Source organism: Malus domestica, chromosome 14 (genome assembly GCF_042453785.1).
Source record: "Malus domestica chromosome 14, GDT2T_hap1".
Taxonomy (NCBI): Eukaryota; Viridiplantae; Streptophyta; class Magnoliopsida; order Rosales; family Rosaceae; genus Malus; species Malus domestica.
In genome coordinates this window covers 3580636-3702531 of record NC_091674.1, presented here as the reverse complement: position 1 = coordinate 3702531, position 121896 = coordinate 3580636, and the positions used below count along the sequence as shown (strand labels likewise).

The 121896-nt window shown below is 37.7% G+C and overlaps 7 protein-coding genes, 1 long non-coding RNA gene and 1 pseudogene across 11 annotated transcripts in view; 4 read left to right on the top strand and 5 right to left on the bottom strand.

Moving 5' to 3' along the window:
• The first annotated feature begins 1266 nt into the window (after positions 1-1266).
• LOC103454154 (NDR1/HIN1-like protein 1) lies at positions 1267-2552 on the top strand. Its single transcript, XM_008393744.4, has one exon. The coding sequence runs from the start codon at positions 1642-1644 to the stop codon at positions 2272-2274; it is 633 nt and encodes a 210-aa protein (XP_008391966.1). The 5' UTR covers positions 1267-1641; the 3' UTR covers positions 2275-2552.
• Positions 2553-7318: 4766 nt separating this feature from the next.
• LOC103424284 (NDR1/HIN1-like protein 3) lies at positions 7319-8570 on the top strand. The gene has a single exon (XM_008362372.4). The coding sequence runs from the start codon at positions 7702-7704 to the stop codon at positions 8386-8388; it is 687 nt and encodes a 228-aa protein (XP_008360594.3). The 5' UTR covers positions 7319-7701; the 3' UTR covers positions 8389-8570.
• An 8390-nt stretch (positions 8571-16960) lies between these two features.
• On the bottom strand, positions 16961-18164 carry LOC103454152 (uncharacterized). The gene has a single exon (XM_008393742.4). It carries the CDS (start codon positions 17827-17829, stop codon positions 17347-17349), a length of 483 nt encoding a protein of 160 aa, XP_008391964.3. The 5' UTR covers positions 17830-18164; the 3' UTR covers positions 16961-17346.
• A 2701-nt stretch (positions 18165-20865) lies between these two features.
• LOC108175207 (uncharacterized) lies at positions 20866-24184 on the top strand. The gene is made up of 2 exons (XR_011575572.1): positions 20866-22917; positions 23823-24184. It is a non-coding gene; the product is annotated as an uncharacterized lncRNA (long non-coding RNA).
• Positions 24185-40816: 16632 nt separating this feature from the next.
• LOC103454151 (protein SMAX1-LIKE 3) lies at positions 40817-44632 on the bottom strand. The gene is made up of 3 exons (XM_008393741.4): positions 43029-44632; positions 42370-42619; positions 40817-42209 (listed from the first exon to the last, which is right to left on the bottom strand). The coding sequence occupies exons 1-3, from the start codon at positions 44252-44254 to the stop codon at positions 41040-41042; spliced, it is 2646 nt and encodes an 881-aa protein (XP_008391963.3). The 5' UTR covers positions 44255-44632; the 3' UTR covers positions 40817-41039.
• Positions 44633-51877: 7245 nt separating this feature from the next.
• On the bottom strand, positions 51878-59904 carry LOC103454150 (protein TRANSPARENT TESTA 9-like). Of its 4 annotated transcripts, XM_017322511.3 has the most exons (21): positions 59697-59882; positions 59256-59389; positions 59008-59059; positions 58819-58895; positions 58596-58729; positions 58301-58394; positions 58083-58140; positions 57282-57390; positions 57044-57164; positions 56780-56966; positions 56168-56439; positions 55827-55915; positions 55659-55714; positions 55223-55270; positions 54941-55081; positions 54228-54333; positions 53653-53727; positions 53495-53544; positions 53235-53385; positions 52974-53140; positions 51878-52402 (listed from the first exon to the last, which is right to left on the bottom strand). In XM_017322511.3, the coding sequence occupies exons 5-21, from the start codon at positions 58720-58722 to the stop codon at positions 52121-52123; spliced, it is 2133 nt and encodes a 710-aa protein (XP_017178000.3). In that variant the 5' UTR covers positions 58723-58729; positions 58819-58895; positions 59008-59059; positions 59256-59389; positions 59697-59882; the 3' UTR covers positions 51878-52120. The 4 variants fall into 4 exon arrangements, with proteins under 4 accessions (XP_017178000.3, XP_008391960.3, XP_028948317.2 ...); XM_008393738.4 differs by lacking the exon at positions 59256-59389 and having other exon boundaries at positions 59697-59904; XM_029092484.2 differs by lacking the exon at positions 59256-59389 and having other exon boundaries at positions 58800-58895; positions 59697-59753.
• A 2412-nt stretch (positions 59905-62316) lies between these two features.
• LOC103424309 (uncharacterized) lies at positions 62317-62916 on the bottom strand (annotated as a pseudogene).
• Positions 62917-86712: 23796 nt separating this feature from the next.
• On the bottom strand, positions 86713-88599 carry LOC103454149 (probable aspartyl protease At4g16563). The gene has a single exon (XM_008393737.4). It carries the CDS (start codon positions 88432-88434, stop codon positions 87007-87009), a length of 1428 nt encoding a protein of 475 aa, XP_008391959.4. The 5' UTR covers positions 88435-88599; the 3' UTR covers positions 86713-87006.
• Positions 88600-120818: 32219 nt separating this feature from the next.
• Positions 120819-121896, top strand: part of LOC103454147 (cytokinin riboside 5'-monophosphate phosphoribohydrolase LOG7) — a 4804-nt gene continuing 3726 nt past the window's right edge. The window contains exon 1 of the mRNA XM_008393736.4: positions 120819-121033. Coding sequence (XP_008391958.3) covers positions 120926-121033 — 108 coding nt within the window. The 5' untranslated portion in view covers positions 120819-120925. The remainder of the gene's footprint in view (positions 121034-121896) is intronic.

Genomic DNA, 121896 nt, shown 5'->3' with positions numbered 1-121896 from the left:
AAATCAAATTTATAAATAAATAATATCACTAATAAGAAATAAGCACGTTAATTAACAGTTAATTAATAATCAAATTATCAACAACCACATCATTTAGTTTAAAATTTGAGTAATGTTATTTATACCATGTTTTTATACCACATTTTTATACCACCTTAGGTAGCATCTGATGTGTACAACCACATCATTTGAAAAATTTGCAAAACCCAAGAAAATGAAAAAGAAAGACTCCTAATAAATAACAATCATCATTTAATTAACTAGTTTTTCTTAATTATTATTTTATTAAATAATGAACTAAATTTAAAAATCTAATTAATTCAAATGATGTGGATGTCTACATCAAATGCCACCTAATGTGGTATAAAAATGTGGTACAAAAACTTGGTATGAATAGCATTGCTCTTAAAATTTTGATATCCTTAATATTACCTTATAGAGTTTAGGGCTCCGAGTTAACAACAAGATCTTGCTTAGCGACTTGAGCCTCTAGTTTAATTAAATAAACTTTCATGTATATATGGATTAATTGAAGCATTAAGAACATTAATTGAACACATGAAAATTTTGAAGAAGATGGAAGGATATGAACCAAGCGTTGGTTAAAGGGCAAAATGCTGCATGTGGGTGAACATGACAAAACATTTTCAGCTCCAATTTGTTTGAATAAATCCAAACAAAGAAAAGGATTGTTCTAACCTGTTTCACTATATGGGCATCTTAGCTAGGGCACACCATGCCGTAAAAGTAAATTGAAACCCACATCCAACTAATCCAAGTTATTTAGATGGAATCATATGATAATAAACTAAATTAGTTGTTCTAATTAGTAATTAGCCTTGTCAAGAGGCACAAGATGACATGGGGTATTTGTGTAATTTAATTGTTTAGTATGAACACGTTGATATGGTTCAGTAAAGGAAAACCTTTTCAATAAATAATGCTTTGGTGCTGAAAATAGATGGGTCACCCATTGCCACTACCTTGCGATACTATAGCACCAAACAATTTAAAATCTCCCACTCAAGAATAAAATACTTAAACGAGTAAATTTATTGACTTATATCTCGTTTCAATTTAGCAGTTTATAGTACCTAAAATGCTGTTATTATTAATGACTCAAAATTTATTGATGGATATCGTTATTTTAATCAAGAGTAATGTTAGAGAAATAAAATTTAGAGACTAAATTTGCAAACTAAATAATGTATTATTAATAAGAATGAGTACATTTATCAACGTTTAAGTAATAAAATAATTATGAACTTACATGTTATTTAGTTTTCAAAATTTAATGTTCTTATCATTACAATATGATATGAAATTATCTTTTCATGCAATTAAAATATGCATTTTCCTCATTGTTAGTGAAACCATAAAATGTCTCTAAGCACATTACAATTTACACCGACATACTTTTATATATTTACTTTCCATCATGCATACATACATGATCCACCACATACTTCCATCATCATCCTTAGGAAAACCATCTAAAATATTATAATATATAAATATACCCACACACACATCCCTAAGCAAAGCTTATTGCTTCATCTCAACTCTGAAGATAATCAGAGAGACATAGACTACAAACTCAACTCAACCATCTTCTCTACTCTCTCTGCCACACCAACCGCCATGTCAACGAAGGATTGTGGACTGCATCGCCAAAACAAGCGGCGGAGGATGTTCCGCCGCTGTTGCGCTGGCCTCCTAATCTTCAACTTCATCCTCCTTGTCACAATCCTCATCGTGTGGGCCATCCTCCAGCCCTCCAAGCCCCGCTTCGTCCTCCAAGACGTCACCGTCTTCAACTTCAACACCTCCGCCTCCAACGTCTTCTCCTCCAGCTTCCAGGTCACCATCTCCTCCCGAAACCCTAACGACAAGATCGGCATCTACTACGACAGGCTCAACATCTACGCGACCTACCGTGCGCAGCAGATCACGTTCCCGACGCTCATCCCGCCGGTATACCAAGGCCACAAGGACGTCAACATCTGGTCGCCGTTCATCTACGGCACCGACGTCCCCATCGCTCCGTACAACTCCATCGCTCTGGGGCAGGACCAGAATGCCGGGTCGGTTCTTTTGCTCATCAAGATGGACGGCCGGGTCAGGTGGAAGGTCGGCACCTTCATCTCCAGTCGGTACCATTTGTACATCCGGTGCCCCGCTTTTATCACTCTGGGTTCCAAGACCACCGGAGTTGAGGTCGGTAACAACGCTGTCAAGTACCAGCTGGTGCAGCGCTGCAAAGTGACCGTATGAAGAAATTGGAGACAAAACTGATGTGCCGTTAATTATTGGTTTAACGCCGGTAGCTGAGTTCCTTTTTCTCTCCTTTTTATTTTCATTTTTAGCTTTTGAATATGTCTTTCTCGAATATCATTTTCATGTAAATTTTGCTATAGAATAAATATGGAGGATTTTATGATATAGACGTATAGCAAAATTGCAGTCGGTGGTAATTGAATTTTAAGTTGTATAATTATGTAGTTTTATTAAATATCATATGAAATCAATAATTATGCATTTTATTTTGGTCAGATAGCAATTTGGGTGCAAGTGAAGGTTGAGGTGTCCATGTTATTTTATTTCATTTTCAAGTCCCCCATTTAAAATTTGTATTGTTGCATATATATTGAATGAGATGAAATGTTTGCTTCTAGATATGAGTGGTCCTCCTAGAAAGTATGTGGTGATGGGGGCATGCCATGGGTTTCATGAGTTTATATAAAATTTAAAGATAAATTTATAAATATATGTTTTACTGCGGATCCGAACTTAGTCAATTTGCTAAAACAGCGTGCTGCCGTTACTACAACCGGGTTTAAATTCTCCTCCCATAGTGCCTAATGTTAGTTTAGTAAAGTTTAGGAAATTTGGATGGGTTTGGGGGTGGTTTTATCTTCGACAATCGACATGGAAATAGTAATGGTGGTCCTTTTCATAACCCCCGACTCAGCACTTGCTCTTTCTACCGACTAATAATTGGGGGATGGATGGAAAGGGACTTTTTATTATGTTAAAGAGTAATACTAGGGTGGTCAAAATTTTTAATCAAATTGCAAATTAAATGATGTGTCGCAAATAAGAAATAAACTCGTTAATTAATACTTAATTAATAATCCAATCATCTACAATCACATCGTTTAGTTTGTAAATTTAATTTAAAAAATATGATCTACCTAGTATTTCTCTATGTTAAAATAAAAGCTTAATAATTAATGAAGCTTCCAAGAAGGCACCTGCTCAATGCATGCAACGCATGTTAGAGTGTTTGTAAGCCTGACGTATTGTTGACGCGTGTGCAGACAAGAGTGTCGCATAACTTCATGATAATTTTGAATTAATAAACACTTAACAGTATAATCTTTTATTAAAAAAAATCTCTTTTTTTCTTCACAAACGATAATATTTACATTAAGACTAATTCCAATCCTTAGAGTAAGTTCTAAAATTTTTGTTTTATTCCCCCCCTTCATTCCAGCCCTTGTTCTAAAATTAGGTTAAGTGTTAAAACTCAAAAAAAACTCAAATACCAGCCAAGAAACCAGCTTGGGCTAAATTTCCTGGCCCACTATGCGGGTCGACGTGCTGTGAAAAAAGAGAAAACGCGCTAGTTAATGCTCTAAAAGCATGTCAGCGGGCCAAAAAGCAAGGAAAATGGGACACTTTGAGGGGAAGTGAGGCCCAACATGATGGGATTGTCGACCACCCATATGCAACCCCATCTCCTTTATTTCTATCAGAGGACATAGATTTCCATCTCCTTTAAATCTAACGGGTGAGATTCATTCTTTAATAATCTGGAGCTAAAATTTTAGTCCAGAAGAGTTGGAGCAAAAAAAAGCTGTTTCTGGGTTAAAACCTAAATTTTCTTGGTTAAAAATTTTTGGTTTTACTCCAAGGGTTGGAGATGGTCTAAGAGAGTGGGAAAGTGGACTAAGCCTTACAATGGACTTGCCATAATAAGTCAAGTTTTGGTACGAGAGAGAGAGAGAGAGAGAGGGTTGGGTTTATGGTGACAACAAATATATCTGAAAATATAATGTTTGGGATTTCTTAGGGCCAAATGAGGATCCTCGGTGGATCCTCTTTGTGAGGATTCCGGGGATCCTCCAATCATATCCGCTCATCGTACATTGTGCGGTCAGTTTTCGTCAGGTACTGTTTATATTTAATTTTAAATAAAAAGATTTACAATGATTTATGACCTCACGATATACGATTAACGGATGTGATTGGAGGATTTTAGGGATCCTCACAAAGAGAATCCGAAGAGAATCCTCATTCCATAGGGCTTCTACAGGAGGATCTAGGCTGCTTGGTTTTCAGTTGAACCATTGAAACGTGTTCTAAAGAAAGAAAAAAAGAGGTCACATGTCGACAACTTAGTAACTGTTCGCTAATTTATTTAAAAACTTAAAACTCGTTTTGTAATTATTTTCAATTTTGGCTTTGGGTTAGATTTTCTTTTAACTGAAAACCAAAAGTAGTTAGCAAACAAGTTTTAGTTTTCAAAACGATGAAAACTGAAATATAAAGCCTAAAAATTAAAAACTGAAAATAAAACGCCTGCAACATGAGGAAATGGAATATCATGTTACATCTCCCAGCAAAGGTCAAGATTTTCCAACGGCTTTTTGTGAGGGAGTGTAGCCTTGATCTTGGGGTTGGTTACCTATGAGAAATGTTTCGGTTAGACCGGCTTCCTCAGTTGTAGGCTGAACCCCTTTGATCTGTACGTTTCAAGCTGGGTGGTTTCTGGCCCCAACATACTTATCATCACGAATTGAGGCAAATTCTGAAATACTAAGTTGGCCTAGTATGGTCCATGAAAATACTAGGCCCAACATATTTATCTCAAGAGCCCTGTTTTTCATTTGCACAGTCATAAATTTCGAAGTCCATTTGATAAATTTGTTTTTGGAAGTCCAAAAGTTGTTTTTTTTTTTTTTGTCAAACGATAAATTTTTCTATATTAGATGTTAGATTAGTCACCGACGAAATTTGAAACCACATCATCATACAAAGGTTTAACTCTTTTCCACCACTATGGTAAATGACCACTTGCTTGAAGTCTAACACTTGCTTGAAGTCTAAAAGTTGAGCATACTCCAATTTGATAGACTAACTACAGTACTTACAAATATATATGGCTCGTTTGGTAATACTTCTAAAATAACTGAAAACATTTAAAAAAAAAATTATTTTTGGGTTCTAAAAGCACTTGAAGTGCCTCATGAAAGAAGCATTTCAAATGTGCTTCTTCTAGGAAACATTTCAAGTGCTTTTCTATGATTTATTTGCGTTTTTACTAAGAATTGATTTAAAAAACTTTCAGTCATTTCGACAACACATCAAAAAAAACCCTTAGTATAATAGTATTATACTTATCTGGCACTCAAATGTGCTCTTTACATGTCATTACGACATAACTAGTCATCAAATAATAAGTATTAAGTACTTGTAAGTAATGTAGTTAAGCACGCAATAAACTGTTATATTATCTACCATAAGGGGTTGGAGAATGAACTAAGCTTCATAATTGCTAGCAATAATGTAGTTTAATTTCATCTTTGACGAGAATTGAATATAAGATCTCTCACTTACAAATAAAAATGAATAACACTAACCGTAGTACTAAGTGACTTTCTTTTCTTTTTCAATTCAATTTTCTTTTGTTAGCTCACTTTTCAGAGAATTTTCCAACTATCTGTTCAGTTATTTTCCAACTATTCGTTTTTATAGGCAGTTACATCGCTAGCGACAAAGAAAGCTGGGGGCTCGCGGTGGTTGGCCCACTATTTGCTCTTAATTTTATAAACTACTGGAGGATTTTTTAAGCTTTGAGGACAACATTGTTTCCTTGTCTTTGCCGTCACTAACTGATGAAGATATTGTAAAAGCGGGTCCCCTCAGCATTTCACTTCCCTCACGTTCTGCCTATTCTGAATTCTTCTTGAACTTGGTGTGATTCTGTCTTGTAAGAAGCTTTGATGCAACGTTGAAATGTATGTGATGTGATTCCGACCCAATCAATGTGGAAATTAGAGGCATGGATAACGGGTCATGATTTCACATGGTGGGACTTGGCCGCAAATAACCGTGAGCAAAATATTTAAAAAGGTGAAGAAAGACTTGGCAATGCATAATTTACTTGATTGTCAAATCTATAATATTTTGCATAAAATTCAACACTAAATGGAGAAGATTGAGATCTCCCCCAAATTTCACTTTGAAACCAACAGATCCAGCAATTTGGAACGTTCACGAGAAAGATAAGGGTGTTGGAGAGAGAGATAAATGCGTAGTTTTATGTGTGAAATGAATCAATAATATGTGACTAATGAAGAATAAATGATATAAATCATTGTCTAGATAACTGAAATTGTTGATTCCGGATTGTGAGATTTGAAGAGGATCTCAATTTAGTAGAATGGAGATAGACTGTATATGTATTGTTTGCGCTTCGTATATGTGGCTGCACCCAGATCAGATTGCTTTATTAATATGACCTATTACCACATGGCTAGAAAAATAATGAGCTTCTTTTCTTCTTCTTTTTTAAAGCCAGCCGTCAAATATGGCCGTTGGAGTACTTTCTATTTTATTTGAATTGAGTAAATCGACTGCTTGTTGCTTCTTTTTCTTCGTCTTTTTTATGCTTTGTTCTTTTAAATTAGCTTAATGCAAATGCTTACATGGCTTAACACACTATTGTAATTTGCAAGTTGTTCTACAAAATCATCAACTTGATCATTTTTTAAAGATGATAAAAACAAATGTGACAAAACCATCTGCTTTGCTCTTTTTGTTTAAAATATGTATTAGATTAGGTAAACAATTCCTTTTTTTTTTTCTTGGTGAAGAAAAAAAATAAGATTATTATTAGCATTTATGTAACCTAACATAAACGAAAACGTTTTATATAGCCAACAACTTAAGCACAAGTGTAAAGATTTTCTATTCCCAAATTCCACTAATTGCTTATTTTTTTGGTAACACAAAATGCAATTAATTCAAATTTTACATCAAAACACAATAATGCGAGTATAGAGAGACTAGTACATCAAACCAGGATTTGAGAATTTCTTCTCACATGATTTCAATGTAATACAAAATTTAGCAGTCCTATTGGTCCTTGTAATCTGGTGAATTTTTATAAGCTCGACTTTTAATGAAATGCTTGAAGTCCACTTATTTTTTTTTGCAATTAGTCATGTTTTATCGGTCATGTTTTATCGGACGATTTTTAGATATAATTTGCAAGGAGCTTAGTCGTTCAAGAGGTTTCATTCATAAATATCCCCTTGTCCCTTGCGCCAAATGTCTAAGTCAAGCACCAAAAGTCTAAGTCAAGCAATTACAACGGAAGCTACCACGAACCACCTCAATTCCCCAATGCTCACAAATCACCATCCCTCCACACGCTGATAGTCTCTTAAACAGAGACTTCCCCCCCCCCCCCCCCCCCCCACACACACACACAAAACGTACCCCTTCTACCCTCTAAAGCAACCGCGTCGAGTTGATTTTCTCCACCCACCTCCCCACGCGGCCTTGCCACATTCCTCCCTTATATATACCCACGCTTCACCTTCTTCACCTCTCATTCTTCTCAACCACACCCATCTCACTACTCTCTATATCCATTACAAATTGTTTGTTGCTCCTCCGGCGTCCTCCGCCATGTCAGAGAAACAAGCCCATTTAAACGGGGCCTACTACGGCCCATCAATCCCTCCCAAATCCCAATCCTACCATCGCCCCGGCCGCGATGGAGGCGGATGCCTCGGCTGCTGCTGCAGCTGCATCTTCGGCCTTGTCTTCAAGCTCATCATGACCGCCGTCGTCTTCATGGGGTTGGCGTTCTTCGTCTTTTGGCTCATCGTCCGCCCTAACCGTGTCAAGTTCCACGTCACGGATGCCACCCTCACGCAGTTCAACTTCTCCAACGACAACACCCTCCACTACAACCTCGCCCTCAACCTCACCATCCGGAACCCTAACAAGAAGATCGGTATTTACTACGACCGCATCGAGACCCGGGCCTTTTACGAGGATCAGAGGTTCAGCACGGTTACCTTGACGCCTTTCTACCAAGGGCACAAGCAAACGAACGTGCTGAACCCCGTGTTCCAAGGCCAGCAAGTGGTTCAAGGCTCAAAGTTGCTTTCCGAGTACAATCAGCAGAAGAGTACCGGGATTTACGAGATCGATTTGAAAATTTATCTTCGGATTCGGTTCAAATTCGGATTGATCAAGACTGGCAAGTTCAAGCCCAAGATTGAATGCGACTTGAAGGTTCCTATGACTCAGAACGGAAATTCAGTTGGCACTTTCCAGACTACCAAGTGCGACGTTGATTACTTCTAATCAATCTACACAGCCGACGATTGATCGATCGAGTTCATATATCTTCTTGTTCATTCAGTTTTTTTTTTTTTTTAATTTTTGCTACTATTCTTTTGTTTTTTGTTTTTGGCATTATTATTTGATACCTACTCCTGTTACGCATGTTCATAAAATAAATATTAATGTATTATTTTTAGTGGCTAGACTTTTGCTTTCCATGATGGTTACGAAATTGATGTTTTTTTTTACAACTTGTTCAACGTTTCTTTTCTTTCAAAAAAGATAATCCACCGTTAAAGTCTCATGCCATTCCTAATTCTTAACAATTGAATATTGTCCTTTGGAAGAAAACTTCATATAATAAAAGACGAAATCAATTGCGAACAGCATGCAATCTAATTGGAAATGTAAACGGTTGATTGGTGAGACATATATTATACAAGGTTCACTTCAATCAAAAGTTATCAATACTATTACGATCGTAGAGAGAAATTTACACATTTCGATTTCAATGTCTTCTCTAAATCATTCTCCTTATGTGAACAATCACTTAAGGAGAGAGTAAAAATGACACTGAAATGGATATGTAGAGAAGTATTTTCTTGAGCATTGGCAACCCATGTTACCTGTCTCTGTCTCTGCGGCCACTTAGTATATGTCACATGGGCTAATTTTGCTGAAAGAGAAGGCGACACGTTGTAGGTGGAATATATTAGTACTCCTTGCTGCTTGTACCAAAACAGATGGTCCTTGCTGTGTTCCACTATTAAATCAACTTTTTCGCCCAGACTGTAACTACTTACAATTAGAAATCAGATTTGTCACATGGGCTTTTTTTTATCGTATTTTAAGCCTAAAACATCAAAGTAATGCACTGAACTTATATATCTAAACCAAATGAAATAGCTGATTTGGCCATAACTTAATTAAAGATTTAAATCCTGAAACCTTCAAAACAGTGTTTTCCCCTCTAAGCACTTAAATTTGAGCTCATTCCTCCGTAGTTTAAATTAATATAGTGTAAAGTATCGTTTGTATCTAATAAGAAAGATGTTCTAGAACTTCCGCATAATGTTATGGACTGTAGATCGAGTCGACATGACAATTAAACTACATTTTCCCTCTCATGTTTCATGTTAATAAAAAAACAACTTTGTAAACGCAGTTTGGTGACTAGCTTTTGTTGTTTTAATTAGTGGAACAGGTGGGAAGAAGGCAAATTTGAAATTAATTTATTTTGTTGTGGGTGACTCCTTCAACGAAAATGACATATAATATAATATTTTGCCAAACGACTCCTAGCGTAGTAACTGGGGAAAATGTGAAAAGATGCTTGAAATCTTGCCTGCTCATTGAATATCGAGGAACAAATTTCTGCTGATACTACGTTCACATTGATCCACTTGGTCATTTGCCTCTGTCACACTGTTAGCTCAAGAATGACCATTTTTTTCCGGTGTTTACACCGGTTCGGGTGACTACGCCACCTCCTTCTCTTTGCCTGCCGAATCTGGCATTGTTGTTTGTGGTATCCCCACAAGATTCTTCTATTTGGTGGTCGTGTTCGATGTGTTGTTATCTTCTGGAAGACGAGATCCTTGTTCCTTCTACCTCTGAGGTGCTGGTACGGGTATGGTTGGTGGTGGTGTTTTGAGACCGTTGGAGGAGTTGCGGCGATATCGACGAAGGTGCTGGAAGAAGACCTTTAGGGGTAGGTGTCTCTTTCTTTGTTGCAGGCTCAAACTTTGGTTGGGCTTTTGGGTTATTTTTGAGGTCCATTATTTTGCTTATGTGGATTTTGAATTTGGACCTCTAATATGTATATACTTGTTTTGTTAATGAAGTATCCTGTGACCCAAAAAAGAAAAAAACAAGAATGACCAATGATATGCATGTCTGGTACTCTTTGGGCTTGAAATCTAAATTTGATGTTTGGGCCGAGCTGCTAGATGTGAGCTCAAGAAGGGGGTTGAGTCTCGGCTTAGTAATGCTTTGCTGGTGGCGCGGCCGAGTCCTTGGCAAAGTTGGTTTGAGGACAAAAATTGATTTTGGTGAGCTTTAAATTACTTGGATCATGGTTGGTTTTTAGATAAGGGTTGAATTCATCACTCAAAGATGCAGAATTCTAGTTCAAATAAAACTCCGTGGTGGTGAGTTTTGGCGGAGAAAATTGTGAAGATAATTTTGTATATTTGGCACTGTTCGGCGCTAGCCGGTTCGTCACCGACTCGATTAATGTCTAGGCGTTTGAAATTTAGAAATGGCGCCTAGACCTGCTGAGGCGCCCACCTAGACCGCCTAGATCTCATAGAGAGCCTAAACACCCACCTAGCTCGCCCAGACCAGCCTAGACATCCGCCTAGGTTGCGACTCACTTAGACAGAAAATATATAACTTTCATTTTGCATTATTTTTTTTAATACATTGTAAGAGACTTGTTGAATATTTAAATGAACACACATTATATGCTTGTGTCCCCATGTTTTCATTATGTTTCAATACTTTATAATATATAGGTCATTCTATTTTGTAATTTATGATGTAATTATATATATTCTAAGTATAAACATACACTTATTTACACATAATATAACAGATTTACTTAAATCTGCCTAGGCGTCTGCTGCCAGACTAGCGCCTATCGTAGAACGTTGATATTTGGTTAATATACCGATTGTGTTGCAATATCATTAGAATTCTACAACTCGATGGACTGTTTTTTTTTTTGGTGAAACGAAGTGAAATTCATTAAATAAAGACTAATACAAGGTTAGGAAAGTCCATAAAGAATCCAAAACATCCAAACAAGTAAGACTGCAACCAAATAAAATACAAGGGAAATGGCCAACAGAAGAGCCCACTAAAAAATAAAACCCTAGATCTGGAAGGAGGGACCAGTTGCCACCACCCAAGCAGCCACACCACCATCATGAAGCTGTCGCCACCGAGGAGGAGACCCAACGAACCAACTAGATGTAACGGAAAACCACTAAATAGTGCTAAAAGCACTTTAAGAGCCACCCAAACTGAAAGCATGTCTCCTAATGAAATCCATGGAGGAAACACAAGATGAGTTGAGTGGCCGAGGCTGGGTGGACGGTGACTTGTGGCTAGGAATAGCCATTGGAGTGGAAGACAACATGAATCCTGGATCTGAGATGAGAATCGCCAAAAACTAGGACAAAACTTGGGAAAATTGAGACAACTCCTAGGGAGATTGAGACAAAGCTTGGAGAAACAAAGACTGAGCTCAGATGCAAAATCACCAAAAAACAAGGATCAAAAGGAAAGTAAGCAAAGTAAGAAAACCAAAAGTTACATGAAAAGTAAATTTAAGGGTTACTACCGACCCCAACCAATAGAAGGGGCCGGCAATTGGCAATCAGAGTTTGTGAGTAAAGACCTTGGCGAGAGAGAGAGAATAGTCACGAGTGATATATTTTTTTTCAACTGGAAAGAGGGAGAGCACCTTCTGCATCAATTAATTTGTTTTTATAAGTAAAAGAGGATTTGAAATATATATGGCCCAAATAAGAGAACTTTAATGAAAAGCACCCGATACTGTTTACCTTAACGAAAAATCATATTTTTACACTAAAAAGTCAATCCTGGTACTATTGACTTTATCCTTTATTTTGTCCTTATCATTAACACTCAAAATTTTCAAGCCATTTTCATTAGTTTTCTTGGGCCACCTTTGATAAAATATAAAAAAATAAATGGACCACCCAAAGAAAATCCTTAGCACTGTTTAAGATAAAAAACAGTAGTTGCTACCATGAGGAGCCACCACTATTGTCGACAACAGTTAGATCGCCAATGAAGTAGAAATTATCACCACAACTGAAAACAATGTGTTGATGCACAAAACCAGAGGTCTTGGAACAACGTAAATTTGACTGTGAATCTGCAAGAAATGTAAATAACACAAGATGTATCGTGGTTCATCCCAAGGTTTGGGCTACGTCCACACTGATATTGTATTTCCGAGGGAGAGAATGTGAGAGCCTCTGTGTATGTGAGTGAGGCTTTGAGAGGGGGTGAAATGGCCTAGGAAATGGCCTCCCTAATTGTAAGGGTGATGGGTCCTTTTATAGAATAAGGACTTCTCACTTATTACATATTTGCCAATTCCTTTATCACATAATTACATTTAAGTCCCCCGAGTATTTGTACGAGATCTAAATACGAGGCCCTAAATATGGTATAAACAGTAGTCCCCTAAATCTTCAGTCAAGAGAGTCTTTTGGCTGGAGACTTGAAATTCAGTCCATATGTAGGCCGAAGTAACTAGATGTTGTCTTGAACTGATGTTTGATATGAGGCGGTGCTCAATCTGAAATGATGCTCAACTAGAAGTAGCACATGCTGCGAGGCTGCGAGGCTGCGAGGCTCGTGGCTTATGTTGCCTTTGTTGGCTCGGCTTGTGGCGTTGAAGGTGAGGGAGTCCCTTTTATAAAATAAGGGCTTGCTCCTTAATACATGAATGATGAGCTAGAGTTGATACTCGCGGCGAGGTGGTTGCTCAGTAGGCGGCGATGCTCTCTAATGGTGGTGAGGGAGTCCCTTTTATAGAATAAGGGCTCGCTCATCAATACATAAGTGATGGGTGCTCTCTAATGAAAGTGAGGGAGTCCCTTTTATATAATAAGGGTTTGCTCCTCAATACATAAATAATGGGCTAAGTCCCCCAAGTATTTTTCATGAGGCATAGTTGAGGCCCAATATATGGTACATAATGTAGTCCCCCAAGTCTTCAGTCAATAGAGTCTGTTGGTCGGAGACTTCAAATTGAATCCATGTATGGGCCGAAGTGGCGGTTGTTCGGAGGCGATATTTGTATACCATGCACGGAAGCTTTGTAGGTGAAGCTTTACAAGTGAAGTTTTTGAAGCTGGAGCTTTGTAAATGAAGCTTTTGAAGCTAGAGCTCTGTAAATGAAACTTTTGAAGTTAGAGCTTTTTGTAAATGAAGCTTTTGAAGCTGATTGACATGAGTGTTGCTCATGAATATTTATGTTGATTGACATGAGTGATGCTCATGGATGTTGACATGAGTGATGCTCATGAATGTTTATGTATGATTGATATGAGTGATGCTCATGAATGTTTATGTATGATTGACATGAGTAATGCTCATGTATAATCTGGAGTACTGGGCGTACTTTTGATCACCTGGTTGGTGGCATGAAAGAGAGTACGGGTTGTACATTTCATCACCTGGTTGGTGGCATGAATGGCTAGTTGCCAAATGATATTAGAGTACGGGTTATACATTTCATCACCTGGTTAGTACGGGTTGTACATTTCATCTCCTGGTTGGTGGCATGAATGGCTAGTTGCCAAATGATATTAAAGTACGGGTTGTACATTTCATCACCTAGTTGGTGGTAATAGCGGCAGGTTGCCAAATAATTTTGGAGTACTGGGCGTACTTTTGATCACCTGGTTGGTGGTAATAGCGGTAGGTTGCCGAATAATTTTTTGTAGCACTGGGCGTATTTTTGGTCGCCTGGTTGGTGATAAAAAAGGGCCTGGCTTTTTTGGGCATATGGGCCTTCGCTCTCCACACAACATTCCAGCCCATTTTTTTCTTGGGCTTTGCCGTTTTTTTTTTCATTTTTTTTTATTTTTTTTATTACCCTCTTATGGGGTTTATACAGATGTCTTCGAAAGATAAGAAAAATAAATTACATCATACAAAAACAAAGATCGTTGGTGCGTTGCTTTTGCTTTTGTTTTCTGCTTTGCTTTTTCTTTCGTTTTCTGTTTTGCTTTTGCTTTTCCACCATTCTCTCTGTCTCTTCACCTGGCAGACAAAATGAATCATATTCATCGGAAAATTTTTGCTTTTCTTCTTTTCTCTTTTCCTTTTCCTTTTCACTTTTGCTTTGCACATTTTATTTTTCTCTGCAGCATGGTTTTGCTTTCTCTGTTTACTGCACCTCTTTCTATCTCTGAGTTGTCATGCATGTGCACCCTGTACTAAAGTAGGTATTGGAAAAGAAACACCGTCATCCATGGGGAACACCGACATCCAACCGTCTGCAACGATGTGAGTCACAGGAGCATTGCCAGCCGTGTGGTTAAGTCTTACCTCATTCCTTTCGGCAACTGCTGTGGGCAGAGAAATCCCCCCCCCCCGACGCCGCCGCCACTAAAATCAACCAGTGAGATATCCTCTTCAAGCAGCGCTTCTAACCATGCGGCTAAGGCGAAGCTGATTGGTAATAGAAGAGAGAGTGGTCTCGAGGAGGGAGGTGGCGGAAGAAAAGATGTAAAAATGTTCTGCTTTTGGACATTCTTCTCCTTGCTTGAATTGGATCCATTGAAGCAGAAACCTCCAAAGCTCCAAGCTTTGCACCAAAACACACCAACCTAGTTGAGAATCTTCAACAAAATGGAGAACCCAGTTCCGGAAATGGCAGCGATTGCAAGTTTGCGGGTCTTGGGTGGGCTTCCTTCTGGAGGCTTCGAATAAGGTTCGGCAGTGCCCCCATAGCTCTCACTCTCATCCCCATCTCTCCCTCTCTGATATCTGAAATTCGTCGGAGAAATCTATGTTTAGCTGAAAATTTCAAGTGGGGATCGAAGAAAATGGAAAATCAAACGTGGGTTCGATTCCAAATCTGAAAACGTTGAAGAAAGTTGAGAATTGATGATTGGAATTGGTTGGGTGACAGGAAACAAGGCATAGTAGAAGTTTTTTCTCAGGAACTCGAGCACCGCCGAGATGTCGGTTAGGTCGTGGATCTTGGTGAAGGCTTAGGCTTCCTGAATGGACTTGATGGAGGTTCCCTTGGAGATCGTGAGCTGCAGGTACCAAAGTCGTGGAGTCGGCGATCGTGAGCTCGGTGGTGAAGCTAGAGTCGCAGCACTTGGCGCAGATAGCGAAGCCGAGTCGGCCTCTGTGGTCTAATACTTGGTCTCCATTGTGAAGTCACGGCCCAGGATTATGGAAGTACCTGGTTTGTGGCTGCAATATGCTAATACGAGGGGGAGAGAGACAGATAGAGAGGTTCTATCTCAGTGGATTTGCAAATCTGGGTCATTATATCCCCTAAATATCAGGGTCCTCCTCTGCTATTCTGTAGGTGTTTGGTTTCTTGGATTTTGCAGATTTTGCAGATTCACGACGTAAGTGAAAAAATGAAAGAGAACCGACACAACTTTTCGTATCGATTCCCACATACGGTGCCAAATGTTGATGCACAAAACCGGAGGTCTTGGAATAACGTAAATCCGACCATGAATCTGCAAGAAATGTAAATAACACAAGATGTATCGTGGTTCACCCCAAGGTTTGGGCTACGTCCACACTAATTGTATTTATCTGAGAGGTGAGGGAGAGAACCTCTGAATATGAGAGGGGATGTAAGAGGGGTGAGAAGGCTTCAGAAATGGCCCCCTCTCATTGTGAAGGTGAGGAGTCCTTTTATAGAATAAGGGCTCCTCACTTATTACATATTTACTCATTCCTTTATTACATAATTACATTTAAGTCCCCTGAGTATTTGTACGAGATCTAAATACGGAGGCCCTAAATATGGTATAAACATAATGCACCACAATATTGCAAACAGTAAATTGTAGTAATGGTCCTTTAACTTTAATTCAATTAGAGCAATGGTCCATCAACTAAAAATTCATTACCATTGGTCTCTCAACTTTAATCTAACTGAAGAAATGGTCCATCTACTTTAACTCAATTCGAGCAATGGTTATTCAACTTTAACTCAATTATAGCAATGGTCCTTCCAACATAACTTGTTTTAACAAAATTATGATGAAGTTGAAGAAAATGACCATAACTACATTTTTTGATGAGTTAAGGGACCCCAATTGTAGCAATAGTCTTTGCAACATAACTCATTTTGACAAAATTTTGACGAAATTGACGAAAAAGACCATAGCTACGCATTTTGATGAGTTGAGGGACCAATGGTAATAAATTTTTAGTTGAGGGACCATTGCTACAATTTACTCTATCGCAAACCAAACCATATAGAAACTTGAAAAATAGCCTGAAGAAAGGGAAAGAGTATATAGTCGAGGGAAAGACAGGAAGGTGGAGAGATTTTCAGTGTGCTAGGAATATGGCCCAGTACACCAAATGTTATAATACAAGTGGTTGAATACTTGAAAAAAAATATTTCAATTACTTGTATTATAACGCTTAGTATACCATATTGTATTTTTGACACTTTAAAAAAAAAAAAAAGGTTAGGGTCACCGATCCAAAGCCCAATGGGTAGTCTGCAAAGGTTGTGAAAAGATTTTTCTTTTATATGTAACTAGGATTTTTTTACCTTGATACATGAGAATGAGGAACAAACGGGACTTTTTTCATATGCTAATATAACTTTAGCAGAGAGAGGAGGATTTTTACATGTACTATTATATAAGCAGAGAGTAAATATAGTGATTTTTTACTTACATTATGACATGTAATGTATTAGTTTGTATTCGAATATACTGAAAAATTTATCGAAAAAGATTTTTTAAGGATCATTAACAGCTTCCATATACTATAATATTACCAAAGAGAGGAGGATTTTTTCAGTGTCCTTTTATTTATAATAAAATATGTGATATATCAGCTCGTCTTTAGAATACATTGCAAACTTTCTCTAAGAAAGATGTTTTTTGAAGCGTAGTTAACAGTTTCCACATAAAAATAGAAGAAAAAGATAAAAAAGAGTAGAGTTGAAATGAGGTGCTACCGTGCTACAGAAACTACACACATTTACTCCAACGTCTAGTACTAAGTCTTTATAAAATCTGCATATGCAGTTCCCCACTTTTGCTTTCCTGCCATTGTTATACGAAAAGCAACAGCCATCAATGATCACCCAACTACAATGCTACCGTTGCAACCACATTAATGAACTATTGGACTGTCAAACCCGATCCTGCTTTGACCCGACAATCCAATTTCAGATCACTGATGGATCATGGAGAAAAGAACTTTCTTAACAGTTCAGACTACAAAATCACGACTAGGAGAAGGCGAAGGAGTATAGTACGGAGGCGAAGCACAAGGAGTCGTGAACGGCGGCGTTTCCTCCTCCACCTCTACTGTCACAGTCACAGCTACATCCAGTACCACCGTCGTCGCCGTCATCGCCTCTTTCTCCGCACAAGATGAATACGTCGTTGTAGGCGTCTCCGAGTCCAGACCCTCTCTCTCTTCCTCCTCCGCGATCGTGAACAGCACCCTCGACGACACGCCGTACAGTCCCTGCTGCCACTTGAACGCCTCGTCCACGTCCACGTCGATGTTGCGTTGCAGTGAGCTAGGTGGTTGGTTGCTATGATGAGCTTCGTGGGGCCCGATGCGGGTCGGAAACCGGGACTTCCTTCGCCGCCAGAGGAGGAAGAAGAGCTGCGCTACGAGGGCAGCGAGAGTGACCGCAAACACTACAGTGAGCGCAGTCCCGAGCTTGCTAAGACGACCATTCATGTGTCCGTACGTGTGTGTGTGTATGTCTCTGAAAGGTCTTTGGGGAAATGGCTCAGTAGGTTCTTCGTTTTCAATGTTTTAACCTAACGGATGGTTGACTGCGTACCGGGAAAATGTGGGGAAAGAGGAAGGGGTTTTGACTGTTTGATGGGTGGATGGAGGTTTTGGTTGAGAAAGTTGCCGGTGGACGAATGGATAAATCATATAGGTTTGGTTAAAGAAGAAACTATGTTAGCTGAGAAGGAAAATGACGTTTTTTCTTGGAAATGTGGGTGGAGGGGGGCGAGAAGAAATGTGGCCAGAATGTAAAGGAAGTGAGTGTGTGATGGCGAGGAAGTCGAAGGAGTGAGGATTTGGACTTTGCATTAAATTTGAAATTAAGTTGGCGGTTGGAGTGGGGGCTTATCTGGTGTTTTGTAATTTGCTCCCATTTTATAGTTACGTGAAAAAACCTAAAAGGTTGCCTACTTCACAAAATTATGAAGAATACTTTGAAAGCAGGGCTGGGATCGAAAAACTGAAGAAAAAAAAAAAAAAAACCAAATTATAAAAAAAAAAAAAAACCAAAATCTTTTGGTTCGATTTTGTTTTCAGTGGTCCGGTTTCAACTCAAGATGCTCAAGACGTCCTCCAATTAAGTAAAGATTAAATATCACATAATCGTGTGTTTGAAAGTCTCTCTCACTTACTTGAAACTCCTAGAGCAAAAACTCTCTCTAAAATAAAAATTAAAAAATCAGAAGCCATTGCCACCCATCTGAGAGCACTTCCAACATGCTCTTTAGCCCGGTGGACATGGAACATTTGCAACCCAATCCCCTCCCAAACTAGCTCTAGCCCATTCGGGCAATTGGGCTAAGGGGGAGCCCGTGAGAGAGGGCAGGTGGGAGTCCAAGGTTGGAGTGCCTGAGGGGGAGTGATGCAAGGGTTGACGTCAACCACGTTATAAAAGATTTTACATCAGGCTCTTGGGGTGGGTCTCGGGCAAATTTTTAGACAACGGTCTAGATTAATTAAGTTAAAATTTTTTTTGAAAACCAATTAAAAATCAGATTTAAAAAAATGATTTTATTTATTTATAAATACCTTACCATTTTCTCACACCTTACACCATATTTCAATATTTTCAACGATTCTATAAAGGTAATTACGCGTGGCGCGACGGAATTGGATAACAATCTTATCAAAATCTATCACCAAAAGTTGTACTTTCGGATAATGACACGTGAAGTAACGAGACTGGTTAAAAATCCTATCCAAAATTACAAATAAAACTATTTTTTATTATATTATAAAATAAAAAATACTAATAGTTTATTGTCTATTGTCATGACTATTCAGTTTAGGGATGGATATACAAAAGACAATTACTATTCAGTGGAGGGGATTCAATTGCCATAAGTGCCCTTCCTACAATGGAAGTGCTCTAACAATATATTTGAGAACAACACAGTCGCCACCCCTTGCTTCTACTTGGGGTTAGTGGCAGTCCACTACCTCTCCCTTTAGCCATCCTCCATCACTACAACAAATTGGTCCTTTAGCGAGAAACGTTTTAGCTAGAACAGTATCTTTCACGTTGTAGAGTTACTTTCAGCAAGGAAAATTTTGAGTTCTCACAAAAAGTGAGCTCATTTGGTCTCCTTACATCTCTAAGAAATAGCGAGGAAAAAATTATTTCGACAAGAAAATTGTTTTGTTGTTGTACCTAATGCTAGCGAGCAAAAATTGTTCATCTCGCGCTAGGTTTAGCGGGAATTATATTCCCTTCCCGCCCAAATATTAGCGAGGAAATTATTGTTTTTCTCGCTGAACAAAATTTTTAGTGAGTAAAATAGGTTCTCGCTGTAGCATTCCCACCATAATTTTCCAAAACTTTCAAATACACTATAACAAAATAGTTCATTTACCATGTCAATTCTATCAAAATCAGAGTTAAAATAATTGTTAAATCATTAGTTATCGTTTATAACCATAGAAAGGTTTCGTCCTGTTACCTAATATCTAAATGTTAGTTTTTTACAATTTTTTACGTATGCGATCTTGGAGCATATACAAACAAGTTTGATGGTTGGATAGTTGAAACTAGTTTTGTAGAATTTGTATCCCTTCAAAATGACAGATTCAACAAACCCTTGGAGTTTATTTTATACTTCCATTAAGTAGAACATAATAATTTGTGGTATCCACTAGTGCAAATATTTTAAATTGAAGATTGAATTCTTTCATCATACTCTTATATAGTTGAGGAGTGTATTTGTAAAAAATCATCAAAATCAGATAAAATACCCGTTAATTGCTAGTTTTTGTTTATAACCGTTGAAAGGTTTCGTCCCGTTACCTAATATTTGAATGTCAGTTTTTTTGCGATTTTTTACGTATGCAATCTTGGAGCATATACAAACAAGTTTGACGGTTGGATCGTTGAAACTTGTTTTGTAGAATGTGTATCCCTTCAAAATGATAGATTCAACAAACCCTTGGAATTTATTTTATACTTCTATTAAGTAGAACATAATAATTTGTGGTATCCACTAGTGAAAATATTTTAAATTGAAGATCAAATTTGTTCATTGTACTCTTATAGGGTTGAGGAGTGTATTTGTAAAAAATCATTAAAATTAGAATTAAAATAACCGTTAAACTCGTTAGTTTTTGTTTATAATCATTGAAAGGTTTCGTCCCGTTACCTAATGTCTGAATGTTAGTTTTTTGCGATTTTTTACGTATGCGATCTTGGAGCATATACAAACAAGTTTAACCATTGGATCGTTGAGATTTATTTCATACAATGTATATCCCGTTAAAATGATAGATTCAAATAGAGTCATACATTTTGACCAAAAAATAAAATAAAATAAAATAGAATCATTAATAAGTAAAAAAAAATTGGAGGAGGCGGGAGACAAAAATTTTGGAGGGCTGCCAAAATTTTGGCATGGCGCCCAATAACTTGACTCTCTGTTTCCAAAGAAAGCGCTCAAGACCGTTTAGCTCTCTCCCCTCCTTTTCATCTCTCTCACAACTCTGCCCTTCCTCTCCAGAAACAAAACCCTAACCTCCACCCTAAATTTTGTTCTCAAAATCTCAGAGTTGCATTCATCAAAATCTTCTCAATTTCTCTTTAACTGAGACTTCATCCAAAAATTTCCACACGCCTCCACCTCTGCAAACCCTAGCCCAATTCCACCTTTTCGAAATTAGAAGCAAACCCGGCGAGTTTTGAACATGTCCTCCCCTCATCTGTAGCAATAAACCCCTCAAAATTCACTAATCTTCTGATACACACCACAATCACACCAAATTGCACACCGAAGTCCGCAACTTCTTCTATAAGGTAAAAATCCCAAGACTTCGTTAACATCAGATAATTCAAATGGTTCCATTGATAACACTGTTGGGTCTAATTCGGTTTCGGATGCTAACGATGTTCAAAAAGTGAAGATTTATACCTATATCACTTACTGGGAATATTTGTTGTACGGGGAAGAAAATTGCTTCAACCTAGCCCCTACTATTAGCATCAGTGATTGTTGTCTTGATTCATGACAGATCTTAATTCCCTAATTCATGGCTGCCTTGGTTAATGATGGTTTCATTGATTATTTTGAGGCATTTGTTTATGACTATTTTGATTTCTTGGTTCTTGGTTGCTTTAGTTTTGTTACTTGAAATCATTATGCCTCAAAATACTTTGGCCTCGTGTGATGGTTTTCTCTGTTTATTATCTCGATGCATTGATTCATTGTAGTATTGGATTTGGTTATTTTAATTCATGGTTGCCTTGATATCTTGTTGCCTAATTCCTAATTACAAGTTCCTGTAAAGTTTCTTGATTGTTTATATATGCAAGTACAAGTAAAAAGATGATTAGGTCACCAAACTTATGAAACCCAATATCTACTTAGAGAACCTGCTTGTGGCGTGCATCTTGGTTGAAAAGACACAGAATTAGGCAAATTCTATAAAAAAACAAAGGAAAAGAAAAGGAAGAAATTTGGTGGTAAGATCTTTATAGAAGTTCTCGCTTGTGAAGTCATCCATGGCTTCTACATGTAGTGTTTAGGTAATTTTTATCTTGTGGTGTTACTGGCAAGTTTCATATACAAGTAGACTTGTTATTAAACTCTCCTTCCAAAACGTCATGTATGTATAGGTAATTAATGGCTTGCTAATGAATTGGACAATTGTGGAACTATACATACAGGGCATGCGTACATGCATGATTATTAACAATTCTTCTCAGGAAGAAGTTTCTTGTTTCTAGATTTGGAATTCATGGAGCTTTGAGTGATCAAAGCTGGCTTGCTATTACCAACATGTGAATTCTTCAGCTGCCTTATATCCGTGGGCTGCTTCCATGAACTTTGTCTTGGAATTGGTGCCACGGAGCAAATGAAAATGTGGTAACGGCACAAGATTCATAAAGGAGTTATTCTCAAAATGTGGATGTAATTCATGGAGATCATGTTATTCCGAAGACATCATTGGTACGTACTTCCAGTGATTTGGAAAATGCATAAGGGAGAGAGAGTACCATCATTGAGATTGGAAGAGACCATGAGGGATATCAATAAGAAGTTAGAAGGTCGGTTTCCATGGACGATTCACGTGGGAACCGTGTTTTAGTTGCAGATTTTATTCGCATGAATGACGAGTACTCCTGCATTGTGTTATGAGTCCAGTTGCAACGAAGAGATCATTTTCAAGAAAGAAGAAAACTCAGCAAAAGCCGAGTAGCAATGGGGTTGGTTTGGAAGATTGCTTGGTTACCTATGATATCACGAATAGCACAAGCTTGGTGGACTAATGTACATGGTTTTAATGGTTTTCTGGTTAAAGCTTTCTTTGGTTTAGATTATTATTGTTTTTAATTATAATTGTTCACATCAATGCTTTTCTTAGTAAGTCTTATTCAGGAATTGTTGGAGTTTTCTGTGAAGCTTTCTTTTCAGTGGAATTTCAAGAAAAGCAGAGAGGACATAAAGAAGGCAGAGAGAAAAAGGAATCAAACTCTAACAAGAATGTTGCCAAGGCTGCAGCATGTCATCACAAAATGATGGTTCCTTTTGTCGACCTGCAACAAGGGTAAAAATTCCCAGATTTCTTTGTTATTTCCATAGCTTCTTTGTATCAATCTTTCTTATTACTTTTAATTTTATACATTGGGTGTGTTGATCAAAACATCATGTTTTAGGGTTTGGCTTAAAAAGTCAATTTTTGTTAATTGTGACTATAATTGAAATCAAAGTTATAGATATGATTTTGGGATTGTATGGAAGTATTCTGAAGTTATAATTAGAAGAGTTTGTGTTCTAAGTCGCAGGGAACTTATGTTTTCTGCAAAGAAAAACTATGTTTCAAGGTACACGTGTATATTAATGAACTGAATTGTGGTTGTCATATGTGATGTTTATCTTTTTCATGTCACCAAATTTATTTTGCTATGTAGGAACGCTCAAATAAAAATGCAATTAATAGGTCTCATTTGACTTACAATCATAAATGAGGGTCAAAATCTTTTAAGGCCCATGAAGAAGATATTGTAAGATGTGTTTTTCATAATTTTAATCTAGATTCTAGGTGGATAATAAGTTATTAACTTTAATGTGATCCATGTATTAGGAAGCTAAAGCCGGAGAGCAACTAAGTGCAATTGATTACTTTGAGGTTGTACATTAAAACACCAAAAATGGTTGGGATGAAGGAGCTAAACTGAAGTGGTTAAGTTAGTTATGTATATGCTGGTTGTGTATATTTTCTATGAAGCTTTTCTGTTTATGATATATATATATATATATGAAGGAACCAAATGTGATAGATTTTATGTTTGTGTACATGAAAGAGCTAAGCATGATAGTTTAATTTTCATTAGTTTATTTTTCATTTGTTGGAAGAGATGCTAAGTATAAAAACGAAACAACTCTTCCAAATGGTACTGTTACGTTGACAAATGATGAAATTGTTCTAAGGGTTCTTGGTCACAAGTCTAGGTAATTCAAAGGTCCTTCAAAGTCTGTCTCTCTTGAAGACACTATGTTGGACAAACATTTAGAAGAAAAACTTGAGACTCAACAACAAGAGCTTGTGACAACAAAACAAGAGCTCGTTGAAACAAAACAAGAGCTTGGTGAAGCAAAACAAGATATCCAAGCATTGAAGGAGAACCAAAAGAAATTTGAGGAACTCCTACACAAAATAATGGAAGGGCAGCAACTACCTCTATAAGTAGTCCTTTTGTTTTGCTGGAATATGTGAACTTTTTGTGAAAAAAATGTGAACTTTCATAGTTGTTAACATTAGTTGATTTTGTAGACTATGAATTATCATTGAAGCTATTTTGGTTTTGGACTAATAGTACCTTTGATCATTAATTATTGGCACTAAATTTCAGTTACAGGGAGAACCAACTTCTCGCAATAGGTTACTTATGAGAATAATTATCTTCCACTTACAGCGTGGAATTTTACCTTTGTTAAAGTTCTCGCTATAGACTTATTACAGCGAAGAAATGAGTGTCTCCTAGATACTTATCAATGAGGAAATTCATTCTTGCAACATATGATTTGTAGCGAGAAATAATATGTTTATCGCTGAAAACTCACCTACAAATTCCTCGCCAAAAGATATTTACAACGAGGAATTTGATTATTTTTGCGAGGAATTTTATCCTCGCACAAGTTATGGAATATCAATATTTAGGTTGTCAAAAGGTTTTGGCGACCACTTTCCAACCCTTTTAGCGAGGAATTTGTCACCGCTCCAACTCAACTACGAGAAAAAGTTTCACTCTCGTTGTATCATTTATGTGAGGAAACAATTCCTCACTGTACACATTTCCCGACGGGCCTACTATGAGGAACGAGCGAGGAATTTTTTCCTCGCTGAAAACCTTCAGTGACAAAACAACAACTTTCAACGAGGACAAAAGTCCTTGCCAAGCAGCTATTTTGTTGTAGTGCATTCTCATCCGCCCCTTCCTTTTACTGCACTTCCTTCCCTGCTACCTTCTCTAGCCCTTTTATCTCTAAATAGTTATCACCCTCCCATGCTCAACCCTCAATCGCCTCCTCCCGTTGCTGTTTTGAGAGTCGGTGGCATGAACCCTCGGCGTTCTTCGCCTCTTCCTTGGTATTTATTGTCGACTTTTGCTATTTTATTGTCTTTAGTTTTCCACCATTCTCTTCTATGCGTCGTCCCTTTTCTATGTGTCGCCCCTTCCTGTTAGCCTTACCCCTTGTCCATTTGTTACTGCATTTGTATATATTTGTAAGGGTTGATGAAGGTGATTTGGATCTGGTGGCTATCTCTTAGATCAACATTCCTAGTGATGAATTTTGGTTTTGGTGTACTTTTGGTTGCGGGTTTGTAACTTTTGTGCTACGATGTCTTGGTTGAAGTGATCACTTGATCATTTTCTCCAGTGTGGCTACCTTGGTGGATGCTGGCAAGGCATTTGTGGTGGCAACGGTAATTGAATTTTGTGTTTTGGGGATAAGAATTAGGCTTTCAATTTTTAGTATTTGTGCTTATTGGGTTGGGCTCTTTATATATTTGGATTTCCCAATATGTGTTGGGTTTTTACTTCATTTGGATTGGCTTCGTGTGTAATCCTTCTTTCAATTTAATGAATGTTAATTTTCGACCAAAAAAATAATAACTACACAGTTTTTTTGCTTCAATGATTATGAGCTCGTTTATAAGTGTTTTTAAAATGACTGAAACCACTTTTGGTAAAAATGTTTTTTAAACCAATCCTTGGTAAAAATTCAAGTATATCCTAGAAAAGCACTTTAATTTCTTCATGCAAGAAGCTACATATTTGGCACTTCTTCCAAAAAACATTTAAATTGCTTTTGAAACCCAAATCAATTTCACCAGAAATGTTTCAGTGATTTTAAAAGCATTTTCAAAAGAGTTCATCAAATAGTCATGTCCATGATTAGGCATTAATTAAAGGGAACTTTAACGAAAAGCACCCGGTACTATTCACTTTAACGAAAAACCACATTTTTACACTAAAAAGTCAATCATGATACTATTCACTTTACCCTTTATTTTGTCCTTATAATTAAAACTCAAAGTTTTCAAGCCATTTTCATTAGTTTTCCTTTAATTAAATTGACATGAGCTACATTTGGGCCTTGCATTTCCATTTATATTGACATGAGCTACATTTGGGCTGGGTGAAGCAGGTTGAACCAGACAACGAAGCGCAACCTGATTTTTAATGCCAGGATGAATTTATGGGCCAGTGGCAAGTGAGATGACTCCAAGAAAACAACCACCCCATTGTCCTTGGTTCTTCATTATAACGCTCTCTTGTACTAAGTATTTTGGAAGCAATGACTCAACACAAGAATGAGATTTGTCTTATACTGATTAGTATTAATGATAGAGTTATTTGTCCGTGGCCTTGAAATTGTGCCATGGACCATAGGTCCAATAACTTTTTATTAGGTACAATTGTGCATGCGTATGTTAACGCGTAAGTTGTTGACTAATGTGAAACTTAGTACATTATTTTTTGTTAGGTACAATTGTGCATGCGTATGTTAACGTGTAACTTGTTGACTAATGTGAAACTCAGTATATTATGTTATCTTCTAATCGGTCATTTGAAAAAATTGAAACCATTCTCATTGGACGATCATGATACTTTCCAAAAATCTGAATTCTTGATCGATGGAAGAACAATATCATTTAAATTATTATTAATTTTACTTTTCAAAATCAGTGTGTGCTATACGTGCATTCAAACAATAGTACTCTTACAGAAGCATGCGTAGAGATGGAGTATGTGTATGAACTATGAGAAATGCTAAGGAGATTCTCTCAAAAGTGGTACTCTCTATGAACTCATTGACCCCTCATGTTTTTGGCACAAATACCATGCCAATATTATAAAATATTGAATAAAAAACATGAGTTAACGGAAAACCTATGAAAAGTCTCACTTTGAGAGAATCTTCTAACATTTGTAAGAACTATATGCTTTTGGAAAACGACCCAACAATCATCGAAAGCATCATCATTCATCGTCTCCAAAATCTAATCATCATGCACCCGCATTCTCTGGTTTATTCGCGTGTGCTTGGTCATCACTTTTTGACCAAGTCTTCCATGAAAGATCATCACACCAAAAACAAAAATAAAACCAAACAAACAAAAAACCCTAGATAAAACTACAAAGCAATATGCATGGTCAATTGGTCATGGTACCATGGTGGGAGACTGGGAGTGGTAGCCCCCCTTCCTTTCTTCAGCATAACAGCAACAGAGCACATGAACGAAAGTACCCTTCTCCTTGGATCCCTCAATCTCATCACTTTCAAATGATAAAACCCTAAAAAAGCACAAAAGCACAAAGAGACTATGGGGTGAGTGATGATCAATACAATGACTACACATTGGTCTTGTCTGATCTAATATCTATATCTATGTATAGATTGATGGTCTTTTGGATCCGCGATTTCCCTTACTTTCATGCAAAAAATTTACTCATACGGGAAAGAAAAAGAGGAGGGAGGGAATTAGGAATTGGAATAGAGGACAGTGACCTTATGGAAAAGAGGCCATCTGATTCTGATAGCTTCCCCCTTTTCTTAAAGTCTGCGAAAGCCCTCTCTACCTCTCAAGTTGTGTGTGGAAACTTTGTCTCCATGTTTAGCCCCTTTGTCTTTTCTAGATGCCAACAACGGTCTTTCTCTTTTTGTGGCCTCAAATTACAGTTTTAGAGGGCCCTTTGTAATGGTGTCACTTGTACCTCGTCTTTGGTTTGCTTGTTTTTTTTTTCAGAATCAAAACCCTACTTGGTCGATATTCGGTGCAAGGAAATATAACATTAATTTTGTTGGCTCGGCTTTTTGTGTTAATTATTAATTTCAGATTTGAACTGAAAATTCATGTACAAGATGGAAACTGAATAAGCGAGCATCACTAAATTCTTTTACAAATTATGTACTTTTGTGTTGAATTAATGTTGACTTGTCAATTAAATTGGTTAACTAAAAATAAAGAAACAATAATAATAACAAGGGAGACCACTTTTTTTGTACCATATTTGAATACTACATTGGCTTGCAGAATAATAAGGTTGTGCTCAAGATTACAAACTTCGTTACGTGAATCATAGAGGAACCAGATTGATTAAGCCCTTTTCTTAACATTGATGTACAATTTGGATAATTAGCATTGTACTTTTATCAAAGTGTGGTGTGGTCTTTTCTCTTAACCGAATTTCTCCAATTTGAGGAAATTTATGGCACAGTTTTAGCTCTGCCCTCACTTGATTAATTAGCCGAATTTCAATAAATAAATAAAAAAGAAAATAATGCCATATGATGGACACAGTAGAAATATGTACATGCCATGATTAATAATTTGATTCCTTGAATATTGGCTGTATGTATTACTTACAACATCATGTACGTAGTATTTAAATTTGACACAAAAATGTTATTTCTTTAGCACTATTAGGTATTACTAAGAGAATAATGCAGATGAAACACATATATATTGAGAAAACTATATGATTAGAGCGTCCAAAAAGTTTGGTGGATGTATTGCTCAAGCTGTGCCCTATGGTGGTTCTATAAAAGGTTTCCTAAGTAAAGGAAAACCTATATTGGCTCTTAGACATGAAAAAGAAATCGAGTAGGGTAAGAATAAGCTTTATTGGCCTAAAAAAAGCTAATAAGGATGTGCCTTAATCAGTATGTCTCTTATCCTACGAGGCTTATAAACTGAAGTTTATTAGGCTGTCTCAGTAGGCCCTGTGCTGATGCAGCACTTTACAGTTTTGTGTTAGGTATGTGACGAATTTGAACAACAATCATCAACCATCAAATTTAGGTCTCACATTTTCTTTTTGAATTTAGTTTAAGGAAGATGATTGGAACTCAAGCAGAAGAGTACTCTGATTTTGATAACAATATATTGTAACCCTTCCCCTCAGTGTTCTCTTTCAATCTAATCCACCATTGTCAACCCATTCAATGTCTTCTTCTTTTTTAAGCAAACGATATTATCTATACTAAAGGGGAGGAAGTGACTCAGCCTCACAATGAGCTTGCGATAATGTGTTCAAATTTGCCTTTAACGAGAATCGAACCTAAAACCTCTCACTTACAAGTGAAGAACAATATCACTAAATCGTAATACATTTTTAACTTAACATTTATACAACTTTATTGTTTTTTGCTTAATTTTAACAGCAGTACCATAATTTTGAAGAGCAAAAGGCCATTATGCATGCACTGTTTTCTCCTTTATCTTACCACTAAAAAAAAAGTGCATAATAACTTTCTTATAGTTAATAACTGTTTCCCCGTTAATCTACAAGAGCTAAAGGGTCAAGCTTTTAAAGTTTAAACCCAGGCTTAATTAAGAAAAATAATTAAGTTTGGGCTCAGACAAACCTAATTTTTAATTCAACCCAAGAGAACCAATCATAAAAGTGTTTGGGCCGCCCACCCTCCTAACCTCACGTCGACTATCAGTCATTCACAAGCCATGCATGAAACATGCATTGCCACAAACTTCAGACTACTCAGAAAATGTAAATGATTTGTTTTCTATTTTAACTTGAAGTCTTGAAGCGTCATATAAGACCACACATATTTGAACTTAATTCATGCAGTCGTCTCAATCAAAGCGTGAGCTTTTTTACTCAGTGTCACAGTTTTATAGTTTTCTCTCTTTCTCAGTAAAGCATGAACATTTTCTCTGTTGCACTAAGGTGTCATTGGCAGCTTTATGTTGATTTTACTTGTGCAAGTTACATAATTTTACCAAAGGTGGTAGCCACAGTAACATATGTAAGCCCGATGTTGTATAAAAGTTATAAGCTTAATAAGAATTTTGGGTCCATTTCCGACAGGGTTAGGTTTTTGGTCGCTAATATGGTACCAAGGCCTCATTAATTTACAAGAAGTCTTGATTTTGATTACCATCCACTTCATTGTGAATGGATTCAAATCACTTAAACCCTAAATAAGTACCTGAATATATTCAAACCACGCACAATAAGACACAATCTAGCCATTTGAGAAAAGCTTTTCGTGTAGTTTTTGCAGTCAAATTATTCATATCAATGTGATCCTCAACTTGGCCTACTCCTTGTCCTTGGCATAGGGAATGGACCCAAAATGCGCTCCATGTGTTTTTCAGTAGCATGATACAAATATAATCAATATTATCGATTTGGTCCCTTTTCATAGGCTCTAACAGTGGGAAAAAAGGTTGAACCATTTGTGCCGTACAAAAAGATGCATTGCGCAGACGTTCAAAGTTAGCACAGTAAGGAAGGGTTAAATGGCAGCCACAAGGAGTGAAAATGAGAACAACTTTGTTTTTCAAAAGGGACACCCACTTTCTGCTATAAATTAGGATTGTTTTATTTGTTTACTAAAGATACTACTATCAGAAAAATATGATTAATAAGATTTATTAATTAAAGAAGAATATGAACAACACTTATATGTTCGTTATAAGAAAACTCGAAACTTGATAGCATACGTTATCCAAACGAAGAAGTATTACAACAGTGAATATATGTTATAACGACAAACTTATAAATATATCAACAACAAGATAAATGAGTAAAGTTGAAGAAAACTAATAAACTTAGAGATTGAGGCTTGCACGAATGCAATGTCTTAAAAACAGAATTTTGTCTCTACTCTTATGTTGTAATTTGGAAGACATCCATTTCCCCAGATTCAACCGTCTATAATATGAATGTCACGCCCCGATTTCAAGATACACCCGGAATAGACATATGGGAGCAAAAAATTGCAGTACAATAATAAATAAAGTCAAATGGGACTCATACACAATAATAATATACACCAGATAGCGGAAACGAAATTACAATAAAGAAATACACCCCTTGAAATCCTCTTTCTCTAACCACTACCTGTACTCTACAAGAAATAGCCCTACACCTTGGGAATGGTGCACCGGGCAAAGCAAAAACCTGAATAAATTATGAAGCTCGCGATCGTGTGAGTGATAGTAATACGACATATGTGATTTAGAAGTCATTCGATCTCAGTTGAAAAAAAAAAAAACATCACTTCGCAATCTTTTGTATATAAGAAAAAACCTTATTCACATATCTTGATTGAATCCACATAGGCATTCAACCCACTTTTCATACATATAATAAACTAACAGGACATTTCATGAAGTTCCATAATCCAGACCTACTCAAAGGAATCAGATAACAGAAACAATTACAAGAATAACAGAAACAATTACAAGATTCCAGACATACTCATGGAACTAGAAAAAAAAACATATACATACTGAATTCCAGACATACTCATGGCAAATCCAAGTAAAGCTTTTGTCCCAGACATGCTCATGGTTACACAAAGAATTCTAGGCCTAGACATATTCATGGAAAACCTAGAATGAAGGTATTCACATGGGTTTTAGCATTCATGAAATTAGAACGAAAGATAGAAATCTAGGGTTCCAAACATACTCATGGAACCAGAAAGAAAGTATACAATGCTAACAGTTCTCTACAAGCCCTCTTAGTTCGCTATCATTCAAACATACACATATATATCATTTCACAAAGCATATCGATGGCGGGGTAATAACACATTTATACTTTCATGTCATGTGTCTACAAACATATCAATATGAGGATTTTCATAGGCAAAATACTTATCATATAATATTAGAGTCAACGTTCCTGGAGTCTAAACTACTATCAACTAGCATGAAGATCGAAGCACTCAAATACGATCAACGTCTAAGAAAAAAACACAAGTCTTAACTCAAAATTCTATATACAAATGATACACCAAAATAATTCAGGACACGTTGACTAAAAGGTCAATCGTTGTTAATATGCCACGTTAGGGTCAACAACTCTAGATTCTCAAATTCGGAAGATCTGAATGTCAGATTTCTGTTCCACAAGTTCTTAAACATTCGACAATCAATAAATAGCATGTTGACACAATTGCAAGACGATCCAACAGTCAAATTATCATCAATTACGAAAATTAAGCAATTGTACAATTATCTCAAAAATTGAATAATCGAATCATGGTATCGAGTTTCAACAAATGGACCTTGGATATATGCTCAGGGCATCGGGAACATCTTTCTGCCCAAAATCCATGTTACTGAGTTTTCCCACGTGCCGTCGCGCGCTAGGGTTTTCGGTGAACAGAAACCTAGTTTTCCGACTACTCCAAATTCCACCAAAGTCTACATTTATGTAGAACTCAATACGAGGAACAAGTTTTATACATACCACGAAGTCCAAAAGTGGACGAAAGACGACTAATTTTGCTAGTAAAGGTTGTGGGTGTCGTAAACTTCACGGCATTGATTTGTAGCCTACGGTGGTCCAACGAGGTCCGTGAACTACAAATTCTAGGTGGTGGCATCAGTCGCCGCTTAACAAATTCGCCGAAAAATGAATAAGACCGCTAGAGAAGTTGCGGCCTCGCACCAATGACCATGTCCTTTTATAAACATCAAAGTATCTAGTGGAAATATATACTCAATAAGCATCACTTTCAATGTCTCCTGTTTCTTACTCTTAAGACCCCCACACTTTTAGGGTCTCCTTATTTCCCCTAAAATAGAGCTTGAACAACCACCCCCCCCCCCCAACCCCAAACCCCAATCTCGTCGTCGTTTTCATTCTATAAATCCATGTTACTGAGTTTTCCCATGCGCCGCCGCGCGGTTTTTGGCAAACAGAAACCTAGTTTCCGACTAATCCAAATTCCACCAAAGTTTACAAACATGTAGAACTCAACATGAGGAACAAGTTTTATACATGCCACGAAGTCCAAAAGTGGACGAAAGACAACTAATTTTTCCAGTAAAGGTTGTGGGTGTCGTAAAACCTATGATGGTCCAAGAAGGTCGGTGGGCTACAAATTCTATGTGGTGGCGTTAGTCGCCGCTTAGCAGATTCGCCGAAAATTGAATAAGAACGCCGAAACCCTAAAGAAGTCGCGGCCTCGCACCAACGACCGTGTCCTTTTATAAACATCAAAGCGTCTAGTGGAAATATATACTCATTAAGCATCTGTCTCCTGTTTCTTACTCTTAAGACCCCACACTTTTAGTGTCACCTTATTTCCTCTAAAATAGAGCTTGAACAACCACACCCCACCCCCAACCCCAACCCGTCAGGACACCCAACCCGCCGCGCCAATCCAGTCGTCGTTTTCATTCTATAAATATATACATCCGAAACCCTCAACTTCATATAAGGTTTTCGGATTCTATGCAAAATACATATTACTCACGTGATTCTAGAACAAAGTCTGAATCAACCCTAAACGGTCATAATCTATTTTGCTTATATTAGCAAAACTGATGCATATCTCCGAGGAGACAAACCACTATCACGGTTTCACACTAAAACCGTTTATTTCTTCTGCATTCTCACGCACTTAGTGCAATGACATCCCCATATACAATTTTAACAACAACCAAAAAAAAAGATACATCCCCATATACAATCATATTTTCTGATATTGCTCTAAGAACTACTTTATCTTGCTACCTGCTTTTAAGGGAGAAATTAGATTCCAAATAGAAAACTCATTAATTAAATAATTCAGTGTTTTCTGACAGGGATATCATGTATACGATCTAAAAAAGTGAATGATTGCAAGCTTAATTAACAACACATAGGGCAAATTAGTTCCATATACAAATATATGCTCCATTATTTCATTCATTTTTTTTTTGGACAAATGATAGAGTTAATGAATTAAATTGTTAGTTGTTAGGTGTAAGGAAGATCAGTGAAAACCGAACCTGCACCAATGTACATAAACATAATTGTTTTTCACCACTGCGGTAAAGCGTCATCTACTAAATATATGCTCCAGTCAATAGATGATAATTAAATGGGTCAACACATTATCTAAACTTAATTAATTATATATTCAGCCCTTTTTTAGATGAAATGAAAATTTATTAAGAACAATATACACATGTTAGGTATGCCAAATGTAACCAAGATATCACAGACATCCAAAGAAACACCACAATTTTACAATTACAAACTCAACTAGAATAAAATATAATTCCTAGCTAAGAAGGACCCACATCTAATCAACATGAAAGAAAACAATTACGAGGACCAAATGTAGAACTACTTTAAATGCACCACGAGTAAAAAATGGCACCACCCTCTAATGGTTTTGCAATTGTGAGTAAAAATAAACAATGATGAGTCACATCCAACAAATATTAAGCTTCCTCCATAAGAAGTATAAAAACATCATCTCAATTATGAACAACAATCACCTCTAGACATTAGAAAGGTTCTTTTTAACAGCGAGAGAGAGCAACTACAACTAATGAATACTCACTAAAGCGAAAAACAACCACAACTAAAAGAGGAAGATGGTTAGAAGATAGAGGAACCAAGAGGGATTGACCAACCCCAAGCCAAAAACAGAGGTCGGCAACTTGGAATTTTTTTTCTTAGTTTCTCTCTAGCGGTTTGGGTTTGAGAATTTTGTACGGTAGCAATTAACACCCATTATTTCCAGCTCTCATAACTTTATTTTTGATCGTGGCCAACAAAGTTAATTCATTTAGTTTTGTAATGAACTGTTCTGTAATTTACATCATATAAGAGAGTTGCGAAAACAGTGGCTTAAGGATTTAACGTATATATGGGTTATATAGCTTCAGTGCTTCATTCATGTTAATTAAAGAAGTAAATATATGCATTAATACCAAAAGAAAACTGTATGTATTAGCACCAAAATGGAAATTAAATGCGGTGGAATTAAAGTTGGAAAAAGAAGACAAATGGAAAATGGGAAACTCGTAAAAGGAAAATTGGACAAAAAATAAAAATAAAAAAGCAAAGGCAGTCTAAGATGGAGGCTTCTTCCTTTCAAGTATGGAACAAACCCTAGTCTTTTCAAAAGCCATAAGCGACAAATTCCATACTTATGCTTAAGGGTTTTAATTTAAAGTTCTGAAGATAATGATCTTTTCGTGATTCCAAAGTAGCAAAACATCTTTGAAGTTAAAAGAGGAGATGCTTATCGATATTTTTTTAATTCTTTTTTTGAAACTTTTTTTTTTTACTTAATATATATTGAACCTCCCAGCACAACTTTCTGCTTTCCAAAGATGAGAATGTTGGGGTTACGAAAATCAAAGAAAGAAAAGTTATTCTTTTACAAAAAACGAATCACAAAGCATGAAAAGTAGTGCTCTTTTGATTTCTCAGGGATGATTTTACTTTAAATTTCTCTTTCAAAGAAGAAAAAGTTGCTTCTCCTTTGCACGACCCTTACGTTATGAATCATTCCTTAATCTAATATGTGCGTTCCCAACATTCCTGTTTCGTATATTATAACTATATATATCATGTGCTCTATCTTCACTTCAGTTCGAAATTTGGTATTTTTCGTTGTTTAGATCAATTGTAATTATCTTATAATTTGTTAAAAAAAAAAAAAAAAAATCTATATATATCATAGTGCAACTTGCTTTTTTAATTTATGTTTTAATTTAGTTTGATTGCAACTCAATCACAACAGGAAAGTAGAAGGAAGGAATTATAGCCTTTGCCTGATTACCGACAAACCACTTATCTGTGGGTATGAAAGACATATTCAACGATTTAGCGCCATGAAATTTACTGTGGTGACTAATATTGTTAGCATTTTCCATAGTGATCTTAATATCTTGTGAATGTATTTTATTCACGGATGAAATCATATATTCTTATGACCATCTGTTCTTGTATATTCATGTGAGCAATTTATCTAAAAATGTGTCGTACCAGAGGTGATCTTGAAAGGTTGAATTCTTCCCTGTGACTGAAATATATCGTTATTTTTGTTACCCAAAAAAAAAAAATCGTTATTTCATTCCATATTTCGTGATATCACATATTGTAAATTACGACTCCAATATTACATGTCTTTATAAGTTGGGAACTGTTATTTGCGTTTTATTTTGCACTTCTCACAAGTGTATTTTTATTTCCAAATATAGAAAGTTGAAGTGCAAATTGAGAATTGTGGAGTGTCAATAACAATTTCATATAAGTTGTATATTGTTCTCATAAACCAATTTTAGAGATGTAATTTTTTTACACAAATTATAGATTATCTACATTAAACTATGGGGAGAGGATGTGAAGGTAGACTGTTTGATTTCCTCAATGTAGCAAAAATAAATAATGAATACAAAACCTTTTGTGTTAGAAGTAAAATATAAGAAATACTGAGAACAAGAGAGAATGGGAGGAGAAATCAAAATTTTCTTTCCTTCTCATTACAGTGCCTATTTATAGACTTGGGTTTACGTAGAAAGGTTACGGTTTACATAGAAATGTTCTAACTAATTACATATCACATATTGACCAGAAATGAACAACTAAATAATATTTAAAAGATTTTGTGATTTATAGGATGTTTAGCTTTAAAAAAAGAAAAAAAAAAGAAGAAAGATAATACTTGTTTTTTCGTTTACGGGGGAACTTACTTGTCCCCCCACTTATGATTAATGTGTCTTCACCATACGAACTTCATAATCGGAACTGTTCATACTCTGTATCATCGTCTAAAGATCATATTTGCAAAAACTCATTTAATTTGGAGATTGTTTAGTCATCCATGCATGTCAACCAATCGACGATTTTGGTAACAAAGTAACATCCTCATGATGAAGCTCCCATTTGTTTGATGAACATGAATGACTAAACAGTCTCCAAATTGAATAATTTTTGCAGATATGATCCTTATTTGATTATAAAGAGTGTGACAACATTAGTTATAAATGTGAGAGGAAAAAGAAAATAGATAACTTCATTTTAATCCTTGGCAAAGATGACTTTTTGATTAAAACCATGAGTAAGATCAAAATCTAATTTTAGTCCATTGATACATTAATAGCCTCATTTATTAATTATATTTTGATTTTTAATTATTTACCTTTTTCTTTCTAATTTTTAATGTATTAATTTTATTTCATTATAATTTTTATTTTCATTTCATTCATCGTAATATATTTTGTTGTGAACATTTAGATAAACTAATTTTTGTTATACAATATATTTCGATGTACTTTATCTTCTTCATTTAGGTATATTAAATTCATTATAATACATTTCGGTGCATACATTTAGGTACACACATTTCGGTACATACATTTCGATACAAATATTTAGGTACATTAATTCAATATAATACATTTTCGGTGCATACATTTCGGTACACACATTTAGGTACATTAATTTAATATTAATATATTTCGGTGCATATATTTAGGTACATACATTTCGGTACTAACATTTAGGTACATTAATTGAGTCTTTCAAATTTGAAGAATGTTAAATAAAATTAATAAATTAAAAAACTCTTTTTTGGTCAAAAAAATAAATTAAAATTTGTGTATTAATAAATTTAAATATTTAATGGGAGACATTAAATAAAATGCACATTAATTATTTTGAATTAAGGACACATTAGGGACTAAAATCAATATTTAATCTAACACCAGGTTTTTTTTTAATTTTAATCTTCTTGAAGGATTAAAGTTCAAAAACCTCAAAAGAAAATCATCTCCCAAATGCGGGCAAAGCATGTAAACTATTGTGTACGGTGAAGGAGGAACAAAGTCATCCGAATAGAGATAGAATACTAGAAGAAACACTTTGCAATCAAAGTGTTAGCCAACCCCCTAAATGAAAAAACAACACCAATAATAATCGCTTGTTACTGCCACAAATAAATAAAATTGTATAATGACTAATAGCTTGACAACCCACCAAGAAACCGACAATGCTAATTCCTGAAAGCTCCCCATAAGTAACTAGTATTTCCTTTAGATAAACTATCAGTGTTAAGCTTAAGCCAAGCCAAGGCATATCAAATCACATGACTAATTAATATGAAGGACTTTTCAAGGGATATGCACCCAAATAAGAAATTATACGAACATCCATACTTTTAGAGTATCCAGGACTAAACTTACCAACATTAATGAATCTAGGTTACATAGACTTGCATTGACGATGTAAAAGAAATAGTCGGTTCTAAAAAATAAAATTAACTTTACAAGAGATATGTGGGATACCGGAATGAAAAATTATACGAATATCCATACCTTAAGTGTATTTAGGGCTAAACCCACCAACATTACGCATCTAGATTAAGTATACATATTAACAACGATGTAATGAAATTAGCCGGTTCTATAAAATAAACCTAGTACACGCTTTCCAAATAGCATATATGGCAAGAAGGCCCGCAAAAATCTAATGATTGTGTAGCATGAAGAGAAAGGAAAATGATTTGGCGAGGATCCTTTTACGAAGAGAAAAAGGCTTATGTATAAATGTGTATGTTTTAAGGGAATTACTATTGACACTCCAAAAATCTCAATTAACACTCCAAATTTTATAATTAGAAAGAAAAATACACTTGTGAGGAATGTGAGATTTTTGAAGTGCTAATATCAATTCCCTATTTTAATTGTTAGCAAATCAAAGAAACAGAAGAAGAAAAAAAAACTAAATGAAAAAAACTATTTCTTATTCCATTTACAAAATGAAAAAAAAAGAAGAAGCAAATTACAAATTGCTATGTCGACTACATATGGAAATTGTTATATCTTGCTGTGACAACTTTTCTTACCGAGTCACAAGAGGTGCGCATTTATCAAGACATAGTTATAAGGAAAATAACAAAACAATAAAAGGAGGAAAATAACGTTGAACCCTAATTAAAAACAGGAAAGGAATCCTACTTGGTATCATACTAGAAAATCCAAAGACGAAAATTGATGATAGTTGTCCAGATTACAACAAGATTGAAAGCATTTTGATGAAAGTTTTTTAAGTTCTAAAAGCACTTAAAAAACACATTTTGGAAGAAGCACCAGTTATGTACTTCTTACAAGAAGCACTTCAAGTGCTTTTATAAGATTCATTTGTTTTTTACTAAGGATTGGTTCCAAAAACAATTTAATTAAAAACACTTTTAATCATTCTAAAATCATTTCCAAACAAAGCCTACACCCCTTAAAGAACTAAATTTTGAATTACAAGAGGTGAATTCATAAAGGCCTGATTTAAAACAAATAAGAAAGTAATCTTGAATCATAGTTAAAATCAGAAATGAATCATAATTCTTATCCTACTAGGAAACCCTAAGACGTAAAGTAATAAAAACTCTGTTTGTAAACATTCACCCACATTTTAATCCCTCAACTTTCCTTGAACAAAGGTGGAATAATCACTGTTGTACTGAAACAATTTTTTTTTAAAGAAAAAAAAAAAAAAGGAAAGGGTGGCAACAGTTGGCAGCATATTGATACCTGCATATAGATGGAGTAAATTTGCCATTTACCAAATTAAATTGCTTTGCTAGTGACTATCACAAAAGACCACGTAGAATAAAGGCCAAAGCATGTTTGGCATCATGAAATGCTTTATCGATTGTTCATTTTCTATATCTCAGATAGAGAGCTGGTAGATTCTCTAGACTTGATATATACTTCTCATCATCATCATGAAAATGTTAATGCTTAGTTTGAGCAACCTACCCATGTACTTTTCGTGGGTCATGTTTCATCAATATAAAATGATCAGTTCATTTGCATATATATATATATATGTGTGTGTGTGTGAAATTAAATTTTTGGATGTACGAATTTTTTTTTTAATCTAGCCGATCTGGAATTATAGTTAGAGCAAACGAAACCTAGACATGGAAATGGAGAACAAAATACTATTATGGTTTAATAGCATTGTTTTCTATTTGTAACCCAACACCTAACTCCCAGTATCGTTATCAATGTATATATATATATATATAACTTCACAAAGTAACTAGTTTTTCATCTAATTACATTTCTTTGCTTAATGTGTGTGTGTGTGTGTGTGTGTAACTTCACAAAGTAACTAGTTTTTCATCTAATTACATTTCTTTGCTTAATGTGCATGACCGACACAAATGCTATTTTTTTACCCAACATGTGTGTGAGTGTGACAGTAATACACACAAACTTTTTTACGTGTACATATTCTTTTTTGTCCACAAGCTCACCACCATGGTTGAAATGGCACAAACGGCGTAGGCAATATCTAACGACTGACCGTTGGCGACATGGTGGCTTTCTTTGACCAAGAGGAGGCTTAAGCAAGGAGCTCCTCTGACCGCAGAGACGCCAATGAAGCCTTTGTGAGAAGCTACAGAAGGAAGAACACCTTTCTGCCAAGCAATGAGGGATGATTGATGACAGGGAGAAGGGATGTTTTTGTTTACGATTTTATCTTTCATTTCTTCTTCTCAAGAAAAATAAAGAGGGGCCGGTGGTACAGTTGTTATTCCCAATTAATATTATCACGAGAATTACTTCTGAAAAGAAATAGCTCATGTGCTTCTCCTCAAAACAAATTTTGGTGAATTATATAGAATGAGCTTTCTTCTCGAAGGATATTATGCCTTTTCAAACCACTCTCAAACGGACTCTTAGATTGATAGTTGATATCATACTATTAATTTATTCCAAGACTATTTGACAAGAATTGGGAATCCCAACTTATATCAAATCCAAATTTCCATCACACAAGTGGTCGTCTTATTCTCAAACATTGTTTCCATAATTGTCAAATATTTCGGCAACGGGAATAACTAGGTATCATAAACACGGTGCGTACAAATTGTGATAGAGCCAAATCTGGAACATTCAACACTCTCTCTTCTCAACTTGTTTAGTGCATATTGCTGACTACTTGGCAGAGATTCCATGCATGAACAAAGAGTAAAAATTTAAGGAATGTGGTCCATTATTCTGATAGGACATTGAATTTCAACTCATGGTTTGAAGTTCGAAACTTTCTTTTTTTCCTAAATTATTGTAATAGTTTTGAACCATTCTCCTTTCCCTTAATAATAATAATAATTAAAAAAAAGTAAAAATTTAAGGAGAAGTGCCTTCACAAAAAATAAATAAATAAACAAAAACGAAGAAAATTATGAAAATTAAACCGACAACCAATCTGTTACAGGAAAATCACGGATCATAATGTACATGTAGTATACATAAAAGGAAATCTTTTTAATCCCCAACCCTAAGAATCTAAAAACATACTAAAGAAAGAAAGTTTCAAAAGAAGCAAAAAAACACTTCAAAAGAAAAACCACCTATCAATCTTTTGTTTTTCCTTCATTTCATTCTCACAACTCTTGAATTTTGAAAACAATGCGTCTATCGACAGATTCAAGAAGACCAATGTCATCAATCGATTGACATTCGGAACTATCATCGTCATCAAATGAAATGTTCAAATCCAGAGACACACAAGGGCTTGTTTCCTCTAAAGCAGCAACATACCTATTATCTTCATCATGAGGCCCTTCTGATAATTTTTGCTTGATAGGAGGAGAGCAAGCTCTCGATCTCGAAGTGAAGTTTTCGCAGCTCAAAATAATGATAGCATCTCCAAGACCTACTTCTTCGCCACTCGAATTGGTTATCCGTCCTCGTTCAATTGCTCTCTTAAACCCCATTTGAGAGCAATAGTCCGCTTGCTCCACATCTTCGACTAAAAACACCCTATGGGGATTAGACGACACTGCCTCCGCGAATCTTTCGACATAACAGAAACTTTGCTCGTCTCTCGATCTCTTGTTCCTGCAGTTCTCAGTCGAATCAGCTCGAGTCGATGAGAAACTGCTTAGTGCAATGGAAGTGAGGTTGGTTTGGGAACCGAAAACAAGCCTAGCCAACTCCTTTGCAACTTTTAACTTAGCTTCCATATCAACCCCCTGAAAGAACAACCATGTTTCCTGTTTAGTGCCATCATTGTAACTTCCCATCTTATTCCCTTTTCTTCTCACCATGCCTGACCTACATTTCAAGATTGTGCTTGAAATTTCGGGAATTATACCCTTCTGCCATGGGACTTTGCTCTCCAATGCAGTGCATAGGATTTTGAGGTTTTCAGCATTGAGCTCCTTGAACCTCTGGATATACTCATCAGTTTCCATGACAATATCACTAGATGAGGCTGAAGTAGGGGTAGAATTGGGATTTGATGAAAGTGGTTGTTTTGGACTAGTATTGTTCTCTGGAATGTACATTCTCAAACTGGGCTGATCATCAACAGCCTTGTTGCAATTAGATCCAGATATCCAGAAATGTTGGTGCCTCCATGACTGATGCTGGTGGTGCAAATTAGGGTTTTGTTGTTGTTGCTCATATGAAAAGTTGGAAGTAGAGGATGAGGGTGAGAGAGAAGAGATTAATGTGAGGGTTTTCTCCGAGGAATTATTGGAAAGTTGTTGGTGCATTGAACCGCAAGTGGAGTTCCACTTTTTGCAAAGGTCTGAAATTGTAACAGAGTTCTGTGTACAAAAAAAAGAAAACAAAATAATTGCAAAGAAAAAAGTTAGTTTTGTAGTACTTCTATTAGTGCTAGATGGGCCATATAAAATATATAAATGTAGATATATAGGTAATAATTGTGAATAAGTTGAAGAGGTTGAGATATGTTATAATTAGAACCTCATCATTAGCACTGCTTAGTACTTTGTTCTCGTTTTTGTACTGTTGGAGCCATGCAGGAAGGTTTGAAGTGGTGGATTCACTGTTGCAAATGCTGCTGCTTTGTTGTACATTTCGAGCTTCGGCTTCAAACTTGGCGGAGCATTCTGAGCAACAAGTGAGCTGCTTCGGATCTCCACCTTCAAGCATTTGCTTGTTGCTTCCAGTTTCAGCGATCTTACTTGTAGACTGATCACTTTGTAAGTCATGGCTGTAAATACAAGTAAAGTTGATGTTAATAAGAACAATAACCTCACTACGTTAGTATTCAAGGAGAATGGGTACTGCTAAAGACTATAATTAACAAGAGATACAGTTAAAAGAGGAGTCTTAATAAATGTTGAAGTTCTCCTTGTTCACAATTCCCCATCCAATTAAAAAGGAAGATAAAAATAAAGGGCATGGTGACTTAGAGAATAGAGAGGTTCACTAATTTCAAAAAGGGAAATAGAAAAAAGAAACTTAGTCAATAGTTTGCACATTTCCCTCAAGATAAACGGATGTAAAGATTTAACACATGACATTTTCTAAAAGAGAGTTAGGGAGATGAAATGAAAGTATGCAAAAATTTTGCAAATTTTTAATTACCATTACTAATTAATTAGCTGCTTAATTTATACCTGTCAGTGACAAGACTCAAACGCAGGCTGCTTGAGGGAATTGTAAGAGGGTGAATACCCCAAACAGTCTCCAGAGATGGATGGCCAGATTTACATCTCATGTAAGTTTGGAAGGTAGCCATCCCCACAATCCAAAGCCTCCCATTCGAATGATCTCCATTGTTAATGCCACAAAGCAAGTTCCCAAGCTCCATGATCATGTGTTCCACAGGACAATAATACCCCCTTCCCTGATCACTTGAACTACTAGCCCTATATTCGCTAGTCCACCTGAGATCTCCCACATACAAGATAACGCCTTTGGTCACACAACTTCTCACTAGGCTTTTGAGTTCTTCAAGCTTCTGCTCAACCTGTACTCTAGACATCTGTCTAAAAGAGGAGAGAGTGCTGGTTATGAATTTCACCTCTCTCAAAGCCTCAACAACATCTCCCCTCTCAACTTTGTCCATTACTCCTCTAACCACACCCTCAACACTAGCAAGACACTCTCCCACAACCACAATACTTTTCCTTCTTTTGTTCACTAAATTCTGTATAACACATGCCACATCCTCTTTCCTAACACTTGGATCTACAGGCAGCACTGGCTTTCCATCTTTGACTACTCTAATTTGACTACCAATTGAAGGAAACTGATGAGGGTTGACTATCAGGAGATTACTATTGCTTTCCTTGGACTTGCTACTCACAGAAGGTGTTTGGGAATTACATATTTCTAATGAGACAGCTTGTTCTACATTGCTTTTCACTTGGGTACTAGAAAACCCAGCTTCTCTCATGACTCTACTAACACTTGGATCATCTAAAATGGAAATTATGAGTTGCTCCAACTCTATTTTCACTGCTAGGAGGGGCTGCTGCTGGTTCTCAATTGAACCACGCCTTTGGTGAGCTTGAGCACGCTTGAAAGCCGCAACCAAGGCGTTGGAGATGGAAGGGTGTTGGGGGTGAGAGCTTAACATGGGGCTAGAATTGGAAGCTGGGAGGCGGTTGAGGGCAACATTGAAGCAAAGCTCAAGGGCTTTGCATTGGAGAGGGTGAGAGTGTGATTGAAGGCAAGCGGTTCGCAACAGGCCTGTTGAAGAAGAAAGCATGGTGCTTGCAACATGGAGAGGAGTTACTTGGGCATGGCCACGATGCCTTGCTAGGGTTACTGCTTGCTTTACTATGTTTGCAGCCTCTGTGGTTAGACCTTGTTGAAGTGTGCAACCTCCTGCTCTCATCTTCAACTCTTATGATCACCGATCACCTGCTTTAATAATAAGAAAAGAAAGGTTAAATTCGATGGTGAATCTGTAGATAGAGAACTTGTTGAGATATTAGGTTCTTGAGCTGGTGATCAGTTTAGTGGATAAAGAAAGAAGTGAGGTGGATTTTGAAAGAGACTAAGGAGTGTTGGAACTCAGTTATGTGCAGCTAGATCAGTTATATATGCAGTGCAGTGGTAATGAGATTTTGTTATCTAGCGATCTAGATTATCGGATTGAGAGAAAGAGAGTCAGGAGGATACACAAGAAGATCGAGAGAGAGATAGGAAAGAGAGAGTGAAGGCCAAGGGGGTGTGAAATTTATGGGAGAGTGGGGTGGTGCTTTTCTTGTAGGTGAGGTAAAAATTGGGGTCCAAAGTCGATTTGTAGTGGAAAGTGGAATGCATGTGCTAACAATTAAGCAGGACTCTAATGTTATGCACCAGTATCGAAGGCAACTCAGCTTTGCCATCTCTCTTTAATTCTATCACACATCAAATTTGATAAAAGATATGGTATTCATTTCGAAGTGGGTCTCTCTCTTTTATGCGAAAGAATTTGTTAAATAATAAACATTAATGATAGGGTACTAAGCTAGAAATAAACACCCTTATTATTTATAAAACAAATCTTTGATAGGAAATGTTCTCTTGTCAAACATCTTTAAGTTGTATGTAAATTATAACTATTGATCAGATAGATTCTTACTTGAGTATTTATAATCCAGACTCAAAGCTTAATATTTACAATATGTAAGAATGTAAAGTGTTGTCCTATATCGAAAACGATGGAAAGTAAAAAGACGTTGATGTGCTTAAAAGAGTTGGGCTAGTTTTTATATTGTTAATTAATTTTATGGTGGAGTTATTGCCTTCATAGTATTACAACAGATTGACTCATGTATAAAAGTCCAACAGCCACACGAACTTCATATATATCACCTGATATGTGTTGTTTATGTGTTTGGCTTGAGTATCAACACATGTGAGGGGTGTATGAGAATGTGGAGTGGTGTTCCACATCAACTGATCTACATCACTCAAATTGTGGTGTTCACGTGTTTGGCATGAGTATTGTCAGGCGTGAGGGAGCGTTTGAGGATATAAAATGTTGTCTCACATTAAAAAGTTAAAGTAATCTTGCATCCGCTTATAAAAAATTGAGTTAATTCCTATTTATTTTGCAAATTAATTTTAAGGAAAACTAATGAAAATGGCTTCAAATCTTTACATTTTTTATGTACCCCCCTCCCCTCCCCAACTTCAAACTGAAACACTCCACTTTTTCCTCTTATCTTTTTGTCCCATCGTCAGCTACATTTATGGTCCTTTTTTTCTTTTTTTTTCTCTTTCTTTTCTTGCTTAGAATAAGAAAATTACTTTGAATTGAATTACATTCTCCTGTTTTATTTTTGTGGTGTTATTTTCCAATAGTAGTCATGATGACGAGAAACTTTTCAATGTGCCCAGAACACGGGGTTGTACATTTTATACAAGTTGTGAGATTTTTGTGTTAAAAATATTAACATAAAAAATATAATTTTCCACCACTTATATAATAACACGTGGTATACTATTTGTACTATGGACACAAGAAAAAATTTCTCCAAGATGACACCCAAGCTCAAGAAATTGGATGGAGAGCTACATTTATTATTGTAGGTATATGAAAAAAGTGAGGAAATTTTAATTTGGTAATTGAAAACAGCTTTTTAAATATAATTACTGAGAACATAATCTTCTCAAGTTTTTGATCTAAAGAGTCACTTCTGGGTTCATTGTTTTCGGCACAATAGGTGCTTTTACAAGACCAAAAAGGGTTTAAATTTCAAACCTTATGAAACTGAACCAAGAATTAAACACTATTTATAAAACTTCACCAATAAGTAGACACTATTCATGAAACTAGACCAATAAGTAGACACTATTTATGAAACAGGACCAATAAGTAGACACTATTTATGAAAAGAAAACAAGAATTAGGCATTATTTCCAAAACTAAACCAATAGGTGGAAACTATTTATGAAACTGTACTATACACTATTTATGAAACTGGAGTAAGAACTAGATAATATTTATGAAACATGACCAATATCTAGGCACTATTTATGAAAGTGGACCAATAACTAGACACTATTTATGAAACCCAACCAAGAAAGAGATAATATTAATGAAAATGTACCATATATTATACATTATTTATGAAACTGGACCCAATAAATAGGCATTATTTATTAAACATGATCAAGAACTAGACACTATTTATGAAAGTGGACAAAAAACTAGGCACTATTTACGAAATTGGACCAATAAATAGTATAGTACCGTTTAGTTTCATACATAGTGCAGTTTCATAAATAGTTTCAGTTTTAAATAGTGTTCAGTTTCATAAACAGTGTACAGGTCATGTGCGCATTAGAATTTTTTTTTTTTAAAATTGTGTCCTTTTCATTAAAAATTAAGTTTTTTGTCCTTTTTATTAAAATTTAAAGGTTTTTTTTTATTCTTTTTCATTGAATAAAGTTATAGCATGGTTTTTTGTTAAAATAAACTTAGCCAAGCCATTTTCATTAAAATTCCCTTAATTTTATGCTGCAATTTCAAACTTCCTTCACAATATACATTTTATGCTGCAATTGAGTTTGAACTGCAGTGGCAAACTAATTAAAGAAAAGTAGTCTAAATTTACTTTGCTAGGTGCCTGCACTGCAGATGAGCAAATGATCAAATGATCAAATGATCAATCTCTAATAAAGACAGTCATATCCTTGTTTAACAAATATCATGCACTAATAACTAGCTGGTAATCATAACGTTAATATATAATTTCATTATATATTGGTGCCACAAGAGGATAAATAGTTCAGTAATAATCTTATTATCATGATATTTATTTAGGTATGATTAGGTCATAAGGTTTATATTAGAGAGACTATTTTCCTTGTTTTCTTTTTGAATACGAGGACTGAGAGAGCATATGATATGTATGGATCCGCCAAAACCGAGGACCTGAAAAGAGAATGGGGACTATGTGTCTCAAGGAATCGGGAACTGTGTACGATTTTCTTCCAGACTCAAAGACATGGAATAAAGCTTAAAGCGTCCCACCATTTTAGTTGTACATATTTTTATGGATATACAACAAAGCAAGCTATAGCTGATGAGCTTGACGCTTTAAATGCCATATGTTGCATCATGCATGGGGATTAATAACAACTCTCAGACATTCCTTCCTCTACCATTCTCCTTTATTACATAAAGTTCAGCTTTTGGACCCTCTTTAATTCGTTTTTTCCATTTCAAAGCAAAAAACACATAACCACCATGTAAAGAAAAAAAGAAATCTTTAATTGACAAATTACAATGATAGCATTTTTGCATCTTAATATTGCCCAGTTTAATTTTCAATCACTCCCTTTATTGGTGAAAAAAAAACCCTAGCTAGCAGCTAAAAAGAACAAGGAGCGCTTATGCTTCCTCACTTCCCCTCCTCTTTTTATTTATTTCTTTTCTCTAGTATTTTCCTTGAGGGAATAATATTCTCTTGTGATAGTTTTTCTTGTGATGTTCCTTGTGGTTATTTGATCTTAGCCGCTCTCAGACTTGGGTCCCTGATCATCATCGCTTTCTACTCTTTTTTCATGCCAAGTCTACTTCTAATATACTTTTTTTCAATCTCATTTTTTTCATGCATTTAGCCTACTTTGGATATCAAGTTCGAGTCTACAATCCGTGAATTGTTCCACGAGTTCTTAATTTATGACGATATGTGATGAGTACTATGGGGCGTGACTTCGATTCATGGTGGTGGTCAAGGTTTAGAGTTATGAGTTACTTTATGGTGGTGTTATTGTAGGTTGTATGAGAGTTGCTTTGAGTTTTGCTTAAATGTGGTGATGTAGATTAGTATACTTGATATGTATATCATGATGTATAATTTTTTTTCTAATGAAATATGATTTCTTATAAAAGATTATTCCTATAACATCCAATTCAAAATTAATCAACAATACATTTAAATTTCGTTATTACTTATACGAAAAGTCAAAAAAAAACTTTAGTTTTAACGAAAAATGACAAATAAAAGTGTAGTGAATAGTACAAGAAAAGGTAAAAATATGGTTTTTCGTCATAAGTGAACAGTACTAGAAGTGTTTCGTTAAAACTCCCTAAAAACTAAGATAAAAAACTAAAAGACAACGTTCTGATCCGATATTACTTTTTAAAGACAGTTTATTGGGTAAGATTTAACGACTATAACCCATGAAAAGTGAAAGCATTGTTAGCAAATCAAAGGGTTGAAAAGACAAGAACTTCATTGCGAAACTTTGAATCTTATTCTATAGATACAAAAGAAAGAACAATACAAAACTGTGAAGAAGATTATATCACAAAAAAAACTACATTTTACCGAGACCTATTCTAACGAGTTACATGAGGTTTATTTATTAAGATCTAATCCTGAAACAAATATGAGAGAAATCTTAATGTATAAAATACCAAAAATACTCTGGGTAAAAATAAACTAACATTACTAACTTTTCCAACAAACATCAGATAAACTTAGAATTTTGTGAAAGAAAGCTGCGAAGCTTCTTCAGAAGACTGTATATACATCCTTCTCTGGTTTCCATTATCTAAAACTAGATAAAATTCATGGACAATATGTTATGTATTAGCTGTAATGTATCATGTAAATTTTCCAATTTTCCAGTATCCAAAACTAAATAAACTCTTCTTCTTCAGCTGTATCAGTCACACTTGTATTTTTTTGTGGGCACTGTGTAAGCTTTTTTTGTGGCTGGATCAGTTGGTCTTATTCCATATAGCACGAAACATAGAAAGGAGAGCTAAAACACTACTCGCCACCATGGCTAGGTGTTTAAGCTAATAACATTATAAAATACATGCATTAAAAACTAAAACATATGTACATTGGAGCATTTTTGCTCACCACCATTTAGTGTGGTGTATGCTCACCACCCTTTCTATTACCGTTAGATGAGTTTGAATTTCGAGATTCGTGTAGTGGATAGTAACAACTCTTAAAATTAAAACTCATCTAACGGTCATAAATAAGATGTGAGCATACACCACGTACATTAAATGGTAGTGAGCAAAAATGCACTCTATGTACATATATGCAGAGATCCTCACACAAAAAACGAGAGATCTTCCGCCCCTAAACATCAACGATATAAAGAAATATTATAATGTAATTTTACTGAGAAAAAAAAGTTCCAATACCCTTTTTCTTAAAGGAGATAGTAGAATTTCTCATATATATTTTGTTTGAGAAAATTTCATGCATATATAAAAATGCGAAACAAATATGCAATGGAGTTTGTATGATATAGGAGGTAGGGACCCAAACAATGCCTATACAGGTACAGATAATCCAAAACTCTCTACTATTCATTCTTAGCTCATTCATTCCCCAGTCAAAAAGTTTCTTCTATCTTTGTTGGCCTAAAAAGACATAGAAAGGAAAGCCACCAAATAATTTGAACACAAAGCACTCTGCACTGCTACAAAAGGAGCGTTTGAATGAGATGAGGAATATCTACGGTTACTTAGAATACACCCTAACTCAGTCTTTCTCTCTCTCTCTCTCTCTCTCTCTCTCTCTCTCTCTCTCTCTCTCTCTCTCTCTCTCTCTCTCTCTCTCCCCTCCCAAACACTAGTAACGGTTAACTTGGTTTAAAGAACGAAAGAAGGAAAGAAAAGAAAAGGAAAAGCCATGTCCATATAACTGTAGAAGCAGTAGTTGTTAATCTGCGGATGGACACCCATGAGATTTGTGCCAAAGTGCAAGTTTAAATGAGGGTTTTGCATCTTTTCTCTTTTCCCTTCTTTCACTGTCAAGTGCTTTGATATACATGTTATGGGAACACAAATGCATTCAGAGAGTTGGTAATATTTTATTTTATTTTTTCTTCTTCTAGCTCCTCTCTCTTTTGCTTAAAGTAAAGCACTCTCTCATAAAGCCATAGTACTAAAAGTAAAATATGGCATTATCTACTCAAAAGGGCCGCTCATTTTATGCTTTTGAGCTTCAAATAAGAGCATCTTTACCCTATACTTGGCCATGTGGGAGAAAGCAATATCCAAGTGAAGAGAGCAGCAAACCAGAAATCTAGAGAGAGAGAGAGAGAGAGAGAGAATAGTGCATATATATATAGTATATAGTATATAGCAATATATGGAGGGAGGCCCTGGACGGCCAGTCGACTTTAAAGGTTAGGGAAATGAGAAAAAGTAGCTCAATTTTTGACATGACAGCCTTGTTAATGTAAAGGCGATGGAATTACGTACCACACCCTCCTTTTCCCAAAAGTTTCCATTACTTTTTCTCTATTGGTGCACTTAAACTAGTTAAATCTTTCATTATTTATACTTAAAAGGCAGCATCAAATTCACCATGATTCATGAGATAATTTAACTATATATTAGACATATGCCTACTTCATCAGCTGCAAGCTTTATATATAGTGAATACATTGTCGCTACTATGGTCATAAACCTATTCCATTTTTGCTACAAGTAATCAGGATCATGCTGCACTTTGCAGGTGCAAGCTATATGATGAACACTCGTGCTTCAATTTGCAGATGGTTGTGCTGTACGTACTCAGCTGCAGGTTGCTGATCAGTTTTTTACTGTGAAAGAACAAGGACCACACTGAAGCACGAACTTTTGGTGCACTTAATTTGCCTCATATGAGTGGTGTCGAGTTGAGTTGTGATCACTTAAAGCACGGATTTTCCTGCACTTGATTGCAGCAATTTACATTTTGGTATTTGCTATGGTATTCTGATTAGCTAGGCCTGCATTCAACTAGAGCAAGTTACTATGCCAATTTTAAGAAATGTTTCAAGCTCAAATCTCTCGTACTCCAATATATATAGACACGAACATTGTTTTTAAGAAACTGTTAGGTAGATGTATCGCAAAAGAATTACATCCATTTCTAAATATATTTTCACTTTTAGGTGGATGTTTTTGCTTCTAATTACAAATCAAACCAAAGTCAGAATTTTTTTTAATTGATACAACAATATATTTATACTAGGAGAGAGGATTTGGGGATTAGTCACATAAGAGGCTAGTCGTATTAAATAGTATCGAACTCATCATCTACGATATTCAAACCTAAGGTCTCTCACTTGTATGTGAAGAATAACGCTATTAAATCGTAATATTAAAGTGGCAAACCCAAGTCAGACTTTAGAACATGCGAACAAAAAGTTTTTTTCTTTTCTGAATACAAGCGATATTTTTACTCTTAACTACTCTATAGGAAAAGGGAAAGGAAATGGTTTGAACCCGAGAAGCACTGGGTTGATGAAAGGGGCTGTAACCACCAGCACTTGCATGAACCAAATGCTAATCTTTTTGTTTCTTGGCAATACTAGTAGTGTATCAAACAAATTGTTTATCATTAATCGTTTGCGTTCCCCTACCATTTATCAGTATCAATCAGAAATGATTGTGTTTAGAGAGATGATGAAAAGAAGAAAGAAAAACAATCGCGGCTAAAAGATTCTTTGTGCGTTATCATGGAAGAACAAAGATGATTAATTTCTTAATCATCCAGGATGAAGATAGTCGACGATATTATAATAATAGTAACAAAAAACGCTTATGGTTATCTGGAAGCCATTTTAGCTCTCAATTTCTAACACATTTGGTGATCAGTACTGATCTATTATTATAAACAACTACTGTAAATACAACCCTTTTATGTGACAGTAACAAAATTTGACAGAAAAAGGTGAGATGAAAGACAGAGAACTCAACTGAGATTGTTGGCATGCTAACTTACAACAGCAATTAAAAGCTTCACTCGTCTTCGCTCTCTGATAAATTTCCATGACAAGTATTCTGCAGGAGAGGAGCAAGTACGCTCTCGACAGAGGATCTCTGCTTCCTCGTTTCCTCAAGTATTGACAATCGAGCAGCTTCGCAAGCCTTGCCATTTGGAAAACCAAGTGTCCATCTCCCATCAGCCACATGATTGGACATCCCCGAACGATGGCCTTTAACTTTACTTTTATGGAGTTTTGGTTCAAACTCTCTTATCTGAAGATGCAACCATGTCGGATGATCCTTGTCTATTTTTGGCTGTTTCAAGTGAGAAACCAGATTAACTACATAGAAAAATAGCAAGGAAAATAAAAAAAGTAAAGATACAATAATCCAAAGTTACTAACATATCTTTTTCCTCATCTGTTCTTTCCCACTTCTAAACAGACCCTATAAACCCTAAAGCCAAACCATTCTCACTTCTAACTGCAATTGACCTTTTAAAAACTAAAAGGATACTTTGTCGCCAATTCATCTACTGTCAGATTGTGAGCCTCTTTGTAATACTATATTGTCTTTTGTTCGTATGAAACTCAAAAAACTCATTTCCCAAACAATAGAAAAGGCTTTGCACAACTCTATTTCAAGCCTGTATCATAAACAATTCTTCAATATAACAATTGGACTCTAATCTAGCATAGCGCAAGACCACCAAGAACACCGGCCATAACCATAAGCCTAATTGACACAATTGATCAATGTGAGAATCATAACTAATCAGTTTAATTGACCTCTCACGCTAAAGTCAAGAATTTCAGAGTTGAACTTGATGTTGATACACCAAACATGGCCAGGACAAGAAGCAAGCATATACTATTTTTGGACTTACAATTAAACCAGCCAATGGCGCAATAGCAAGTACAATTCCACGTTGACTACGGAAAGGATGCTTCTCTGCAAGAATCACTTTTCCAGATGTTTTCCTTGACACAGGTATCAGGTAAATATCCCTGATGCCAGCGTTGGAAAATGCAATTGTACAATGAATTCCGGATACTGCAAAAATTTGAAGTGAGAATATAAAATACACACTCTTCTCAAAAAAAATATAAAATACACACAGATCATTCAACTATTGAACAATACCCACCTAAAGCAACCTCCGATCCAAAGCTTGCAGATGAATCATCTGAAGCATGCGTATCACTTGAATCAGCAAACACACCGCTGTCCAGCAAGGGTTGGTCAAGCAATTCCCCTTTGAAAATAGTTGATTTAAGTTGAAGATGGAGAATAAAAACCTAAAATTACACCAAGGGAACCTTCAACGAGAAATCAACAAAAAATAGGAGGAGATTACTAGTACAATATTACAAGAGATGTTAAAATTATACTAATAATGAGGATTACCTTCACATTGTCAACCATCCTTTGCCAAGCAAAGTATGAAGTTGCATCACCTGCAATATCATATTTCTCTATCATCCAAACCCTTTTCTGAAGCTTTACGACAACAAAAGTACAAAACCATAAAGAAAATTTTTAAATAATACGAGGAAATTATGTACCATCTGTAGTTTGTTGGCTAACATCAAGTTCTAGGAGAAAAAGAGGATCTTTACACTGGGATGATTCCTCAAGAGCTGTATGTTCGAAAATAGATAAACTGAATTTAGTAAGTAGTTCCATATTCTATATCAAATCAAGTCGTTTTTTGCCCTACGTTAGAATCTGAAATAATTATTGACACATGCTAACAACTGAAGCTTCACATGATATGAGAGAGATATTTTTAATTCAGAATTCATATCCGGCTATTTCAACCTCTGAACTTATAATGATCTCCACACATGAGAGAGATTTTTTAAGAGTATAAAATGATTTTTAGCGTACATCTTGATAGTTTAAGCTTTTGTCAATAGTGTTGAAACAATAAAAAAAAATTATGGAATAATATCACGAGATCTTGAGTGCAAACCCTTGCAACTACAAGCTCACAAATTATATTGGTACCCATGTGGATTTCAGTAGGAAGAGATGGTATAATATGAAAAATGTTGGTCTATATCCTAACAGCTTAATCCTTTGGGAACAATGGAACTAAACTACCACCATCCATAAAAGAAACCATATCACCTCCTACCTGCTTTACATTTTGACCATTCGTTCCTGAAAGCCTCTGGGATATGGTCAAACCAGCATCCATCAAGCTCTTTCTGAAGACATTCACGGGACCGCTGATATGACGTCTGTCCACATAAACTAGAAAATATAAAACTTTAGAAAGTATGAGACAGATTTACACTGTATCACATCATAGACTACTAGATCATAAGAAAAAATAAATGTGTACTTCAGGCTTGCTTTTTAATCTTACCTCAGAAAGGTCAGACAGCATTCTTCAAACCCTATTTACGTTTATTAGCTACATAGCGTCCAGGCAAATATGAATTTCAAACCAACAGACCTATTTATCTGTAACCCCAATTTACCATCTGTCAAACTTTTTACTTTGAAACCTATAGACAATCCCACGGTTCCCACCATACAGTGTGGTATTCCAAAGCTAGGCCCTGGGAAGGTTGATGTGGTACTATTCCTTCTCAAGGATTTTAAAAAAATATCCATCATTATCTCCTCTGGATTTAGAAAGCTAAACCTCAAGTTTTCTAATTTCGAAGTATGAGCTACTTCAAACTCAGAGCTTCATCCAATTACTGGTCATTTTCAGTCTTACCAAGAAAAAATGAAAAACTAAGAAGGTATCAAAAAACATAACCAAAATATAGTGAACAAGAATCATTATCCACTTCATTTTATATACAAGTGCTTCTACCAAATCAGTTAGATCCTTACATTGAATAGCTGGAAGTTATGATCACTAAGCCCTTTTCCATGACAAATCAAAAGCTTCCGCAAGAACCACCCTGTATGCCATTGGATTAGTATAGAGTAAGGTGGTTGACTTGCTAAAACCTTCAATAATGCATTTAATATCTGTAAAATGAAAATTCAGTTCATCATGACACTGAAAGCCACAAGGGTCCAATTTTAAATGGTTAAACTGCTGACCCAAAATGACTAACAAATAGAGATACATTATGTAAATAAACAATAATTAACAAAAAATCACTGTACCTGATCCATATGCTTCCCTAGGAGATTTCCAATATTTTTATCCACATCCTGTCGGGAAATAAAATTTGTCAATAGAGTGTTTCAAGACAGTGGAAGGAAGTAAAATGAATCTTCAAATTGCACATACAAGACTAGTAAATACAGAACATTCAAACAAATTGTATATACAGGAGAAATGGTTGTCAAGAAGTTTCAAAACTTGAAAAATGAAAATCAACATAATGGTCTTTAAATGCAAGAACAAATACATAATGCGCAGAATAAGAAATACAGCTTCAAGAGACAGATAAACATAAGGATTAATCACCATCATACAAAGAACTATTATACAGTAACTTGCTTTTATTAGTCAGCAGACTAAGTCCTCACTTATTACCAGCTGCAAATTACAGAATATAGAAAATGTACACTGAAAAAATTGAAGTTACTAACTCACAATCATGTCATGCATTCCACTTAATCCAATCATTTGAGCCAGCAAAGGATGAAGCTCTGCATCAATGAAAATACAAGATATGAGCGAACTCAGTCAGTTCCAAAAAGGCAATCAGACTGATGCATTGAAGTTATGCCTTCTGTACAACACCAGATTCTAAATTAGTACCTTTTGTTTCTGCTAAAATAAACAACAAGAATAGTGATGCTAGCATTAGACTATGATTCTCGGAGAAAATATGTGCTAGTATTCCACTCCTGCACCAGGAAAAAATTTCATAATAGTCAAAATGTATGTAAGAATTATCAATTGTCATCATTCTTTGATGTAAGAAATCATCAAATGACCTGTTAACTAACTTAGTGAAATGCGAACGCATTGGTTTTTTAGTCTAATCATTCGAGTACCCCTGCCAAAAATAATGAGAAGGAAACTACATTTCTCTCATTTCTTACTCTCTTTTTTTTCCGGAGAGGAGGTTATAAGAACTAAAACAGAAATTTAACAACCTTTTAATAGAGACAGTATCAGTAGGGAGGCTAGTGTTTTCTGCTCCTTCAGTCTCAGGACTAGAAGATACTACATTTCCCATTTCACTCAATAGAGATTCAGCATGACCATTGCTCTCAGTTGAGTCCCTTTGAACAGCATCTCTCACACTTGAAGTCATATCAGGATATAAAATTACTTCGGCGACAGAGTTGAACATACCCTTTCCACCAATGACTTGAAGAAGACGAGAAACAGTATAGAAAGAAGTAACTGCAGATAGATTTGAGCCCTGGATCATAAATGAAATGCTGAATGAATACAGCATAAAGGAAAAGTATATCATTGCGAATAGCACTATGTAGTATGTACATTACAACAAATGCAGCTTAACATTGAGTTAGCGATGCTTGATCGCGTTTTTTGTGATTACTTTTCAACATATATTAAGTGGTTTCAAAAAGAGGGGTGTGCAAGAGGTGAAAAAGGATGTGCAGAAATCATTTCCCAAAATGTAAAGTACACAATTCTAGGTTTTCCAATAGGAACTATCTACCAACAAAAAGTATTGTTCCTTCTCATGAAGGAGATAAGAATGTGAATGAAGCAGATGCGAGGGAAGAACATCTTACATTACTCTGCCCGATCTGCAGTAATGGGAGTAATACGGGAAAGATTAATATTCTGAGAAGATTTTCAGTTACTACTCTACTCAAACGAGATTCGCCTATACCAAGCATGTCCTTCAAGTAATACAGATCATCGACTATCTTATCAGTTTCCAAAAGTATTTCTTCTTTCTTTTGACTTGTACGCATCCTGCATCAATATTAACCATTCAGTTTTGCATATACAAAGTACCCGAATCTTGTTTTACCAAATTGAAGTACACATACTCTGCATCATGGACAAGGGAATCTAGATGAAAGAACTGCTTGCTTAAGCTTGAAACCGAATCTGAGAAATACTTCGAGACTGGAGGAGTTGTTATATATTGATAAACCATATCATCACTAACTGCACAACCAAAAAATACTGTTTTAAATTATGGAAAATGTAATTGCAACCAAATTTCATGAGTCTCTTCTGTTAGCAGATTAGGAAAGGGGAAAAAAAAAGATAATAACAGTATACCATTATAGATACTGAGAGTTAATGCACGTATAGCTGTCTGAATCATCTTATCCCCATGGTGGGCAAATTTGAGAGCCTCATTATACAGAGGAAATGACACTACAGCATCCTGTGATTGGAGGGAGACATGGAAATGAAAATTAATTATGGGTCATGCATATCAGACATGCACACTTAGTAAAGTTCCCACACTTTCTAAATGCCAAAAACAATTTAACAGCACACTAAATAAATGCAGCAACAAAGTAGTGACCATCCTTTAATTATTGATCAAGGTATGAAACAGTGACTGTCATTTCTTGTAACTCATTATTGCTTCTGCCCTTACAAAAACAACATAAATTATAAAAATTAAAATCAAAATTAAACAAATGAAAACAGATCACTTGAGCCTAGATGATGATGAAAATAACAGATAAGACTCCAAAAAGAGGAAATGCATTACAGTTCTCCAGAGTCCACACATGACAATGAGAACTGAGAAAAAGGACTGGACCAATCCTTGATGGCCCTGCCTGAAACCACTTGAGAACAAAAAATGAGAACATGGGACACATGAAGCGACCTACATGCTGTAGTCTAACAGGCTCAACCTTGAGGCCGAAAACCAAACATTTATAGCTATTGGTTCTTAAATATAGTAGGATCCCACTGAAAGTGTACTATAAACAATGTTTTCACATCCATTACCAATGGTATGCAGGATACAAATACGATTTCGACTGCCATTGCAAACAGAATTGCATCTAACAAGTAAATCACGAATGGTACCAAAAATTTACACAATAAACTCTAACTTACCCCATGAACCTTCAGAAGAAGGCAAAGTGTATCTTTGTTTAACTTATTGCCAACTGCTCTGAGGAGATAGAAACAAAGGAGTTAGACAAGAATAATAAACTTCACAAGTAATGACAAAATCAAGCTTATACTGCATCGCAACTGTTTTAGCAAATAAGAGTTAAATACATAGAGAGAGAGAGAGAGAGAGAGAGAGAGAGAGAGAGAGAGAGAGAGACCTCAAAAAGGAAACGTAATATAATGCTAGATCTCCTCCAAATTCGAACTTATGCCCTATAATATTGTTGATGTAGTCGTTGCTAAAACAATAATCTGCAACAGAAAAACCATAGATCACTAATAAGTATAAGCAATAAGCTTAACCAATGACACAATTGGTGAAAGACAAAAAATAGAAAAACAGGAGAAGGCATATTAGAACTGATTTTCCATCATGGTTGCAGCTACCAAATCTTCGGTAACCTAAAAATTGAAGGAGTAAATGTAAATATTGATTTGCATTTAGAATCTTACAAATTGAATGATCACTATTCATGTTTTGAATCATTATACTCAGATACTGAAGCAACGGTGCCTCAATTCTTGAATTTCTACTGATCTTTAGCACACGCACAAATTCTGCTAAAACTTGGTATTCCATAAAATATCTGCATATAAGTTATAAATAACAATTAGAATATGAACAGGAAAAAAAACGTGCCCATATAGAAGCTTTACCATGAACAACAGTTCATACTCAAAAATTAATGGATCTTGTCTATCTCCATAAGTAACCAGCTCCACAATGGACTGTAGTAAATCTATGACTAATTCCTGTTCGAGAGTTGGAAAAGGAAAAAGAGAGATGTATGAGTTAAAGGGAAGAAAAAGGTTGATGCTTTAAATTAAATTAAATGAACTTACAGAAGAGTCAAACGAAAGTTACCCTATTATGCCCATCCACAACTTTGATCTCCCGCAGTTCATTGATTACGTACCTGTATCCATAAAAAGAAAAAAGAAGTATTAGTATAAATACTTGATGATGATTATATGATGAGGATACCTATATATCAATTGTTCCACATTTTCTTCAAACATACAATAAAAATGAAACAATGAGATACACTCTTTGGGCAAAACTTCACTTTACTACTAAATCGTAGATACACAGTAGAAATTGTTACCCCTTACCTCTACATTTCCAGAAATCGGGTTTTTAAATTGGTCACCGAACGAGTAACTAAAATTCACCCTCTATGCCCTCAATCTATCATAGGATACAATGTAGGCATTACCTCCACACTTCCAAAAATCGAGTTCTGAATCTGGTTAGAGGACAAGTATCTAAATTAAAATTCACCCACCACTCTATATACCTTCAAATATACATCAAATTACTAACATCCAAGATTTATTTCCCATATACCATAGCTCTCAATTTAGTTCAACTGAAAGAGCCCAAATTCGACTATTTTGATTGCTCTTACTCAAATTTACTAACAATTGTTTATAATACATGACGGACTAGTCTAACAAGTTGTAAACCCCCAATTTATGAAAAACCCTAATTTATGAAATTGGGAGTGACTGTAGAAGTTGAAAAATTGGAGAGAGGAAAACGAGGGAACTTACTTGAAGTAGTGGAGCGAGAAGCGGTCGATGGAGCGCCAGAGAGAGCGCCACATGGTGACGGCGGCGGCGGTTAAGAGACTGACTGACCAGAGCGATCAAACCAAAGACGGCTCAGAGAGCTGTATTTTTGGTTTTTTGGTACAAGGGGAAGGGAAGGAAGGTAGGAGATGGGCGTTGTTCTTCGTTGTCGTTGGCTGTTTGGTTGGGTGGCACAACTAACTGTCAACGTTCCTTTCACATTCCCTAAACACGTGTTCTCCACGCTCACTTCCTAGTACAACGATTTTGCATGATGACGGGTTTAATTATAACGATGCGTTTCCTTCTTAGAATGTATTTTAGTGTAAAAGTTTTCTTTATCGTACTAATAATGAACTCGTTTAATATAAATTGCTTTCTACTTTGAGTTCTCTATTTAATTTGGTTTAGGTCTCGAATCCTTTTATTACATAATGAATCACCGTAACATAACGATTCAAAATTGTTTTGATTTAGGTCTCAAATTAGTAGAGCAAACAAATGAATAAGTTCATTTAAAGTATTAAAGTAATCTCATCACCTAAATTGTAAGATTATAATGGAGGTACATTTACGAGGTGTATTCAATTGAGATTTTGAGATATTTTAGTTGATTTATAAATTCATGAATTTTGATAGAGTTTAATTGATTTCTAAATATTCTTAAGAGGGGTATAGTCAATTTGGATTTCAGAGCATTTTAATGGATTTTTTTTAGATGACAGATTTTAAAGGATTTTAATAGACTCTACAATTCCATATGGATATTTATGTGTGATTTCTATGGATTTGTATGAATTCTTTCTTAGATTTCTTATGATTTAAAAAAAAAATAGAAATCACACGCAAAGCCGTGGGATAATTTTTAATGAAATCATGTGGTTGAGATTAACCTTTTCTAATTCACTACAATTGAAACCCTAATTGTTATGTGAATTCTACTACATAGTCTGAAATAACAGTTCACAGTCCAAGGACTAATTAATAGCATATTTTCATACCGTAGTAATAGCACAAATTAATAACTTTAGAATGTATACGGGTTGGAGGAATTGATCCAACCCAAGCCAAAGAATATGTGTTTCAAGAGTAACTTTGATTGGTTTTAATAATGAATGGTGACATTTCAAAGGCACCAAAGCAAAATTGAAGAAGGTGTCTTCTGCAAGTAGTTAAAGGGAAAGGAAGCATCAGCAAGGGAATTTACGTGACATGTTTGGGTAATCGGTGAAGAAAGAAAAAAATATGTTGGTGGTGTTGAGACATCTTCTCATGCCTGCAAAGATTTCACGATCAGCCATGGAAGTTCAAAACGGCTGAGTTCACAACAGGTCCTCTTAAATGGAGAAGACTGTTCCTCTTGCGTGAAAAGAAATTTGAGGGGTAAGGGTTGGATTCTTAATAGCATTTGGTATTTATGCCACACACCCTTAAATCCATTAAAATCCATCACTCATCAAAATCCTAGCAAATCCTTAGTAATTTCACTACACCTAGACATCTGCAGACTCATTTAAAATCCTAATCGACTATTCCTAGATTTCAATGTATTCTTTAAAATCCTAATTTGACTACACTCTAATTTCAAAATCTTTTAAAATCCTAATTGAATATACCCAGATTTTAAAATTCATTAAAATGCTATCAAATCCTAATTTGACTACATCCCCTATGTAAAATTTTGAGTGAATTCTCTCAATTCTCAAGGGAGGTGAGATTTGAGAGGCTTAAATATACTACGAAATCTCCCAAACTCCCTCAAATTCCCCACTTTTTAAGATACTTTAAAAATCAATTTCTAATTAAATATACACCAGTAATGTTATAAACTTCTTTAAAATCCAAATTGAATACAACTATAACTTTCAGAGAATCACTTAAAATCCTGATTAAATAGGATTTGTAAAAACAATTAAAATCTCTCACTGAACCAATTGAATACACCTCTCTTAGAGAGAGATGACATCAAAGTCGAATAGTCTTACATAATGGAATTAAATACGGAATGTGTTATTTTTAAACTTTCAATCATAGAAATTGGGAAATGACACTTATTTATATGGAATTTAAACTTAGAAATTGGAGGTTCAAATTCTAAGTTTTTTTTTTATGTGGAAATTCTAAATTTTGTTTATAAATTCAAACAAGGGAATTGATATATGTCAATTTATAAATTCCAACTTTTATCCAAATTTCAAGTTTATTTCCCTCATCTATCTAAACATATTTTGAGGGATTTTGGTTATTAGTGTTAGACGATTGATTTTGATATATAACCAAACTATAAATAGGCAATTTAATTCGGTTTAGGAATTTTCGAAGTTGATTTTTTTTTTTCTTTCAGTTTTTCTTCGTTTGAACCAAATTCAATAAAAAATTTGGATAAACTATGGAAGCTGCAATAACATTCAACAAAACTTTCTGTACCAAATTCATATCACAAACATACAACTCCAAAAGTGAGCACTTTGAGGAAGCTTTTCATATTTGCAAGAAAAGAAAAGGAAGAAAGATAAATTCCCAAGGCCATTTGATAGTTTTTGTCTGCAAAACTATCGGCCATGGTAGTGGCCTGGCCATATCCGAAAACGATCAGTTAGCTCTAGGTCTGCTTTTCTCGTATCCATTCAACAAAATCGTCAAGGATCGAAGGCCATGCAAGTTCAGGATCGTAGTTGCTGAGATCTGGAAAACTTATCGAATCGCAAAACCGGTAAAAACCCATCCACTGATCCATGCTTATGACTTTGTAATCACTCTGAATCTTCAGATACTGAGTAAATAACTCAACCTGCGCTGGATATTGGCATCCCAAAACAATATTTAACAACTCGCACATCATGTCTAAATCTATGCCCTTCTGTTTCTCCTCCGTCAAGCAATATCTGAATGCATAGGAAAAGAAATCCATGAAGTCTGATGGCTCCCCCTTGACCGTTTTCTCCAGCTCTGCAAGTGCATTGTTTAATTTATTTACTTTGTTTATCTTTAGGGTTTTAAATCCTTCTTGCCATTCTTCTAGGGTAAAGTATCCCTGTTTTTCGGCTTTCATCTTCCATGCAAGCATCAACATCCTTACGTCTGTGTGATCAACTTCGATATTTGAACAAAGACGTTCGATCCCCTCTGGCTCGATCAAACCAGAAGACGCATTCGCGTATGAATTAAAGGCGGTATCAACCCGTTTGGCGTTGCGGCCCATGTCGAGCTTATAGGAATGTTTTCAGTTATGCTCTTTGATCTCCTTGTGGAGGGCACATATTTATAAGGATACAATCATTCCTTGTAGGGCAAGGAAAACAGTCATTCCTAATCTATTTAGAATAGGAAACAAAAACCTACAAGGAAATAAAAAACTGAATGCAACGAACAAGATTACAAAATAATAAGAATATTATTAAATAAACTGAATGTCGAAATGACTATATAATCCCAAGAGACTACATCGTGACTGACTTGTTAAAACTAACTAATACAAGCACTATTATATATAGTGAAAACTAAAGCACAATCCTAATCCTTAAAGGATATAGAAAATTCTAACATCCTTGTCCCACAAGAAAACCATAAACAAAAATAAACTAATAACTAATTTTCCAACACCTCCCGTCAAACTCATGGCGATACACATCATGAGTTTGCCAACAAGTAGATGCGGATGCAAGAATCCAAATTCCAGTGCTGATGCCGATGCTAATGCCAATGCCGATGCAAATTCCAACTTCCGAACAAACTTGAACAAAAAACAAAAAATCCAACTTTCGTAATGTCACTCGAATGATCATCAGTCCAAGCACTCGAGCGATCGTTACAATGAGAACGACAGACAAACCAAACAAATCATATTTCTTTCTTGCGCGTGTGGGCCTAAGCCTCAAACAATAACCTTTTTTTTTTCCTTTTTCTTGTTTCTTCCTTTTTTTTCTCCCCCTTTAAACAACACGTCCTTTTCTTTTCCATTTTCCTGTATCCTTCTTCCTGTTTTCTTCTTCCATTCTCTTCTATTTTCTTATTTTTGCAGAAACATTACTCTGCGATCTGACAAACACGACATAGAAAACGAATACAGATTGACCAGAACAAAAGCGGACAACTTTCACAAAACTCACCTAATCCAGACCCAAAAAGAAACCAATAACAATCAATCTTGACGAACCTAACTAGAACCCTAACAGATAACGGAGGCAATAGAGAAACGGATATCAAACAAGCAGATTAAATCTCGAAGGATCAAAGCTGCTTTGATACCAAGTTGAATATCAGAGTGCGCAACGAACAAGATTACAAAATAATAAGAATATTATTAAACAAACTGAATGTCAAAACGGCTACATAATCCCAAAAGACTACATCGTGACTGACTTGTTAAAACTAACTAATACAAGCACTATTTTATATAGTGAAAACTAAAGCACAATCCTAATCCTTAAAGGATATAGAAAATTCTAACATCCTTGTCCCACAAGAAAGCCATAAACAAAAATAAACTAATAACTAATTCTCCAACAACAAAAACCTACAAGGAAATAAAATATAAAGATGTAATTACATTCTTATTCTAATTCGGACTCGCGTACACCAATATATCTTTTAGACTAGGAAGCAAAATCCTACAAGGAAATAAAATATAAAAAATATATTACATTCCTATTCTAATTTGGACTCACGTAGCCACTCAATATTATGGTCTAGTGATATTTTTTTTCACTTGGGAGTGAGAGGTATTAAGTTTGAATCTCGTAAATAGCAAATTCGATACCAAATTAAGTTGCCCATTGTGTGGCTTAATTGAATTCCCCTCCCCTTAGTGTAAAAATATATCGACGTACTAAAAAAAAAAAAATTGGACTCACGTACACAAATGTATCTTTTAGACTAGGAAATAAAATCATACCAATGAAATAAAATATAAAGATATAACTACAATCTTATTCTAATTTGGACTCACGTACACCAATATATTTTCGGATAATGCTTGTGTCTTGTCTTCTGTTGAAAATGAGTCCTACATTGATAGGAGAATGGACCTTGCATGGGCTTATAAGTGGTTGTGCTACTCCCCATATTGCCAATTGGTTTTATAGGGGAACCTCAACTTTCTTCATGGTATTAGAGCAGGTTGTCCCACGTGTGAAGCTAAACGGCCACATGTGTTTCACGTCACCCCGTTATGTTGTCCACATTCATACTGTTATCTATGTTATCACAAACTCGTATTTTAATATAAGTGAATTTGTAACACTCAATCATTAGATCCATTTACAGCTGAAGAAAAAAAAATTCTAATTCCGTGCATTGGTTGTTCATGGGCATCATATGGTTCGCAGCCTGGCCGGGACCCCAATGGGCTTTGTTTTAGCCTGACCCTTTTATTTGGGAGGGTCTTAAACTTGGACTTAACACTTTGCCCGACCTTGGATAGTGAATCTGGTGACCCATTGAGTTCATGCTCTCTGAGTCTCACCTAAAAAAAAGTTTGTGGATGTGCAATATCCTTTCTTTCTTTTCTTTGAGGAAAGTGTCTGGACAAGGGGTTTTTTAGTACAAGAAGGTTTAGGTTAAAATTAGTAAGAAATATGCATTACCGGATATTAGATAGAGATCGAAAATGTATTAGTGAACATCACAAAGCCAATAAACAAAGGAATTCAAATGACTCTTTCTATAAAAATTAAAAACAAAAAAGAACGTGGGGCAAATGACTCATTTCACATAGTCATTTACCAATTTCTCTCAATTCTTTGCATTGACTAATTTATATGTCTTTATCTAATGTATTGTGAAGCATTTCTTAGTAATGTAGCTTACATATTACTTGGAAATCACTCGTCCAAATAGACTATAAATGGCCAATTAGTGTGGTTTGAAAGAGACTGCGACATAGCTACGATCAGATTTGTTATGTCCCCATTTTTGTTAGTGAAAAATTTGTTTCCTCAGTTTATCATTTTATGATTGAGATAACTAACTAAAATCTTTCAGACTACAATCAAGATTAGGTTGGAGCTTGAATTGACCTAGCAAAGAGTGAAGGAAATTTTGTGAAAAACATGTTCATTTGAGCAACATCTATGGCATGCAATTACGATTAAATGCGGAATCATGCTTGTATGCACTCAAAAACAAAACATTACCCATGAAATTCAAAGCCTAGTAGAAGGGTGAACCAAGACTCAACTCAAGAACAAAGTGAGTTGAGAAATCTTATACCTTTGTTGATTCCTCTTTGCATAAGCAAAGGCTAATCACCCAAGGAGAGGGCCTTCATTCCTTACTTCTTAGCTCCATGGATTTCTTGGATGAGGATGGTTGAAAGGATTCTCCAAGTTCCCAAAGTTGAGAACCTCTAAGTCTCCACACCAAGGTAGGACTTGAAGAAGATATGAGTGACCTTGGAGGAGGGAAGATTGCTAGCTAATCTCCTCCATGGGGGCCGGCCTCCTAGAGAGTAAGGGAGAGACATTGTGTTCTCATCTTTTCTCCAAAGGAAAACCCTAAAAGAATTTTGGTTATAAAGTTCTTTATATAGTCCCTTCAATTAAGTGACCTAGAGAACCAAAGGCCTTTCTTTCAACATATGGTCGACCATCTTAGGGCTATTGGGTTGTTTGGGCCTTCTTGAATCTTTATTCATTAAGTTGTCATACAACTTAAGTTAATGGGCTTGACATTCGAAGCCCATTGGGCCTTAAGGCCCAAAACTAACCCGAAGTCTAAAACGAACTTATTCGTTTGATTAATCATCATATTAATTAATCATTGCCATAAATAATTAAACCATTTAATTATCCTTACTCATCTCCGTTGTTTCTTCAATCTCTACCTTACACGGTGTACGATCCATTAGGTTCCTTTTAGCGAGGCAGTGGACGATTAGAACTCTTTCAAATCCATTGTGAATTGAAACTTACTTTCAATTCTCCCTTTAGTGATTATGCACGTTTAGGGCTTCCACAAACCATGAATGACACCTAGCAGTATGTCATGGTTACCCAAGCTAATCAGAAGAGGTAGAGAACCTATTCAGTTTAGGATTACAATGCAATACGGTCTTTCTCTAATACAATACTCTTGACCACATTGTTTGGTGTGATAGTTTATTCATGTCTACTATGCAATATGATTCTCTTACTTATATGATTACCTTGAATGTGATTTGGAACGATTTCCTAAATCTCATTCATACTCTGGCCAGAGATTCTTAATCATATCATAGAGTATTATTCTTCAAACAGTTTGAAGGTTATAGATCCCTTGTTGCGCATTCACTTGGCTCCATGGCTAAGTGGCTTAACCCCAATTATGTCGTGGACACCCTCTGACGGAGTGACTTTGATATAGTCAAAGATCAAGAACCTAACCACAAGACAACTATGATGCCTCAGGTCAAAGGACTACTTTGCATTATCCCAACCATAAGTTCTCATGTGACATGAGTATGAGAACTCCTTGTTGATCGTGTTCAGTAAACTCATTCTCTATTGAGCACCTACATGCTTGTCTTGGTGTCAGTCACACCAATGACTCAAGACCAGTCACTCTCCCTAAGAGAAGACATAACACGTACTGATCTTAACGGACTATCAATGCCCAATTGGCAATCCTATGATCAGGAACGTTTAGGATATGTATACGAAAGAGAATGATCTCATGAATCTAACTTCTTTGGATCACATTCTCCCAATTACATATTTCTTGGACTTATCGTTTAAGCGTATAACATTTATATGAGACGGCTTCAAACAATAATCTTTGCCCTTTAAATTAAACTATATTAGTTTAACATGTGAAATGTCTATAAAGTATCATCATATGATTGGTTTTAGGGCACATTTCCAACAAAGAGCACCTTGAGTAAGACCCACTAGTGAGTGACTTCCTTTCCCAATAACAACGCCATCATGCACCTTTGGCATTTCTTTTTGGTATATTATGCCAAATATCCATGAAGAACATAAAATGTACTCAGTCACCTTGATTAAGCAAAACATTAAACATAAGATGGTCAACATTCGCCATCATTTTCATGATTTATTTCTTGACAATTAAGTATAAAACTTACTCAAACCTCACCCGTCCTTCACGGCCTGCTCAAATTACCTTCTTACCTAGACTATAAGACTAACTCCAACCCTTGGAGTAAGTTCTAAATTTTCCTTTCTATTCCCCCACCGCCCAAACCCCCCCCCCCTTCCCAAATTTCATTACAACCCTTGTTCTAAAATGGGATTAAGTCTTAAAACTAAAAAAATAAAAAATAAATAAAGAAGCCAAATTTAGGTAAAGATTTAGGCCAAGGTTAGTGGTGGAGCTCATATGTGAGAGTGGAAGAGAGGGAGTTGGATGACAAGCACCCAAAACCACTCGCGCCACATGAAGGACGCGCTCCAACATTTATCATTACTGCAAAGGGCAGCCCCCACCCACATGGGTGTGTCCAGCAAATGTCGGCCAAGAAAAGTGAGCCAACGACTCTTTTGGATGATCAACGGCTGAAATTCAAACGGATCGTTGGTTATCCAACGGTCTACATTTAATTTAGTTAATGTTTTTGTTTTATATTTATAATTTCATTAAATTCAATGGCGGATATCTAATATGATTAAATCCAACGGTATAAAAAAAGATCTAACGTGTCAAATTTAAATCTAATGGTTAAAATAATTATTTAACTCAAAATTCACCCAAATTTAGTGATTTTTCACTATTTATCATAATCTAAATATTTTTAGATTAAAATGTTCATAAAATTAAATTTGGATAGTGTACATAATTCTAAAAAAAAATAGCCCTAATTTATTTTTTAATAACCTCTGGCTAAAAAATTTAAGCCAGAAGAGTTGAAGTAAAAAAATTATTTTGGGTTAAAATCTAAATTTTCTGGGCTAAAAATTTTAGGTTTTACTCTAAAGGTTGGAGATGGTCTAATCATGCATAATCGGGAACAACAAGTTTATATAACCTTTGCTACTTTTCTAGCCTGTATAAATGAAACACGAAAACTCTACCATGTTATGGTGTATGGTATGTACGAACATGGAAGGTCAAGATCTTTTTTATTTTATCTGGTCAAAAAGTCTGGGCAGAAATGTACAATCCGGTTTCATCCCAAGTAGCAAAAAAATTATTTAGTAGGATACTACAATTTTGTTATGTGACGTTACTAATTAATTCACGCATACCTAATCATATGAGTAAAAATGCATTTGTATTCTAAAATATAATATTAAGACCACATCGTTGTGTTCTACTAACATACAGTAGTTTCTCATACACCACTGAAAGCCAAGTCTACTAACATACAGTAGTTTCTCATACACCACTGAAAGCCAAGCTACAAATTTGGATAAAACAAATATCCCTGTATATATATAGGAAACTTCTATGATATTTCTGTGAGTTCAACCGTATAGCTCCAACTTATTTAAATACTCACCGTAAACATGCAGCATCCGGGTCCCAATATATCACGTGACAAAATTGTAAGGAACTAATGCCATAGCTAGGTTGTTCTTTTGTACATCACGAGCGCCGGTTAGAAGTAAACTTTTTTGTCCAAGAACAAAACTTTGTGGGAGATTCTGTGAATTATTTTACATTAGGAAAGTAAAGTCTTGTAAATTGTATATAATTAATTTTGAGTTAGATATTTTGATTTTATCTACATACATTCTCCTCAACGTACATCAATCTCTATATCCGTGCATGCATGAATTAATCAAACGACAATTACGTAAAACATAATCCAATTACAATTCAGAGTGAGTTTGATTATGCAGGCCAGCCTATAACATTACATGAAGTTTGACTGATGCGATGAGACAAGCTAAAAAACATTAATTATTGGATCAAACCGTCCTTTCTTGTCATGAGAAGGTGATCGAACATGCCATATGCTTAGTAAGCAGTACCAAAGCACCCCACAAAACACTTCATTTGGCAAATAATGGTTAGTGAGTGGAGATTCCAAAAGCAAACCATAGGTCGGGTCCTTATTTGGTGACTCATTTCTTTTGTTCTTTTTGAATCACGTGCATGTCTTTCCAATCTTCAAATATCTCACTTATCCTCCACGACAAGTTGAACAAAAACCGAATTTTTGTATTCTTACGGGACTTACTTTTCACTTTGGTATTTTTCTACGGGATGGGACTTTTTCTCTGCCATAATTTTATGTATGCCAGCTAGCAGCTGAAGTAGGACCTTCCCCACATGAATAAGGTTTAACCTTAACCACTACGTTCATAACATTCTTTCCTTGAAATCACACTAAGGAAATCCTTCTTTATTGGTTATGTGTCTAGCTAGCTGCATTTTACAATTTCTTAGAAAAATCTAGAGGAAATTTGAAGGGAAGCGATTTTCACACCCTCATTTTCTCTTCCCTAGACACTCTTATTTATTTATTACCGTTTTAGATTGAATAAGTCAGAGCAAAATCAATAAAAATAAATAAATAAAGGTGTGTAGAAGGAAAAAAAAAAAGGTGTTTGAAAAATTTTCAAATTAAAACTAGCCAAGTTTTGCATCGATCTGTAAGTGAGAGTTTCTTACGTTCGAATTCGTGAATGGCGAGTTCATACCACTTTACTCTCCCATTACTTTGTGTAAATATATTGTTGCATTAAAAAAAAATCCTTTCACTGTGTTCAAGCTCCTCTCCATTTTAAGAGTCTAAGAAAAAGCAATTGGAAGTCTTCAAAAACCTAATTTCAAAATCTTCCAAAAATGTCCAAGCTATAACTTATAAGTTTATAACATCCATTCCCCTACTGGTAAAAAGATAACATCATTCCCCTACATCCAAGTCTTGTAGTGTTCCTATTAGCACTTGAGAAAATGACTACGCACCAAAAACGGTGGAAGAAATCATATGAGAAATGTAAAATCTGACCTTTAAAAACTTCCTGCACTAAGCACATGGACTGGATGAGAAATAGATGGCTATGGTCATCCTCCTCATCATATATCAAACAATTTGACCCACTCTGCTATGCTTCCTCGAATTGTTGTGGTCCTAGGCTACTTATCCATGTGTCTGCTTTCTTCCTTGAGGAGTTACTAAGCCTAATAAACGGTATGGGGATCCACCCTGGCCTGGTTATTTTTGGGACCTGAGTAGCTCAAATTATCAAACGCTTGCACATGAATTATGTGTGTAACGTACAACTGCATATGTATGTTTTATGTGAGAAAGATGATAAATTTTGAGCGAATGCTTAAAATTAGACACCACGTCAAGATATAAAGAATAAATCTAATCAAGAATCTGTAGTGTACAATTTAGGTATCTTTATGTACGTTGAAATTTGTAGCGTGTGAGGAGTTCTTATGGTTATTCTTTCTTGTAGTGTTTTTTTTTTTAATGATAGAGCCTAATATTAAGACTTTGAAGGTTCCTTATCCAAACATGGCTAAGATTATCAAATTGAAATTCTTAATTCATTCCCTAGTACTTAATCGGATTCGGATCAAAATCGGGTTTAATTACATTAGGGTAATGAGGTTCATGTTTTGTTTTTGGTTCAACTAAGAAAGTTCATGTTTTAGGTAATGTGAATTTCACAAATGTGTCGGACGGAGCAGCTCATATATGTATATGCAGCTGATTAACTTTAAAACTCTCACCTAAACAACAGATTTGCCAACTGTGGAGTTAAGATGAAAAGGTCGCATTTGCCGGTGATCTAGGGAGCAGCTAAGACCATCTCCAACCGAATAGTCCAGAGGGCCGAAAAACGTCCGAAAATCGTCTCCAACCGAGACCTAAGCCAAAGGGCTCGTGGGCCCCACCGGACAAAAAAGGGTCAAAGGGCTAACCAGCTGGCCCAAATGAGCTAGCCAACCAGCCCCGGGCCAAGCCATAAATTTGAATTTCTGTCGGATATAACCGACAGGAATGCTAGGCCAAATTTTAAATGCAATGGCTAGCTTACACCAGTTACCATTGGATTCAATTTTTTTTTTTTGGGGCCAAATTTTTTTAAATAAATTCTCATTTTTTCTTATAAATACCTAAATCATTCATTCACCATTCCTCACAAATTTTTCACCATTCCTACACCATTTCAATTCTCATATTTTCTTACCTCTTTCAAAAATATAAGTTGTTGTTTTTAAATTTAAGTCAATGTTGTTTTTAAATTTAATTTTTAGTTTTTAAATATAAGTTGTTGTTTTTAAATTTAAGTTGTTGTAGTTTTTAAATTTAAATAATAAATTATGTTTGGCCCTCGGTTGGAGATGATTTTTTTGTGACAGAGCTACAACGAGCCCTATGGCCCTTTGGCCCTCAATTGGAGATGGAGGCAAATATGGTCATGTACTGTTCATCAAAATATTAATATCTTAGAGGGTCAGAGGGTTAAAACGAGTCATCTGACCAACCTTCGGTTAGAGATGGCCTAAACATGTGTCAATATTCTACTTGTCTAGCTTAGCTTAATTACATACCTATCTTCTTTAATCCTAATTAGGTACTATTAAAATATTGGACTGTTAAAGGAAATAATACAATAGAACTTTGACTACTTAGCTGTCTGAACATGAGAGATTTTTTAGTGTGCTAAGAATACGGTCTGGAAACAAAGTGTAATAATACAATTAGTTGAGATTTTTGAAGTTTTTAACTAATTGTATTATTATATTTGATGTACCGAGCTGTGTTTCTGGCACACTGAAAAAAAATTTCGTCCAAACATAAATAAAATATATGGTATGAAAATAGCTTTGCAATTGCAAGGTGTAGTTTTGCATATTATTAATTGTTAATCAATAATTGCATGAAAATATAGATTAAACTAGGGTAATGAATAGGATTGTTGACCAGAGAGTAAAGGGACAAGAAAGTTTAGGGGAAAGTGACAGAAAGAAAAAGGATTCGGGGAAAACAGATTAATTTACAGATGAAGATATGTGTGTACATTTGAATTTAATCAAATGGACTAGGGTTAAAACGAGCCACCAGACCTGCAAAAACATTGCAAATTCTTTCACAAACTAATTGAGATCAAATGGTAAGATCGACTCTCTGGATTGATGACGACAGGTCGCCGTCGTCCATAACGGAAGACGACAATCACAGTCGCTGTAGAAGAAAGGGATTGGGGTGGATCGCATGAAAGGGGGATTGGGGTCACCGGAGAAGAGATGGTTTGCAGGTGGGTCGCCGGAGAAGAGGGATTCAGTGTTGGATGAGGGATAAGAAGAATGTTCGGTTGGAGAGTTAAAGGTGTCCTTATTGTATTGGATTGTTGGGAGGTCAGTAAAGTTAGTGCGGCAGTCGGTAAGTATTTTTTTTTTTAAATGAATGAAAATATTTTAGAAAAAATAATTTTGAGTTTCTGTTGACCCTAGAAACTACAAAGCCTACGTGGCGCGCAGGCCGAGTAATTAATGAGCTAACTACGTCCTTCGGTGAATGCGGGGCGTGCCAACTCGTCGGCCGAGCTCGGCCGAGGAGTAAATTTGTTGATGTTGCGTTAGGTCGCGCTACTGACTTCTGCGTCTTGCGATTGCGGCCGAGAAAGGAACACGTCTCGGCCTCTTGGGCTCTCGAACCTGAAGACAAGGTTACTATTTTTACGAAGCTCAATATCAAATTCGGCTTTCAACGTGCCGAATGTAATCACTTGTAACACCTCACTTCGTCGAGAAGGCTGATGAGATGACCTCGACCAACAAGGATTCAGAAATCCTTCTCGACCGAGACTTGGATAGATAATCAATCGTTCTCGCCGTAATGCTGTTGATGCCAACGGAAGATACTGCGAGACCGACTGATTCTACGGTGACAGAGCTATCTATGCCGACTTAAGATATCACCGGTTGCTTCCACAGTGCTGTTGATGCCAACGGAAGATGTGTCAGCGAAAAAGGAAAAAGAAAAATCACAAGTTGTGAGAATTTGCGCAGGGCAATTTTGTATTGATTTGCAGGGGCCTTTCCCGTTGCTGAATGTCTTGTATTTATAGTAGCAGAACACCGAGCCCGAGTTCCAATCCTATTCGAACTAGGTTTCCTTCTCCGGATTAATATTACCTCGATCAGTCCTATCTCCGCTAGGACTACGAATCTAGTCCTTAACTGAGCCGGATTCGCTTTCTAGTTTATTGATCTCGTCGAGAGTCCCTATTGTACTAGGACTCGACTTGCATTCTGATTTAACCGACCTAAGCTTGGAAGCCCATGAGCTGAACGCTCCATGACCCTTTCGCCGTACGGCTTCCCGGGCCGAGAGTGATTATTCCCTCGGCCCAAACTGCTATTTTGGGCCCAAACATTGCCCCCTCGCTTCTAAGGTCCTCGGCCTGAAACCTTCGGCCGAGTTTCGGCCTTGAAGAAGCGAATCTACCACTCAGAATCCTAATACCCGAGTTCCAAGGCGCAATTATTGAACACGATCGCACGATCTTGATCCTGCTAAACCACTAGCCACGTGGCATCCTCTAACATGGCCAATCCCCAATAATGATGTCTGAAGCGTGCGCATGCCCGAACCGTCTTGCCATTATGACCACTATCTCAATCCGCGAGCCACTACCTCAGCCCGTGAGCCCACTTGTCATCATGCAGGCGTCGAACCGTCTTTCGTCATTAATTTCACCGTCACACGCGATCGTGCGCCTCCAACATCTGAAACCTTCGGTCTTCTCAACTACATTTCCCAAATGTTCATCATGATCCACGATTCATTTGGTCTATTTTGCCCTTTGTTTTGAATTTCGAACGATTGCTCTTCCCCCCACAACTCTATAAATACCGAAATTCCCTCATTTGTACTTTACGCTTTCAAACTTCCTGAAATCCTCTGCCATTGCTTTCCAGTGCATTTCTCCATTCCAAGTCTTCGTCTTAAATCCCCAACCCAGAAAACCCTTTTACTCCGTGCTTCTTTCTTACAATGGCGTCCTTCATCTCCAAGCTTTCCAGGGAATGTGACCAGCACCAGAAGATTCTTGATCGGAGCTCGATCAAGACCATACGGTTTGAAAACGACATGAGCACTCAGTACCAAATCCTGGGTCCTCTCTTCAAGGCTACAATACCGCCGACTATCATCGGCCTTCTACAGGAGCACTGCCTAACACCCCTGCTTCAAGGGTTTGAATGGTCGCGATGGGATGCGGCGAAGCCCCAGGGCTCCTGGCCCTCGACGACCACAACCTGGGCAGCCTGGGTTGTTTGAATGGAACGACTCTTTGGCGAGCAATGGAAGGCCCTCGGCATCTACGACGCCATCCTCCTTTCGTCCATGGAAGTCGTCCTCGACAAGGAGCTTCTCCTAGCCGCTCTGTGCTTCTGGTGCTCGGCCACCAACATAATGGTTCTTCCTCTGGGTCCCATTGGTCCCACCATCCTAGATATCACTGCCATTTTGGGGACTTCGGCAACCGGGATCCCTGTCGACGCGACACTTTCTGGGCACCCGTCGAATATCGACCTGAAGACGTTTTTCGACCGTCGAGCCTTCGAGACCCTGAACCGTGACGGTCACATCCCGTCGAAGGAAGACATTCAGAAGCTCCACAAGAACTTCTGTAATTACAACACCCTCTATCTTCACTTCGCCGGCCGAGGAGAAGAGGACTTGCGAGAGGGAGAGCATGAAGCCTTCCTCTTCTATTGGTACAACAAATACATTTGTTCTACCAAGTCAAACAAGTGTTTGGTCGAGAACATGCCGGTAGCCGAAGCCCTGGCTAGTGGACACGTCCTGGCACTGAGTTCCAACATTCTCGCCCAACTTTTCCGTTGCCTGGCCGAGGCGACCCTCCACAAGGTCGACCCACACCAGAATGGTCCTCTCTGGGTCTTCCAACTCTGGTTGCAAGTATACTTTGCCTCCCTTCGGCCGGCCATAGCTGACTTCTCACCAACAGAGGCGCTTGGACCTCAACTGGCCTCTCGACCGACACCTCCCCATCAAGCCGAAGAGGTATTTCGGTACCTCTTCGCTCTCGACGACTTCTTCAACGACGAGTTCCTGATATGTCGTCGTCGAGACTATCCTTCCTCCATCAGGCTGCCTACCTCTACATGAAGCTCGGAGGAAGACGCCGATCTTCGTTAGACCTGGGGGTCGTTGTGCTTGCTCGCGACCTCCATCTCGGCTGTGACGGGAAACGGTCGGGTTGGGAAGTATATCATCCGAACTTCCTTGCCCGACAGTTCGGCTACCTTCAGGGCTGCCCCGTCCCCCTTCTCTCCTCCCGAACAGTCCTAAGCCGTGGACGTGAACCTCGTTCCTAGGAGAAAGAGTGTAGAACCGCCGTGAGAGAGTTCCAAGAGCGCTGCCAAAAATTCCGCCTTCGACCAGCCACCCCAGAAACCCATTGCACCGACACCTTTGGTGAGTGGTGGGAAAATTATACCCGAGAGTTCTTTGGTGCACCGGTCGAGGATGTGCTGAGCAGACTCTTTGGTGACCGACCTAAGAAGGCATCGGCCCCTCATACTCAAGGTACCTGTTCAAATTTTTTTTTTCTTTTTTTTTTTCTTTTTTTTTTCTTTGCATATTGATTTGCCTTACTGAATTGCCTGTCTTCTTAGGTAGTCGGCCCTTGAGAAAAACGGAGGTAGTTGCCGCTGCCATGGTCGGGAAAAAATCGGTCGTAGCCCAAAAAGATAAACCTGCTGGTAGGGCCGTGCTGGTCAAACGGCCTCGCCAAGAGGCCGAGCCGGCTATCGAGCCTTCCCCGCCTGCCAAGCGGGTCAAACAACTGGCGAAGAAAGGTGCACGGGAGATCCACGTCATCTCCAGTCACACTACGGGGACGACGACTCCCAATGCTTCCCCTTCTCCAGCCGCCGGCCAACCCCTGGCCGAGAAACAAATCATACATCCCTCCGTCGAGAAGGCACCTGTCCCTCAACAGGTGGTCTCTACGGCCGAGGAAACCTCCCTGAAAAATCCAAAGCCCTCGGTCTTCGTTCTAGAAGAGAGCGAGGGGAGCGACGAAGTCCCGCCGGCACACCGTCCTCATCCTCGCCAACCACCTCCTCTAGTGTCTGAGATGGCGGTTCGAGCCGGCCCCTCCACGGCTGATCGTGGCAAGCGCCCGGTCGAGGAACCGACCCCGGTGGCCGAACCTCTCGCTCCCTCTCAGGACCAGGACGTCCCTGCCTCCTCTGAAGCAGCTGTTCCGGTCGGCCCTTCCACAGCCGACCGTGGCAAACGACCGGTCGAGGAACCCGAGGCAACGGCGGAATCGCCTGTTCATCCTCAAGACCAGGGCTTCCACATTCCTCCACAGGAGGTTACCTCAGCCTTTGTAAGCACCTTCGACCATTTTTCCTTGATTGTTTTTTTTCTTTAGAATTCTAAACGAGGAAAATAATAAATGTCAGGTGCCTGTACATTCTTTTCACCGAGAATTCTATGCGCCGAAGGGCGTTATCTATATTTCGTGGCCGCCTCAGTGGCCATCAAACGTAGATAACCTCCATCGGCCACGTGAACTGAGAAGCAACCTGAAACACTGGGCTCGGCCATTGAGTTCTTTAGGTTCGACCAACGATCCTGGAGACATGGCCGAGGTCTCCTCTCGGCAGGTTAAAAAAAATGAAACCTTCTTGCTACTCCTGTCATGACTTCTTTTAAACTTAACCTGATTTGTATGTGCAGGCTTCCTGGGAGGTCGAATTCAAAGCCCTCATCTCCAGTACTACTGCAGAGTCTGGTCCTTCGGCCGCTACGATCGAAGCTGCCGATCCCAGCGCCCTAACCCAGCTGCGAGAAGTCATGTCGCTCTCATCATCGCAAGTACTTGAGCGCAACGGTCTTGATCTGCTCGGCGTGTGTCTGAACGACCTTGGAGCCGACGGTCACCTGAGCGGAGATGCCATTGTTCGGGCATCGTCTGCCTTGGAGCGCGTTCGGGAGACATTTAGTATCTTCCAGACCGCTCTAAAGGCCGAACAAGACCTGCAAGCCGCCACGGCTGTTCAAGACACCCTCCGTCCGAAGATTGACGATCTACGGGCAAAAGGAGACGCGTTAGCCGAGCTCGACCGTCAGATGGCCGAACTAGCAAAACGTCGGTCGGCCATTGCTTCCGAGCTTGCTAGAGACTTCGAGTCAGGCGGGAAGGATCGCCTAACCGAGTATGCAGCAGCCAAAAAACGGGTCGAGCGGCTGAAGCTGGACAAAAAGAATCGGCAAGCCGAAGTCCTCATAGCCGACGTGCGGTGGTTGGAGTTGAAGGCTCTGCTCAGCACTCTTCTTCCCTCTTCTCCTTAAATGTATCTGAATGTAAACCAACCGACCTACTCATTTTGTAAATACTTATCAATTTTATAGGACTGGTTTACTATTCCCGCATTTCCCATGTGACCGGATAATATTTCTTCAAAAACTTCCCATTAATCGGTAATCTGTGGACCGCACCGGTTCGGTCTTTAAGTGATACGCCCCTTTTCCGTATACTTTATGCACAATAAACGGCCCTTCCCAATTCGGCGACCACTTGCCGAACCTAGGATCTTTTATTCCTACGGGCAACACCGTTTGCCACACTAACTCACCCTCGCCGAATATTTTCTGTCGCACCTTTTGATTATAGGCTCGCTCGGCAATCTGTTTTTTCGCCACTAGTAAGTTATAAGCGTCAAGTCGCGCTTCTTCCAAATCTTCTAATTCCTGTCTCATGGACTGACTATATTCGGCGCTAAACAAACTACTTTGTTCAATTAATCGCAACGAATTTATGCTCAACTCGACTGGTAGCATTGCATCGTGTCCGTAGGTTAATGCGTATGGGGTTGTCGCAGTTGCCGACCGGGGCGACGTTCGGTATGCCCATAATGCCTCGTTCAACTTCAAATGCCACATCCCAGGCCTTTCTTTTATTATTTTTTCGAGGATGCCGATCAACACTTTATTACTTGCCTCGGCCTGCCCATTCGCCTGTGGATAATACGGTGTGGACTGTTCCAGCCGAATTTTCAAATTGGCCGTGTATTCCTTAAACCTTTCGGCTGTGAAGATTGTTCCATTGTCGGTTATGATCGTTTCTGGCACACCGAATCGGGTCACAATGTGTTCCTCCACGAAATCGCAAACTTCTTTAGATGTTAACTCGGCATATGATTTTGCTTCGACCCACTTAGTAAAGTAATCAGTTGCGACTATTATCCATGCATGCTTAGCAGCTCCAGAAGTCGGCGTGATTTTGCCGATTACGTCCATGGCCCATCCTCTAAACGGCCACGGCTTAATGACCGAATGTAGTGATTCGGCCGGGGCCCTTTGTATAGGCCCATGGATTTGGCACTGCACGCATCCTCGTGCAAACTCAATACAATCTTTCAGTATTCTCGGCCAAAAATAACCGTGTCGTCGGAGTAGCCATCGCATTTTCCGTCCAGACTGGTGAGCTCCGCATACCCCTTCATGAACCTCTGCGATCGCCCGAGCACTCTCTTGGGGGCCGAGGCATAGCAATAACAAACCATCTTCGCCCTTTCGGTACAACTCGTTCTGGTACGTGACATAGTTCGTGGCGTGAACCCGTGTCCTGCGACTATGTTTTCCGTTAGGATTGTCAAGGTACTGCATAATGGGTTTTCTCCAATCATCTGGTACTGCCTCGACCGCGTAAATTTCTATAGAGTCCTGCCGATCTAACAACGAAGGCAGGGACATGACCCTGGTGCGTATCACATTGTCTCGACGGAGGATTTGCTGATTAACCAAGGCCGGGTATAGTTGTCGTAATATTGGTATCTCCCGGCCTAGCTTGCCCCCCAGGAGTTGTGCACCGGAGGCGATTTAAGCCAACTCGTCTGCGTCGGTATTATGAACCCGAGAAATATGCTCGAATGTAATACCATCAAAGGACTCGGCCAAATAGCTGGCGACCATGTGGTAGGGCGCCAGAGTACAACTCATGCAGCGAAAAGATCCATTAATTTGGTTAATCACCAGTTCAGAATCACCGAGGACGAGGGCACGAGTGGCTCGTAGGTCAAGAAGGAGGCCAAGACCAATGACAAGAGCCTCATATTCGGCCTGGTTATTGGTGCAGTCGAAATCCAATTTGAGCGAAAAATACCAACGATCGTTGTGAGGGGATTGAATGACGATGCATGCGCCGGCCGAGGACGAAGTACTGGAACCATCAAAATACATCGTCCAGTAGTTGTCGCGGGTCACCACCATGCCGATTTCGACGTCAGCATCCCCGAAACCGTAAGGCGAATGGTGCTGGGCAAGGAAATCGGCCAACGCCTGTCCTTTCACAGCTTTTTACGGCACGTATTGCAAACTGAACTCGGACAAAGCCATCGTCCATTTCCCAATTCGGCCCTTCACAATTGGCCGGGTAAGCATGTACCGGATAACGTCGGTCTGGGCAATGACTTGGGTGACCGACGGGAGCATGTAATGCCGAAGCTTGGATGCAGCGAAGAACACGGCGAGACAGAGCTTCTCAACGGCGGAATAATTGATCTCCGGAGGACTCAGATTGCGGCTGAGGTAAAAGATAGCCCGTTCCCGTCCGGCATCGTTGTCTTGCGCGAGGAGACAACCGATGGATTCTTCGGCCGCCGAAATATATAGCTTGAGAGGCTTACCACGCTGAGGAGGGACCAGGACAGGTGGGTTTGTGAGAGAAACCTTGATCTGCGTAAACGCCGCCTGATGGTCCTCATTCCACACGAACTTATCTGAGTCCTTGAGTTTCAAAAGTGTGGAAAATGCTTTCATTTTACCTGCCGAATTAGCAATAAATCGGCGTAAAAATTGATCTGGCCGAGTAAGGACTGTAATTGTTTCTTCGTTGTTGGGGGTGGGGCAGTGATGATTGCGCGTGCCTTATTTTCATCGACTTCAATCCCACGATGATGTACGAGGAAACCAAGAAAATTCCCGGCCGATACACCGAAGGCACACTTGGCAGGATTCATCTTGAGGTTGTGCTGACGCATGCGGAGGAAAGCCTGTCGGAGATCGTCCAGATGTGTCTGTCGGCGTTTAGATTTGACGACAACATCGTCGATGTAAACTTCGACGATGGTGCCAATTAAATCATGGAAGATGGTGTTCATCGCCCGTTGGTACGTGGCGCCGGCATTCTTGAGGCCGAATGGCATGACAACCCATTCGTAAGTGCAGAGTGCCCCCGGGCAACGGAAAGCAGTTTTGTGCATATCGGCTTTGGCAATAAATATTTGGTTGTACCCGGCATGTCCATCCATAAAGGATAAGATCACATGATTTGCCGCAGCATCGATTAACAGATCTGAAATCGGCATTGTATACTCATCTTTGGGAGTTGCCAGATTCAGATTTCGAAAATCGGTGCAGATGCGCAGTGCACCATTTTTCTTTAATACAGGAACAATATTCGCCAACCATTCGACATATCGAGCTGTCCGAATGAATCCGGCTTTCAAAAGCCGAACTAGTTCGTCCTTGACACTGAGCTGTACTTCGGTCGAGAATCGACGAGGTGGCTGACGGAAAGGCTTAAATCCGGGCTTAATACGTAGTTCATGCTCGACCAGAGCACGATCTAAGCCGGGCATTTCATGATAACTCCAAGCAAAACAATCTTTGAATTCCGTAAGCAAGGCACGCAACTCGTCCTTCATTTGTTGAGGAAGTAAAGCGCTAACAAACAAAGGTCGTGGGTCATCGGCCGTCCCAACATTAATTTCTTCTAGGGGGTCCTTAACTTGGGGCCGATGATCCTCGAGCTCGGCCGGGGCGGTTCGGACTTTATCAAAAGATAAGGCAGGACCATGATCCTCTTCGGCAAGGAACTCAACGAGGTTAACGCCTGAATTCGGTTGCCGAGATATAGCATACCAATGGGCCAGCAGTCGTTCCATCGTAGATGAAACCGCGGCCCTACGTTTGTCCTGATCTGTGTCAGACATCAGACTCGGGGAGAAAATTGGCCAATCCGAGTCTCGCCGAATCCTGGTGAACAGTCTCGGCGCCAACCTCGATAGCTTTCTGAACTGAAATCCGAGTCGGCCGTCCGTCTTCATTGAAGCCTTGCAACGTAATATAGCCGACGTGGTCATCATAATACCGGGCTTGGATCATGTTCGCTTCGAAGGGCTGGCTATCGGCCGGGTGAACAGTGATCGATTTGCAGTCCCAAAAGACAAGCACTTGATACAACGACGAAGGAATACAACTGGTTTGATGGATCCAATCGCGGCCGAGCAATGCATTATACTCGGTTTTGGAATCAACCACGAAAAAGGCGGTCATGTGGGTGCGACCAGCAATATTCACAGCTAACGGACGTACACCTTTGGTTTGGGATTTGTCGCCGACGAAACTACTCATTGTGATTCCTGACGGAATAAGCTCGTCATTCGAACGGCGTAAGGCCTTCATGATGTTCAAAGGCATGATATTGACGGTAGCCCTACAGTCGACAAAAACTTTAGAAACTGGATATCCCTCAATGTGGGCCGTCACATACAATGGCTTTAAATGGTGAAGCTTGGCCGACGATGAACGAGGGAACAATTCGGCCAAGGTAGCCTTTAAACCATCATCTTTCGTTGCTGACTCACCTTCAGCAATCGACACAAAATCAATATGGCCGGGTTCTTCGACAACCACATCTCCATCGAGGAAATTTGGTTGAGCCGTGCTTGATTGAAAATCGGCAGGTAACACATGGACCATACTGATTTCCATATTATCCAGGACTGACGGGCCCATCTGGTCAAGACCCTCCTCATTTGGTTGGTCGGCGACTACGGATTCAGTTGTTGTCAAAGTCGGACAACGAGACTTTTCTGTCCCTTCTTCAACGACGTCAACTGGCGGAGCTGCTTCGGCGACAGGTTGGTTCTGCGTGACCGCCTCAGGTGAGATTGACAATGTACTTGGGATCAAGACCTGAACCTGCTCCTGGTAGTGTAGCCGAGCATCCCTAATGTCGAGATAAGCATCCAGACGGGCAATACGTGCGATTTCATCGGTCGTAAGGCCGAAGAGAGAAACTGCTGAAAATACTTCAAAGTGGTATCGCAAATATTGAAGGTCCTCCAGCGAGAAAGGAAGGTCGGCTGCATTGATATCGGTGTATGGGTCGACTTCAAATCCAAAGACACGAGCTTCTCGGATGTGCTGGAACCTTACTTTCAATCCTGGATCTGAGGTCTTCTGGATGATCCGCTCAGCATCCGGACAAGTCAGGACCAGATCAATGGTGTCCTGGCATGCCTTCGGCAAACCATACAGATCGTTGGCCGAATGTTTCTTATGAAATTCTCGCATATACTCCAAAGACTCCCCAAGGAACGGGGGATGCAAATTCCGTCGAATTTTGACCAAAGATTCTGGTATAGCCGGTGGATATAATTTGCTTTCGGCCTCTTGCCTGAAATGTTCAAGGCGTGCCTTCATCTCCCCTGGTCGAATGAGAAGTTTGATCTGTTTATCAGCTTCTTCAAACATGGTCTCGACATCTTGATCGACCAGCCGTTTCCCCTGAGCCAACTCTGTCAGAATTACTGGAGGTGGTCGCTCATCATCAGTGGCAGCTGTGTCCTTTGGCCGCCACTTAGGGGCCGAAGTTTCCTGGGCTGCTCGTCGGCGAGCCATGCAATCTATCCGTTGATGCCGGCGTTTCTGAGATTTGGACAACGCGGTGTAGACGCCCTTCGAAGAATGGTATGTATACCAACGTTGATCTCTAGGCTCGGGAGGCTTGAAGGTCTTTTGGCTCCGCGATGATTCTGAACTGCTAGAATTACGCTTATAGTAATCATCGTCATAGAATGAAGCATCAAAATCGAGGCGCCGCCTGACCGGGGGTGTCTCTTCCATCCGTACTTTAGGACCGAGCCTCTCAAAAACTCCATGATGTTGGCCTTCATTGGCTACCTTTGGCCGAGTTGTGGCCACAAGTTGCGAAGAGGGCTTCTCCTCTGGTTCACTGTCGACCTTCGCTCTACATTTCCCGCATAAAACCGCCGCCCCACTATCTTTACCGGTGCTATAATCCATCATAGGTTTGACAATAGCAAGCCCCGTTAAAGCCGTAGGTGGCTTGTTTGAACGAAAATCGGCCATGAACCACTTCGCTCTACAATTCTGACTCCGCGGGCGTTGCGTCTCAACCACTTCGGCCTTGCCTTTCCCTTTGTCCTTGGGTAGGTACGCGTCGACCATATTTACTGTTGCCGTGGGGAACGGATCAGTATCAACACTCATCTTCTTCTCAGGAAACTTCAGTTTGCCATTATCAATCCAGCTTTGGACGTTATCGCGAAATACAACGCAATTGTTTGTCGTATGTTTGCTCGAATTGTGGTATTTGCAATACACCTTTCCTTTAAGTTCTTCGGCCTTAGGAATGTTATGACCAGGCCGAAGCTTGATGATTCTTGCTGATAACAGTTGGTCAAAAATTGCGTCAGCCTTGGTAATATCAAAAGTATAAACCTTTGACGGTTTCAATGTTCCTTCAGTGGCCGAGCGACTTTTGGCTTCTCTAGAATCAACCTGAGTCAATGCCTTGCAAACGTATGGCTTATCTATCACTATCTCAGCCGCATCCACACTAACGCATTCATCCTCGGTTGATGCATAATTAACAGTAGGATTCTTGTAAATCGTCCCCCAAGTTGGAGTCTTCGAAATCTTTTCCCCACGGAGCAAATAATCGTACTGCTCGACATGTTGGGCTAATTCGTACATATCACGAAAATTTGCCCCCAGGAATTTCTTTTTGTATTCGACGTCGAGGCCGTTCAAAGCAAGCCTGACAAATTCGACTTCGGGTAAAGGCACTCGGCACCAATTCCTGGCTGATTTGAACCTAGTAAGATAATCCATTGGTGATTCATCAGATGCCTGAGCCATCCTTGCTAACGAAGAAACTGACATCTCCATCCCTGGTCGATAAAACTGCTCGTGGAATTTCTCGACCAACTCTTCCCAGTTCTGGACGGAATTGGGGGGTAGATTAATGTACCAAGCAAATGCTGAGCCGGTCAATGAGAAGTTGAACAGCCGTAACTTATGAAAGTCACTATTGACATCTCCGCATTGCGCGGTGAAACGAGCCACGTGCTCCAACGAAGATAAGGACGATTCACCGGTAAAAAGACTAAAATCTGGGATCTTAAAACCCTTCGGGTACCCAAACGTTTCCACGTAAGCTGGGTACGGATGAATAAACTTAGGAAACTTCGGCCCTTTCTTCATGGCCGAGTCGATCATCCGCTGAACTTCGGTCATATCAACAGGTGTTGCTTCGATCCTCTGGTCGGTTCCGTCTGACCTACTATTCGACCCTCCTCCTTTTTCCAAGTTGATTGGTTTGAGTTGGGCAGGAATAGGCTCGACCGGTACAATCGGTACCGGATTGTTTCCTGGTGGACAATGTTGGAGAAGCTCGAAAGGCCTACTGCCACCAACTTTACTAACCAGCATTTCGAGCAGCTTGGTTTGTCGATCATTGGCACTGAGTATCGCGTCATGCAGCTTGTCAATGCCTCGACTGAACGTCTGCTCGACTGACCGAGACTGCTCGTCCAGTCGCTTTCGGAGAAACGACCTCGTTGGTGGGTCAGATCCTTCACCACCATCCTCGTCACACTCCTCTATTATCCCTTCATTGAGAATGCATGTGTTTCTGTTAGGGATCTCTAAGCCACGGAGTTGACCGCCGAGATTAACTTCTCTCTCTCGGCGAGTCGCGCTCGTGGACTCAGGTGTCACAGCGCTAAGGGGATTCTGCGCCTGTGGCACACTCTGTCCTATGCTCTGACTCGGCAAATCGGCTGTCGACTTTCCCATAGCTGTTTTATTTTTTACCGATCGTGTTTCAATTGGCATGAACTTCGTAGTTTAGCACTGGGTCCCACTGGGCGTGCCAAAATGTTGACCCTAGAAACTACAAAGCCTACGTGGCGCGCAGGCCGAGTAATTAATGAGCTAACTACGTCCTTCGGTGAATGCGGGGCGTGCCAACTCGTCGGCCGAGCTCGGCCGAGGAGTAAATTTGTTGATGTTGCGTTAGGTCGCGCTACTGACTTCTGCGTCTTGCGATTGCGGCCGAGAAAGGAACACGTCTCGGCCTCTTGGGCTCTCGAACCTGAAGACAAGGTTACTATTTTTACGAAGCTCAATATCAAATTCGGCTTTCAACGTGCCGAATGTAATCACTTGTAACACCTCACTTCGCCGAGAAGGTTGATGAGATGACCTCGACCAACAAGGATTCAGAAATCCTTCTCGACCGAGACTTGGATAGATAATCAATCGTTCTCGCCGCAGTGCTGTTGATGCCAACGGAAGATACTGCGAGACCGACTGATTCTACGGTGACAGAGCTATCTATGCCGACTTAAGATATCACCGGTTGCTTCCACAGTGCTGTTGATGCCAACGGAAGATGTGTCAGCGAAAAAGGAAAAAGAAAAATCACAAGTTGTGAGAATTTGCGCAGGGCAATTTTGTATTGATTTGCAGGGGCCTTTCCCGTTGCTGAATGTCTTGTATTTATAGTAGCAGAACATCGAGCCCGAGTTCCAATCCTATTCGAACTAGGTTTCCTTCTCCAGATTAATATTACCTCGATCAGTCCTATCTCCGCTAGGACTACGAATCTAGTCCTTAACTGAGCCGGATTCGCTTTCTAGTTTATTGATCTCGTCGAGAGTCCCTATTGTACTAGGACTCGACTTGCATTCTGATTTAACCGACCTAGGCTTGGAAGCCCATGAGCTGAACGCTCCATGACCCTTTCGCCGTACGGCTTCCCGGGCCGAAAGTGATTCTTCCCTCGGCCCAAACTGCTATTTTGGGCCCAAACAGTTTCAAAAACACTTAAATGTTTTTTTTGTAAAAAACATCAATTATATGCTTCTTATAAGAAACATTTCAAACATTTTTTCAAGATTCACTTACATTTTTACTAAGAATTTACTCTAAAAATATTTTCATCAAAAATATTTTCATCAAAAATATTTTCAATCATTTTAAAAACACTTCCAAACACATTGAGTTGTCATGTACAAGAAAGAGAGGACTTTATGCATATTGAAAACAATGTGAAGCTTGACAATGCAGATTGAAGCACTAATTTAAGCTTAATTTCTGCAATCGAGAAAGCAAATTAAAACTTCTTCTCCATCGTGAAAAATTATCACTAATGTAAAAAAAAACACAATTATTATCCTATCTGCAACTTGTCATCATCGTTTCTCGTCACTGCACAAAAACTTGTTTTGCACCCTTTATTTTTCCTGACGTTACAATAACGGTGTAGCCGTTTCAAGTAAATCGGTCTAATGTGACGGAGCCTCATCATTTACAGTTCTGTTTCCGGAACCCAAACCTGTCACCCTCCAAATCGTACTCCACAAAAAAATTCTGCTGCTGGTAATTCCCCAAAATAATGGCAGGTCCACCACTACTCTTTGAACCAATAACCCCATCAGTAACAATCGTCAAGCACACAACCCCCGAGCTCGAAACCAGCGAAAAGTAATTCGTCAATGGCAGCTCCATCTTAGCACCCCCTTTGAACTGGAAAACCAATTCCGGAAACTCCAACTTCTCCTCTTTTGAAATATCGAAACAGGGTCTCAATCCCGTTTTGGTTTCCAAGTCCTTTGCTCTCGTGTAATTCGCCATCTGTGACTCAAACTCTTGCGCCACGGCTTCGAAAACCGGCTTCTCCATGAACGTGAAGGTCGATCCGGAATCCACGATCGTCCCGCCATTGCTGTCGGCTCCGGGGACGAGAAACTTGTACGGAATCTTCACGTGTTTCTTGCCCACGATGATTTTTCTGAGCAGTATGTAGTAGTACTCGCGAAATGCAGAGTTTGGAGGACTTGGGTTTTTCTGAAACGGCGTGTAGCTCGAGCGCTGAGCTTTCGTGTCGTTTCTTCGGGTCGAAGAAACGGTGGGTTCGTCGGCGCTGCTGCCGCCGCTGTACAGAACAAGCTCGCTGCTTTGTGGGGTATCATCGAATTTATGGGAGACTAAGCAGTAAGAGAATTTGGAGAGCCCCATTTGGGTCGGCAGCGATTCCGTTCCGCGGCCGAATCCGGCGATTCCGGCTGGCTGCCGGATGGAGAAGAACGAGCAACCGACGAGAAAATCAGGGATAATTTTCTCGGGAAAATTCAGGGACTCGGAAAGTAAAATCCCAGCTGTTATGCCCGAACCGTACTGGAATATGTACGGTGGGCAGGCTTGGGAGCAGTTTTGGCTAGTTGGGTCGTTGCAATTCGGGCATTGGGATTCGACTTCGGGGCCGAAAATCCAAGCGCATTTGGGGTTTTTGCAGCCGACGATTTTGGAGGAGGAGGAGAGTTTGGGGATGAAAGTTGGGATTTTTGTGGGGTCGATGTTTGGGAACTGGCATTGGGAGCAAGTGTAGCGTTTGGTACAGGGGAACCAGACAAGACTGCTGCCGGTGTCCATGATGAAGGAGGTGGTTTGCGGCGGCGTGCCGAAGCGGAGGGAGACGGAGTATTCGCCGTAGCTGTGGGGGAAGAGGGGGACTTGGGTGGAGGGAGAAGGGTGGGGGGATTTTTCGGGGTTTTTGATGTGGTGGGCTCGGGAGAGGGAGGCGGCGGCATGGAAGTTGAGGGATTGGAGTAGATCGGTGGACGGTGGTTTCGGGAATGGGAAGAGAGGGATGGTGAGTTTAGATGAGAGAGAAGGGAGGAGGAGAGAGAGGAGAGTGGTGAGAGAGAGGAGGAGGGAGGTGAGATTTGCCATGGGAGCAAGAGATGGTACTTTCCCAAGGTTTGGTTTTGGTGGGGGCTTCTTTATAGTGAAACTGTGAAAGGAGGTAAAAAAGGCAGAATCAAGTTCGATTTGAGCTACACAAACCACCCTTTCTTGCACTTATATTACCAGCACATGCCACTTCTTTTGCTTCACTAAAATTTTCATGCATTAACTGTTAATAATCGTTTTTTTTTCAAAAGTTATAGTCTCTTTTAAACTAAAGGCAATTATTGAATATATTCGATTCGATGAATTGCCTCGTCTTTTACACATGTTTTCTTGGAAACTTACCTTTAGAGAAATCAATTTCTTAGCTGATGTAATTGGGATACGTCATTACATATGATGGCATTCTGCTTTTATGTATGATTATATACATTGACATCAGGGCCGGCCATGAGGGGGTGCCAGTCGTGCGACCGCACAGGGCCCCCGATTTTTAGGGGCCCCTGAATTTTAATAACCTTTGTAATGTACTACATATAAAAAAAATGTGAACACAATTCACATTGTTTCCTTAGGGGAATCGTCAAGCGCTGATACTTGCGTTTGTGTTTGCACGGGTTCGACTCCCAGTAGATCCATTTTGGGCTTTTTTTGAACTACATTAATTTTTTTCTTTTCTCTTTAATATTTGTAGTTTAATTTCTATCGTTATAAAAGAGAACTTTTGATGATAAATCTATGATTAGGAATATCATAATTAATTAAAATCCTTAAAAAGTTTGAAGATATAATCTTTAAAACCCCCTTTTCATATATGACATCATTTAATCAAATGCATATCGTTCGTTTATTCTTTTGGTCAGCTTTTAAGGATCATCTAATTTTCATCCTATTTGAAGACCATTTAGTCATCCATATATAATAAAACTTTGCTCACAACACTAAAGTGGAGGTGAGTAGGTGATGCTCATCCCCCTATTGATTACCATTAAATTAATTTGGTTTAATTGATTTAAGACACGAATCTCAAATTCTAACTAATCCAACAACAATCAACCAAGTGAGGGTTAGAATCATTCTCACTTTAGGGAGTGAGAAAAAATGCATTAAAAAAACTTACAGCTCATTATAAGATGCTACAAATATCATAACCAGTGATTTGTTTAACTAGTTCATAATAAAGAGCATGAGTTGTTCTGATTATGATATATGTACGGTGATATGATATGTACATATCCACCACACCATGCTTTTTGTATTTAAAAAGTAAGTTCAAACCCAAAAACATAAAGAATGTAGATACATAGCCACCAAACCATGCTTCTTTTTTATTTATTTTCTTTTTCGTTTATATCAATTTATACACAAGAAATATATATATATATATATATATATATAAAAGAAAATATAGCAACCAAAATTTAAATCTTGTAAGGGCCTCCGTTTGAGTCTCGCACAGGGCCTCCAAAATCTCAGGACCGGCCCTGATTGACATGTACAATAAACTAAAACAATATACGATATGTAGGATTATAATGCAATCTCCACCACTTTAAACTTTCCTTAGGCTTCAAGCCTTAACCAAGAAAGAAGAAAAAAAGATTTCTTCAAAAAAGTTGCAATGATTTTAAACTTTACATTCTCTTTACCAAAGTTTTGTTAGAAAAGAAGGCACTTTGTGTCATTGCCTCCATTAAGCTTCCTTCTACGTTATTTTTATTTTTGTTTTTTCTGTTAAAAAAAAAAGGAGGGTAGCGAAAATGAAAATGCTCCATTGGTTGTGTGGGAACACAATAAAGAACAGAATTAAGAACGAGGATATTCGAGATAAAGTAGGATTGACAATAATTAAATATAAGATGAGATAAAATCGGTTAAGTTGGTTTGGACACGTGCACTGAAAACCTACAGATGCTTCGGTTAGAATATGCGACTATGAGACGAAAACTCAAGACCAAAATCGTGGAAGACGGCCTAAGAAGGCTTGGAAAGAAACTATAAAAGAAAATATGACCTGGAGCTAATGACATTTTAATATTCATACAGCTGGCCACACTTAATGAAATAAGGTTAGTTATTATATGTTTTTTGTTTTTTTTTGGGTAAAAATTGCCCTTTTTTATTTGCAATAAACATAATTATTAACTGAAAAACCACAACATATGGTTGGAAATTATTAGGACAGCTTTAGCATGAGGGGAACCTTGCTCTTGATGGGGCATAAAGGCAGAGAGGCTAATAATCTGCGCGGTGGGACCCCATCGCGGCGGTGCTTGGTGCTAATGAACCGGACGAAATGGAAATCAACGGCATCAGGACGCGTGAACATGGGGAGCGTCGTGGTGTCGCTTTCACAACTATTATTATTATTTTATTTTTTTAAGTGCATAAATGTTTTTACACTAAAGAGAATGAGAATTCGACTAAGTCACATAATAGATAACCTAATTTCGCTATCCATGAGATTCAAATCTAAGACCTCTCATTTTCAAGTAAAAAAGAATATCAACAGACCATAGTACTGAGTGACTATTATTTTTTATTTATTTATTTATATATTTTGGTTTCTTTGGTCTCTGTGCTCTGTAGCCTGTAGGTTTTTTGCAACAAGTCTGTAGTGGAAATCTTATTTTCCAATTTATATGAAAACCTTAAGGGAATTGGATCCTAGCGGGATCTAATTGCTGGGGATCCTAGGGATCAACCCACATGGGTCGTTGATCAAAAATCGTATGGTCACAATTAAATGTTTTAAAAGTAAAACAATCTCGTTTTACGTGAAATATATAAAAAAGAAAACAATTATAACCACACGATTTTTGATCAATTGCCCATATAAGTTGATCCCTCGGATCCTCATGAATTAGATCCGGCGAGGATCCAATTCCAACCTTAAGTCCACAAATTAGTCAATTACATTGGACTACCACACCGAGCCTCGGGATACACATGTGATGGTGTTTTTGTGGACTTTTGACTATTGGTATGAATTCTTTTTATGCCCATCAAATGTTTGACGTAATGTTGTAGACATATCTTGGTAGTATTCAATAGGTTCCGTCGAGTGCACTTGACAAATTCTCTAGATGATACTTATCAAATTGCTTCAGTATATGCCAATATATGTTGACATGTACGCAACATGATTCGATTGATAATAATAAGCCCACAAAATGTTCAACGAAATGTCTTAGTGAATCACCTGAAATTTTTTTATGTGCTCTTTGCATTATGTTTCTATTATAAAAAACTTAAATATTTAATACTGAAACTCTCCGTGTTCGATCTTAGATTCGCCACTGATGTGGCTCAATGTCAAGGGCACATCTGAACTCTGAAGCGAACAACATGCATACCATACGATCAAATAAATGTCTTCTAATTTGGTATATTCCCGACCATGAACCATAAGTCCATCATCACATCCTAATCTCCTATTTGCCAAGGATATTTAGAAAAATAATCAAAAATTGAACTACATATTGAATTATAATCATCATTTTAAATTTATGATTAGAAAAAAAATTAATGTGAAAATACGAAAATACCCTTCATGACTAAAGCTTTTAACAAAACAAATCCAAAGAAATTCAAAGCCTCACGTGAGCAACTTCGACAGTTCCAGCCTCTCAAATAGCTTTGAACCCAGTCCGAGGTCTGGGCAACGAAAGCGACAACGGAAGTGGGTTTTGTTCCAAAGGGACCGCTGCGACAAGAAGAGCGAAGAGGGAGTGTAGGAGAGGTGGAGCTTTATGGGTTTGGAGGGAATTGAGAGAAATGGGTTGGTGGTTTGGCGGCAGAGAGGTAAGGGAGGTAGACTAGGCATGCATCTGCCATTGATATGGTCTTGAATAGATTGGAAGTTGCAGAAGAAGCCATAACCATTTTCTGCGGGAGAGGAGAGGAGAGGAGAAGGAGAGGCCCTCCCACTTCCCGTGCGCTTTTGTTTTGTATGGTCACGCTTAAGCCACGTCAACATTTTATATTATTTTTTTATAGAGATAATAAGATAAAAATAAATAGTAATATAAAATGTTAACGTAGCTTGACTGTGACCACACAAACAGAAGGACATGGGAAGTATGAGGGCAGAGAATCTGCCTCCAAAGGAGAGTGAGAAGTTCAGAGTTGTTATTAAAAGCATTAAGGGTATATTAGTATTTTCAGATAAATTTTTTGTTATAATTCCTCTTTTTTCCAAAAAAAAATGGCTATAATTTTAGATTTAAATTTTGATTATTTTTTCAAATTTCTCAAATCAAAGTCTATATTGAATATGCTCAGTATACAAATTTACCCAAAATTATCATTGGTCCACCACTCAATTGAACATTCAAGCCCACGTTGTCCAAGTTAATTGTGACAATTGAAGAACAGACAGCATGGGAGCTATCATCAATTAGAAAGATAATATGACATTGGCAGCTCCATTTTTGTACCACCATTCAAATATCAAACTTAATTGTTGGAAGCAAGGCCACAAAATGCCACGCACCAGGTCTCTCATGATCAACCATTTGACTCTCAAAGAAAATGGACTCCTCCATTCTCTCTCTTTTTTGGTCAAACTCCATTAATGTGAAGGGTGCCCCAATTTCAGTTATAATCCCACCATTTCCTTCACATTCAGGTGTTGGAAAAGTTAGGGTGTCATACTTTGGAAGTGTTTTTAAAATGATTGAAAGTATTTTTGGAACTAATCTTTAGTGAAAATACAAGTGAATTCTGAAAAATCACTTGAAGTGTGTTTCTTGCAAAAAACACATAATTGATACTTCTTATAAGAACTTCAAGTGTTTTGGAAACCAAAACGTTTTTTTTTTTCTTTCTAAAAATCAGTTTCAATCATTTAAAAGCATTTCCAAATGAACCCCTGCTTGGCTTATTATTATGTTGTTTTTTGGGTATTTTATGTCTTAAGGTTATCTTGCATAATAAGGATTTGGATTCCTTGCCGATTAGGATTAGGATTTAGTTATGTATAAATAGGATGTTTTGTAACTGTGGAGGATGTAAGTCTAACAAGATATAGTCACTTCGGGTTATGTGGCCTTCTTGACAATTTTGTAATGTTTCTTTGTTTTATTTAGTTAAGAATTATTCATGGTTTGTTAATCCATTTGTTCGTATGTTCTGTGTACTCTGATTTTTATCAAGAGCTATAAATTGGCTTAGGATTTTGAGTTTACAAGTTTACATATTTATGTGATGAGTGTTGAAGATCTATAGTGATTGACACATCATCATATGTGCCACATCAGCCATTTTGAGTTAGTTAGTTTGTTAAGAATTAGTTACACAGGTGGCTTAGCTGATAAGCTACATGTGCAGACTATATAAGAAGATATTAGGGGTCTTTTGTATCTCTATTCAGTCTAATGAAATAACAAAACTATTACTCATTTCTTTCTCTAATTCTCTCTATTCCTTTCGATCTTTTCTTCTGTATTTCTTTGATATTACTTGCATACTTTCATCCGTTAGTTCTTAGATGAATGTTATTATGGTATCTTCGCCGAGGGTTCGATCTCGTGGTGTGTATTTCCGCTGTGCTGTGCCGAAAGATTGTCTTGATTGTTGTGATGTGCTATAGTGGATTACTGAGCTTTTGGCGTTTGGGAAGTCTGACTTCGAGGTTATCAGGTGTTATTTTTCCTTTTTCACTCTAAGTGTTTGTGTAATTGTCGCAATGATGAATTTTTTTTGTGAAAGATTGCAAGTTGAAGGCCGATAGCCATTTCTTGATGTTTGGAATATGATATTGAAGGCTGATAGCCATTTCTTGATGTTTGGAGTATGATATTGAAGGCCGATAGCCATTTTTTTCTGATTGAATGATTGTTGAAGCTTTTTCTGTCAAAGCATAAAGGCCGATAGCCATTGCTTTTGTTTGAGTGTTTGTTGGGTTTTTCACACGAACAAGGCCGATAGCCAGTAATGTGTGTTCTTGGAATTGTTATACTTCTTGAAGATTGTTTGAGTGATTGATTTCTTGATTCAGTTTCTATCAACAATATGGCGTTTAGTTATGTCAAAATTGAAAGTCTTTTGGGCATGATCACTGTTAAGTTGAAAGAAGATAATTTTGTCAAATGGGATTATCAGTTTCAGTCGGTGCTTAAAGGGTATGATTACTTTGATTTCTTTAGTGGAGAGTCTCAATGTCCTCCTAAGTTTGTAATCAATACTGAGACTGGGATCACTAAAGAAATTACAACTGCATATAAAGACTAGGTTAAAACAGATGTTTCTCTATTGAGTTTGTTGATTGCTACACTTTCGGATGAAGCTATGGACTATGTTATTGGGTGTAAAACTTCTCAAGAAGCTTGGAAATCTTTACAGGAACGATATGCCTCTGTATCTGTTGTCAGGGTTAATCAACTCAAGACTGAGTTTCATACTGTCCAAAAAGGTGCAGAGTCTGTTGACAAGTATTTGCTTCGATTAAAGGTTATCAAGGATCAACTGATTGCTGCAGGGGAGATAATTACTGAGAATGATTTGGTCATTGCTGCTTTGTCTGGTTTACCTCCAGAGTTTGAAATGATCAAGATGGTAATCTTAGCAAGAGACACTCCGATTTCCATGAAAGATTTTTGAGCTCAACTAATTGGGGCTGAAGGCAGTATTGAGTCTCGACTGACAACTTTATCAAGTTCTATGGCTGCCATGTATGTTCAGGGCAATGGCTCGAATACACAGGGATCTTAGGGCAACACTCCAGGTTATGAACAAGGGGAGAGTTCAAATGCACAGAGGTCTCAAGGGAGGAATAATTACAATAATGGTAATAACAACAGGAGGTTTAATGGGAATAATTTCAACAATCAAAAGTTCTCTGGTGGTTATAATGGTGAGAATAATAATTACAGGCCATATTCTACTTTTGGGAATAATGGGAAAGGTGTTCAAAATGGAGGTTCTCAAAGTTCTTTTTCTGGTAATGGAAGCAAACAAGGAAACACCTGGAATGGTGATACAAATTATAGAAATGCTATATCTTCTGAATGTCAAATCTACTCTAGAAGAGGTCATACAGCACCAAACTGTTACTTTAGAGCTGATAACACTCAATCATCTGGAGGGATCTTGGTATGTCAGATATGTGGGAAAATAGGTCATCGGGCTCTGGAATGCTTTCATAGAAATAACTTCTCCTATCAAGGTAGTGCACCACCTACGTCTCTTGTTGGGATGGCTGCTCAAGGCTCAAATGTTGCAACTGAAGACTCAAATATCCATGGCTTTTCAGCTGCTGATACATAGGTAGTTGACACAGGTGCAACTCATCATATGACATCACGTGTCGAAGTTTTAAATCATATCACTCCTTATAATGGTGATGCCACGATCACTGTTGGTAATGGAGAAGGTTTGGTGGTTAAAAATATTGGTTTTTCTGTTCTTAACACTAAACCAAAGTCACTCATTTTGCAAAATGTGCTACATGTTCCACACATTACAATGAATTTGTTGTCTGTTAAGAAATTATGCAGAGATAATCATTGCTGGTTTGTCTGTGATGATCTGATCTTCTTGATACAGGACAAAGCAACTCGAAGGATTGTGTATCAAGGCCAGAGTGATGATGGGGAGCTCTTCAAGATACCAATAATAGTACTGTCGAGATCCAGAGTACCAAGTATTGAAAAATGTGCAGCTTTTGTTGGAAATAAGCTACATACTGCAGTTTGGCATAAACGGTTGGGTCATCCATCTGAAGCAGTACTTACTGCAATGTTGAATAAGTCTGAAGTATTAGCTAGTATAGATTTGTCTCCATGTATATGTACTGCTTGTATTCAAGGCAAAATGACTAAGTTGCATTTCTCTGTAAGTCCCGATAGGTCAAAAGTTGTATTTGAAAGGATACACTCAGATATATGGGGTCCTTCGCCGCAGAGGTCAATAGAGGGTTATAGGTATTACATAAGCTTTGTAGATGACTGCTCTCGATTTGTATGGATTTTTCCGATGGTTAATAAATCCGATGCTTTTCCAATCTTTACCAAGTTTCTTACATTTCTTGAGAATCAGTTTAATGATTCTATTAAAGTTTTTCAATCAGATGGTGGAGGTGAATATATGAGTAATGTGTTTAGACAATTGTTGGAGATAAAAGGAATTATACACCAAGTTTCATGTCCTCATACACCACAGCAAAATGGTCTTGCTGAACGAAAACATAGACATTTAGTTGAGACTGCTGTTAGTTTGCTATCAGATGCTCAATTACCGTCTGCATTCTGGTATCATGCTTGTTCTCATGCTGCATTCTTAATCAATAGGATGCCATCTAGAACTTTGAAGATGCAGTCTCCCTATCAAGTTGTGTTTGGTTATGTTCCTGAAGTGCAGCATCTTAAAGTCTTTGGTACTGCAGTTTATCCTCTATTGAGACCATTCAATAAGAATAAATTGGAGCCACGGTCAGCTCAATGTGTATTTCTTGGTTTTGCTCATGGATACAAATGAGTTATTTGTTATGATATCAAGACTAGAAAGTTCATTCTGTCAAGGCATGTAGTACATGATGAAGATGTATATCCGTTTAAACAAGTTTTGTCATCTAAGGATTCTACAGCTGAAAATAAGGGTTCTCAGACACCTGTTTTGATTCAGTTACAAGTACCAAGTGAAATAATCATGCCTCATACACAACTACAGCATGATTCACAAACAGCTAGTTCTATACATATATCAGCAAATGATACTGGTTCACATCACAGTATTCCTGTAAATGGTGAAAGTGTAAATGTGGTTAGTGAATTGAATGTTTCTGGTTCAGACAATACACATGTGATTCAACCTAGTGATCAAGATACAAATTCGGCTGATACCACTCTTCTGCATGCATCTCCGAGCTCTTCCCATCATCGCTCTCCTACACATCATCACTCTGGTACACAATCCTTGTTGCCTGTCCACCCCGAGTCACAACTTGAGGTAATCCTTCCTGCTTTATCTCCATCTGATCTCATTTTACATCCTGCCCCATCGACTCACTCAATGGTCACTAGATTGAAGAGTGGCACTATTGAGAGACAAAATTATGCTACTTTAGTAGCACAATGTCCTGAGCTTTGTTCTCTTCAAATCACTGATGAAGAACCTTTCACGGGTGGCTATTCCTTTCTTTCTGAGATCACTGATGCCTAAGAACCTAAGACATTTCGGAAAGCGGCTACTATTCCACAGTGGCAAAAGGCAATGCAGGAGGAATATGATTCCCTTCGAGCACAAGGAACTTGGCTATTGGTTCCTGCACCTGAAGATAGAACAATTGTAGGAAGCAAATGGGTATACAAAGTGAAGAAAAACCCCGATGGCAGTGTCTCTCGGTATAAAGCAAGGCTTGTTTCTCAAGGGTTCTCCCAAGAACATGGTATTGACTACATGGACACCTTTAGTCTTGTTGTCCGCCATACTACTGTAAGGATTATTCTTTCTTTAGCTGCAATGAACCATTGGACTCTTCGACAATTAGATATCAAGAATGCTTTTCTACATAGAGATTTACAAGAAGAAGTTTATATGCAGCAACCACAAGGGTTTATTGATCCATCATATCCTTCTCATGTTTTCAAATTGGTCAAGTCATTATATGGCTTGAAACAGGCTCCACGCGCGTGGAATTCGAAGTTTACAAGTTATTTGACAGTTCTGGAGTTTCATGCATCAACTTCTGATACAAGTTTGTTTGTTAAGAAGGATGACTCTGATATTATCATCTTATTACTTTATGTTGATGATATCATCTTAACTGGTTCTAACCCTTTAAAGATCCAAAAAGTGATTCAAGAATTATCTGAGGTATTCGAGTTGAAGGATATGGGAAAACTTACATATTTTTTGGGTTTACAAGTTCAATACAACGCAGATGGCAATGTTTTTGTTAATCAGTCTAAATATATCAAAGATCTCGTCCATAAAGCAGGTATGGATTCATGTAAACCAGCAACCACTCCGTGTAAACCTCATCATCAAATGTTACACTCTAAGGGACAATTGTTGACAGATCCAACTTCCTACAGGAGCATTGTGGGATCTTTACAATATCTGACCTTTACTAGGCCTGATATTGCTTTTGCTGTAAACACAGTATGTCAGTTTATGTCCTCACCAACTGATATTCATTTTGGCGCTGTTAAACGCATCATTCGTTATCTTCAATGAACCATGAATATTGGTATTACGTTTTCTGCAAACACAGTTTCAAAGCTTACTGCCTTTTCTGATTCTGATTGGGCTGCATACTTGAATACTCGTCGATCTATCACTGGTTATGTTGTGTACTTAGGCAATAATAAATTTCTTGGCAATCGAAGAAACAAAACTCAGTATCCAGGAGTTCTATTGAGGCTGAGTATAAAGCCTTAGCACATACTGCTGCAGACATAGCTTGGATTCGAAATATATTAAAGGATTTGGCAGTAGTTTTGGATGATCCACCATCGATTCACTGTGACAACATGTCCGCTATTGCCTTAAGTGCCAATCCGGTGTTTCATTCAAGAATCAAACACCTTGATACAGACTATCATTTTGTCCGAGAACGAGTGCAGCAAGGCGATCTGGAGGTGTTGTATATTCCAACTAAGGAGCAAACTGCTGATGTTCTTACCAAAGGTCTTCACAGTCCTTCATTTGTCAAACATTTTTACAATCTCAAGCTGGGAAATCCCAGTTTAGATTTAGGGGGGATGTTGAAGATATATAGTGATTGACACATCATCATATGTGCCACATCAGCCATTTTGAGTTAGTTAGTTTGTTAAAAATTAGTTACACAGGTGGCTTAGTTGATAAGCTACATGTGCAGACTATATAAGAAGATATCAGGGGTCTTTTGTATCTCTATTCAGTCTAATGAAATAACAAAACTATTACTCATTTCTTTCTCTAATTCTCTCTATTCCTTTCGATCTTTTCTTCTGTATTTCTTTGATATTACTTGCATACTTTCATTCGTTAGTTCTTAGATGAATGTTATCAATGAGTGACTGTCGCTGCATAAGTCATGTTTTATTGCAATGCAAGTTTTACATGGTAGTATTCTGAAAATTTTGACCCATAATCAATTCCTCCAAACATTAAGTTTTACCAAACACAGCATTCTGAAAAGTTTTATTCAGTTTGTTAATTTTGTTTATTTAAATTACATAAAGTGTTTCAGTGCAACTCTCTCTGAGATATCATAGTTACAACTTTGACGATCGAATTGGTCATATTTGTCTGGTTTATTTGCACTTTCGAACTATGATCGTGTTTGCAAAGTCAGCCAACAAGCCCATGGAAATGGGGATCATACAACCAAAAAGAGTGCACGGCCCATTACCTGCTTCAATAATCCAATGTAGTGAGTTTTTTTTTTCTTTTTATTCTTTTTTTATTGGAATATACTTGCATTTTTCCATGGGGAATGCACATCTCACTTCTTACAAATAACGTATATTCACCGTATAAATTTCACACGCGGAAGCATTCAATTTCTTAATTTTCATGTAAAAGATCATCTCTACAAAAAATCATTTAAATCTCCACCCAAACCTTTGGAACAAATTGATGGTGTGAATACCAAGTAACATATTCATGTTTAACTGTCCATTTTTTTTTATACATTCGGATAACTAAACGATCTCTTATTCAAATATATTAATGAATGATCTTGATTATTTAACGGTTATAATTATGAAATTTAAACTGTGAAGATAAGTTATTAGTAAGGGGCGAGATATGTGCATTCCCTCATCTTTTTTTTTTTTTTAAGGAAAACTAATAAAAATGGTTTGAAAACTTTGAGTTTTAACAATAAGGACAAAGTAAAGGGTAAAGTGAATAGTATCATGATTGACTTTTTAGTGCAAAAATGTGATTTTTCGTTAAAGTGAACGGTACCGGAAGTTTTTCGTTAAATTTTACTTTTTTTTTTATTTAATAAAACTCTCCTTTGTACTTTTAAGAAATTTTTATAGGGTCAAGTCACATAGTGTATGATTTCACCTGTTATAATAATATTAGACGACATCACATCGACATTGTTATAATAACACGTGGTATTACCAATCATCTCTCATTGTAATGTGTGAATCTATTTACTAATACTATACAACAGGAAATAAGAGATTTTTTTTTTTTGACGTTGAAAGATTGAGTCTAGAGGAATGAATTCTCATTCTATAGACATTCATCATATTGTATCTTTTCCAAAAAACTGTCTAGAGAGGAATGAATTCTCATTCTATAGACATTCATTGCATTGTATCTTTTCTAGAAAATTGTCTAGAAAGGAATGAATTCTCATTCTATTGACACTATATAGACATTCTACAAGTAATCTTATCTTTTTATGAACATTGGAAAAGGTATAGCTCTTATGATAAGCATAGTCGATTAATATTCATATTATTTAGCAAATCAAAACAATAACTTATAAACCAAAACCATGTGTCATATTGCAGAAACATAATAGTTTCTCTTTGAGTACTGTTGAATGATCAAGATTTAGGATCTCACCGGCCACTAAAATTGTGCCGCCAATTAATGCACGTCCAGGAACATTATTCGCGTACCCCTTCTCGGTTTTCCTCCAAAGTCCAAATATGTGTATATAATATAATATATACACTTTTGAATATATGTTAAGGGTCGAGTTTGATAAAGTAGATTAGGTTAGATGTATCATGTATGCAGTTGCGGATGTACATTGGGATCAAGATGATTTTAAAATCATTCAGAAGTTGAGAAATATACATGTGAAATTCTTCTGATGATCCTTCGAATGTTTAGTACATGTCATTTTAGTGCCCACTAAGTGTTTGACGAAATTTCACTAGCAAATTGCGTCGAAAACATTCGACGAATTCTCTCAATAGCAATTATGAGATTGCTTTGGCATATGTTAAGATATGTGTGTAACTTGGTTCGGCTAACTATAACAAACCAAATAAGTGTTCAACGAAATACCTTAGTGAATAAAATTGAATTTTCTTGCGTGCCCCGTACTCTATTTCTATCTAAAAAGTTTGGAACTTTAACACTTAAATTCTCAAAGGTTTGAATTCTAGATCGGCTACTGCAAGGATGTGACATATATAATCGAATCGTTTTACATATAAAATACTTTAGATTAAGTTTTGGCCGACCAAGTTTAAGGCATTGATATGTTTAACTAAGAATATTAACCATAATCTTTTGTATACAACTGACAAATCATCGCTTTTTGATCAATGAATTAAAATTCTAAAGTTGATCCCGAAATTATTTATTTATTTCCAACTTATCTATCTACTATGCGTGTTTGAAATCTCAATCGAAGTTGTCTGTTTAAGTCGTTAATAACTTAATGTTGGTCAAAAGATAATAGTATAACGTAGAGAAAGGAAGATTGTTCCAACTTCCAAATCATTGCATATGCCACTATATCTTTGTCTGTGAAAACGTATCTTGATTGGCCATTTCGCTTGTTTCTAAATCACATTCATCACTTTTAAGCTGGTTTATATTACTTCCCTTATTATTAAAGTCCATAACATAAAATTACGTCAAACTTTCACATTTTGGGCACGAAATGGAGTAATGGCTGTATGAAAAAAGGAACAAGAAAAACTAACATTAATCAATGTATAGCTAGATTTATTTTCTTTTGATGACTGATCAAGCAATTAGTCACATATATTTTCGCGCATGAGTGACTAAGTTTATCACTCATTTTCAAAAAGAGAAAATGTTAAACTTTTTAGTTAAAATAGTATATGAGATTAGCATAACTTTTTATTTGGTCTTTGATATTGAAAATCGATAAAAGTGGTCTTTAAGTTTGTAAGTCTTCAATCATTTTGGTCTTTCCGTAAAAAATCTCCGTTAAATAGAAAAGCAAGTAAAGGGGTGAATAGACAAAAATACCATCAATTTAACGGGGGTTTTTCACAGAATAACTAAAATGATTGACGATGGAAAAACTTAAGAACCACGTATATCGATTTTCAATCTCAATGATCAAAGTGATGAGTTATGTCAATCTCAGTAACTATTTTGGCTACAAGGCCGATGTAATACATATATGCAAACTCCCACACCAATGAAATCAATCTTTTTCTTCTTTCTTTAGGGTATGTTAGGTAAGTTTCCAAATTTCATGGGATTTTGGCAAAGTAATGAAAAATTTATCACAAAAAGTTAGATAGGAAGGGTTACAAATTCGTAACATAAGCATTACAAAAGACATGAGAAATTTACAAATATCTACTTATTGAGTTATTTATAAATTCCTCATACATATAACCGTAATGTTCATAGAGCATATTTTTAAGGGAACTTTAACGAAAAACTCTTGGTACTATTTATTTTAATGAAAAATCATATTTTTATACTAAAAAGTCAATCCTGATACTATTTACTTTATCATTAAAACTCAAAATTTGAAAACATTTTTTATTAGTTTTTCTCATTTTTAATTCCTCTCCCTTAATTTTTTTTGTGAACGATTTCTTCATCACTCTATCGAAACTCCATAAAATTTTAAAAGTTCGTTTTAGCTTGGACTAAAGGTCAAATTTTTGCCTACCTAAACGTGTCACAGACTCACAGACGCACAACTTCCAACCATGAAGTAGAGTACCTGGAGTGGTGCATTAAAGAGTGAAGGTGACAAGGTGCATTGCAGTTCAACTTTGTCGGGAGATGATCCCATTCTTTTTCGGAATTGGATCCGCTACAGAATTTCGTGTCTAAAATCTAAGAATCAATTTATTTGGGCTATTGATCGGTGTATAAAAAAAATTTAAAGCTATTGATTAGTGTGTGGTGGATCAAAAAAATAAATTAATACATATCATTGAATTTAATTTGTGCGGTGATCATTGCATCTGAATTGTTTGCCCTCCTCATTATGTACTTTTCTCATTTCTTCTTATTTATGTAGTTACGGTTAAATCATGTCAGTATTTTATATTAATTTTTATAGAAATAATAAGATAAAAAGTAATGAGAATATAAAATGTTGATGTGGTTTAACTGTGATCACAGAAATATGAGGAGATGTGAAGGGTATGGAATGGGGGAGGGCATACAATCCAGGTCCATGATTATTAGGTTTTGAACATTAAGGTATGTTAACATGGCTTAACCGTAACTGCACAAATAGAATAAGATGAGAATAGCACTCAAACAGAAGGGCATAATGGCTGACAATCTGCCTCCCATAATCATTACTCTTTGATTGATTGAATTTGATGTCAAGAGGGTAGGAGATAGAATCATGGCAATCAAGATTGTAATAGGACAAGAACTTATCAATGTGATTAGTGCGTACGCACCTCAAGTAGGGTTGGATACGAGTTCGAAGGAGAAATTTTGGGAAGACCTTGGAGACTTGGTGCAAGGAATTGCTCAGACGGAGAAGTTATTTATAGGAGGAGATTTAAATGGACACGTGGGCAGGGAGACAGGCAACTATGGAGGTTTTCATGGTGGCCATGGTTTTGGGGAGAGAAACGAGGATGGGGAAGCTATCTTGGATTTTGCAATGGCATATGATCTCTTCTTAGCCAACACCTTCTTTAAGAAGCGGGAAGAACATGTGATCACCTACAAGAGTGGGTCGTCAAAAACACAAATAGATTTTCTTCTAATGAGGAAAAGGGATCGTATAACTTGTAAGGATTGCAAAGTTATACCAGGAGAGAGCGTGGCTAATCAACATCGCTTGTTGGTGATGGATGTACATATCAAAAGAGTGAGAAAAAAGAACAAGACTTGGAAGTGCCCAAGGACTAGATGGTGGAATCTAAAAGAAGAAAAACAAGCCATTTTCAAAGAGAAAATAACCACCCAGTGTGTGTGGGATAGAGAGGGGGAAGCTAACCAAATGTGGGATTCCATGGCTAGTTGTATCCGAAAAGTAGCAAAAGAGGTATTAGGAGAGTCCAAGGGCTTTGCCCCACACCAAAAGGAATCGTGGTGGTGGAATGAGGAGGTACAAACAAAGGTGAAGGCTAAGAAGGAATGTTGTAAAGCCTTATACAAGGATAGGACCGATGAAAATGGTGAAAGGTATAGAAAAGCGAAGCAAGAGGCGAAGAAAGCTGTGAGAGAAGCTAAGTTAGCGGCTTATGACGATATGTATAAACGACTAGATACCAAAGAAGGAGAGTTGGATATCTATAAACTAGCTAGAGCAAGGGAAAAGAAGACAAGGGACCTAAACCAAGTGAGGTGCATCAAGGATGAGGATGGAAAGGTTCTTGCTACAGAGAACGCGGTTAAAGACAGATGGAAAGGTTATTTTCATAATCTTTTCAATGAAGGACATGAAAGGAGTGCTTCTTTAGGGGAGTTGAGTAACTCAGAAGAGTGTAGAAACTACTCCTTTTATCGTAGAATCCGGAAGGAAGAAGTGGTTGTAGCTTTGAAGAAGATGAAGCATAGAAAAGCAGTAGGCCCAGACGATATACCAATCGAAGTGTGGAAAGTTTTGGGAGAGACGGGTATAACATGGCTCACTGACCTTTTCAATAGGATTTTGAAAACGAAGAAGATGCCAAATGAGTGGCGAACGAGCACTTTGGTGCCTATCTACAAGAATAAGGGCGATGTACAAAATTGCATGAACTATAGGGGTATTAAGCTAATGAGTCATACAATGAAGCTCTGGGAGAGAGTCATTGAGCATAGATTGAGGCAAGAGACACGGGTTTCGGACAACCAATTCGGGTTCATGCCAGGGCGCTCAACCATGGAGGCAATCTATCTCTTACGAAGATTGATGGAAAGATATAGAGATGGGAAAAAGGATTTACACATGGTCTTTATAGATTTGGAAAAAGCGTATGATAGGGTCCCAAGAGACATTCTTTGGAGGATTTTAGAGAAGAAAGGAGTACGAGTAGCATATATCCAAGCTATACAGGATATGTATGAAGGAGCAAAGACTGCCGTAAGAACTCATGAAGGACAAACCGAAAGCTTTCCCATAACTGTAGGATTACATCAAGGCTCATCCTTAAGTCCTTACCTTTTTGCGTTGGTAATGGATGAGTTAACAGGACATATTCAAGATGATATTCCTTGGTGTATGCTTTTCGCAGACGATATAGTGTTGATAGATGAAACTCAAGAAGGGGTAAATGCAAAGCTTAACCTTTGGAGAGAAGTGTTGGAATCTAAAGGTCTTCGCCTAAGCCGATCAAAGACAGAATATATGGAGTGCAAGTTCAGTGCAAATGGAGGCCAAAACGAGTTAGGGGTGAGGATCGGAGATCAAGAAATACCAAAGAGCGACCGTTTTCGTTACCTAGGATCTATCTTGCAAAAGAACGGAGAATTAGATGGAGATCTCAACCATAGAATACAAGATGGATGGATGAAGTGGAAGAGTGCATCCGGCGTGTTGTGTGACCGCCGTATGCCACTGAAGCTCAAGGGAAAATTTTATAGGACGGCAATAAGGTCGGCGATGCTGTATGGCACAGAATGTTGGGCGGTGAAGCATAAACACGTACACAAAATGGGTGTAGCGGAGATGAGGATGCTTCGTTGGATGTGTGGGCACACGAGAAAGGATAAGATTAGGAATGAGGATATCCGGGGTAAAGTAGGAGTAGCCGAAATTGAAGGAAAGATGAGAGAAAATCGGTTACGGTGGTTTGGACATGTGCAAAGAAGGCCTACTGACGCTCCGATTAGAAGATGCGACTATGGGACAGAGGTTCAGGGCCGAAGGGGTAGAGGAAGACCCAGGAAAACTTTGAGAGAGACCCTAAGAAAAGACTTAGAGTACTTGGATCTAACGGAGGACATGACACAGGACAGAACACAATGGCGTTCTAAGATTCATATAGCCGATCCCACTCAGTGACTTGGATTTTCCAAGTCTCCAACCGAGAAGTTGTCCTCGCTCGGGAAATTAAGGGAACACTACCTCAACCTACATGCTCCACTCACAAAGCTCCAACATACAAGCTTCAACAAAAGAAAATTCAAAGAACTTAGCGAAGAAGGCTTTGGTGATTTAACACAATACGTTGAAATGAAGGAAAGCTTATTTATTGATATCCCCGATAAATTACAAATATGTACATATACTTGAGTCAAAATAAACAAACAAGAGGGAGCCTTCACAAAGGTTGCTTAGGAGAAGTCTCGGCAGTCGGTAGAGCCCTAGAAAGAGAAGGCACCGGAGGGGGATCATTCGGAGCCTCAGTACTGGACAGAACCCTAGAAGGAGGAGGCATCAGAGGTTGATCATTTGGAGCTTCATTACGCGGTACAGCCCCAGAAGACGAAGGCAATAAATGCCTTTGGAACAAACCCACAAATCTCTGATGATCAAGTAAAACCTGACCATCAGATTCCTTCATCTGGTCAAGCTTCCTCTTCATGTTTGTAGCATAGTCATGTGCGAGCCGGTGCAACTGTTTATTCTCATGCTTGAGCCCTCTAATCTCCTGTTTGAGACTCATCACTTCAGCCGCCAATGATTCAACTTGGCGGGTTCGAGCAAATAGGCGTTGGGCCATATTAGACACAGAACCTGCACACTGAACACTAAGAGCCAGAGAATCCTTAACAGCCAACTCATCAGACCGTTTGGAAAGTAGTCTGTTATCTTTGGGAGTGAGAAGGTTCCTGGCCACTACCGCAGCGGTCATATCATTCTTCATCACGGAATCCCCAACGGTAAGAGGACCAGTAGGGGAGACGAAGGATGGGCGCCATATGTTGTCTGGAGAAGGCGGGGCTGCCTCTTCAACAAGGTTCAAGTCAAAACGACGGTCGGAGGGGCCAGACATTTTCAAAAGTGTAGAAGAGAGAAGAGGTCGGACAAATCAAGATCTTAGAAGTGCAAGAATGGAGCTTCTACTGGTGGATATTCAAGTGTGCTTTGGAACTTAATGTCAGCCTCTATAAAAATCTGCACTCGACGAAGCTTCAGAAATCGAAGAGGCGTTTGCTTTCTCAAAAGCTGGGCTGCTCAGAGACCACGAGGGTCGATCTCAGAAATCGAAGAGGCGTTTGCTTTCTCAAAAGTTGGGCTGCTCAAAGACCACGAAGGCCGATCTCAGAAATCGAAGAGGTTTGCTTTCTCCAAAGCTGGGCTGCTCAGAGACCACGAGGGCCGATCTCAGAAATCGAAGAGGTTTGCTTTCTCAAAAGCTGGGCTGCTCAGAGACCACGAGGGCCGATCTCAGAAATCGAAGAGGTTTGCTTTCTCAAAAGCTGGGCTGCTCAGAGACCACGAGGGTCGATCTCAGAAATCGAAGAGGCACCTACTTTTCCAGCCTTGTCAGCACCTGTCACACGCACACTCAGCTTTGCGAAAATTATGGGCATTCTGTCGAAGATTTCTGGCGAAGTAGAAAGCACATGAATCGTACTGTTCAATCACCCACTTCCCACACGCAACAGTAGCTCATGGGTACCACATATAACTTTGCCAAAGTTCTCTGACAAAGTTGAGACTACTTTTCCAGCCTTGTCAGCACCTGTCACACGCACACTCAGCTTTGCGGAAATTATGGGCATTCTGTCGAAGATTTCTGGCGAAGTAGAAAGCACATGAATCGTACTGTTCAATCACCCACTTCCCACACGCAACAGTAGCTCACGGGTACCACATATAACTTTGCCAAAGTTCTCTGACAAAGTCGAGACACGTGAAGCTTGCAACTCTCACTACATCGCTCTGACCAAGAAGGGTAAAAGAATAGCAAAGAAACAACACTAACAAAGTTTAGACACATAAATTTTGACGGCCTAGCTACCATATTATTACCCACAAGGGTAAAGGAACAGTACCACTGCTGGATAATTGGAAAGTCCCGGTGTGTCAACCTCTGTGCTTCATGGCAAGGTAGACTAGCAAACATGCCCAACCTTTACTCACATTCGAGAAAACACTCCCAACAAGATTGCTTGCCCCAAAATCGAAGAGGCATCGCCCTCCGAATCTCGAGAGCCAGACTCCCAACATGATTACTTTCTCAAAAATCGAAGAGAGGGTAAAGGAACAGTACCACTGCTGGATAATTTGAAAGTCCCTGTGTGTCATCCTCTGTGCTTCGTGGCAAGGTAGACTAGCAAACATGCCCAACCTTTACTCACATTCGAGAAAACACCCCCAACAAGATTGCTTGCTCCAAAATCGAAGAGGCACCGCCCTCCGAATCTCGAGAGCCAGACTCCTAACATGATTACTTTCTCAAAAATCGAAGAGAGGGTAAAGGAACAGTACCACTGCTGGATAATTGGAAAGTCCCTGTGTGTCAACCTCTGTGCTTCGTGGCAAGGTAGACTAGCAAACATGCCCAACCTTTACTCATATTCGAGAAAACACTCCCAACTCCCAACATGATTACTTTCTCAAAAATCGAAGACACCGCTCTCCGAATCTCGAGAGCCAGACCCCCAGCATGATTGCTTTCTCAAAAATCGAAGAGGCATCGTTCTCCGAATCTCGAGAGCCAGATCCCCGACAGGATTGCTTGTTCGAAAACCGAAGAGGCACCACTTTCCCAACTTCAAGAGCCGGATCTCCTTGGATAAAGCTTGTCTGTAATCTTCACACGCAACATCAGCTTTCCAGATACCACAGACCACTTTTTCAAAGTGCTCTGACAGAGTTAAAACTTGTGAAGCTGGCAGCTCCCACTACCGTGCTATGACCAAGCAGGGTAAAGGAATAGCATTATTACTTGATGTTAGGGAGACTCCTATATATGTCGACCTCCATCCCCAACGGACAGGCAGACCTGCAAAAATGCTCAACCCTTCCTCTTATCTGATAGGGCACTCCCAACGAAGCCTTTCGAAATATTCAGCTTTCTTTCCCCCCGATAATACCTCCGTAAACAAGCTATACTAGAGCAAGAATATCTCATATCATCAGGGTTAAAAGCAAGAGTATCCCATATCATGCTTTTTCCCTGTCTTTTCCTTTGGCCTTGTTCTTACCTGCAAGACAAGGAGAAAGAGAGCAATCAGTCAGCACTTGGAATCAAGCTTCCAGCCAGGAACTGACTGCCTGGAACCCCTTACCCTGACATTGCTCTCGAGTACTCATCTTCAACATCTTATGCTTCCAAGGAAGATACCACATCTGCCTGAGGATAGGGCAAGTGAGAAGGATACAAGGAAGCATGTGGAGACAAGCGTAACAGCACACGTGCCGATACATCCACTACTCTGTCAAAAGCAAAAGTATCCCATATCAGCAGAGTCGAACGTACTCTAGATTTGATGGACTTGTTTTGACCCTCAAATTCTTCAGTCGGCCTTATACTTTGGAGGAAACCAGAAAACCCTCCAGCCCAGTTCAAGAATAAGCCTGTGGAAAGTTACTTCTTCAAAAGCAAAAGTATCCCATATCATCTCTTCTCATTTTTCTTCTCTTTATCCTTCATGCTGCCTGCAAGATAGGGAGAATGTGAACAATCAGCCGGAGCTCTGATTGCTTACCTTGTCTGTTACCTCTTTCAGCAGATCCCCTAGCTCGGCGACTTGGGGGACTCCTACTATATGGTTTGTATCGCGCTTGACCAAGCCTGAAACTACAAGTAAGCTTCAAGTGACATTGATACATTACCTTGTGCATCTCCACCAGTTACAGATACCACCCCTGGATGGAGGAAGAGTACTTCCAGAGAAGATTCCACATCTACCTATGAGACAGATAAGGAAAGTCAAGCCGATACCACACTCCGGGACTTAGAAGTTTCGTGGTTACGAGATCATTCTCCCACAATATTTCCTAATGTCATTTGTACTAAATCATTCACTTGTACTCCCTAAAGGAGAGCTTGAACCTATGTACTTGTGTAAACCCTTCACAATTAATGAGAACTCCTCTATTCCGTGGACGTAGCCAATCTGGGTGAATCACGTACATCTTGTGTTTGCTTTCCTATCTCTATCCATTTATATACTTATCCACACTAATGACCGGAGCAATCTAGCGAAGATCCCAAAAAGTGACCGTTTTCGTTACCTAGGATCTATCTTGCAAGAGAACGGAGAATTAGATGGAGATCTCAACCATAGAATACAAGCTGGATGGATGAAGTGTAAGAGTGTATCCGGCGTGTTGTGTGATCGTCGTAGGCCACTGAAGCTCAAGGGAAAATTTTATAGGACGGCAATAAGGCCAACGATGTTGTATGGCACAGAATGCTGGGCGGTGAAGCATCAACACGTACACAAAATGGGTGTAGCGGAGATGAGGATGCTTCGTGGGATGTATGGGCACACGAGAAAGGATAAGATTGGGAATGAGGATATCCAAGGTAAAGTAGGAGTAGCCAAAATTGAAGGAAATATGAGAGAAAATCGGTTCCGGTGGTTTGGATATGTGACTACGGGACAGAAGTTCAGGGCCGAAGGGGTAGAGGAAGACCTAGGAAAACTTTGGAAGAGACCCTAAGAAAAGACTTGATTACTTGGATCTAACGGAGGACATGACACAAAACCGAGCGCAATGGCGTTCTAGGATTCATATAGCCGACCCCACTTAGTGGGAAAAGGCTTTGTTGTTGTTGTTGTTGTTGATATTTTTCAATCTATCCAATCCAACGGCCGAAAATTAGAAGGGTATGAGAAGTAAAAAGAGATGTGGATATCACACCTCCTAAATATCTTAGTATTCAACTGTGGGGCCATCAATTTCCCAAAAAAGTTCGGTCTTCAACTGTAGATCAGCAGTAAACTACTTATCAGCTTTTTTTCACTGGAATTACACGTGGATGTACGCGGGCCGAAGGATGTTCATACCATGACGTGAGGAAGGCAGATTGTTTGCCCTTTGAATGTCATTCTCATCTCTTTCTGTTTGTGCGGTCACGATTAAGTCATGTTAATATTTTATATTTTTATTACTTTTTATCTTATTATCTTTAAAAAAATTAATATAAAACGTTGATATACCTTAATCATGATTGCACAAAATAAAAAATGAAAATGAAAAAGGTATCCAAACAAGAAGGTAGACAATCTGCCTCCTGACGTGAGATGCATTTACGATGGACAACAGAAAGCAGGAAAGAACACGTGCGGCAGGCCGCCGGCAAGCAACCGACTGCGGCTGGAGAAGGGAGAGGATTGCTGATGGAAGGAAAATAAGAGAAAAGACATTGTGACAAAGGCATGTACCTTTAGACTGATGGAACTCTTGTCTCGAGATTTGCAATTTCTTTTTCTCATTCATCTTTTGTTCTTTTACTTTTATGCTACGTAGTACAAAATATAAGAATATTGAATAATCTGACTATGGGCTTGTGCGATTCGTGTTGTTTTGTTGGCTTGAATTGACAATGGGTTTGATCAAGTGATTTTCGAATCTGATGTTAAGGCGATAATTCGGATGCTCATGAAGAAAGTGTCTCATGACTTTAGTATCTAATGTATTTTTGGCGATATCGAGCTTCTAGTGCGAAGGTTGACGTCGGTAACGTTCGCGTTTATAAATACATAGTCAATGTCGTAACTCAGGACGTAAACATTTTCATTCGTATTTAATATATTTCTATATTCGGAAAAAAAAATCTGAATTTATAGAGCGACAATTAAAAAATTAATTTAAATCAATTTAGGTCATTGAAATGAAAGAATTTCAAATTTTATAATAAGTTTTTATTCAGATTGTTGCATATATTTGATAGGGGAATGACAAACACACACCTCATTTTTAGCTTCTTCACACACTTTTACTTAATCTTGTCCACTCTTTTCGGTTGACTTATTGGATTTCATTGCCATAATTAAAATAAGTGTGTGAAAACTGAAAAACCTGTGTGAAAATCACATCTCATTTGTTATTTATGTTATGTGAATTTTCTACGGTGTTTGAATTTCGTCAATTTAGAAAGAAGAATATGTCTACAACGCTCTATTTTTAGTAGATATTCTACACTCACAGAGACATGAGAAAGTTTGAACTCAAGATACAATGAGTTGAAGTAGAAGACCTAACTAGTATCAGAACAATCCACTACTTACTTATCATCTTTATACTTCAGTTTAACTTTCTCTTCCCATAAAGATGAATTTTGTTTAAAATATCAGTAATATGAAAACACAATAATGTTTAGCCAATAGGATCCTCGCTGGTTCTTTTTGGCAAGGATTTTGGGAAGTATTGTTTATGTTTAATTTTGTTTAAAATATCAGTTTTTGTCAAGTATTGTTTATGTTTAATTTTAAATATCAGTTTTTGTCAAGTATTGTTTATGTTTAATTTTAAAACATAAAGATGAATTTTGTTTAAAATATTAGTTTTTGTCAAGTATTGTTTATGTTTAATTTTAAATAAATTCTAATCGCACGATATACAATGAACAAAATGATCGACGGATCCCCAGGATCCTCACAAAGAGGATCCAACAAGGATCCGGGTTCAATGTTTAGGCCTTTGGAAGCATCCCGATTTTATTTTTCAAAATAATAATGTAAATTGACCAAAAAAAAAAACATTGCGGAGAGACTTGTAGAGGGGATAAAATAACTTAATACGATCTGCATAAACTATAAAGAACTAGATACGGAAGTTCTTGTCTATCCTTAATACTGGTTTCGTCCTCTGACCAAAGATATAATCAAATGTACTTGCATACTTGCATGTGAACCAAATTATTATGATGACTTCAACGATCTAATTGATGATGTTAAAAAATAAAAACCAGATAATGGGGGATAGTTTTCTAATTGTTATAGTAATATTTGTTTCGGAATATGATTGTGTCAATTTAAAAATATGATTTCAATAGGATTTGAGAAATCTAATATGTTTATAACTCGTATTGCTTGTGAAGTAAGTAAAACTTATCTAAGCAGTATAAATAAAGACAAAAGACTGCAGAGAAGCTGTGCAATTTCACAACCATTGAGCTTTTTCTTTCTCTCTCGCCGTTCCTCGCTACCCTCACCATACAAATTTTCCTTTTAACACAAACTTATTTTGAACGATAAAAATTATGTTTGTCTAATCGAAATAAACTGCCGAAATATAATTACAAGTTAAATGACTTTAAACCAATCCACCAGCCAAAGCAAAATCCCAAGTTCCTATTTTTTTTATCCTCATAACAAATTCTTATAGATAAAACTGCAACATCACAACAAAGAAGTCTACAAAATAACAGAAACCATGAATTAGAATGTAGAAGCAATTGACGTTAATAGAAAATAAATGGAGGGTTGCACGATGTTGAATTGTATATTTCAATTTAGCAATTATATTGTTTTTCATGCTATCAACTCTCAAGTGACTGCCGCACACAAAAGAAATAAGGTTTTACACGTGAAACTGCATGCCAGATAACAACGGAAGAGGAAGTCATTATCCTACTACTCGCGCGGGTAAATTAGCCTCTCTTTGTTTTTTCATGCATTTATTTCAATTTTCGATTATCCAATCGAATGAATGAAGAAGATCAATCAACAAAAATTAACAAAGATATGTGGGAGGTAAAAATGAGTGTGGGAATAACACTACCTATAGAAAATGAGGATTTATTAAGGGCTAGTTTAGTATTGTTGTGCTTTAAAAAAAAACTGCTAAACTAAAGTTTTTGAGTGTTTTGTAAACTTTTTTATTTTTGTAAAACTGCTTTTAACCAAAAAAAAAAAAACTTTTACAAAAAAACAATGTCTGAGTGTTTGGCAAACTTTTGTATAAATTGCTGTGAATATGTTAAATGACTAAAAAAGATTTGGACTTTAATGTGATATAATAATTGTAAAAAAGAATAATATAGGGGCAATAATTGTAATTATGTCAAATGCATGGGGCTATACTTTCCATTTAAAAATTTATTTAAATTGACATTGATTTCTATGCTTTGAAAAATAAAAACACGTTTTTAGAAGTACGAGTCATGTGCAATGGGGACAAAATTTATTCTTAATCCAAATAGATGGAAAAATAGTAGTTTTCGTTAAAACTTTTATTAGAGTTAGTATTTAATTTGAATTTTCCTTTTCTTTTATCACATTCTCTTTTGGCTTTTTAACAAAAATAATCCATGAGATTAGCATAACTCTTCACTTTGATCTCTAACATTTTTTTTTTTTGCAAAAGGGGGACATCTGTTGTGCTTTGAGAGTAAACATATGTAAACTAAAGTTTTTGAGTGTTTGGTAAACTTGTTTTTGTAAAACTACTTTTAATAAAAAAAAAAGTGTTTGAGTGTGTAGTAAACTTTTATATAAATTGTTGTGAATATGTTAAATGACTAAAAATGATATGGTCTTTAATGTGATATAATAATTGTCAAAGAGAATAATATAAGGGCAATGATTGTAATTATGTAAAATACATGAGTGCTATACTTTCCATTTAAAATTTTCATTAAATTGACATTAATTACTATGTTTTGAGAAGAAAAAAAAGCACGTTTTTAGAAGTATGAGTCATGTGCAATGGGGACAAAATTTATTCTTAATCCAAATAGATGGAAAAATAGTAGTTTTCGTTAAAACTTTTATTAGAGTTAGTATTTAATTTGAATTTGTCTTTTCTTTTATCACATTCTTTGTCACAACCCGTCTCGAATATTTAATTCCAACAATGTGAATTGACTATGATACCCTTGAACGTGAGTGTTGTGGTGTGTATTATGCATGATAGGGGTGGTTCAAACTTGCATTTCTCCATAATCTCTGGACAAAAATTGGACTAAGTTTATGTGGTTTTGGTTGGTGAACCATGTGGACCACTCACACACACACACCCTTTGTTTATGTGGTTTTGGTTGGTAAACCACGTGGACCACTCACACACACACACACCCTTCCTCTCTCTTCTTTCCCGTGCTCTCTCCTCTATCGGACTCACTCTCTCTCTCCTTCCCTCATGTACGGACAACATCAAATTCAGAAGAAAACTTGCATATCGAAGGTTTAAAGGACACCATTGTGTTCCTGAGGTCCATATGAGTTGAATGGTACCATTTTTAGGTAAGGACTCCTTCGAAAACCCTAGTTTCCTCGATCTCCGATTATGGCACTATTCATGCAAACGTAAAATCTTATGTTTTTGGGAATTTGGAGCTTATAGGTAGCTTAAGGAGTTCCTCATGAGGCTAGGAGTGGTTCGTTGGAAGAAATAGGACGTCGGAATAGTGAGAAAGACGAGTTGTAGGTTTTGGCCAGAATATCGAGGAGTTTTCTGGAGAATTTCATGGGATTTAGGTCCTAAAACTAGTATAGGATTGTTCTAATTGTTCTAAGCTTCATTTTGACATAAAATTCGTGAAATTTGGTTGAATATCGAGTAAGATATCAAGGTTGCAAGTTTTGCCCAATTTCCGACGCCGGCGATGGTTGCCGGAGGTTTGAGGTTAGGGATGACAGAATATTCTGTCAACTTTGACGGAATATTCCACGGCGTCAATTAACTTTAACGGTTTCTGTTACTATTTAACGGAATATTCTTAACGGCGTCACTGTTGTCGTTGGTGTGCCAGGCACGTGACGGCTCGTGGGTGGTTAGAAAATTATTCTAAAAATATGGGGATGTTCGTGGAGTTGTGTAGATCACATTGGTATATTCAAACACCTCATTTGAGCATTGTATGAGAAGTTATTAACTAGTTTTGCCTATGTGCTTTAAATAACGTTTTTATAGTTAATTCGTATATAGGTGAGACTTATCCCGAGAACGAGCGCGTTCAAGGGCGACTCGGGGGCTACGACCCATCGACATACCAGTGAGTGGCCTTTTGGTTTTTAGTATATATTAATATACGTGATATTTTCCCAGAAAATGTGTTTAAATAAGAGTATGCCTTGAATGTCATGCATATAAATTTATAATTCATATATGAATTGATATATGATGCATTATATATATAATTATGGTGCTGTGGACGCTCAGGTAAGCTCAGGTGAGTTATGTTTGGTTATGTGAATTATCGATGATGTGATATGTGATTGAATAACATTGAGCTCATAAAACTGCACCTAGGGTGATAGTGATTTAGCCAGAGATATGGCACATGCCTGTTTATAATGTCACCTCCCGCACCATATGCTCATATGGGATCCAATTTAGGTTCACAGTCTTGTCGTATAGACCTTTACTATGGTTCCGACTCGTAGGTGACCGGCGCTTTATCGCCCAACTATTATGTAAGAATAGTATTGAGCATTATTATATTACACTCAGTATTGTCGTACAGACATTTTCATTTGGTTCTGACTCTTGTGCAATATAGTGCCATATAGGTCATTGTAGTGACTCCGGCTAGATTGACTTTTGAGCTATGAATTCAGCCGTACAGACTACCACAGGAATTCCGGCTAATATATTACATTTCTATGAAATTATTCTCACCTGAATTACTTACTCTGTTATATCTTGGCATGGCATACATATGAATATGATTATGTGAAGCATGTTTTGGATTGAGATATTTACATATATATTTATGTATATGCTTATATTCTGATTCTGGGAAAAATTATACATGTTTACAGCGAGGGGTTAGAAATGTTGATAAATGAATTGGTTTTGTAAAACCTTTGTTTTTGCCCACTCATGTTTTCTGTTTTGCGCCCCTCTAGGTTTTAGGTAAGCTTGCTGTTGGTGGCCTTGAGGATTTCGGTGATTCTGACATATCAAAATAATTGTAGGACATCTTATGGTACCGTATAACTAGTACTTGTCCTACTGGACTACACCTAGACTTTCTATGCTTTGATTAGGAGTACTTACTTTTGTGTCTTACTCCTAACACTTCTCATTTTCTAGTGCACTCTAGTAGTTTCAGTTTTTAATTATTCGTATATTTCTTATTCTTAATGCTTCCGCACTGTGCACATGGCTACGCCACTCTCACGTGACTGCCAGCATGCCTTGATCTTGGTTGGGGTGTGTCATTCTTTTTTGGCTTTTTAACAATAATAGTTCATGAGATTAGCATAACTTCACTTTGATCTCTAACATTTTTTTTTTTTCAAAATGGGGACAATTGGTGGCAAGTCATGGTAATCCACCCATTCCGGGGGCCGGTAAGACTCACATAGGCATTTCAGCCTCTTCCTGACCATAAGTCTGGCTTCCACACCAATAACGGGTTTCGAACCCAAGACCTCCAGTTTTTAGTTTTAAGGAAGCCTCGTAATCCGTTATTTACCATTGGGCCACCAGCTTGTGGTTGATCTCTAACATTGAAAATTGATACAAGTGGTCACTATTTTTGTACACCGTCAAACATTTTATTCATTCCGTGAAAAATCTCCGTTAAATGTAAAAACAAGTAGAGGGGTCGATTAGACAAAAATACCAGCAATTTAAGGGAGATTTTTTATAGAATGACTAAAATAATTTATGGTAAATAAACTCCGGAACCATTTTTATCAATTTTCAAAATAAAATACTAAAGTGACAAGTTATGCAATTTCAGAAAACAATTTGTCTCTCTTTGTTTGGTTGGTACAAAAATGATTGTGCTATTCACACTTTCACTTTTACTTTTCATGCATTTCTTTCTGTTTTTGATCGTCGAATCAAATGAATGAAGAAAATCAATAAATAAAAATTAACAAAGACGTGTGGGAGGTAAAACTAATGTGGGAATAACACTACCCTATAGAAAATGAGGATTTATTAAGGGCTACTTTGGTATTGTTGTGCTTTTAAAAAACCGTTTCTGCTATGTTGTGAGAATAAATTGATGTAAACTAAAGTTTTTGAGTGTTTGGTAAATTTTTTTTTGTATTACTGCTTTTAACAAAAAAAAAAAAAACACTTTTTACAAAAAAACTTTTAGAAAAAAAATTGTCTGCATATTTGGTAAACTTTTATATAAATTATTGTGAATATGTTAAATGACAAAAAATGATATGGTTTTTAATATGATATAATAATTGTCAAAGAGAATAATATAGGGGCAATGATCGTAATTATATAAAATACATGGGGGCTATACTAGGCCTGGCAAACGGGTCGTGTCTGTCGTGTTTGTGTCATTTTCTTATAACACCTGTTATCTTAACGGGTCGTGTTATGTCACACCCGTTATCTTAACGGGTTCTTAACAAATCGGGTCACTTTACTTGTTATGTCCTATTAAGAAAAATATTTTTTTTCTTCTTAAATTTGCACATACCACGCATTACCACATAAATAATACTTCAAAACATTAAAACACATTTGTCGTTTAAGTACTACATCTACACTCAAAAAATAAGAGCCTAATAAAAAAACATTCATACACTACTATAGTCTATTACAAACTATTAAATGTGCAAGAATATGCAAAATGAAAGAGTTTTTGTTTTCATGTTTGTGAAGTTTTTCTCAAAAGTTTAAACATTGCCAATGGAATTCAAAGCTTGCATGTTATTCATTTTACAAAATCCTCAATTTTCATCGATCATCATGAGGAAATTGTATTGGAACTTTGGCTTTATCTATTGCCTTCAAGAGTTAAGTTGATGATGTTTTTAGTAAGGTATTCCACATCAGAACTCTCTTCCGCATAAACTAAGTATAGAAAAACCAAACATTAAAAACCATTCAAATTATGAGAAGTTTACCAAAATAATTATGAAAAAAAAAAAACAATAGTACTATACCATATAAAAATATATTAGCCTCCAACCTAATGCACAATGGATGGCTGAGATTAAATATCATCCAATCCAATGGTCACCATTTATAAAAATTTATGTATATATATAATTATTATAGTTTTTAGGGGTATAAAATTGTTAAATTAATATATATAATTATTATAGTATTTTTTTAGGGTTATAAAATTATAAAATTAATATTTTGCTTATCGTGTATCGTGTTACCCACGTGTATACCCGAACCAACCCGTTATCTTAATAGGTGCTTATTGAGTTATCCGATAACCATCCGATTCGTTATCGTGTCGACCCGAACACCTGTTAATTTCGTGTCGTGTCGTATCGGGTTGTGTCAGGAATTGCTAGGTCTGGGCTATACTTTGACACACCTTGACCTAAATCAAGGCGTGACGGCTAGCACGCCTTGATTTAAGCCCATTAGGAAATTCTCATGTGAGTTCCCAGAAACAAAACCGTGAAGGCGTGGTCGGAGCCCAAAACGGACAATATCGTGTTACAGTAGAGTCGAGCCGGGATGTGATGGGGTACCAGGCGGGGATGTGACATACTTTCTATTTAAAAATTTCATTACATTGACATTGATTACTATGCTTTGAAAAAAAAAAACACACGTTTTTAGAAGTATGAGCTATGTGCAATGGGGACAAAATTTATTCTTAATCCAAATAGATGGGAAAATAATAGTTTTCGTTAAAACTTTTATTAGAGTTAGTATTTAATTTGAATTTGCCTTTTATTTTATCACATTCTCTTTTGACTTTTTAACAAAAATAGTGCATGAAATGAAATTAGCACAACTCTTCACTTTGATCTCAAACATTGAAAATTGATACAAGTGGTCACTGAATTTGTACACCGTCAAACATTTTATTCATTATAAGAAAAATCTTCGTTAAATAAAAAAACAAGTAGAGGGGTCGATTAGACAAAAATACTCTCAATTTAAAAAAAGATTTTTTTATGAAATGACCAAAATAATTTATGATAAATAAGCTTAGAGACCATTTATATTGATTTTCAAAATAAAATACTAAAGTGACACTTTATGCCAATATCAAAAAGGAGATGGATTGTCTGCCCTCCCATCCCTGTACCTTCCTCATACCCTCCTGTTTTGTGCGGTCAATGTTAAACCACGTCAACATTTGTTTTTTGTCTTATTATTTTTATAAAAAAATTAATATAAAATGTTGACGTGGCTTAATCTTGACTGCACAAAATAGGAGGGCATGAGGAGGGTATGGAAAGGGGAGGGTAGACAATCCATCTCCTATCAGAAAACAATTTGGCTATTTTTTTTGGATAAGGATTGTCTGCCCTCCCACTTTCGGTGCCTTCTCGTGCCCTCTTGTTTGTGTGGTCACAGTTAAACTACGTTAACATTTTATATTACTATTTATTTTTACCTTATTATCTCTATAAATAAAAAATAATGTAATCGTGACCACACAAAACAAGAGGACACATAAGGACATGGAAGTAGAAGGGCAGACAATCCTTGTCGGAAACCCAAAGGTCCAAAATGCTGATCATATGGCACGCCTAATTACCCAAAACCGTAATGCCCAAACTGACGATGCGAAGCATGGAATCACTACTCCAACTTATTACTAAATTCCCATCGGATTGAATTATTTTTTCCTCCCTTGGAAAAACAACTTTCTACAATTCTATTAAAATATTCCTCAGTACATTTAATATTTATTCAACCTTCCAAATGGGAAATTGAGTGCTCTAGACTCTACAGAGTCCTATGCCTATATATACACACAAATATATATGTCAATTACTTGGCCAAAGGCGTTATATATTCTTCCCATATAAACAAATACTCACTTTGTTTTCATTCCCAACCATCCGTCCCCCTCCCTCACTTGCTCAGAAGATCATTATCATTATTCTCTCTGAGATCACAGAGAGAGAGAGAGAGAGAGAGAGAGAGATGGAAGAGACAAAGTCGAGATTCAATAGGATTTGTGTTTTCTGTGGTAGCAGTTCAGGGAAGAAAGCCAGCTACCAAGAAGCTGCTGTCGAACTTGGGAAGGAGCTGGTAAACAACGTTCAATTCATTTTTATAATTTATCTTTCAATTTCTTTTATATTTTTTGTTCGTCCTATATATTCATCCTTTCAGGTTCCAAAATTCCCGCACAAATTGGAACGTTTCATCACCAAAAGAATGTTTCCTGAAATTGTTTAATCGTATATATGTGCATATATGCCAAATTAATCTATGTTGGTTTTCTGCAAACGATTCTACTCCTGGAATTCAGAAAAGCCATATTTTATTTGATTTTCATAAGAAGAAACAGAAGCAAACTAAGGGAATGGGGATACAAACTTGGGTTTAGAGCGGAAGGACACTGCTCTGGCCAACTTGGTTGATTTCAGGTCCAAGGTTTGCTTCTATTTCTCAAGTAGTGTGGGGGGGGGGGTGTGGAGGGTAGCGTGTTGCAACCAAACAAGCGTTCAACGTGGGCTTATGATTGTTCAAGACCTGGAGCTAGCTAGCATTGATCCTGATTAGGGTTTATGTTTGGCATGAGAGAGAGAGAGGGAGGAAGGAGAGTGCAAGCTGTAAACTGGCTGTCAGTTAAGCAGCTTTCTTGCATGATCTGAGTTTTGATTTTAATTAATTCTTTCTCTCCAGGCCAGGAGGGAACCAAACGTGCTCTCTCGGTATCATGACTCTTTTAAGCGTGTTCACAAGCTTCCATGACTGAACCTCATCTCCATGATTTTTGTTTATGGGGTTCCATGACAAGAAATATATATATACACACATGATTTAAAAATTTTAAATAATTAATTTTCACTCAATAGCCTCTTTTAGCTAGCTAGGGTTTTATTCATTCATTCATTCCATCCACTGAAACATACTATTACTTACGGAGGCAGATTGTCTGCCCTCTC

Excerpts from the sequence above, each read along its gene's own strand:
- LOC103454154 (XM_008393744.4), top strand. The coding sequence starts at position 1,642 with ATGTCAACGAAGGATTGTGGACTGCATCGCCAAAACAAGCGGCGGAGG.
- LOC103424284 (XM_008362372.4), top strand. The coding sequence starts at position 7,702 with ATGTCAGAGAAACAAGCCCATTTAAACGGGGCCTACTACGGCCCATCA.
- LOC103454152 (XM_008393742.4), bottom strand. The coding sequence starts at position 17,829 with ATGAATGGTCGTCTTAGCAAGCTCGGGACTGCGCTCACTGTAGTGTTT.
- LOC103454151 (XM_008393741.4), bottom strand. The coding sequence starts at position 44,254 with ATGAGAGCAGGAGGTTGCACACTTCAACAAGGTCTAACCACAGAGGCT. Across the intron at positions 42,620-43,028 it reads TTGAGTCTTGTCACTGACAG|CCATGACTTACAAAGTGATC; the intron begins GTATAAATTAAG and ends TTGTATTTACAG. Across the intron at positions 42,210-42,369 it reads TAAGCAGTGCTAATGATGAG|AACTCTGTTACAATTTCAGA; the intron begins GTTCTAATTATA and ends TTTTGTACACAG.
- LOC103454150 (XM_008393738.4), bottom strand. The coding sequence starts at position 59,749 with ATGTGGCGCTCTCTCTGGCGCTCCATCGACCGCTTCTCGCTCCACTAC. Across the intron at positions 58,395-58,595 it reads GAATAGTGATCATTCAATTT|ATTATTGTTTTAGCAACGAC; the intron begins GTAAGATTCTAA and ends TTTCTGTTGCAG. Across the intron at positions 56,967-57,043 it reads TCCCTTGTCCATGATGCAGA|GATGCGTACAAGTCAAAAGA; the intron begins GTATGTGTACTT and ends ATATTGATGCAG.
- LOC103454149 (XM_008393737.4), bottom strand. The coding sequence starts at position 88,434 with ATGGCAAATCTCACCTCCCTCCTCCTCTCTCTCACCACTCTCCTCTCT.